Source organism: Microcebus murinus, chromosome 13 (assembly GCF_040939455.1).
Source record: "Microcebus murinus isolate Inina chromosome 13, M.murinus_Inina_mat1.0, whole genome shotgun sequence".
NCBI classification, from domain to species: domain Eukaryota; kingdom Metazoa; phylum Chordata; class Mammalia; order Primates; family Cheirogaleidae; genus Microcebus; species Microcebus murinus.
Genome location: NC_134116.1, coordinates 73,469,587 through 73,613,765, shown reverse-complemented (window position 1 = coordinate 73,613,765; position 144,179 = coordinate 73,469,587). Strand labels below are relative to the sequence as shown.

General features: G+C 43.2%; 1 protein-coding gene across 2 annotated transcripts; it reads left to right on the top strand.

Annotated features, from left to right (window-relative positions):
- The first annotated feature begins 30,448 nt into the window (after positions 1–30,448).
- On the top strand, positions 30,449–125,678 carry B3GLCT (beta 3-glucosyltransferase). Of its 2 annotated transcripts, none has more exons than XM_020290449.2 (15): positions 30,449–30,832; positions 44,524–44,573; positions 50,098–50,140; positions 55,920–56,029; positions 71,783–71,859; positions 72,701–72,812; positions 80,034–80,170; positions 87,433–87,496; positions 92,183–92,302; positions 94,085–94,154; positions 101,733–101,846; positions 103,736–103,835; positions 113,951–114,070; positions 121,334–121,478; positions 125,185–125,678. In XM_020290449.2, exons 1-15 carry the CDS (start codon positions 30,760–30,762, stop codon positions 125,350–125,352), a joined length of 1,503 nt encoding a protein of 500 aa, XP_020146038.2. In that variant the 5' UTR covers positions 30,449–30,759; the 3' UTR covers positions 125,353–125,678. The 2 variants fall into 2 exon arrangements, with proteins under 2 accessions (XP_020146038.2, XP_020146039.1); XM_020290450.2 differs by lacking the exon at positions 30,449–30,832 and adding an exon at positions 40,352–40,492.
- Positions 125,679–144,179: the final 18,501 nt, after the last annotated feature.

Genomic DNA, 144,179 nt, shown 5'->3' with positions numbered 1-144,179 from the left:
TGTACCTCATCGTGGTGCTGTGGGGACTAGCTAATAAAATAATATAACTAAGCAAGATGTCTGCCACAGAAAGAGAGCACAGTGAGAGCCATGGTTGTTATTGCCTTGATTACTAATGTTTGTCACCTAAGTCACCTCCAAGTAGCTTCTTTTTTTTTTTTTGAGACAGAGTCTCACTTTGTTGCCCAGGCTAGAGTGAGGGCCATGGAGTCAGCCTAGCTCACAGCAACCTCAATCTCCTGGGCTCAAGCGATCCTCCTGCCTCAGCCTCCTGAGTAGCTGGGACTACAGGCATGCGCCACCATGCCCGGCTAATTTTTTTTCTATATATTTTTAGTTGGCCAATTAATTTCTTTCTATTTTTGGTAGAGACGTGGCCTTGCTCTTGCTCAGGCTGGTTTCGAACTCCTGAGGTTGAGCAATCCGCCCGCCTCGGCCTCCCAGAGTGCTAGGATTACAGGCGTGAGCCACCGCGCCTGCCCGGCCCAGGTAGCTTCTTTCCCCTCACAGTCGTCTCCCAGGATATAAGAGACAACAATGAAATTGTTTACTTATCTTCATCTTTCATAGTGTGCTGCTCCTATTGCATGACTACTTATATAATTGACAGTCCACAAATCTAAAAAAATTAGATGTGAGTTAATATCCTCATACAATCCTCTAAATCAGAGAATCAGATTTTAAAGGGGAGGTTAAAAGGCCTCTTTTCTGTTGTGAAAGACTCATAAGAATATTCTGCATACCACAGATTTCTGAGTGGTTTGTCACTGTCCTGGAAAGGTTAACTTTCTTTTCTTTACCTTTATTTCTACTACATTGTTCTCATGGCCCTCTTCCCAAGATTATTTATAACCTATTGTTTTGATCGGTGGATTGGTAGAGTGATATTAGTATATTTTCCAAAGGGAGACTATCATATCATGCACTAAATGGACTGGTCGCCCACCTTTGTTCAGCACTAGAAGTTTCCCAAGCCTATTCATCCATCCATGCATGCAACAAATATCTGTGGAATTTCTCCCATGAAAAGCCATTATGTAAAAATGTTACAGTAGGCCGGGCGCGGTGGCTCACACCCGCCGGTAATCCTAGCACTCTGGGAGGCCGAGGTGGGCGGATTGCTCGAGGTCGGTCAAGAGTTCAAAACCAGCCTGAGCAAGAGCGAGACCCCGTCTCCACTATAAATAGAAAGAAATTAATTGGCCAACTAAAAATATATAGAAAAAATCAGCCGGGCATGTTGGCGCATGCCTGTGGTCCCAGCTACTTGGGAGGCTGAGGCAGGAGGATTGCTTGAACCCAGGAGTTTGAGGTTGCTGTGAGCTAGGCTGATGCCATGGCACTACTCTAGCCTGGGCAACAAAGCTAGACTCTGTCTCAAAAAAAAAAAAAAAAAAGTGTTACAGTTAATTCAGAGATTGTTATCAACAAAGGAAAAATATTTGCTTGCCTATGGGGGGGGGGCCCTCAGGGACATGTGTGCTATAAGAAGGTGTGGGTGAAGCCACAGGCTTAGGGACCAGAGAGGGCTGAGTTCAAATCCCAACTCTCTCACTTTAACTGTGTATGTGTGTGATTCTGGGAAGTAGCTTAAGCTTTCCTGAGCTTAAGCTCATGATTTTCATCTTCAAACTGTGGATCCTCCATCATTCATTTGACAAATAAGTTCACTTTGTGCCAGGCACATCTCCCCCTCGTTTACTTATGCTCTCTCGTTAAATTCTCACCACAGTGCTGTAAGAAATCTAGACAGTAGCTCCTCGACAAATGCTATTTGATCTCCCCCTGTACTCCTAATTGGTATATTCATTTAACAAACTTTGAGTGCCTGCTACGGGCAAGCCCTGTGCTAGGAGGCACGTGGCTTAAAGAAAAAAGCGTTAAAGACCATGCCTCAAGCTTCTCCATCTAGTTGGGGACGCAATCCAGAGACATATAATTAGTTATCCAATAGAATCACTATAATGGCAACTCTGTGCATAGAACATTATTGGAGACAGAAGTGAGAGACATCTATCCCAGCCTGGGCCAGGGGTGTGGGATGGGGACAGAAGGCAGGTGACACTGTGGCGAGGTGAGTAGGATGGAGGAACGGTTCTCCATTTCTCTGCCAGAGCAGCAACTGCAGAGGAAGTGAAGGGCACCTGAAAGCAGAAGCAGGTTAGTGTTTCTGAAGTACAAGGTCGAAATATGCAATGAGCAACAACAACAACAAAAATTATGTAAAAACAGAAGTACAATGCAGAGTGGCACATGTTAATGATCTGTTTCCAGGTTGTCTCTGATTGCTAAAACATCAGTAAGGGTTCTAATGACGTTTTTGTAGTAGCAATGGCTCCCCAAGAAATTAATCATGATAAAATGAAACAAATATGGCCAAACCTTTGTGTTTTAAAATATATCTTTAAAATTACATCGTGAAAATGCCTATCAGCTTGTAACTTTTTTTCTAATTAGCCGGTTCTTCCTCTGGCAGAGTAATCTGGATAAGCCCAATTCCCAAGGCCAGGACTTGTAAAAGCGTGTTGGAATCGGGGCTGATTCCTGTCGTTGGCTGGTGCAACCTTCTACTAATACGCAGATGGTGCTTTTTGTCCCGGACTGCTTCTGGAGGAGAGTGACCCACTGTCCCCAACTCAAGCCACTCACTGTACCACTGACCCCAAACCAATGGCCACCCCAAGCAGGACCAGGGATGGGATTTGACTGGCCGCAGGCCCAGAAACACCACAAATGGAAAAGCAGATTAACCATGGAAAAGAAATCCCTGTTAAAGCATTTATGGGGCTACGAGTAAACCCAGGTACACCTGCGACTAGAGCAGTCGCTGCATGAATAAATTGCAGAAAGCAGCTTGCTTATACAGAGAGTGGAAATCCTAGACATGTGAATTTATTCTCTTTGCCACCCAGGGGAGCCAGAGACTCATGAAAATCTTATACAAAGCTGTTAAAGTTACAGGCCAGGGCAGGGAAAAGCAGTATTTTAGTTTGGACTTTTGTGGTTACAGGCAACGACAAAAAAAAAAAAAAAAAATCAACCAGCCAACAAAACAAAACAACAGAAACAAAAGGGAATTTATTGATTCACATAACTTGAAAGGTTTGGTTGTGCGTCTGGTTTGGACTCAGCCAGGGGCTGCAGTGACATCATCAGGACTCGTTCTTTCTCCATCCACCTCTCAGCTGAGCTCTGCCCTGTCTCCTTTTCCTAATCAGATGGGCCTTCCTGGTGGGGAAAGGTGGACCCTGCAGCTCTGGGGTGGCAGTTCTTACAGCTTGGAAGAGAAGAGCCAGTGGGTGTGAGCTGGTAGCTCTGGCAGAGTCATTGTGTAGGGTCACCTGCCCACTCTGGGGAGAGTCAAACCACGAGGACCCCAGGGTTGCTGCAGAATGGGCAGGGGGTGCCACCCGGACATGCCAGGCAGGCAGAGCATAAAGCTCCCGACAGCTGGGGAGAAGGGCCTTCCATTCACCCAGCACTCTGTACAGTGCCGGGCATCGTGGGTCATGTGTGTCTTCGGAGATAACCTCCTGTCCTTCTGAGACAGGCAGCTTCAATTATTACCCCCGTTTTACAAAGGCCAGTGAGGCTCAGCTGGATTAAGTAATTGCCCTAAGGACAAGCAGTGAGCTGCAGAGCCAGGTGTTAAAATGCTTGAAATGAAGGGGAGGAACATGAAGGGATTCTTGGGGACATTGGGTTCGGGGGCTGGAAGCCTTGGATGTGGCGGGTGGGTGGCTGGGTGGGGAGGCAGGCAGCGTGAGAAAACAGAACAGAGTGTTTCTAAGTCATTCCTTCCCTTTCTTCAGGCAGAACCTAACCCAAAAAATCTCCAGCAGGTAAACCCCAGAAAATGGGCCACAGATTTTTTTCCGTTAGAGGCACAAGTTAATATCCGGTGCTGGGCAGCTTGTGGGAATGGGAGGGGCTGAGGCTTCAGGAGCCTGGGCGGAGCAGTCCTCAGTCTGGTCCCACACAGAGCAGGTCACTCGCCCCTGGGGGGAAAGGGCCTGGGAGGGCGTGGAGGCTGCTGTGGGTGCAGTCCCGTTCCCCAGAGGCTCTCTTGTCCTCCAGGGCCTCAACCTGCAGTTACTCAATCTCCCTGGTAATTGAGACCAAGCTGCCAACTATTGCCATCGGGCCACGGGGAGACAGCAGGGGTGGGGGCAGCCCGAGGGGGACTGACTGGAAGAAATGGGGGATTAACTGCACTTAGAGCTCTTCACTTTAAAACACGAACTAGAGGTCTCTGCAAGGCAAGGGTTTGTAATGAGAAAAGCTGGCATTTCGGTTTCTCCTTGAGTATACCTGGCAATGGGAGATGAGATGACACCCAGAGCCGATGTGACCTGCAGACAGATGAAAGCTGAAGACGGGGGAACCCAGGCCTCGCTCTTGGGAATCTGTTCCATCTTCGACTTGACTCTAGTTATTGTGGGATCATAACCAAAGCTCTAATTGGTTTTATGCTATTTGCATTTCTTAGTTTTCTTTTTATTTTACCTAAGAATGTTTAAACATTATATTCTGTTTTAGCTGTGCTAAAAAGAGAGGGGAAAAAAAGAAAACAAAAATTTTTGTGAGCCCGTGTTGGCGTTGATGGTATTAGGATGGCCTGGGCACCCCCAGGTCCTGTCCTGCCACAGCCACCTCCTGAAGTTTCTATAGAGGACAAAGCCAGGCAAAGGAAGCCTATTTCTATGGGGCCTTTGCTTCAAACCCCGATGTAGGAATCTGGAGTGGTGGTAGAGAGGATCTTTTTGCTTGGGTCGATGGCAGGTCCACACACGTTCACTACTCTGATATTCATTCAACAAACATTCACTGGGTGTCCATCAAGTATCTACCAAGTGCCGGGCACTGTTCTAGGCGTTGGGTATTTAGCAGTAAATAACAGAGACAAAACCTTTGCCCTCCTGAAGCTTATGTTCTGATAGAGGGAGATGGACAAAAAAAAAAAAAAGAACAACTTGCTGTAAGTGCCAAGAAGAAAACTAGTGCAGAATAAGGGGACGGGTGAGACAGAGGATTTTGTGTGTATTTGTGTGTGTGTGTGTGCATGCACTCCTACTTTAAATAGGGTGGTAACAAGTGAGCAGAAACCCAAAGGAAGTGAGGGAGTGACCTACAGATAACTGAGGGAAGGGATTCTGAGCAGAGGGGAAAACACACGCAAAGGCCCTGGGGTAGAACCCTGGTTGGCAGGTTTCTCAAGTAGCAAGGAGGCTCGTGTGCCTCGAATGAAAAACCAAAGGCAAGAGCGATAGGAGAGTGGGTCAGAGAGGTAGTTGGGGGCTTGGAAGATCATCTAAGGCCTTGTAAGACGCCATAAGATCTTTTATTTGCCAGTGTTAACAAAAATGACCGTGAAATCTATAGAGGAAGGAAAAAGAAAAGAAGAAAACTTTATTTTCAGAGTAAAAGTCTGCAGATTGGGGAACACAGCCTCCAGGGGAACTTAAGCACACCACAGAAGCATTCAAGCCTTCCAGGCTTATAAGTGTATTCATCAGGTTTGGGAAATGTCTATGAATATTTATAGAAAAGTCTAGCATAGCTGTCTCCAACCTTTTTGGTACCAGGGACCAGTTTCACGGAAGACAATTTTTCCACGGACGGGGATAAGGAGGTGGTGGTTGGAGGATAAGGAGGTGGGGGAATGGAGGGGGGGGTGGCAGGGAGGGAGGTGGAGCTCAGGCGGTGATGCGAGCCATGGGGAGTGGCTATAAATACAGATGAAACTTTGCTGGCCACTTCGCCGGCCACTCACCTGCTGCTATGTGACCAGGTTCCTAAGTTTCATGGAAGACTTTTCCACGGATGGGGGTGGGGTGGGGGCACAGGGGAGAGGCAGAGCTTACGTGGGGATACGCAGCCTGGCTCCTAATGGGCCACAGACCAGTACCAGGCTGTGGCCCGGGGAGTGGGGACTGCATGTCTAGCACATATGCAGTGCATTAACATATATGTAATGTACATCCCATGTTCACTTTGGGGTGTGGTTTTAACATGAAAGTGATGTAGAATTCGGCTCTTTATGTCAAAAGGCGAACTACAGGGCAGGAAGAGATTTTGTGCACAGTCTTTGTAAAGTGGCTGGAACTGCTGTAGGGACTGTAGCTGCTCATCAGAAAGGAATGTTTACAAGGCTGGTCTCCTGCCAAATTGGTGCTGCTGGCAGGACCCTTAAAGCAGAGGTGTCCTGGTCAGCTGGCGTCAGGCAGTCCATCAAGGTCAGCTGGGCAGTGTGACTCTGGAACAGGTTTTTGCCTAATTGCAAGAGGAAAACTTCATGGCAGTAAACAAACCTTATAGTAGTTAACAATATAGGTGTATATGACCAACCCTTTTCCCTGCTATGGCTGCTTAATTTTCTCTTATCTTAGCCACAGAGAGTCCATCCCATCTACCAGCTGGAAGTACAACGTTGACACTCTGAGTGAAATGCAAAGCTGCCAGAGAGTTTTGAGCAGAGGAGCGGACGTGATCCACATGATTCTCCAAGGCTCACTCGTGCGCTGCCTGGAGTCTAGAGCCACGCCACCCAACAGAAATACACCGTGAGCCACGAATGTGAGTCGTCTATACACCATTTAAAACATCTTTGGGTAGCCCTATTAAAAAGCAAAGAGACACAGGTGACATTAACTTTAATGCATTTGCTTTAACCTAATATATCTAAATTATTAACAGTTCAACACGTATTCAATATAAAAAGTATTATTGAGGTAGTTTATAATTTTTTTTTAATATATGATATCTTTGAAATCTGGGGCACATTTTACTCTCATGGCACGTCTTAATTCAGAATAGCCACGTTTCAAGTGTTTAACTGCCCTGCGTGGCCTGTTACAGATGGTGTCGGGCACAGGTCCTCACTGTAGAGCACAAGGTGACGCAAGGTCACCAGGAAGGATGTTCTTGCAGCGGTCCAGGTGACAGGTGATGGCGAGGCTAAGGGCAGCAGCCCTGCAAGGCCCAGCACTCCGTTAAGAGAGTGGCTTCTCCTAAGGCCGAGGGGAGAGCCTGCTGACCCTCACTCCGCCACTCCGGAGCGCACAGCACCTCTTTATCTCCAGATTGTTGTGCAGGACTTCACCTTCCTTATCAGCACCCCCCACACGGCGTGCTCTGGCTGGGGAGCGGGGCAGCCCTGTCCTCCTCTGGAGGTCACAGTTTCCTCATTTCGGTTCTTGGCTTTGTTAAACAGAACTAAATTTGGCCTGAGGATGCCTTATGTAACCAACTGCAACCTAACTTAGCAAGCAATCTAACTGAAAGCCTAATTCAGGAATACATTCTTGTACCACATAGCTGCGTCTGAGCCAATCGCACGGGCCAACGGACTCAAATAAGCTAAAAGGCCGAGTCATAACCAATTAAACCAGGCATCCTCAAAGTACGGCCCCCGGGCCACCTAGCACATTTATCCCGCCCTCTGGGTGTTTTTGCCACCGCTGCCTGTCCTGGTTAGCAGCCGACTCGTCCTGGCCCACAGTGCGCACTCTCCAATGGTCTGAGGGACAGTGAACTGGCCCCGTTTAAAAAGTTTGAGGACCCCTGAATTAAACCGTCTCTGTGTCTCACTGCCGTTTGCTGTCCGTAAATGCCACCTGACCACATTGCAGGCCAGAGTTCTTAGAACCTGGCCCGTTCTGAGGGCTGCCCAAATAGCGAATCATTCTTTGCTCAATTAAACTCTGTTAAATTTAACTTTGTCTAAGGTTTTTCCTCTTAACAGCATGTTCACCCCAATGCATTTGATGATTGGGCTAACTCCAACCACCTTTCTGTCACTCTCCCAAGGAAAGGCTGGGGGAGAATTCTGGGTGCCCCTTATAGGGCCATGCTATGATTTTCATGAACCCCTTCTTCCACCAAAAAGTACATAAATATATATGTATGTTTACTATTGGGTTGGTAAATAGATGAATATCTTGATATTATATGTTTAAATTTTTTTCTTCAATGTGAAAGTTCTTTTCCTTTTCTTCTGATTTTAAAGGAATATAAAACATTATTGTGAACCCCTAAAAATACTGTGAGCCCTAGACACTGTGCCTGCTGTGCCTAATAGAGCAGTCGGACCTGACCCCTTCCCAGAATTACCCTCCCTGTCTTTTCTGTGCTGCCCCACACCCTGAATCAGGAAGGTGGACATTTAAGCCCCTCAAGGCCTTTATGAATGTCTCTTAGATGTGGCTCCAGAGGTCTCTAAGGTGGATCAGGACGAGACATCAATTGTTATACTCAGGGTCACACTCTACAATAGGCCGAGAGGTCACCAATAAGCTATTTCAATGCCCAACTAAGTTTGCCGGGCAGGTTTATATAGAGAGCATGAGTTATGAACCCAGGTCAAATAATACGGTGCTGGTATATAAAATAACCCAAACTTTGCATCAACACACAACATTTTAACTATATGGACCCTTTCATTTTTTTCCCATAGAAAAGTTAAAGTTGAAGAGACACACAAATAAATGATGTACTTTTCTCATTTTCCCTTCTTCTACGTAGTCTGGACAGAGCCTCAGGTGCCTGGTGGATGCTGGACTGTTCATTCAATTGCCCAGTATGAGCTACCTGCCACTTGAGTTGACGTAACTCCATCACCACCTTCTGTGCAGTCACTGGGCTGTTCAATTGTGACTTGGTTCTCCTCCTTCCAGGCACGTTGTGGGACTAGGCTTTCCCTTTAAACCTGTGGCTGAGCATGTGACCTACTTTGGGCAACAGAATGTGAATAGAGGTACCGTGTGCTGCCTCTTGGTGAGACTCCTAAGACAGTGTGCAGTTTGCCATGTTCTCTCTCCTTGCCGTGGGTCTCCCGGTCGCTGATGGTGGAAGTGGTGGCCTGGGTCTCTGAGAAGCTGAGCCTCCTGCCAGCCTGAGATGGACGTGCATTGTGAGCAAAAACAAGCCTTTTCTTTTTGAAAGGGTTATTCGGCAATGAAGCATAACCTAACCCAAAACACTTCCATAGTTGCATTTCCAGGTCTCGTCTGTGCCTCCCTTTTCTAAAGTTCTTGGGGGGGGGGGGAGGTCAATATAAAAGAATGTAACAGCTTGGGTTAAATTATAATACTTTTTATCCATATTGAGTGCCCTAATTGTGGTGACCTCTTCTATGAAAGGACGTCACACCCTCTCCCTGTTCAACCCATGTTTGGCCATCCAACTTACTCTGGCCAATGAAATGTGAGCAAAATGATGCATGGTTTGCTGTGATTTCTGCCCTCTGCCACAGCAACTGCTAATTGCCAGGAAGAGCCAGCCTTGTCATCCTGGGTCCTAAGGTCAAGACGATATGAGCAGAGCTGCACTTGGCTCTTGATAGTCGTGCAGTATAAGAGAGAAACAAATCCTTGGTGTGTAAGCCTCTGAGAGTACTGGGGTCATCTGTCACTGCAGCGTAGCATAGCCTAACCTGACAGAGACACAATGCTACCTCAAACCCACGAAATGTAGAAAGCTCCAGCAAATCGCAGAACTGAATATTGCCATTACTGCTGAAGAGGACTCTTCAGACCTTCTGCTCATTTTAGGCCTCTTCCCCCATAGTGGATAAGCCCATATTTATCCTTCCACTCATTCCATTTTTATTTCTCCTTAAAAGATGTGTTAGTCCACTCATTCCATTTTATTTGTGCTTTTATAGGAGGGCCTGATGGTCTGAGTGATCACACTTGAGACCTTTCCTAACCTGTGCTTTGCTGCTTGTCTTAAAGGTCAGGACTGACAGCAGGCATGTCCTTTTCGACTTCCTGCTTCCACAGAGCCTTGCTGCTGAGGGCGCACGTCATTCCTGTCTCCTCGATTGCCTGGGCAGGTGGACTTGCTCTGCTTGGCAGACCCGGCCAAATTAGCCTTGGAAGGAAGGAGGAGGAAGCAACAGACTTCACTCAACCCTTCTGGAGTTCAGTGGCGGGGTTATTGGGGCCCGCCCAGTTGTTCAAGCAATACTTTGGCTACTGTTCCTTGGGTGTATGATGCTTAGGAATAAATCCCCAGGGGGAAGAATGAATGAGTGGTCTGATTACCCCAAACCGCAACTCAAACCCCAACTCCTTTAATAGCATACACAGTCCATGTGTACCAATTTCCTTCTCTGTAGGTCTCCCAAGCAAAAGCAGCATTCCAAATAGCCAACGTATGTATTCATTCATATTGTTGTCACCAAATAGCCCTTAGCAGAAATTTTATGTCATCTTGAGGCAGAAGTAAACAGATAACAAAATAAAAAATAAGTGCCCAGCTAAGACCCTTTATAGGCCTATTTCAAATTGCTCCTTTTTTTTCAAATTAAAAAAAGGCTACATTTGGGGGATTAATTGGAGGAATGCAGGGAAATGAAGCTGCAGAGTACCACACAGAGACCACATAGAGTCGACTCACATTCTCCAGCCACCTCCCCACCAGGCAGATGCATGGTGAGCAAGGGGACGTGGCTGTCCTCACTGAACTCCGTGCCCGACGATTAGCACACGTAGCTCTGCCATCGGCAGTATAATTTCAACGACTAGAGAGAGCACTGTGGAGGACCACAACACAAAGTATTTTTTAAAGATCCTATTTTCTGCAAGTATTTCACAGTCAGATAATTCTCATAAGAAAAAGCACTGAGCCTTGAATGCCCCAACTGAATAGAATTTTCAGAAATGGGAATTGTGACTATTTAAAGTATATTCCTATTGTTTCTCAATCTCTCTCTCTCTCTATTTCTCTGATTCAAGACCTGCTAGAATAATTGGGCTTTTGGCTTATTTGGGGAAAAACTTTCACATTTGCAAATTAATGACCCAATCCTAGCTGAGATGGTAATGTCCAAAGACTTCATTTAATAAACAAACCCAGAACTGGATTTTCAAATAGCCCTAGACCCTGAATTGGACTGTCATTCATTTATGCCCTAAGGCATCAGTCCGTGACTGACAGAAGAGAAAACCTAACTAAGCACAAGTGTCAGGGCAGTGCAAACAAAGGAAAGTAAATTCACTTGACTTTTAAACTGCAGTTATTCAGATAAGTCAGTCAAAACACCAACTTCTATGCCGGGCGAGGTGGCTCACGCCTGTAATCCTGGCACTTTGGGAGGCTGAGGCGGGCGGATTGCTCAAGGTCAGGAGTTCGAAACCAGCCTGAGCAAGACCCCGTCTCTACCAAAAACAGAAAGAAATTAATTGACCAACTAAAAATATATATATACAAAAAAATTAGCCAGGCATGGTGGCACATGCCTGTAGTCCCAGCTACTCGGGAGGCTGAGGCAGCAGGATAGCTGAGCCCAGGAGATTGAGATTGCTGTGAGCCAGGCTGACGCCACGGCACTCACTCTAGCCTGGGGAACAAAGTGAGACTCTGCCTCAAAAAAAACACCAAACAATAACAACAACAACAACAACAAAAACACCAACTTCTGCAATGTGTCAATGAGGAAACTATGGGAACTTGAAACTACCTGTTTAAAAAAACCCTTTTTTGATGTTATTAATTTATAAGTCAGTTCAACAGGTATTTATAAACACCTGCTTTGTGTCTGGCTCTGTGTGGATACAGTGGCAAATTAGACAGGGTATAGTGACAGAATTATAATAGAATGTGATAGGTGCTACGAACATGATAGAAATACGTACAAAGAGTGTGCATCCTGGGCTGGGGGTGGGTGGGGAGACAAGGCAATCTATTGAGATATGAGAAGAAAAATCATTAGAAATTGTCTTTCTTTCTCATCTCATACTTTAATTTTTTATCTTTGTGTGTTTTTAGACATAAATAATTGGTATTATGTGCAGTAGCGGCACCTGTGTGGTTTATAACTAGATATAGGTAGATATCGTGCATAGCCAAGCGCTTAGGGACTGCTGCACTGTTTAGCCCTGCCCAAGGAGAACAGGACAGGGATACTGTGTTCGATCTGAGATGTGGAAGACTCAGGGTGACTTCCCTGAATACACAGTATTTGATCTGAATCTTACAGGAAGCCTGTGATTTTGCAAGGCAGAAAAATAAGGGGACCATTTTAGTCCAAAAAAAAAAACAAACATTGGAGTGTTTTCTCAAGTGAGTGAAAGAATATAACACTTATATAAAATGTAGTGTGGCCCAAGAGAGTCCTGCATCCATGTGCGGGGAGGAGACATGTGAGGGAAGAGAGAGGCAGAGCTCATGGTAGAAAGGTTGAGACTAGAGGATAAAGAATTCATGACGCCATGTTCAGGAATCTATTTTTATCCCACATGGTGAAGGACAAGAGGGGAGGAGAGAGAAGGATGCAGTGGTCTCCTGGATTATTAGGCTTTTCCATCATCCCACTGGACAGATCTGTGGGATTTCTTCTTAGTTATGATGTTATGCTGCTGAGAGTGGGTCTCCTTCTGTTGGAGGAAGAAGGAAGAATCCAAACAAACAAACCAACAAAACCTAAAACAAAAACCTGGCCACCTGGCCTCACTTAGCATATAGAATGTAGCCCTGAGCAAGAGAAGCCCCTCATATTTTAAACAATTGGATCACGATGAGTCTTCTTGCAGTCCATAACCACACCCATATTGTTGGGTAGCACAATATCAATCTCAGACACATGGTTAGATAAGCGTTATCTTTGGACTCACTCTCTTTTCTACTCCTAGTAATATTTTATTCTTGTTACTAAAATCACAAATAATGAAATCATGAAAGCAAATGCCCTCTTGAACAATCTGCAGTACTTGACATTCTGGACAACCTCTTTGTACTAGTTATGGGTCTCAGTTGCAAGCAACAGAAACAACTCTGGCTGGCTGATTTAAGGAGGAAGGGAAGAGAAGGAAACTGGGCAGCTCAAATAATCTAGGGGTGACGGTGGACATGGTGGATGGACAGGGAACCGAGCCTGGAGGCTAGGAAGCCAAGACTGAGTCCCCAAATCATGCTGGAGATGGAGCCAGGGGAACTGCTGCCACCCCTGGATGCCTACAATGTGGGTGCCACCAACACTGGGTGCACCTGCTGCTGCTGCCACCATTCACCGAGTGCACCCTGCAGCATCCCTAGCTTCTTGCTCAGAGCCTGGGCATGAGTGCTGACAGGCAGAGTCAAGGTTGTGCCCCTGCTTCCTAGCTGCAAGGGAGGCCGTGGAGGTCATCAGGCTTTGCCTAATAAGACGAAGAATGCCCCAAACATAGCAAAGGGGCTCAGGTGCTGGAGAGTAAAAAAGAAAGCTAAATGTCCACTTCCTGTCTCCTTCTGAAAGTGTTTCCATGATGCTGCCTAGTCTGGTTCCCTCCTGCCTGTTTTTTTTTTTTTTTTTTTTTTTGTTTGTTTGTTTTTTTGAGACAGAATCTCACTTTGTTGCCCAGGCTAGAGTGAGTGCCATGGCGTTAGCCTCGCTCACAGCAACCTCAATCTCCTGGGCTCAAGCGATCCTCCTGCCTCAGCCTCCGGAGTAGCTGGGACTACAGGCATGCGCCACCATGCCCGGCCAATTTTTTGTATATATATTTTTAGTTGGTCAATTAATTTCTTTCTATTTTTGGTAGAGATGGGGTCTCGCTCAGGCTGGTTTCGAACTCCTGACCTTGAGCTATCCGCCCGCCTCAGCCTCCCAAAGTGCTAGGATTACAGGCGTGAGCTACCGTGCCCGGCCATGACTATTTTGCTACTAGTTCTCTTCCTCATGAGGATAGCCCTTGTGGTACCATAGAAAGGCGTTTGATCCTTGTCCCTGGCTCCTGGCACAGAGCTCCTAGAACCCTTGTACTTTCCTGAGTGACATGGGTGGTAAGAGCCTCTTCTGTTCTAATCTGTTCTAATCCCAGCTCTTGGTGGGATTCCAGACAGCTTCAGGATGGGGCTGGTTGCCAGAAAGACCAAGCTTTGATTAGTAGCTTGGAACTTTCAGCTCCACACCCACAACATTTGAGGGGAGGAGAGGGCCTGAAGGTTGAGTTAACCACCAATGGCCAGTTATTTAATCAATCATGTCTCTCATGTGAAACCTCCAAAAAACAAACAAACAAACAAACAAAAAAACCCTAAGCTATGGGTATGATGAGCTTCCAAATTGGCAAACACAGGGTGGGACACCCCAGCTCCACAAGGACAGAGGCTCCTATGCGTGGGATCCTTCTGGACCTTGCCCGAGGTACCACTTCATCTGGCCGTGCGTATGTTTTAGAGCATCCTTTATAATAAAGCAGTGAACATTAAGTAATGTGCCTTCCTGAGTTCTGTGAGCCATTCTTGCAAATTACCAAACCTGAGAAGGAGGCCGTGGGAACCCAGAATTTATAGCCCGTTAGTCAGAAGTGCAGGTGCCCCTGGACTTGAGACTGGTGTCCCAAGTGAGGGCAGCCTTGTGGGACTGAGCCCTTTAATTTGTGGGATCCGATACTGACTCCAGGGAAGAATTGTCAGAATTGAATTGAATTTTTGGACATCCAACCATGGCTGGTGTTAAAGAGTTGGAAAAGACACCAAGTTTGATGTCAGGAGGAAAAAGCCTAACGGCTCTTAAGATGGTGTCCTCAACTTGGTGTTCCGCCAACTGCCAACTTGACGAGTGTCAGTCTCTCAACACAACGGCCCCTACATACTACAGAGACAGTCCAGCTTTGTACGATTGCCATTCAAGGCCTCAACAGTCCTGCCTCAACTTCCTTACTTGTTCAAGCATTAGATAGTCTAAGATTTACCTCAAACATTTAAACAAACCAGGGGTCGTTATCTCATGGGGATAACAGAAAGAACAATAGGTTGACTCCAGTCATTCAAAGGTCCTTTACATTCTGCACCTGTAATGTTGCTCCTTGTGATCTCTTCTCCACTGACACCCCCGCCCTACTGTAGCTTCTCCCTGTTCTCAGTTGGCCCCCTAAGGTCCTGCATGAAGCATGGCACCTTCCCTGAGCAGACACAACGCATCTCAAGATTTGGGGTTTCCTTCTTTCTCCTCTTTTATCTTACGCCCCTCCCAAAGTAGATATCAATGTACAAGGCAGAGAACTGTAAACAAGACTTGCCTACTCTCGAGAACCAATGAATATGACACTTTAATTTAAGCAAGATAATTCCAACATCCGCTTGACTTAATGCTAGTAATATGCTATTTCTACAAATTATATTTTCATTTGTGTAAGACAGTTATGCTACAGCTATTTTATTGTTATTGCAGTTGGGAAATTATGATGAAAATACATTTTTAGAAAAAAAGACATAAAGCATGTTTTGGCTCTAGCTTCTTCAATTAAAATAAATGATGTCTGTATCTCTCTCTTTTTTTTTGAGACTTCTCCCTGAAACTACACTGCACCACCCAAGCCAGCGTTTTCTTTCTTCCAGGAACACTAAAAAACACTCAGTTCATCTGGATTTCTTCTCCAACTGCCTTGTTCAGTAATTATTTGTGTGTGGTTACTTAGTACATAGGAAAGAACTGTACAAGAGTAAGATGACATGATTTGTAGTTTTATCTTTTCAAATATAGTATTTTATGAGTTCCTGAGGGGCAGAGGTTGAATTCTCAACCTTGTTTCGCGTCCTGGCATCTAGCATAGCATCTTTTCTGTGCGGAAGATGAGGCGTTTTAGGTTGGGAGCATAGGGGAAGCACAAGAGGATCGGCAGTGCAGTGCTCACCTGTACCCAGCTGTCCTCTGTCCTCCCCTCCCCTTCCCTCAATGAGCCACGAGCAGAAGTCACTTGTGACACTTTTACCAGATGCAGCTGATTGCTGGTGCCCGGCCTCCAGCTTGCCCCTCCCCTGCCACCATGATGGTGGAGGATGTGAGCCGAGACAGAGCCAGCCTAGGTCACCAACAATGGGGAACAGCTGGCCTGGAGGGTCACTCTGGCCGGCAACAGAGTTGGCATGACTAAGAAAGCCTTTGTTATGGTAAGCCACTGAAATTTTTGGGTTGTTTGTTACCATGACATAAATTTGCCCATTGAACTGATACTTATTATTTTAAATCTCTAATGATTGGGGGTTTAATTAGGTGATTTTGAGCCAAAGTGGGCAACTTGGAAATCTGGCACCTTGAATACCATAGATCTAAAACAAAACAGGGAGTGATCCAGCACAGTGGGTAAGGGGAAGTGTCTAGAGCCAGATTGACTGGGGTTTTGGTACCGGCTCCCATAATTTACAAATTATGTGTCCTGAGCTGGCAGTTCTCAAACTTTTTGGTTTCAGGACCCTTTTACACTGAAAAATTATTGAAGACTCCTAAGAGCTTTTGTTTATGTGGATTCTATCTATAAACAATTACTATATTAGAAATAAAACTGAGAAATGTAAACGTATTTATTAGTTCATTTTAAATTAACCATAATAAACCCATCTCATGCTAATATGCTATATTTTTATGAAAAATATATTTTCTAAGTGAAAGGAATTAGTAAGAAGAGTATCATTGTTTTACATATTAAAAAACCCATTTAATGTCTGGTTTGGTAGAAGACAGGTGAGGCTCATACCTGCTTTTCTATGTTAACTATTGGGATATGTTGTTTTGGATGAAGTAAATGAAGAAAATCCAGCCTCAACTATATAGTTGAAAAAGGGAGTTAAGAATATTTTAACAAACTTTTCATATAATTGTGTACATTCTTTGATACTACACTAAAACTTGAAACAATTGGGAGTTTCTTAAAGGTTAGTTGCAACTGAAATCTGAAACCACACTACACTTCATACTGTTAATTAAAATCCATTGGTCTATCATCTTGTTATATTAAAATCCTTCAGTCTATCTTGTTATATTAAAATCCATTTATCTATCTTGTTAAATTAAAATCCATTGAGTGGAAATTTCACCCATGCATGATTTTTTTATCATCATACCTAGGTCATTTGGAAAATGTTGTTTCATGAAAGTATGCAAATTTTCCAAATGTTGATGCCTTTCATTACATAATATTTGAAAAGACACATTTGTTAATACCACCATTGATCTCATTTAAGGATTGGGAAGCTATTAAGCTCATGACAGCAGGTACAAGTTTTCCAACATTCTAATTTCACATGAAAGCTTGAATTTTATCATTGGCAACAAACTGTATCAGTTTTCCTTGAAATAACAAGCTCACATTATTTTTGAGAGAATGTTTGCCCAGTCCCTAAGCCTGAAAAACTGTAGATTGTCAGTTTTTCTATAAATTAAATAGGGTGTTTCCTCACAAAAGGAGCTAGCTCAGTTTGCAACTCAATCCACAAGTGCTTTTTTCAAGAGACAACATCATGCTTTGATATGCATAAGTATTTTATGCATGCCCCTCAATTTGTGACACAAAATATCAGAGATGTGTAGTGGGGGTGTGTGTGATTGAATACACTTAGTAGTTTTTATTGCTTCCTCATGACCCCCTTCAGTGAAATTGGCTTATGCTATTTGTTTTCCCACCGTATGTATGGTTTGGTGCCACTACATTCACTAGTGCTATGGTGATAGCACTTTTTATCCATGATTATTTTTGCACCATTGGTGGAAATTTCACACACAGAAAGAAAAAAAAGTAAGTAATGTTTTGGCATTGCTATAAAAATGGTTTGACCTTGCAAATCTGGACAGCCTGAAAAGAGTCTCTCCAGGACCCCTAAGGAAACTGCTGTCCTTAGGCAAGCTACTTACTCTCTCCAAAGTCGGGATGACAGTAATACAGCTGTTTGGAGAATTAAATGAAATATTATTCCCCATGAAATAATGCATGTAACACACTTAGTATAGTGCCTGGTATACAAGGAGTGTTCGATAAATGTTAGCTATCACTATTAATCTATGGATATTGTGAGGACATTGCTCTCATTTATACTAGTAGTAATGATGATAATCTTTCATTTTTCTCCACAAACTCATTCCCCTGGCAGATCACAGCATTAGTGAGTGGCCTCATCTGTCCCCTCTGCAGCCTCTCTGTTCGCTGCAGCCAGTATCGAGTCACTCACGAGTGCAGTTGATCTGGCTCCATCATGTCTTCCCAGTGACATCCTCCCCTTCTGTTCCCGTTGGCATCACCCCCAGTAAGAAACGTGATTCCATTAAAAGGCAGTTCTGGCTGTTGGTATTTGATCTGCTTGAGATTCACTTTACTAATCTGTAAACTTGGAATAATCATAATCCTTTCATTTTTACTTTTTTTTGTTGAGGGCTAACTGAAATACTATATTTGAAAGTAACTAACGAGTGCCTAGCTTATAGGCTGTGTTCAGCACATGTTGGTTTCCCTTCCCTTCCTCTTTTCTCATAATTTTCTAAACCAACCTTTTCACTTCCCCTTCCCCTTTCTAATCCATCCAGACTAATACCATTGAAACTTCTCACAGCATTCCTCATCCATTAAATCAGTGCCCAACACACATGAACTGGGTGTTCGCCATGTGAATTCATCACATACGGAAATAGCCCCCATTTCTCTGATGGGGTAGCTGAGTCAGGACACAAGGTCGGCCTTGAGAGCTACAGTCTTATGTCAGGATTTTGGTCATCGCTTGCTGAGAGCCTTCCGTCTCTCCACTGCCTTTACTGCCCCACGCAGTGGAAGGTCAGCCTCCTGACGGCACCAAAGACCCTCCTCGATGTGGCCCTGACCAGCTTCCCCTCCCCTCGGTGTTTCCTCTGCTGAACAACCTGAACTCCTCTGTCTCTGAACTCCCCCGGCTCCTGGCTTCCACGGCCGGCCGTGTTCACCCGACCCTCTGCTTGGAATGCCCTTCTCCTCTTCTCTCTGCCCACAGCCTGCCTGCCACTGCGCCATCTCCGGGGGGCCCCTCTGCAGCCCTGCTGATGGAAGTGCCCTCCTTCTCCCTGCCCGTCTAACATTTCTTGGGGGACTTAACGTGTGTTCTAGGCAGGCTCGTGGCTATTTCTGTGTCTTGGTCCTCTTAACTAGACTGATCTCCCTGGGGGAAAATGCACTTTCCTCCCAACCTCAGTAGATCATATGAGGGCCTCATGTGTGCAATTGCTCTGTGACATGTTTGTCCATGGATAAATAGTTTTTTTTGTTTTTTTTTTTTTTGAGACAGAGTCTCACTCTGTTGCTCAGGCTAGACTGCAGTGGTGTCATCATAGCTTACTGCAACCTCAAACTCCTGGGCTCAAGTGATCCTCCTGCCTCAGCCTCCCCAGGTAGCTGGGACAACAGGTGTGTGCTGCCATGCCCGGCTAATTTTTTCTACTTTTTTGTAGAGACAAGGTCTTGCTGTGTTGCTCAGGCTGGTCTTGAACTCCTAGCCTTAAGCTATCCTCCTGCCTCAGCCTCCCAAAGTGCTAGGTAACAGGTGTGAGCCTCCACACTCAGCCTGAAAAAAGTTTTCATTCATTATGTTGAGCTTATTAACCAGGACCTTGGTTCAACAGAATGGATTTTGAGAACAATTTTTGGATAACTTTGGAAGCAAAGTGAGACAAGCGGCTCTCCTGTTACCCTTGAGTGGGCGCTGATTCTGGGGGTGTGGGGATGGATAGCAGATGGTTAAAGCATTATATTGTAGGTCCGATATCGTAATGACCTTATGTTCTGGAGACCCAGTTTTACACATTCTACTCCATGGTCACCGAGGCCTGATTCTAGATATGGTTCATCCCTAAGAATGCTCGTAATGGAGAGAGCTGCTTCTCTGTGTGGGAAGAGGAAGGTCCTCCTGAAATGTGTCCACTGCTCATCTGCTTTAGGCCTGAAATGGAGTGACAGCCGAGAGGCTGGGCAGAGTTGGAATCTGTCCCTTGGTCTTTGCTGGTACAGAAACAGGGCACCCAGAGCCTCTTCCAAGGCAGCAGGCCGGGAGGAGCTGAGTGAGAAGCCTGGGCCACCTCGTTTCCCCTCCCACAACCCGCCACACTGCTTTGGGCTGATTTGCTGTGTGTGTGTGTGTACGTGTGCGTGTGTGTGTGCGTGTGTTGTGCCTCTCCTCCTTTCCTCAACCCAGGAACCTGCTATTTCTCCTTTAAGAGAAACCCTAACCCTAACCCTAACCTAGTCACTTCTTTCCTAATTCCAATGGCCTCATTAGACTTTGCTTCCCCCCACGTGTTCCCGTGTTCCCACTTACCTGTGCCACAGCAATTATCACATGATGGTAAAATTATGAACACTTTTGTCTTCCTACCCTGACTGTGAGTCCTTGGCCATGTTTTACGCTTTTTAAAATACCTTTTCCAGAGCCAAGAAAAAGGGCACATCAGCTAGAAAGAGTTCCCCATCAGCAGAATTAATGAATGGGGGTTCAGCCTTTTGGGCCTATAGTTGTTATAAGATCAGAGACCATCTGTTTGGAACTTGTTCATTAGATTATTTGCCCGTCTGTAGTTTTGTGAGTAGGTCTTTAAGTTCTTTTAGTATTTAGAAACTTCTTTCAAAAATTACTGGCCTGTTTTAATCAGGTTGCAACAAGGTCCTCCCAAAAAGAGGTGGCTTCTAGCTTTTCCCCCTGCCCCTCAACAAGGAAAGTTCCAGGTGCCAGCACTGGGGCTACAGCTGGGATTGAGTGAACCCCAAGAAGGTAGAGCTACGGCCTGATCTTTTTCTTATCACAATCATAGAGCTTATGAGATTTGTGTTTTTCTACTGAAAGCTGTCCCCTTACACTTGGTGTTACTAAAGGCAAGCATTGCCTTTTCAGCATCTTTTAGTGTCCTTAGTGGGAGTGCATTTGCTCTAGGAAACAGTCTGAACTTCCGATTGGGAGAGTGAACTCCCAGCAAGTCCATTTATCATACGGCTAGAGGAAGTGAAAAGCAATCCTTTTTAAAACGTGAGTTATGGAGCTTTGCAATGTGCCGTTTATCTATGTCTACTGTGGAAAGAATAATGCCAGGGCAAGTTTATTACTAAAACTGTGTGCTCTCCATTGTGTTTAGGGCTCAAATTTCCACACCTCATTCTGGAACACAGTAAACTTCTAACATGATGAACTTTTTTTTTTTTTTTTTGAGACAGAGTCTCACTTTGTTGCCCAGGCTAGAGTGAGTGCCGTGGCGTCAGCCTAGCTCACAGCAACCTCAATCTCCTGGGCTCAAGCAATCCTCCTGCCTCAGCCTCCGAGTACCGAGTAGCTGGGACTACAGGCATGCGCCACCATGCCCGGCTAATTTTATATATATATATATATATATATATATATATATATATATATTATATATATATATAATTAATTGGCCAATTAATTATATATATATATGTTAGTTGGCCAATTAATTTCTTTCTATTTATAGTAGAGACAGGGGCTCGCTCTTGCTCAGGCTGGTTTCGAACTCCTGACCTCGAGCAATCCGCCCACCTCGGCCTCCCAGAGTGATAGGAGGCCACAGGCATGAGCCACCTCGCCTGGCAACATTATGAATTTTGATGAAAACATTGATTAAACACCAATTGTTGCTTAATTATTAGTTTTCTTAAACACATCTTGGTGAAATGTTTAATATCTAACATATGAAAGGAATAGTTTTTTAGAAGAAAGCTAAACAACTCTGGAAATTAGAAACAATCTAGAATTCTCAACTAGGCAGGTAAGTTTTAGAATTTTACCAAGAAGGATAAAAGTCATCAATGCAGTCGATTATAAATTTGAAAAGCTTGACTAAAAATAAAATGAAATGGAAGGATTTCTACATTTCTTTTTCCTCCCATCAAAATGGTATTGACATGAGATAATAAACCTTAGGTGAATAGAACAAAATGACACCATTTGCATTTACACTAAATGGGTAACACATGCAATATTTAGTTCTCAGTTTTAAGAAGTCAACATAGGATTTTTGACTGTAGAGTCACATGCTGATATGGAGGGCAGTTGGCTGATGCAGCCTCGAGTTCCGGGTCCCCTGAGGACTGCTGTAGTGGCAAGTTTGCCTGGACCATGGTGGACTTAGGGGCTTAGGTGAAGTTTCACATTGTAAAGATCACCTTCCTTGGGGATTGGATCAAGATGGCGAACGAGAAACACCCCCAGACACAGTGTCTCTGCAGAAAAGACAGATTCTAGCAGAAATTAGAAAAAAGAAGCAAGAAGACGAGCATACAGCGGACGAGGGCCGGAAGGAGGGGTACCTGAGACCACAGGAGACTCCACGGGAGGAGGCTGTGGAGGAGAACTGGAAGCTGAGACCGCAGGAGCAGCCCGGAGACCAGTGGGAAGGAGAGACAATATAGCCACCAGCCGGAGGCACCTCCAGGGAACAGGACCTTCCCTTTTGGGACCCTACAGCTGACTAAGGGGAATTCAGACTGTGAGCTCCCTACCTGCCAGCCCCCCCCAGGTGCTGCTGGCACGGTGTTCCCAGGAGAACGGTGCAGACCCTGAGGCTGAGAGACATAGACCCAGCTTGGGCTCCCTGTGGGTGAATTGGGACTGGCACTCCTCTCCCTGGTGGGGATATAGTTTGAACTCTGAGACCCAGAGGTCAGACCTGCAGACCAGATCCTGTGCACTGAGGTCTCGCATTGCCCAGGGCACAGAAGGGATATACGTGAACAGCCTACTGAGGTGTGTGTGCCTTCAGGGGCAGATCAGCGTCCTAGAGGGCAACCCTCCTCCCAAAAGCAGGCCATATGCCCAGCCCAGGTGGCATTCCTGCGCAGGGAACCTTCCCGCCGGCATCACAGTCCGGGGAGGCCTGGTGGCATGTGGTCTGGCCTGCTGGCAGAGGCCCAGGAGTAGCTGTGGAGTTGGGGAGGGTGGAAAGAAGCCAGGCCTGCTCCAGACTGCAGGTCTCAGACAGCCCCACCCCACACACAGACTCTCTGGCTGAGCGGGGCCATTCCAGCCACTCCGTGGCAGCTTTTCCTGGAAGCAGAGAACAGAACTTTGACCCCTGCTAACGGCATTGGTGGTGCCTGAGGGCAGGCTTACCCAACCCAGCTCCACCCAGACTCTCTCCTAGACCAGCCCTCACTGAGGGAAAGAAAAGGACACACCTGGGAGTCCCAGGGCTCCACTGACCACCTGAGGCACTAGAGTGCCTCCCTACAGGAACAAGAGCTGATAACAGGACACAAAAACAACATTGTAGCCTGTTCCTCCAAGCAAGCGCCACCTACTGTCAGGGATGGCATCCTGCACAGCCTTTTCACGGCACCCACTGACTCATTATACAGGGAGTGGTCGAATCTCACCCACAGACACCACCTACTGGCTCAGAAACTAAACAAGGCGTGTGAATACCCAAACAAAAACCTAAAGAAAAGAAACAACTGATCGACATGGGAAGAAATCAGCGAAGGAACTCCAGAAATATGAAGAACCAAATGGAAAACACACCCCCAAAGAGGAGCACCAGCCCTCTAGAAACGGCACCAACCAAAATCAGGCAACCAAAATGACAGAGGAATTTCGTATGTGGATCATAAGAATGCTCACCGACCTGCAACAACAACTCAATAACCAACACAAAGAAACCACAAAAAGCCTCCAGGACCTAGAACAAAAGTTCACTAAAGAAATAGACACAATGAAGAAAAGTTTAACCGAACTCCTGGAAATGAAGAATCAATTCAAGGAACTACAAAATACAGTGGAAAGTCTCAAGAACAGGGTAGATCAAACAGAAGAAAGAATCTCAGAGATTGAAGATAACACTCTCCAACTAAATAAAACAGTCACAGAGAGGGAGCAGAGAAACAAGAGAAAAGAGTAAAGCCTACAAGAGATGTAGGACTCTGTGAAGAAACCTAATGTGAGGGTCATAGGGTCACCAGAAGGGGAAGAAGACAACACTCAAGAGTTGGACAAGCTATTTGAAGATATAATAGAGGAAAATTTCCCAGGCCTTGCTCAAAATCTCGATATACAAGTTCAAGAAGCTCAGAGGACCCCTAGGAGATTCAATGCAAACAGGAAGACGTCACGACATGCAGTCATCAGACTGACCAAAATATCAACTAAAGAGACCATTCTAAAAGCTTTAAGATGAAAGAATCAAGTAACATACAAGGGAAAGCCAATTCGAATAACATCAGACTTCTCTAATGAGACTTTACAAGCAAGGAGAGACTGGGGCCCCATTCTCACTCTTTTGAAACAAAACAATGCCCAGCCTAGAATATTATTCCCTGCAAAACTAAGCTTCATATATGAAGGAGAAATAAAAACATTCTCAGACAAGAAAAGGCTCAGAGAATTCATCAAGACAAGACCAGCCCTACAAGAAGTACTCAAAAGAGTGTTATGCACGGAACACCATAATAAAAACTCACGAATATAAAAACAACCAAAACCCAAAGATTAAAGGCCAGATATTACAATGGCTCAAGAGAGAAACCAAAGCAACAACATCCAACCCAACAGAATGAACAATAATCTACCTTATATATCAGTTCTCTCAATAAAAGTGAATGGCTTAAACTCTCCACTCAAGAGACATAGGCTGGCTGAATGGATAAGAAAATACAGGCCAAGTATATGCTGTCATCAGGAAACACATCTAACCTGCAAGGATGCATATAGACTAAAAGTAAAAGGGTGCAGATCAGTATTCCAGGCAAGTGGAAGCCAAAAGAAGGCTGGCGTGGCAGTTCTAATTTTAGACGATTTAGTTTTTAAGCCAACAAAAGTAGTGAAAGACAAAGAGGGTCATTATATAATGGTGAAGGGTACAGTTCAACAAGAAGAGGTAACAATTATAAATATATATGCACCCAACTTAGGTGCACCCAGATTCATAAAGCAAACCTTCCTGGATCTAAGCAAATGGATTAATAGCAACTCCATAATCACCAGAGATTTCAACACCCCACTGACGACACAAGACAGATCCTCCAAATAGAAAATTAATAAAGAAATAATGGACTTAAATAAAACTCTAGAACAATTGGGTCTGACTGATTTACAGCACATTCTTCCCAAAGTCCACTGAATATATGTTCTTCTCATCAGCTCATGGGACATTCTCTAAGATTGACCATATCCTAGGACACAAAGTAAATCTCAAGAAATTTAAAAAAATAGTAATCATATCATGTACCTTCTCAGATCATAGTGGAATAAAAATAGAAATCAACCCTAACAGACACTCACATTTCTACACAAAAATGTGGAAATTAAACAACCTCCTAGTAAATGATTACTTCATAAATAAAGAAATCAAGATGGAAATAAAAAAATTCTATGAACAAAATGACAATGGAGGGATAAGTTATCAACTCCTCTGGGACACAGCTAAAGCAGTTCTGAGAGGAAAGTTTATCTCCATAAATGCCTATAAGCAAAAGACAAAAAGATCATAAATAGACAATCTAATGAAACAACTCGAAGAGCTGGAAAAAGAAGAACAGACCAACCCAAAACCCAGCAGAAGAAGTAAAATCAACAAGATCAAATCAGAACTAAATGAAATTGAAAACAGGGAAGCTATTCAGGAGATTAATAAAACAAAAAGTTGGTTCTTTGAAAAAATAAACAAAATTGACATGCCATTGGCTAAGCTAACAAAAAGCAGAAAAGAGAAATCTCTAATAAGCTCCATCAGGAATAAAAAAGGAGATATCACAACTGATCCCAAAGAGATACAAGATATAATTTACGAATACTACAAAAATCTTTATGCACACAAACTAGAAAATGTGGAGGAAATGGACAAATTTCTAGAAACACATAGCCTCTCCAGGCTCGACCAGGAAGAAATAGATTCCCTGAACAGACCAATCTCAACAGCTGAAATAGAAACAGCAATAAAAAATCTCCCTAAAAAGAAAAGTCCCGGTCCAGATGGCTTCACATCCGAATTTTACCACATTTACAAAGAAGATCTAGTACCTATCTTGCAGAAATTGTTCCACAACATCGAGAAGAACGGAAACCTCCCCGACACCTTTTATGAAGCGAATATTACTCTGATACCATAACCAGGAAAGGATGCAACAAAAAAAGAAAACTACAGACCAATATCCCTAATGAATATAGATGCAACAATTTTCAACAAAATCTTAGCTAACCGAATCCAAACACTTATCAAAAAAATAATCCATCACGACCAAGTGGGCTTCATCCTAGGTTAGCAGGGATGGTCCAATATATGTAAATCTATAAATGCAATTCATCACATAAATAGAAGCAAAAACAAAGACCACATGATTCTTTCAATAGATGCAGAAAAAGCTTTGGACAAAATTCAACACCCTTTCATGATACAAACACTTAAGAAAATAGGCATAGAAGGGACATACCTAAAAATGATACAAGCCATATATGACAGACCCATAGCCAACATCATACTGAATGGGGAAAAATTGAAATCATTCCCACTTAGAACTGGAACCAGACAAGGCTGTCCACTATCTTCACTTCTGTTCAACATAGTGCTGGAAGTCTTGGCTACAGCAATCAGACAGGAAAATGGAATCAAAGGTATCCAAATAGGGGCAGAAGAGATCAAACTTTCACTCTTTGCTGATGATATGATATTATATCTAGAAAACTCCAAAGATTCAACCAAGAAACACCTGGAACTGATCAATGAATTTAGTAAAGTCTCAGGATACAAAATCAATACATAGAAATCAGAGGCATTCATATACGCCAGTAACAATCTAATTGAGAACCAAATCAAAGACTCAATTCCCTTCACAATAGCAACAAAGAAATTAAAATACCTAGGAATATACTTAACCAAGGATGTAAAAGACCTCTACAGGGAGAACTATGAAACACTGAGGAATGAAATAGAAGAGGATGTAAACTGATGGAAAACCATACCATGCTCGTGGATCGGGAGACTCAATACCATCAAAATGTCTATACTACCCAAACTGATCTACAGATTCAATGCAATACCTATTAAAATCCCATCAGCATTCTTCACAGATATAGAAAAAATAATTTTACGCTTCGTATGGAACCAAAGAAGACCCCGAATATCAAGAGCAATTCTAGGCAACAAAAACAAAATGGGAGGCATTAATATGCCAGATATCAAACTATACTACAAAGCTGTAGTAATTAAATCAATATGGTATTGGCACAAAAATAGGAATATTGACCAGTGGAACAGAAGTGAGAATCTTGATATAAAACCATCCTCATATAGCCATCTAATCTTTGACAAAACAGACAAAAACATACGCTGGGGAAAAGAATCCCTTTTCAATAAATGGTGCTGGGAAAACTGGATAGCCACCTGTAGAAGGCTAAAACAGGACCCACACCTTTCACCTCTCACAAAAACCAACTCACGCTGGATAAGACTTAAACCTAAGGTATGAAACTATTAGAACTCTAGAGGAAAAAGTTGGAAACACTCTCCTAGACATCGGCCTGGGCAAAGAGTTTATGAAGAAGTCCCCAAAGGCAATCACAGCAGCAACAAAAATAAATAAATGGGACATGATCAAACTACAAAGCTTCTGCACAGCCAAAGAAACAGTCATGAAAGTAAACAGAAAACCTACAGAATGGGAGAACATTTTTGCATCCTATGCATCTCATAAGGGACTGATAACTAGAATATACTTAGAACTCATGAAAATCAGGAAGAAAAATCAAATAACCCCATTAAAAAGTGGGCAAAGGACTTGAACAGAAACTTTTCTAAAGAAGACAGAAGAATGGCCAACAACCATATGAAAAAATGCTCAACATCTCTAATCATCAGGGAAATGCAAATCAAAACCACAATGAGATATCACTTAACTCCAGTGAGAATGGCCTTTATCAAAAAATCTCCAAACAATAAATGCTGGCGTGGTTGCAGAGAGAGGGGAACACTCCTACACTGCTGGTGGGACTGCAAACTAGTTCACCCTCTGTGTAAAGCAATATGGAGATACCTTAAAGCGATACAAGTGAATCTACCATTTGATCCAGCAATCCCATTGCTGGGCATCTACCCAAATGATCCAATGACACTCTACAAAAAAGACACCTGCACTTGAATGTTTATAGCAGCACAATTCATAATTGCAAGGCTGTGGAAACAGCCCAAGTGCCCATCAATCCAAGAATGGATTAATAAAATGTGGTATATGTATACCATGGAATACTATTCAGCTCTAAGAAACAATGGTGATATAGCACATCTTATATTTTCCTGGTTAGAGCTAGAACCCATACTACTAAGTCAAGTATCCCAAGAATGGAAAAACAAGCACCAGATATATCCTCCAGCAAACTGGTATTAACTGAGTAGCACCTAAGTGGACACATAGGTACTACAGTAATAGTGTATTGGGCAGGTGGGAGGGGGGGTGGGTATATACATACATAATGAGTGAGATGTGCACCATCTGGGGGATGGTCATGATGGAGACTCAGACTTGTGGGGGATGGGGGAAATGGGCATTTATTGAAACCTTAAAATCTGTACCCCCATAATATGCCGAAATAAAAAAAAATTAAAAAAAAAAAAGTCTCCGAAAAATAAATGCCGGCATGGATGTGGAGAGAGAGGAACACTCCTACACTGCTGGTGGGACTGCAAACTAGTTCACCCTCTGTGGAAAGCAATATGGAGACACCTTAAAGCGATACTAGTGAATCTACCATTTGATCCAGCAATCCCATTGCTGGGCATCTACCCAAATGATCCAATGACACTCTACAAAAGACACCTGCACTCGAATGTTTATAGCAGCACAATTCACAATTGCAAGGCTGTGGAAACAGCCCAAGTGCCCATCAATCCAAGAATGGATGAATAAAATGTGGTATATGTATACCATGGAGTACTATTCAGCTTTAAGAAACAATGGTGATATAACACATCTTATATTTTCCTGGTTAGAGCTGGAACCCATACTACTAAGTGAAGTTTCCCAAGAATGGAAAAACAAGCACCACATATACTCACCAGCAAACTGGTATTAACTGAGCAGCACCTAAGTGGAAACATAGTTACTAGAGTAATAGGGTACTGGGCACCGGGAAGGGAGGAGGGGGGAGGGGGGAGGGGGGCGGGGGGCGGGTATATACATACACAATGAGTGAGATGTGCACCATCTGGGGGATGGTCATGCTGGAAACTCAGACTTGTGGGGGAGGGGGGAATGGGCATTTATTGAAACCTTAAAATCTGTACCCCCATAATATGCCGAAATAAAAAAAAGATAAAAAAAAAAAAGAAGTCAACATAAACCACAGAGAGAGGGAACAGCCATTGTCTCCAGACTTTAGCATAAAAAATATTGCAGCACTTACTGCATGAACAAACGGCAACACTGTCCTAATGCACGAGCAGCAAATTCCCCTCAAAGGTATTCAAGTTTACTGGGCTGAAGCCAACATTTATTCAGGACCCACTTCTCTATCTCCCCACTTCCTACTTGCACTCCGGCCTGTGGCATGGTAATGGTCCCTATTAAATGTTTAACAAGTAGGTGAATGTTGTACATTCGTGTGGAAGATACTGGCATTCCTAGGGTACTAAGCAGAATTGTAACACATAGTAGGCATCAAAAAAATATGGCTAAATATAGGCTGCGCGGTGGCTCAGGCTTGTAATCCTAGTACTCTGGGAGGCCGAGGCGGGCGGATTGCTCAAGGTCAGGAGTTCAAAACCAGCCTGAGCGAAACCCTGTCTCTACTATTAAAAATAGAAAGAAATTAATTGGCCAATTAATATATATATATAAATTAGCCGGGCATGGTGGCAGGTGCCTGTAGTCCCAGCTACTCTAGCCTGGGCAACAAAGTGAGACTCTGTAAATATGAATGAAAACATGGACGGACACTGGCTTCAGGTCACAGTCTAAACTCAGGCCAGGAAGAAGCACTTGGTCCTGTCTACTTCGTTGGAGACAGAAATCAGTCAAGGCTTGGGGGAGGCACAAGGGAGTATGGAAAGGGCAGGGGGTTTCTAGTTCTTCATTTGTAATTGCTTCCCTCTTCAGTCCACTAAGGTATGACAGGGCCGGTCCCCTAATGGGGCCACTACTCTGCCTGGCTGGGAAGGCAGCCCTTGGACAGTCCTGTGGGGACAGGAGGGACCCTCCCAATGAAACTTCCCGATGTCTCTGTATTTCAATTAATTAATTAATTGAATGTTAATAGAATAATGAAAAATAAACTAATTTTAATTAATTTTTATCACGTTTTGAATAAAATTGCACCCTCCCTCTTCCATTATGGTAAACCCTTAAAATTACATTTATAGAAAATTACATCTACACAAGCTTCTATTAAACGCCAAATTCCAGGCCTAGGCTGTTGGCCAAATTTCATTTAAAGGGGATACTAAGTAAATTAGCTGAGCTGATTAAAAACACCTTCATCAAAGTAGAACATTGGTGCCAACAATATTAAGAGTTGAATTATTGATTTTTTTTTCATATACAGCAGGTGGTACATTAGCAGGGAGGCAAAGTGACCACTCTCCCTTTAGTTTGTGGGTAGTAAGAGGGAACTACCGACCTGCGGCTGGAGATCCAGGGAAGGGGGCACGGAGCAACGTGAGAGGCATAGGTAGAGGACCGGGCCTTGGTCAGGAGGGATGCTGGGGAGTGAGGGGAGGGAGGGGCGGAGACTGGTGGCCGGAGGGAGCAGAGGTCAGACGCCTGGAAGGGGGTCGCTGTCCGGGCGGAGCAGCGGCCACCTGCGCTGGCACCCGTCGGGCCGGACCCCAGCCCGGGCCGCGAGCCGGGCAGGCGCTGGAAGCGCGCACAGGGGCGCTCCCGCTCGCGGCCGCCAGAGGGCGCGGCCGGAGTTGGCGCGGCGGCGCCCGCGGGGGAGGGGGAGCCGCGGGGGAGGGGGAGCCGCGGAGAAGGGTCAGCCGCGGCGGCAGCGCAGCTCCGCTCCCCGCGCGTCTCCGGTCCCAGCGCCCACGTGGGGCGCGCATCCTCCGCCGCCGGGATGCGGCCGCCCGCCCGCCGCGGAAGCCGCCTGGCGCTGCCGGCGCTGCTCGCGCTCCTCACCTGCGCCCTGGGTAAGTAGCGGGCGGCCGGGCGCGCACGGGCGCGGCGTGGGCTTCGCGGGCGCAGCCGCCGGCGTCCGCGTCGGATTGGGAAGGAGGCGCCGGGCGGCCCAGCCCTCCGCCGGCGCCCGCGTCCCGCCGTCCGGTCCCCGCCGCGCCGCGCCGCGCCGGCAGCAGCGCCCTCTCGCGGCGCCCAGGTGGGACCCGGCGCCGGGACTCGGGGCGCGCCCGCCGGCCCCTCTCGGGCTCCGGGTCCCCGCCGCCCCCGGCCGCAGACTCGGTCTCCGCTCCTTCCGCCGGGGCCGGGCCGCGCGGCGGGGCGCGAGGGCGCGGCGCCCACCCCCACAGGAAGCGCGGAGCGGCTGTGCAACTGCGAGAAACTTTGAGCGAGGACGCGGTCCCGCCCCCCTGCCTTCCGCCGCGTCCCGCCGGCCTGCGCGCCCGCCCGGCCCCGCTCCCGCCAGCCCGCTCCGCGCGGCCCGAGGGCGAGAGGCGGCGGCCCGCGGTCCGCGCGCCCTGTGCCCGGCCTTCGGTTCTCGCCTGCCCCCGAGGGCGAGCGGCCAGCTTGGCACCAGCCCTCCCCGGATTCCGACCCGGGCGGCCGCGGGGCCTCGGCGTGGTGAGCGGGCGTGGCGCGGGCGACGCCGGGGGACGCCTCCTCAAGCCCGGGGTCTGCGCTGGGACGGCGGGACACGCCTGGGCACTGTGCGTGCGGGCGCCTGCCGCCCTAGTGCCCATGCCTGTTTGCCCTCCGTTCTCCTCACGGGGCATTGCCCCCTTTCTCATAAAGCGATGTCAATCAAAAAAGTGAAAAAAACAACCCAAATCCTTGTGATTGACTTTCGTGATGAGATTTGTTCAAGTTTGAATGCTTGGGCGAAAAATTATGCCCCTTCCAGACGATTATGTTGTTCTCAAACCCAGACTGACTTGTGTTCCCAGCCTGTGAAAAGGCAGTAATTTCAGATTTTTTAGAAATGGCAGAATGGTGCGTTTTAGCAAAAGACGTGGCGTTACTGCGCACAGCTTTTGTTAGCCCGCCGGAACCTTGACAGCCGGTTTTTATTTGGATTCAAGCTCGTCAAACAAGGACATTGTTTGCTGCTTCTGTGTACCCGTGGCGTCTCCAACTATAGGCCCTCAGTAAGCGTGGGAAAATCGAGTGAGGTTAGTTGGTAATTAATTGTTCACATGCGTGATTAATTAGGGGACAAATGTCATTAAAAGTATTGGGGCACACGTTGGGCAAAGAAGGCTATGCCTCATGGTCGGGAGCAGCTGAAATTTGGCCGGTCATCTGCTTAGTGGAAGAAACAGGCGTTGCTGGGTGTCAGGGCTGGGAAAGCCGGAGGCTGGAGGTTTGGGAAATTGTCTAGGTGACTCCTGGCTGCATCAGTTGGCTGGTTGCCTGGAAGGTTTGCAACTAACCAAGCGGGCGGGTGGTAACTGAAGTTGGCATTCTGTTTATAGCACTGCACTTTATACTCCTGTACTGGGGGTGTAATATTTGTATATAATATATTCGATATATGGGCTGAAATGCACATTTGTATTTGTATCGCTGTATGCATCTATTTTTTACAACCCTCAAGGGAATATTTGCACTGTCCAAATTTGATAATACACGGAAGGACATTCAGAATGAACTAAAATGTCAACACATTTTTAGAAATGTCTATTAGCCTTGTGAAGTTGTCAGATAAGCACAATAAATAAGACATAAAATGCATTAAAAGGTCCCTGCGAGACATTTGGGCATTGTGAACTGGCTTTCGTGGTTTGGTACAGACAGGAGGCTATGTTCCTCTAGGTCTGGAGTAAATCACGAGTAGCTTTTATTGAGCTCTGCTTTGATGTTAGGGGAGGGGCACAGGCATGTATAGAGATGTGGTCCCCACTCCTGATGTCCTCGGAATCTTGCTGAAGCCGAATATGGCAGCAGTCCTGAAGCACGTGAACAAATCCTGATGTTTATAAATACCTTAAATATTCCTGCGTGAGATTGGTCTGCCTCTATATTTAGTTTCCCTATGAACTGGATCATATTTATTTATATTTTTAGAGAAAAGTCTTTATAGAAAATTTATTTGAAACTCATATGCATATATAGACAAAATTCACTGCAACTTCAGTTCTAACACCTGGCACCAGTTCCAGAATAAGAAGATTTATTCAAACCTCTAGGTCACCACTTATTAGCTATGTAGCTTTTAGTGGCTTGGAGCTTCAGTTTTCTTGTATGAATGGGAGGCATGGACTAGTTAGATAAAATACTAGGACTTTGCTGTCTCTTACAGTTTTAACATACTGATTCCATTGTAGTAGAGACTGCTAACTACCTACCTTTTGTCCCTTCTTTTCTTAACAAAACTTATATAACTAGGGATGAGGGGAAGGGTGGATGAGTGGTGGCTAGTGGTAGCAATGTGAAACATTTCTCAGTAGCATTTGCAAATAATGGAAGCCAGTCTGTAGGAATTATTGGGTGGGGCTCCTGGCAAAGCTCATTCAAGGTGGACGGCCTTTTTGCCTTGTTTCATCCTCCTTCCTGTTGCCTCTTACTTGGATCTGATGGTTGGAGCCATGGTGGCCATCTTGTGACATGAGGTGACCTTAAAGATGGAAGCCAGTAGTAAGGATGGTGGAGCAGAATGACAGAAGAAGCCTGGATGCCAGGTGGCTATGGAGGGCCAGGCCAGCCCTGGATCACCTGTTACCAAACTTAAATTGCACGAGACTGTATGAAGCCCAGCCTAATCCAAATTGGTAGAAGCAGCTTATTTGAACCAATGGTATTGGTAAAATAGTAGGTATTAGCTTTCATTTTTTTACATCCCTATCTCTTCTATATATAAGCCAAGATTGTATTTCTTACCACCTGCCAAAATTAGGGATGATTTTTCATAGTGAGCCAGATCTTTCTCAGATTCCTTTCATTGCAGTGAGTCAGAAATTTTAGGAAGGTTGACACCAAGCGTCAGACTTAATTCCAGGTTGTTTTTGTTTTTTGATTTTTTATTTTTTAAAACCTCTTTTTTATTTTGTAAGCAGCATCCAGACATTACTGTCACAGATTTTAGTCTTCTGGTTGGATCGTTTGTTGCCCGAGACCACCCACGTTGGCACGGCCTCCTTGGTTGAGGACTTGACCCAGGACTTGACCCTTGCCTGCAGGCCACAGGCAAGCCTGACATGAGGTGGAGGGAGAGCGAACCTCTGCTCCACAGGATGTGGGGTGGGGAGGAGATGTTCTGACCCTTCGGTTAACTTCCTCAGAGGCAAACACTGTGGGCCCAGTACTTGAGCAAGTCTTAATAATTGGCCTTATTTGGAGTCAGGTATTTTGCTTTCTATTACACACATTGTAAAGCAAGCAAGCATGATGTCTAGGCATAGAGGTACTACTTCTGGGGAATTTGCAAATGTTATATGTTTTTCCTCTTGTAGCACTACATGTAGTCCATCTTTGGCATTATATAGATTCTTGCTTGAGAACAATATCCTGGAGTCCCCGTAGGTTAATCTCATCTTTTCCATGGGTCATCAGACTCATTGACCGAGGTCTCTCTTATTACCATGATTTCAAAGTTTTAGTCACTGAGCAATTTCCCATATAAACCTGATTCAGTGTAGGTACTGATTTGAACTACTAGAAAATGTTAATTTTACAGTAATATTAAAAGGAAAAACTACCCAAAGTCTGTTACTTATTGAAAGAGTAATGTGTCAAGCATTGGGATACTGCAGGAACAAGACAGATCTAGTCTGTCTCTGCCCTTGTGGAGCTTGCAGTCTAGAAGGGAATATGACTTTAAACAATAATGACACCAGAACTAGTTGCAGTTCTGCTAAATGCCGTGGAAGAACTGCTCAGGGTGCTGCGAGATGGCTTTCGCCTGGTCTGGGGCACTGGTCCTCAGCAGGGAACGATATTGCACCTTGGGGAATGTTTGTCACTGTCTGGAGATTTTTTTTTTTTTTTTTTTTTGTTTATACAGGGGCTGGTTTGGCAGAGGGTGCTGCTGGCATCTACAGCCAGGGGTGCTGCTGAACATCCTACAGTGCACAGGACAGACCCTTTTCTGCCATCGAGCAATTAATCATTGGGTCCAAAATGCCAGTAGTGCCAAGGTTGAGAAACCATGGAGTAAGGGCTCATGGCGGGCTTCCTAGAGGATGTGACTTCAGAGCTCAGACCTGCAGGGGAGGCAAGAATCAGTTCAGTGGCAGAGGAAGAGAGCTTGCCCAGCGAGGGATGGAGGCTGGTAGTGAAGGAGTCAAGCAGAGAAAGGACAGAGGACCGGAGGGTCCGAAAGAGGGGCAGGACCTTGCAGACTAGGTGACAGGTTTTGAGCTGTGTCCTCCCAGCAGTGGGAGGCGTTCAGGGGGCTGTAAGGGGGCAGGGCCTGATTTGACTAATGTTTTATGAAGCTCACTCTGGTTGTCCTGTGGAACAGGAGTGGGGGGGGGGTGCGGAGTGGGGGGGAGGGCTGTGCTGGCTACAGCCAGGTATGAAATGATTAAGAATCTCTAGGTCTTGGTGATCGATTGGGAACAGTGGGCTGAGAGAAAGGGCGGGGACAGGGATGAGTCACCAATTTCTGTCACTATCTCTGGAAAGTCGTGCTGTTTACTGACTTAGGCACTAATGGGGGAGGACAGGATAAAAAGAAGTTTGTTCATTGTGGTTCAATGTGCATGACAAAATATGTAAGATGTAATAAATTTTAAGTGTTCAGTTCTGTAGCATTAAGTATCCTGACGTTTTCTGAAATATACTTTGACTTTTATGTGGAAGTGAGGCTGAGCAGTTGTTTTGGACAAGTTGACTTTGGGGTGCCTGTGTGACTTTCAGGTTCCACATTAGGTGAGTAGTTACATGTTTGGGTCTGAAGCCCAGAGGAGAGGTCAGCTAGGGAGGTATTTGGGGGTCCTTATGCTAGGTTTCAATTTAAGTAGATTTTTTTTTGTTTTGAGAGAGTCCCACTCTGTTGCCCGGGCTAGAGTGCCGTGGCGTCAGCCTAGCTCATAGCAACCTCAAACTCCTGGGCTCAAGTGATCCTCCTGCCTCAGCCTCCCGAGTAGCTGGGACTACAGGCATGCACTACCACGCCTGGATAATTTTTTCCTTTCTTTCTTTCTTTTTTTTTTTTTTTGAGACAGAGTCTCACTTTGTTGCCCAGGCTAGAGTGAGTGCCGTGGCGTCAAGCCTAGCTCACAGCAACCTCAAACTCCTGGGCTCAAGCAATCCTGCTGCCTCAGCCTCCCAAGTAGCTGGGACTACAGGCATGTGCCACCATGCGCGGCTAATTTTTTCTCTATATATTAGTTGGCCAATTAATTTCTTTCTATTTATAGTAGAGACGGGGTCTTGTTCTTGCTCAGGCTGGTTTCGAACTCCTGACCTCGAGCAATCCACCCGCCTCGGCCTCCCAGAGTGCTAGGATTACAGGCGTGAGCCACCGTGCCCAGCTCTGGCTAATATTTTCTATATATTTTTAGTTGGCCAATTTCTTTCTATTTTTTAGTAGAGACAGGGTCTCGCTCTTGCTCAGGCTGGTTTGGAACTCCTGACCTTAAGCGATCCTCCTGCCTTGGCCTTCCAGAGTGCTAGGATTACAGGCATGAGCCACTGTGCCTGGCCCGATTTTTGTGGGTTTTTTTTTTTTTTTTTCCTTTTTTAGAGATGGGGTCTGGCTATATTGTCTAAGCTAGACTTGAACTCTTGGGCTCAAGTGATCCTTCTGCCACAGCCTCCGGAGTAGATGGGACTATTAGTGTGAGCCACTGAACCCCACATTCCCTTTCTCCCTTCCTTCCTTCCCGCCCTTTCTTTCTTTTCTTTTTTAGAAGAGCCTTGATTGACAGAATAAATTTATTTAAGCTTTCACTCAAAGTGTATGTGTACCAAAGATTTGGTAGAAGTGGGGAAGAAAACAGTCTTTATCTGCATGTTGTAAAGCTGCAGGTTTAGGGGAAAATGAGGGTAAGTATCATCAAATAAGGTTTGAATGTATCTTAAGTATAGCAATGCCATTTTCTCCTAGAGATATAACTTATTTTCACTCCTAAAGGAATATTTTGTGAAAGTGAAAAGATGATATAGTTTACATCATTGCTTCCCGTAAGAAGCTCAAGGCTCTTTATACATCACATTGAATTTATCTTCTCCAAATCCTTGAGGGGAATTATGGGGAGCTTGTTCTTTGTTTACGAGATGAATGAAGTAAAGGAAGTTAAATGGCCAAGGCCTGTTGTGAAAATAGCTGTGTGTTCAGTTCCCTTGAGTTCCTGGCTAGCTGACCGCTCCAGTGCCTGTCAGACTGCGGCACACGTGAGAATCAGCTCAGCGTCTTAAAGAAGCCCCTGTTTGTTAAAATGCAGATTCCTGGGTTCCAGCTCCAGATTTTCTCATTCAGAAGATCTGAGGTGAGGCCTGTGGGTTTGTATTTTTGACAAGGCCCCCAGGTGAGTTGTCTGTGCAGCTGGGTGTGAGAACCCCGCCTGGGCCACTCCAAGCCTGGGTAAAACCTGGGGCTGTTATTGGGTGATTTTTGTGAACATCTGTAGAATGTAAAGATGATCAATGGTTGCTTTGTCTTTAAAATGAAATAGGGGGTTGTTCTGGAGAGAGGAAAATATGGCATCGAGGCCTACCGCTCATCAATCCGGTGCTTTGTGTACTTGGGAAAGGAGCGAGAAATCCCAGAACTCAAATTAAGGAGCGTCTTTCTCTGGTTCCAGCATCATTTGGCAGGTTTTCAAATGCTACTGGAGGGACCATAGTCTGTGGAGCATGAGTTTCAAAAATTAGAGCAGTGAGTTGTTCGAGCAAAGGTTTTCGGACAATATACAAGTAAGTTCCTGAAGGCTCAGGGTGTCTCAGACTGTGTATCCCCAACCCCCCGGCCATGGCCTGGTGATGGCTGTGGCCCCTTAGGAAACGGGCCTTGCATCACCGCCTGAGCTCGGCAACACCCCCAACCATCCCCAGCACGTGGGAAATTTGTCTTCTGTGAAACTGGTCCCTGGTGCCAGAAAGGTTGGGGACTGCTGACGTACACCATGGATTGAGTGGTACTGACAGGGGAAAATACACTTTTTGTAAAAGATACTCAAAAGTTAATGGTAAATTGTATTTTTATAAATGAAGCCTAATAGTTAATTGTTCACTAGTACTCTTGCAATTTTAAGAAATTGTACAAAGTGCTATTTTGTGTGTGTTTGAATACTTGCTCTGTGTTCCTCTTCGGTGTGTTGTGGGGTAGATAGTGTGACCAGGGACTTTCAGACCCTTCCTGTGACTTAGGCTATGGAACACGCATATGTGTATATGGGGCGGGGGGAGGGCTTAATCTCAACCCAAATTCTGTTTGAGTTGGAATTTTCTGGTTTTCATATCCTGAGTGATTGTTTTTTTTTTTTTTTTTTTTTTGAGACAGAGTCTCACTTCTGTTGCCCAGGCTAGAGTGCCATGGTGTCAGCCTAGCTCACAGCAACCTCAAACTCCTGGGCTCAAGCGATCCTCCTGCCTCAGCCTCCTGAGTTGTTGGGACTACAGGCATGTGCCACCATGCCCGGCTAATTTTTATATATATATATATATATATATTTTTTTTTTTTTTGGTTAGCCAATTAATTTCTTTCTATTTATAGTAGAGACAGGGTCTCACTCTTGCTCAGGCTGGTCTCGAACTCCTGACCTTGAACAGTCTACCTGCCTCGGCCTCCCAGAGTGCTAGGATTACAGGCATGAGCCACTGCGCCCGGCCCTGAGTGATTGTTTAAATGAGATATGAATCAAAAAAGGAAATTATCTTTTCCTCCTAAACATATACAGTTATTTCCTATCCGTTTTTTCCCATTTACTGCCCTTTCAATGTACTGGTCCTGTCAAAGTTGGTGGCCAAGTGAGGAGAAACCTGTATCCCAAGCTCCGTTTTCCCTTTGACATCTATGATACAACAGCAGATGAGTTGCGGATAGAGCAAGGTCAAGTTTGAGCGGGTTGTTGTGGCTCAGAGCAGTAGCATGTCTTCACCGAGCTCCTGCCGTGCCGTGGTGGGAGGCCCAGCCCCTTCCTCACTGCTTTGTGAGGGCTGCATCACTTTGTCAATGCCATGGAACCCATGGGACTACTGAGATAGGGGTTCCCTGACCCCAAATACTGTCCAATTCTCAGCTTGCCGAGGCAGCAGAATTGTGCTGGCATCTTCCCCCGTAAGCAGATCTCTTTTTGTAAAGAGCGTACTGGTTGGTAAAATCTCTGTAGCGTTTACCGTAGGCCGGGTGCTGCTCTGAACCTGAACTACACTGGCTGGTTTAGTTCTTGCTTCGTTTCCCCTGCCAGGGAGAGGTTGCTGAACCACTAAGAGGCAGAGCCTGGGTTTGAACCCAGGTGGATCGAATGTTGGCACTGTATTCTGACCTTGTGCCATAGGACTTCTCATAGTGCAGCCTGGCCTGGGGCCCGAGTGTCCCCTGCTGCTGTGTCTTTTTGTTGTCCCATGCAGCTGTAAGGAGAGAGTGCCTTGGAAAAACTCCTTTAAAGAATTCCCTAAAAATTCCTTAATCAATTGCCTTCTCTCCTGCTTCTCCCTGCCTGGTCATTCCTTTAGTCTCCTTTGCAGTTTGTCCCTGCAGTGGGGTTCCCCTGCCCCGTCCTTGGCCCCACACGCTGCCCTGGGTGACACGTCCAGGCTGTGGCCTCAGCTCCTGTGTGCAGTGGTGACGGCCGTGCTGGGCGCTGTCATCTCACCCCTCCATGTTGGCCACCGCCATGGGATGTGTCCCCGTGAGTGTCCTCAGGATGCCGGAGCAGAATTGAGCTTCCTCAAACAGCTGCCACCTCCCTTATCCTCTGCCGTGTGACTGTCACTCCAGCCTCCCAGTCACTGGGGTTGGAGCCCCGAGGCCCTGCTTTCCTGGGTGATCTGCCCCAGGCTGCAGCTTCTGCTGTCCTCACACTGGCCCCCGCCTGCCCCAGCGCCGGGCTCCTGCCACCCTGCCCAGCCCTGGAGCACCCCTGCCCACTCCCATAGTCCTTTCTGGTCCCCCTGCAGCCACTCCGTGCACTACCTCGAGAAAGCTGTCCTGGCCACTCACCTCAGTGTGGCGTCACCCCCTTGAACGCCTCACACGGCTGTTCCTGGCCCTCAGAAAAGACCAGACGCCACAGCACCAGCCCCTGTCCTGATCTGGCCCCTGCCGACCTCGGCCTCTTCCCCAGCCTGTGAGTCCCCACCCAGGGGTCCCTGCCCTGTCACTGCCCCCATCAGGTCCCCACCCCAGTCACTCCCCCAGGCGTCTCTGTCCCTGTGTGGGTTGGTTCTGTTTCGTGCTCCCGTGTGGGTGACAGACCCCCGTTCTCTGGTGTGGGGGGTGCCGCACCGTGGGTGACGTCCCCAGCGTGTCTGCTCCTGCAGGGACAGTGGGTGTGTCGAGGAGGGTGAGGCAGAGGCAGGCCTTACCCCTGTCGCTGCGCCGCGAGTGCGTTTGTTTCTGTCCCCTCTGCTGCCACGGATCATCTTTGAAGCAGTCACTCCAGGCAGTCACCTGGCTGTGGGCCGTGAGTCCTGGAGCTTCAGGCCCCCAGGACCTGGGACTCATCCGGAAAGCTCCAGGGAGAGGGAGCCTCTGGCGGCTGGAGCTGCTGCGCTGGGGACACGTTTTGTAAGTAGGTCACAGGATAGAAAGCGAGTCCCCAAAGGCTCCCTCCCGGTGTGGTGGGAGGAGGGAGAGAGCCTGAGCCACATGGCTTCTAGGAGGTGTCCCCATGAAAAGCAGGGCCACAGGCACCAGCTTTTGTCCCCTCCCTCCTGGCTTGTGTGCAGGGCACAGGCACCTAGACCCTGCCCAGACTGACAGTGTCACCATAGCTATCAGCGCCCGCAGCTGTCGCTGGGCTTTCTACTTGCTGCATGCCCCACTTACGCACCCGGCTGTGCCCTCCAAGGGGGTGATTTGCACCTGAGCTGTTCCTTGTCCTTTGTGTTTCACCTGGTTTCTATGATAGATGCTCCTGGGAGAGTTTGGGAAGACGGATCAGGAGAGCAGGAATAAGATCAAGTTAGGAGCACAGTCCTCTTTCCTGGCTGGGAGTGGGGCCCTCACCCCTCCCAGGAACAGGGGAAGATAGTTAATTAGCGCTGCTCAAATGCAGTGCAATTAATTATGGGCCAGTTTTCTTGCACCCGGGGGCTTAAGCTGGCCTAGAAATCTTAGTCCCAGGTTAGTTGTAAAATCTTGATTTATCTCCCTGTATAGGTGTGCGAACACATTCATTGGCTTGAATTATTTAAAGTTATCATGAAAAGGGTCCAATTTCTATTGCCTGCCCTGATTTGCACTTTAAATATAGTTCCCTGTTGCCATCACCAGAATTCGTGTTGAAAATAGAAAAGGGAAAATTACTTTTAAACAACAATTTGACATAGAAAAGCACGATTTACCTTGGAATGTTTCTCAAACTGCACATTAATGCACTCAGCCCAAGTTTTCAAGGGTATTTTTCCCTGCTGAATCTGGAAATTAGTATGAAAGCAAACAGCAGACATTGAGCCCCAGGGGGCCACGCCTGTGTGCCCCTTGGTGGGGGCAGGAGGGGATCTGTCCCTCCCTCCTTCCTCCTCTCACTCCCCAGCCCAGGCCCACTGTGGCGGGCGCTCTTGTTAGACTTATTGAACGTGACAGGCAGATGAAACCGGGATTTTGTTGGGAGGACTTCTCTAAATGACTCATTATTTTAAGATTGATTTATTAGTGGCATAGCATATTCTGTGCCTTTAAAATACATTTGGTTCCTTGATGATTTCTTTTGTTTTATTTTGGTTATGGAAATGTACCAATAAAACCAATTGGCACTTTATTTTTAGTATTCGTCTAATGAGGATTATCTTGCCTTATGATTTGCTCTTGTGACTGAAAGTATCTCTGATGCATTTCTTATTTCATTGCTTTAAATAGTATATAATTTATATCTATCACGGGAAAAAGGAGTTTTTAATTTCGCAACAGAGCGATGGGTAGAAATGACAGGCTTTTTTGTTTGTTTGTTTTAAAGGCTATTTTAATTCTAGGTCCGTGTTTGGGGGTAGAACTGGAATATGGTTTAACTTCAGCTCACTTAAGCCTTGTTTGAGTAAAGGCAAGGCGTCTTGATTCTGACAAGAAGGGTTTGTGGAATTCACTTGATTTATTAGCAATATCCTCCTCCTATGTAATTCCTGCTTTAAACAGTTAATATTAGCTGGTTACTCATGAGAGGTGATGCATTAGTAATTCCCGGGACCAGTACCAGTTTCCTGCACTATATAGACTATACTATGGGCCGGTGGCTTCTGTGTTCACATACACTCCCTTGTCATATAGCTGTCTGGCCTTGTCAAAAAGTGAGGTAAAAGTAAATGCTGGTTATTAGATGATGTCACTGAACCTGCTAAATTGAGAAAGTTATTTTACTTGATCAAAGAAAAATACTAACTCGGAAATCTTTGTCTGTGTTTGGAATTAGGAATTGATTGGGGTTGGGCGGATGGGTTTTTGAATCAAAGTCATGAATTAGTTTGACTACAGTTTTTAAATATCCTGTAAGTTCTCAGAATGTCTGTTTTCTGGAACTGGGGTGCTAAGCTATGTTAATATGTTGCAACCTCCAACTATGATATTCATTAAATAATTCTATTTTTGATACCTTCTTGAGGTTTTTCAATGTGCATATTAGCTTGGAGGTAAATACAATAAAACAAAACAAAAAAATGTAAGTGCCCAGGAGCAGAATTTAATGGCATTTGGAGTTCAGTCTCTCTGTTCTTCTTAGAATGTGATGCATGATTTGGGCTTTGCTTTTCCTGTGTGTGTGTGTGTGTGTGTGTGTGTGTGTGTGTGTGTGTGTAAATAAGTGTAAAAAGTGAGAAAATGGTTCAGATCCTGGTAAAAATAAATTGAGGCACACTAAACTCCTCCATTTTTCTGGGTTGACACTGCCTAGGATAAGGATTAGGCAGCCCTTAAGTGGCACAACCCTAGGACCCTAGTGAACACTTGCCTTCATTCATTCATTCAGTGAATATGTATTGAGCTCTCTCTAGGTGCCAGCTGTGCTCTTGGGGTGGGGGTAAATAAAACAGTAAATAAAACTATATTCCTGCCCTCATGGAGCTTGACACAAACTGAAAGGTAAGTAATAAATATATTTAAACATACCTGATGTCAGTGGCTGATCAGTGCTCTGGAGCAGCAGTCCCCAACCTTTTTGGCATCAGGTACCGTTTTCACAGAAGACAATTTTTCCACGGGGAGGGGGAGATGGTTTCGGGTTGATTCAAGTGCATGACGTTTATTGTGCACTTATTATTATCACATTGTAATATACAATGAAATAATTGTGAAACTCACCATAGGTTGGGGCCCCCTCTCTGGAGGGTAGTGAAGTTGAGTGAGGCGGAGAAGGACGGGGTGGTGTTGAGGATTCAGTTTCATCTGGGGTGTCTCAGGGAGGCGTCACTCATATCTGCTGTTATCTAAATTCCTCATGTAGAGGTTCACTTGGCTTACGTTTCAATTTCACCCTGCCTTTCGAAATGTCATTCTGGAAATGGAAACGTTTAAACTATGTTAGTCATTTGGTTCTTAGTGTGAATATGTTTTAGATTATTTCCTTTGAGCAAATGTTAATGGAGAATTTGAGGCAGTGGATGTCAGGAGGTGGGACTGGGGAAGGAATTAGAAGGAATCCGAATGGGTGAAGCTGTCTCCCGGTCTGAGTAGGGTCTCCTCTGCCACCCAGCTAGCCCTGCTGCCGACACTCATTGTTCCGTGGTATTGCCTCTCTGACCCTGTCAGTACATCACTGCTCTGTGGCATTGCCCATTTGCTTCTAGAAATGCTAATTGGAGAAAGCAAACTCCATGCAATGCTTTCCTCTTAGCTCTTCAGGTGAAATGCACTTAAGGTTAAGGTATTATTTTTTGTGCTGTTAAGCTACCTGTTGGCTTATGATTTTGCTTTACATTTTCAAAGTGTTACTGTCATTTTGCTATTATTTTTAATGCAGACCTTACATGTATCTCTAGGGATATCTTTGTCTATTATGGACTGAAAACCTTAAATCATTTCTAAGTGGGGAGTGATTTTAGTTCCCTGCTGCTCTCCTGGCCCCAAGGCCTTGGTAGGTTCTGTTAGGACTTTGTGGGGTTCTGTGCTGGCTGGCAGCAGTATCTGTACCATGCTTCTAACCCCACAGCCACTAAGAAAAAACTCACTCCAAATTTAGCTCTGCTGCCTGCCAGGCTTTGGCAGTGATTTGAGGGTGGGAATTTGTACTTCTTCCCTCTGGATTCTCAGGAATTCTCCTTTGCTCAGAAAGGCACAAGAATTAAGGTTTCTAAGTAGTAGTATTTTATATACATCTGTTGTGTAGTTTATATCTATAGACACAAGTGGTACGTAGATTTTAATTTGTTTGAGGTATTGTTTCTTTTGCTTGGTAGCCTAAGCATGTTGGCTTCGTGTCGATGAATAATTTTAGGTCTGAGATGAAGAAAGCCAGTAATACTAGTTTGCAGCAGTGCAGCTGCTTAAAAATGAGCAAAACGTGTCTTGTTAAAGTATCTTTTTCCCCCTTATTATAAGCAAAACTGTTGAATGTGAGAATGAACCTGAATTGCTCATTTTAATGTGATAATTTTTCTTTTTTTCCCCAGCTTTTGCTTTGGTTTCTGAAGATGCAAAGAAAGAGGTCATGCGGTCTCAGGTACTAATTCTAATGATGGAATCTACTCTTCCCCTCTGAGATTTGTTCATATTTTCTTGAATGGGAACTGTAGTGGTTTCATTCTTCAATTGTTATCGTGTTTCTTTTTGTTTTTTTGGGTTGTATGAATTAATATAATTTTGGTCAACATAGTCTTTGAAGCCCTAACAGCAGCCTAAAGATAGACTTGCTTAACCACTAGGTTTTAAAGTCCTTTTAAGAGAAAAGGTGTTTTGACATAGCGTTAGACATTTTAACAATCTTGCTGGGATGCCATAGTTTTCCCCAGGCATATCATGGCTTAACCTTGGGCTTAATTTTCCCAGTTTGTGAAAGAATTTTGCGATCTCACAGGGGTCACACATGAGCCTAATGACTGTTGCCTTGAAGGTGGTGCCATGTGAGGGGGCATGCTGGGGACCCCAGAGGTGACTGTGCTGCCAGACCCCTTGTGCAGTCGGAACCAGAAACCTGGGCCTGGGGGCTGATGGAGACAGGGCAGCTCTTGTCCAGATCTCAGAGCTGCTGCTTCATCGCTGGTTGCCTTCAGGAACCTCTGTACAGGTTTACTCTTTGGGCTTTGCACTAGATCAGCTTAGCATGTGAGAAACAGAAACAGTATTTTAAAATATCAGTTGTTTTTATCATATTAATTAAAACAACAATAGACTCTGCTTTTTTTTTTTGAGACAGAGTCTCACTTTGTTGCCCAGGCTAGAGTGAGTACCATGGCGTCAGCCTAGCTCACAGCAACCTCAAACTCCTGGGCTCAAGCAATCCTCCTGCCTCAGCCTCCCAAGTAGCTGGGACTACAGGCAGGCACCACCATGCCCGGCTAATTTTTTTTTTTTTATATATATGTTAGTTGGCCAATTAATTTCTTTCTATTTATAGTAGAGATGGGGTCTCGCTCTTGCTCAGACTGGTTTCAAACTCCTGACCTTGAGCAATCCGCTCGCCTCGGCCTCCCAGAGAGCTAGGATTACAGGTGTGAGCCACCATGCCCGGCCTAGACTCTGCTTTTTACCCCACAATTGGTATAAAAGCATTTCTAATAGAGTGTTTCTTTTATCAATAGAGTGTTATCTGTTCTAACTATGCTATGGGAGTCCTACACAGGGGAAGTGATAATAATAATTTCTTAGGATTTTAAGACCCTTTATGGTTAGTAAAGCACTTTCATGGATTTGCTTTAATTTGATCTTCTCAATGATCCTGTTATTGCTAAGCAAAGCACATACTCCCATTTACAAAAGAGAAAACTTAACCTCAGAGAAGTTAAGTGATTTGAGCAAGGTCACATGATTATTAAAAGGTAAAGTTAGAATCCAAATTTTCTGAATCTTTGAATTTTTCACATGGTCACTGTTTCATATTACACAGCCCTGTGCATTATATTTTGTGTGTTTGGCAATAATAAGCGTCATTTGTGTTGAATTTAAAGTGCTCTCTAAGGGTTATTACAAGGGAATTAAAATTTTGTTTAATGAATTTAAAATTGTAGTGCATGTTTTCAAGTATGAGAACTATATCCTTTGCTTTAAATACATACATACATATAAACAGATAAGGCGAGTCTTATATCTTAGTGTCATTTTTCATGCAGAGGGGTTAAAACACTTGAAAATTAACTGCATCTACTTGTAGGCTACACAGCCACGAGGAGAGGCAGTGATGAAATGTGTGCTGTGCACCGTGCCCGAGACCAGGAGATGGACGAGAATTAATTTGTCCAAAGTTGTCCAAAGTCTGTACATGAACCCGGAGATAGGATTTAAGGCTCTGAACAATAACGTGGATTTTCAGTTATTATATTAGTTCATTACTCACGGTAGAGTTGACCAGGATCTGCCCTGACATTGCCGCCCTGAAACGACTGCCTTCTGCCCATCTCTGCTCCCTGCCTGTCTTAGTCAGGGGCCCCCCGCCGGCTGTCTGTCAAATGCAGGCTAGCCCTCCTTGGGGCTGGGTTTCTCCCCAGACAACCTGCAGGCTCACTGGTTGGGCTTGAGTTTAGCTTGTCATGAGGGTCCTGTGTGCTGGTGCCCTGGGGTGCCGCTGTCTGGGGCCTGACCTCTGGGCCCGGCTTCCTTCCCCAGTTCCTGGTGCCTGGCAGTGTCCTGGATTCTGACCTGCGACAGCTGTCAAGGGGCCTGCCCCTGCAGGATTGTCCTACAGGCCACAGGTGCTGCCTCTGCCATGGCCACGTACCTGTCTTCAGCCTGCCTGGTCTTACATCCCACAGTGGCTTGTGCCACTGCACCCGTGTGACATAAGGCTGAAGCTGGTCACTGGAGCCAGAATGCGGCAGTTCATCTCTTCACCACTGACCAGTGTGGGACTTAGTGAGCCTCGCTGTGCCTCAGCTTCCCCATCTCTAAGGTGGGGTAATAGGACCTATTTCAAAGGGCTGTTTTGAAGATTGTGTGTGTATGTGTGCGCGCGTGCGTGTGCGCGTGCGCGTGTGTGTGTGTGTGTGTGTGTGAGAGAGAGACAACTTAGAACTGTACCAGGTCCTATTTAAATTATGCAGACTTTCATAAATATCTGTTCTACCTAAACAAAAGGAAACAAAACGAGGCACTGTAGACCTGCTTTTTAACTGCTTTTATCAGTTAAATTTCTTTCACGTTGGTCGTTGCTTCATGTGAAGTAGTAGTTGACGATGATGGTGACAGAGGAGTAGTAGCCAATGACTGCTGAGCATTTGCTTTGTGCAGACACTGTGCACAGCATTTTATCATCTCATTCAACTCACAGTGTAGCCCTGTGAGGTGGGTCTTGTAATTATTATTCCTATTCCTGGGGACACTGAGGCCTGAGCTGATAAATGGCGTGGAAGCAGCGTTAGGGCCCAGGCCTCGTGCTGAGTGCACTGATGAACACTTCCTGTGTATTTTATTCAGACACTAGAAGGTGGTGGTGGATAATCATGACCGAGTGGAAGATTCTGTTTACTTCCCCTTTCCTCTTGAAAGAGTTCATATCAAATTCTTTTAAGGATGTTATGTCTTCTTTTAATGAAGAACTTAAAAACAAAGCATTACATATATGGAGTGCAAGTGTTTAAATCCATCGTGGCTTAAAAAAAATGACATCTGTGTGAAAGAGTGACTTGGATATGTCCTTTCCTGGCCGGGATGGGAGCTGTCTGTGGGTTAAGATCAGGTGTCCTCAAACTACAGCCCACGGGCCACATGCCGGTGCTTTTGCCCATTTGTTTTTTCACTTCAAAATAAGATATGTGCAGTGTGCACAGGAATTTGTTCATAGTTTTTTTTAAAACTATAGTCCGGCCCTCCAATGGTCTGAGGGACAGTGAACTGGCCCCCTGTTTAAAAAGCTTGAGGACCCCTGGTTAAGATGCTTTAAGAACAAATCTCTTTTATATCTGAGTAGCAGTTCAGTTGACTTACAAAACCTTGACAGTGAGCACATTTTGATTGATACTGCAAGTCAGTGTAAGAAACATGTGGCAGCAGAAATAATGAAATCAACCACGTGTTTTCTTCTCCTTGGGAAGAACTAAGCCTTTTCACGAGGGAAGCTGGAGACAGAATTTTAAGTATTCTGTTAATTCATTCATTTCGCCTAATTTTCTTTCTCAAAGGGGAAATTAGTCAAGACCATTTTGGTTCCATCTCAATTCACCTAATTCAACTGTTCCTTGGATATTTAATTTTTACAGTTTACAAATTGAGCCCTTTGAAACAGCTAATCATTTCCTAGCTATTGTGTCAGCCAGCCTGAGCTGCAGTGCTTAATAACAAATAAAGATTCATAATTTCGGTTGCTTTTCTTTGATTTCACAAAGAATCTGGTAGAAAGTCCAGTTATTGTTGCAGCTTGTTTGAGTTGCTCAATCTGGAACTACAGCGTTCCAGATATTTCTCATTTTTCAACTTGTTGATAAAGGTGACTTTTGTTGTTGCTGTTACTTTTAGCTTATTCTCACAATATGCTCGCATCTAATGATGTGTACTTCCTAGAGAACATCTCGGGAGGAAGGCTGGGCACATACCGTGGTGGTGTGAAGAAGGAGCATTGGGAAGGAGTCAGGAGACCTGGGATTTAATCCCATTCCTGTGACTGGAGTGACCGCTGGGCCTTGGGAAAATCCTTTATCTTTTGTGAGCCTCTGTTGTCTCATTTGTGAAAGGAGAGTGTTGGATTGGATCATAGCCAATGCTGTTTTTAGATCTAATGATTCTCTTTTTCCATGAGCCTCATCTGGCAGCCAAAGTGGTGGCCTGGGGCAGGCAGCAGGTTGACGGTGAGAGCCGAGTGGTGCCTCGGGAGCTGAAGCCAGCTCCTTCCCCGAGAGCAGGTTGTCCTGGTCGTCCTCCTGGTCAGGAGTGGTGTTTAGAGGATGGGCCACACGAGGAGTCTGCACAGGCTGACTTGCAGTGGGCGATAACCTGGCTTCGGCTCAGCGCATTCAGAGAATAGGGTTGAGATTTCAGTCTTTTTAGTGGGCTCTTCCAGAAGTTACATGTTTTATCAGGATGAAGTCACTTGATCCTGAGAGCTAACAAATCAGCATGCGACTATGGGTTCTCCTCTACCGAGTGGCATCTCTATTCTCGAGACAAAGGTAATTTCAGAATGTGCCGCTGAAGGCAGCCACTCCGCTATGTGTGGCCTTCTCTCCTCCCTGTCCATTGCCACAGTCCCTTTGGCTTCCTTAGAGGGCGCGTCTCTTCATGGATGCGTCTCTCAGCTTGTAGGCTGCTCCCAGTTTTGTTGGTAAAGGCTCACGACCACATTTCATGTTGCAGTCTGCGAGGAAAATTGAAGGATATTTGCCACCGTCCAATTGTCATAATTATAGCATATGGCTGCTGAAAGCAGAGAAGGGCGATTAGGGAGAAAATTCCTCCTTAGACTGCAGAGAAGATGGTGAAGATGGCAGATTTATCTGCTGACGCTTTGCACTTTTCCAAAGAAATCTTTTGAGAGTTCCTCCTTTGAATTAGACAGAGTCAGGGTCAGAAATGTCTGTGCCCACATCCGGATTTCTATGTCTGGCCACCATAGACCGACTTCCTCCGAGGCCCTTTGCAGGCTCCTAGGGCTGCTGCTTAGGTAGGAGAGGCCGGCATGGTAATGTTCTAGATGACAGGATGTCTGAGCCCAAAAGATGATAAAGTACAGTAGTTAGTGGAGCTCAGCTTCATGAGGAACACCTGCCAGAATTGAGGCTCTCTGATGTTTGCACATGCTTGATGGTGTGCACGGTTTTTAAAGTGAACCCTTCCAAGAACATCATCAAGCAGTTAAGCGTTCGCTTTACGCTGGAGGAAAGAGTTCAGCTCATTAAGCGTCTTGCCCATGACCACGTGAGAAAGGTGCAGCCCCATCCAGAGGTCTGTGGGATGCAGAAGTCCCGCCCTGCTGCTTTGTTCCCGCAGGTGTTGGTCTCATGCTTCAGGAAGGCAGCAGTACATGGCATGTATTTATTCAGTGTATTGCCAGCTTTGTTATGTGACGAGACTTGTCTTTTTCTCTTTCATTTAAAATACAGGATTTGGAGAATCCAAGTGGTGTATCAAGGAGAAATGACATAGGTAAGTTATGATTTTTTTTTTAACCTAAGAGTATGTACTCTGTATTTTAAATAAATTATATTTCAGAAAAATGATTTTATTCTTTCTGATTTTATTGATGGGGCAAATATTGTTGTTCAAATATTCTGTCTTTGGCCCAGATTTGCTCTCATGAAGACTCATGGAGAACACTTTTCAGGTTGACATATTGGCCTATGATATATATTGGAAATAACAGCTAATATGTTGGATTTATTATAATTCCCTTAACCATCATCCACTGAGCTTCCAATAAGGGTAAAGCACCATGCCAGGTGGCACAGCACTGTGGGGAGTGCAGAGATGGAGAAATATGGTCCCTGTCATTCGGGGCCCACACTGGGGGGAGCCAAGGACAAGTGGTGGGCCTTGCTTGTGCTGTCCTCTGCCTGGAGCCAGCCTCTCCACTCGCTCACCTGCAGACACCTGCTTGCCTTTTGGGAGTCAGCTCACCAGTCACAGCTGCCAAACTTGTCCAAGCACCATGGCCTGGAAACTGCTACAACCCCCTCCTCTGTAAGGCATCATACTTCCATCTTAGCCCATCCACACCCTTATTTGTACTCTTTCTTAACCCCTCCTGCTCCCTGCCCCAATGTATATCATAAGCATCTTTAGGGGTGTGACCATGAATTAGTCTTTTTAAAAAAACTTCATGGGAAGCATGCCCATGTGCCGATGGGGAGGGTAAGGTCGCACCTCTGTGGGTCAGGGTGGATCCCTCCCGGAAGGGTGTGAGCTTTGTCAATGTCCCCATCCCAGGGTAGGCCATGGAGACCTGGAAGGTGAGCTCTGGACAAGAGGGAAGAGGAAAACGTTCCTTTCTAGGCTTTCCTGTCCTGGGCCTGGATTCTACAGAAGTGCAAGGGACACTTTCTCCCCCAGCCCGGGTGGAAGGGAGGATGACCTGTGCTGGGGAGGGGAGTCTGGGGCCCACAGGGTGTGGGTGTGGGTTCCAGGCTCTGAGAGAGCTGTGTTTAAGGGGCCACGCCAGAACATTGCTGCTGCTTCTCTAGAACACTTGTATGGTTCTTGTATGGTCCAGCCACTCCTGTCCATGTGGAGATTTTCTCTCCGCTGCCAACCCTGGTGGCTTTGGGAATTTGTTTGTATGTTTATTTTGTGGGAGATGATGAGTCTCTGGTTATTTAATGAATTAATGACCCGAATCTGGAACATGGGCTTGAAACTACCTCACACAAGTAAATTTACGTTCTTGCAACTGCAAATGGCAAGTCAACTGGTACCTGACTTGGTGCCATTTCATCTGAAAAAGACCCAGGGAGCTTCTTTGTCATGATCTTCATTTGAGAATACAGGACCAGTGGCTGCTAACAAGCTTATGCAGTCGCAGTGGCACCAGTATAGAGTCAGAGCATCCAGACCATGGGCTCGCAGCACTCGGGGCTGGGCGACAGCCTCCAAGCACAGGCTGGGGTTTTTCTCTTTTTTGACTCACTGCCTGATCTATAGATTCACTAGTACACAGTGATTCTCACCACGTAAAACACTGTAGGTGTGGCTCTTTGTGTGTGTTTGTGTATGCATATTTCTCCTTCAGCTTTAACTCACACGGCTGCTTGTTACTGACCTTCTATCAGAAGAATACCGTATTGATTTCTCATGAGAAATACACCAGCATGATCGAATCCATTCTTCTAGGTCATTTCTGACCGGGAAGATTAGCACCCGATAGGGTGCTTGCCCATGATAGGTGTTCAGCAACTGAAGAAATAGAGAGCCTTTGGTTTCCTTTGCTTTCAAAGAAGAATTATTTCTCTTCCAGGCATCCTTTTCTAACCATCTCCTTGGTTCTGCTGCTTTTCCCGAGAGCTCACTGCTGTTGGCTTCAGTACTGCCTCGGTCCTTTCTGTATCCTTGACTAATTTCTTTATCTTCCCCTGTCACTCTGATCATTATTGTCAGGCACTTAGCGTGCGATCCATTTATTGCACATTCCTGGAGGAGAAACAATGACAATCCATCTTGAGTTGTGACGGTGTTTGCTGAAGGCAAATTGCAGTGAGTTTAAAGAAGTGCAGCCAGGATGATAAGGAAACAGTGGAATCGTCTTACTTAGCTCTGTCAACTGGGCAGTGGGAGCCTGTGAGTCAGGTGGTGGATGGCACGAACAGAAGACAGCTACCGAGATAAGCTCTGGGATCTGGGCTCAGCCAGAATGTGATTCGACTAAGAGGGGGCTTAGGCTGTATGTCAGAAAGTATTTCTTGGCGCTGGTATGAAGAATAGCTGGAATTTAAAACCTGTACGCTGTTTTTAGCACTGAACTGCTAAATGTGCTAACCTGAACAGAGCATGTAAGTGGTCTTCCATGGTTCATTAATGTCGGGTGTGGGAGCTGGGCACCCCCTTCTCTTTAGTCTTGTCTTTGATAACCCCCCACTAAATGCATCCTGTTCCTCAGCCATACCTAACTGTTAATTCTGTCCAGGCCCTAAGCTCGACTCTCTGTCCCAAACCTTCACTCCCTTTGTGGGGAAGCTCTTTCTACCCCCTTTTTTGGCCTGTTCTTATTATGTAGTAGTATCCACAACCCCACCTCTAGGAAGGCCCCATGGCCTGGGTCTCCACTTGGCTCCTGAGACCCTTCCCCTGTTTGAAAGCCAGTAACCTGCCGTGCAAGCCTCTTAGCAAGCACACGAGTCCTCCACGTGTAGCCGGCCCCACCTCCCTCTTTAACTTCATCACCCACTGTGCCCCCCATCATTTTCTCAGAACCACCCGGCAGACTTTCTGCGCATCCACCCAAGGATGCTGCAGAGATAAGGCAGGCTGTGGGCTCTTGATAACCTCATCTCACTCTCTCATCGGCTACCCTCATCGTGTGCATCTGCAGAAAAGTGCTGCTTTTTAAAGGAAGCTCAGGAAATGACCTCCTCCCAGAGACTCTCTGTGCACGCCCCACCCCTCCTCTGTGCTGGGGTGCCCTGTGCTCACTCTGGCTTTCTGCCTACTGCTTTGTGTTCTGATGGGCTGTCCTTGAATCAGTCTCAGACCCTTGCTGCAACTGTGATCACTCAGTTTTGTACCCCGAGCCCTGCACTTCGCAGGTACTCAGAAGGTGTTTGCTGAATGAACATGTGGAGGGTGCGTGATTGAAGTGCATGAGAGAGGGAGGGGCTGGCATAGTTCCTTGGTAGCTGTGTTAAGGAGAGGACAGACACAACTCACAGGGCATGACCCAGGAGTATGAAAACAGAAAGGATTTGCTTTTCCTCTTCTTGTGAAGCCTCTTGCCTGCATGGAAGAGCTGTTGTCTTCGTGAGAACAGTGGGCGCTTCGCTGAGTGGTAGAAGTGGCAGGAGTTGGTTACTGTGGTGAGCGCAGGGTTAACCTTTTGACAGATGGATCTGCTCTTTCAAAAAAATGTATTATGAGATAATTTGAACATATAAAAAGTTACAGTCTAAAATAGTGAACATCTCTGTATCTACTGCCTAGATTAAGAAATAAAACATTACTAATTCAGCTGAAACCTTTTAACTGGTATCCTGATTTGGTGTTTATCATTCTTGTCTAATCTTCTATGCTTTCCCATGATATGTATATGTATAGTACATACCCATTTTATATATGTTTTTGTGTTTATATTTTTGCAAACTATTGATTTATATAGTTATTCTTTTGAAACTTTTTTCAGCATTGTATGTGTGGGGTTCATCTACAGTATCCATTTGGATTGATACATATAGTGCTGGTTAATTTTGATTGTTGTATAGTATTCCAGTTTATGTATTTTATTAGTGGATATTTGGGTTGCTTCCATTTTTTTCCTTTTACCCAGTGCCACTGTGAACACTCTTATACATCCTGGTGCACACATGTGAGGGTTTCTTAAAGATGATTAATGGCAGTGGAATTTCTGGTTCACTGGGAGCATTTATTTCAACTTTATAAATTTTGCAAAAGTGTATTCTCTGAAGCTTATTTACGCCATTCTTAATATAAATGAATCTTTATAATTCCTTTTGATATGTTAGTTTATGTAATATTCCAGATGTTGTAGATCCAAGGTAACATTTCATTTTAAACATATGGCACTCACTTAAGCCTTATCCATGTGTCCAGTGTGTAAAGCCCAGAAGCCAATTTGAAATGGAGTCGGGTATGTGGAAGATTCATATTTATATAAACTCCTAAGGAAAAGGAATTAGGTCACATTCAGTAGGTTTGCTCAGCATTTCTTTTCACATTTTTTTATTGAGTTTTAGCCAAAGAGCATTTGGGGTTATTTTTAGCATCTAAATAGCTCACCGTGGAGCTATCCGTTTGGATAAATATTTGAGTGAATGAGTAAATGAATGGAATCCTAGAACTGAACATAAGAACAATAAAAAATAATGGAATAAAATTAAAACCACATTAGTGTCCCTGAGCTGAGGTGTTGGGGAAAAAAAAGATTTGTGGTGGGGGAAAGGTCCCCACTTAGATTTGTTGTAAACCTAGCTGGAGGCTACAATTTAGGTGCTGTCTCCTGCCACCTCCCTGTCTGGTGGCTGAGTGCTGACTCAGTGGCTGTTTCTGTTTCTTTATTACAAGCTCGGAACCTAGGAGGCCTAATGAGCTTCTCCAGTGTGTGGCCCGAGCAGCCACCTCTGTTGGCAAGCGCTCTGGTGGCCTTCCCCAGCCAGGTGGGTAGGACATACTCAGATCTCCTCCTGCCCACTGTTGTAAAAAGCTGGCTGCCTTGAAGCGAGTCTCCAGTGGGCTGGCAGATACTGCCCGTGTGTCGTTGCAGGTGGGCTTCTACGCAGCACTTCTTGCCAAAGCCCTGCTGCTGTGGAATTGTGGCCGGTTTCCTGGAGATAACACTTAATCCTGCCTGCGCGCCTTGTGAGATAGGGTAGGGATTATAGTTACTTATTTGCAGACCTTTGTGGAGTTGCCAGACATATGCAGTCACTGTTGAGTGTCACGTTAAAGGGCCACCCAGAACATTCTCGAGGTAGTGTAGTAGTGGGCTAGGGCTGCATAACAAAGTACCACGTACTGTGGCTGAAGCAACAGAAACTTACCGTCTCACGATTCTAGAGTTTAGAAGTCCAAGGTCAAGGTGTGGGCTGCCGGGGTCGGTTCCTCCTGAGGGCTGCGAGGGAAGGAACTGTTCCAGGAGACACATCTTCTCCACGTGTCTCTGCATCATCTTCCCTCTGGGCATGTCTGCTTCTGTGTCCACTTTCCGCTCTTTGTAAGGACGCCAGTCACGTTGGATAGGGCTTGCCCTAATGACCTTGGTAAAAAGGCCTGATTCCAAATCAGGTCACATTCTGAGGTGGTGAGGGTCAGGACTTCAACATACGAATTTGGGGGGGGACACAATTCGGCTCCTAACAGGTAGCAGCACAGCGTAGGATCGTGTGGGGTTGTTAAGAAGCTACTTGTAAACATTAGATTTCCAGCTACTAGGAAGGTTAGTTTTGTGGGCATTTTCATGTTTTCACACATTTGTAGTCATTCTTTTTGACAGATGCAGGAGCAGATTCACAGTTTGTTACCATGGACTTGGTCTAGTACAGTCAGCTTATTTACTTGCTAACTTTTGGAAGGAAGTTTGGAAATCACTTTAAAAAGAGAATATTTTATCTCTAGAATTACATATAAATTGATTTTTTTCCCCAAGAGTTTATTGCTTGAAGGCTTGCTTTGTAGCTGTTGTTTTTTTCACTTGTTTTAAAGTTTATTTCAGTCGTTAAAAAAGAAATGCCTGAAAACTTTTTTTTTTTTTTTTTTTTGGTTCTAGACTTAAAAGGAATTGTATTTGTCATCCAGAGTCAAAGTAATCCTTTTCATGCAAAGAGAGCAGAGCAATTAAAAAAAAACATCTTAAAGCAGGCAGCAAATCTTAAACAGGTACGTAGAGATGGTTTGGGATATCTGCTAATTATGTATTTCTTGATACATTTATGTTTTCAAAGCACTTAATCTGTAGAGAATCAGTTTTATTTAGATGAGAATAATTCTTCTGACTCATTTTGCTTATTTAATATTGACTGTTGTTGAAAATGCTTTGGTTAATTCCCAATGCTCAAAGCACCATATTCTAAATTATTGTATATATATTTTTTAATTTAAGAGAATTATATAATTGTGTGGGATTATCGTGGCTTTGTCATGAAGTATTATAAAAAGGAGTGGAAGAAGTAACTTTTAAAGGCAAGGTTTAAAATAGCAAAGATAATTAACATTCAAAATTTTGGTAACAAGTTCTAAGGCAATTTTCATGTTGAAATAACATTTTCATTAATCTTAGCGCGGTGCTTTCTGTAGGAGTCTCTTAATCTGTTTTTTTTAATTGGATGTCATTAATTGAACTTTTGATTTGATTTATAATGTAATATCCCAGAAGGATTATGGAGAGAGAAATCTACACATACAGGTACATTTTAATAATGTTTAAAATAGGCATGAGCTGAATCTAAAGCTGCTTTGAATAATGCTGAAGGTTTGGGGTAAAGGAAGATCTACCCTCTCACGCTGCCCTGTGGGGGCTTCTTTCTTCAGCCAAGTGGAATGAAAACTGCTTTAACAATGCCACACCACGTAGCTGTGGCCTTCAAGACAAAAGTGCTTCCCTGTAGATAAATTGCCCTCTCTCTGTTCTCTCTGGAAAGAACTCTTTGACAAGACACATGTGTGTTTGACAGATTGCTTTCTTTCTGTTGGTGGGTGCTGGAAAATAAAGGGTTGGAAATATTAAAGGAAACACCAGCAGGCTTAATGGTTTTCAAGGCAAAGGAGTTCTGAGAATAAGGTTTATTGTGCTTCGTCTCCAAATGATTCACATACAGACCTCATCAAACCCCCTGCGTCTCTGCGAGGACAGGTGGCCCTACTTGGAGCATCACACTTTCTCAGGGGAGAGGAAAGAATTTCGTGCTATAGTTTTTTGGTAATCAGAGCTACAAGCAGCTTTTAAAGAGTTTAAAAATCCCTTCTGGAAACCTAACTTTTAGTGATTGTCTTCTATCAAACCTTTCTGGATTTCACCTGAAGGCACCCTTGACTGGTAGCCTCTTCCGTCTGCTCTGCTGGAGGCACTAGTGGGGTGGCCAGGTGCAGGCTGCTCCAGGGAACTGAACAGTCAGTCCCTCAGTTCGGTCCAGGCAAGTGCTAAGTGGCTCAATCGGGCCTTGGGGATGACCCCAAATTACATAATCAGTGATGACATCAGAACACATGTGGGCATGAATCTGCCTTTACTTATTCATGTATGAATGAAGAGCATACCTTTCTGTACATTCCTGCATGTGTCCCTGCTCCTAGAAATATCTTCTGTCTTGCAAAGGCAGATTTATGTTTTCTAGATTATGTACCTTCCCTATTTAATCCATATTAATAGCCCTTGCCATTAACGTGGATAGTGACATCGTTTGCTGACCAAGTACAGTTAATGGAATATAGCTCCATACTTCCTCTACTATTTGTCCAGTCTTTTCTTATTGGCCAATTTTTGTGTGTGTGTGTGTGTGTGTGTGTGCAAATGGGTATTCTTCATTGTCTCTCTTCCCGACTTACACCCTTTGGTCTTCTGGGAAGAGTAGTTTTCAGTGCATCTTGGAGCAGGACAGTGTTCCGGAGTTTGGTTTACGGTGGGGAGAAGGCATTGGGTACTTCTTGGTGGGAAACAATAGACATTATAAAATGTTCCTTCTTGTTTTGTTCCCTTCAAGAAAAATGAGAGTTGGGAGGGTGCTGCCATGGGCTGGGTGTGTCTGCTTCTTTGGGAAGCCCTGGGGCTCTCCAGACAGGCTCAGCTGGAAGACCCCTGTATGCTTGAAACTGACTCTAGGTTCTGGGGGAGCATGCTGAGAGGTTCCCAATTAAGCTGAAGTGGCAGTTGTATTTAGGAATGGAGGCTGTGTGTTGGAATTGCTCCTTGCCCGTCTCAGGAGTTGGGGTGCGACGGCAGGCAGCTGAGAGGGTGAGGAGCCGGCAGAGCAGTAGGACCTCCAACACTTGTTCCCTTTTGCCAGGGCAGCTGCACCAGTTTATTATTAAGGGAAGTTCATGTTACTGGATTGCAGCTTCATCTCCTGCCACTCACCCCTTGCGCTTTATTTGCCAGTAACTTCAGATGCCTTGTGGTTGCGGGGTCCCCTTGCTGGGCCTCTGCGGCTTTGCATGTGCTGATCCCGCCTTCCTGCTGAGCTCCTGCGTCCCCAGGAGCCTTTCTGCGCACCCTCGTGAGCCGCAGTGCCAAGCCACTTCTCCTTTGGTTCCCCTTTTATATCTTGTGCAGACGTCTACTGTATACTTCTCACTTTGTATTATTATTTGTTACCTGTCTCTGTCTCTTCTACGAACTTTAAGAGCAGGGACTAAGATGGTGTCTTTTTCGTTTTTGATTCCTCAGAACCAAGCACAGGGTTGTATGTACTTAGCCTGAGTCCTCAGTGAAGGTCCATTAAACTAATCCCTGAAATTCATGATTTCTTCTTTCCCAGAGTCACTCTCTTTTTTATTGTAATAGAAGTTTATTTTTATTTCTCTGGCATACAGCACGGGCACCTTTGGCCACACACACACTCATGAACGCATGCACTCTGTTCATGAAGGTCACAGGTTCTTGGAAGGCAGACTATTCTTTTAGTCCCTCCACAGCACCTTAAACATAGTAGGTATTCAATTGACGGCATTGGATTTGATTCCAAGAAATGCAACAAATTAAAATGAAAATTTAAGTAAATTATTTTATTTTTGTTAATTCTTAAATTGATAATGGCCAGACCCTCTCCTATTAAATACAACAGCTGTTTACTTCTCTTAGTGAAACCACAGAGTTTAGGGAGAAGAGTAGAAACAAAATTGGGTATGAATTGGTGTTGGAAAAATATGATCTCATAATTAGGTGAGAGATAATATGGAAAGGAACCAGAAAATTCACTTGGGTGCTTTAACATATTAACTGCCATGTGAGTTTTATTTAACTCATGCTGGCTTTGAGCCTGGGGCCTCCTGAAGCATGTGTAACTCACACGTGTTTTCACCTTGGGAGGCGTGAGAACTTATTTTTCAAGTTGCATATGATACACACACACACACAGAAAACAACCAAAAATAACACATTTTTTATTAAATTAGAAAGGAGTGTTTTGTTTTTGAAGTTTTTATTCTATTTTCGTAATAAAACACCATGGCCCCAAGGGAATTTTTTTTCTAGTGTGGCAGTCCATGTGTTAACACAGACAACATGACAATGACTTAAGGAAGATGGAAGAGTTACTCCTCCCCAAGTAGTCCTGAGGGTGGGCCTGGGCCACCAGCTCTGCCCCAGATTCCTCTGTCCTGTCACCTGTCCTCATCTGTGTGGTTGGAGCTGACCTGCATTCTGCATTCCAGTGTGTGGAGGCCAAGCAGCTTCCTCTTAAGGAGGTGCTTTGAAGTTGTATGTGTCATGTCCCTTTGTGTTCCTGCGTCCAGAGCTTAATCCCATGGGCACACCCAGGCCGGGAGATACAGTGTCTGGTCGGGTGGCCTCAGGTCCAGCCACAACTAAGGGGTTCTCATCACTAGAAGGAAGAAGGGAGGATGGATACTGGGGGGCCAATTGATCTCTGCCAAAGTCAGGATTTTGTTTACATACCAAGGACTCGCCTCGTCTATAGGAGAATTTATCTATGAACCTCTCATTCATTCATTCGCTATTTAGAGACTTACCATGGACAAAATGCTAGGGTTAAAAAGATCAACCTGTGAAGTTCAACCCACTGTCCTGGAGAGCAGACAGGCCCATAGCAGGTGATTTTTAAAGCAAGGCGCAAGTTCAGTGGTAGCAGGGTGCCCTTGGGAGCACAAAGCGTGGGGGGACCACGGCTGGGTGGGGCAGGGGGAGCCAAGGAGGGATTTCTGAAAGAGCTGAGCCCAGAGCTGATCCTGCTTATTAGGCACCAGCTAAGGTTGAGGATGGGGGAGGGGAAGGATGTCGTAGGTAAGGAGAGCAGGTGAGGCAGCCAGGTGAGGAGCAGCAGCGTGAGGTGTGCGGGCATTGCTGCGGGTCCTTCCCCAGGGCGGTTTGAGCACCACAGGGCTGGGGGGAGGGCTGCGGACCTGGCCAGGGGGTGTTGGGGCGCTGTGGGGCCGGAGTGGCGGGAGGTTGGCATGGGCCGAAGGAAAAGGCAGGGAGGCTCCCAGCTAGGACTCAGATGAGGCCAGGCTGCCACATGAGGCTGAGGGTTTGCGGGTTTAGAGGGTAAAGATGACTCCAGGTGTCATAGATCCACCTCTGAGGTAGAGGTGCGTGTGGCCAGGGGCTGGATATTTGTTTTAAGCTCAGGAGAAAGTTTGCCCAGAGGATGGTGGATGTGAGAGTCAGCAGCGGCTGGAAGCTTGAGGATGCTGCTTCCAGGGGGAGCCCCGGGGAAAGACCAGTGTTCGGGGCCGGGCAAAGCCAGAGCTGACCAAAGGACGGTACGAAGGGGTGCGGGGAGAAGGGGTGGCGTGGGATGCAGGGATCCTGAGGATGGTCCTGTCAAACAGCCGTCAGTCGTGCAGTATTCCCCAGAGAGCTCTCAGAGGGTCTCAGTCTGCCCAGCTGGTTGGCACCGTGGCCTATGGGTTCACCTCAGGTGCTTCCCAGGCAGGCTGCTTTGTTGTTGCTGGCGCTGCTGCTGCTGCTGTTATTATTAATACTTTTAATTATCAATTGTGGTAAAAACCCATAAAATTTACATGTCGAGTGTACAATTCGTCAGTATTAAGCAGATTCATGTTGAGCAGTTCATCTCTGTAACTTTTTCATCTTCCCAAACTAAAACTTTGCACCCATTAAACACCCAGCCCCTGGCAACCACCCAGCCCCTGGCAACCACCCTTCTACTTTCTGCCTCTGAGAATTTGGCTTTTCGAGGTGTGTCATAGAAGCGGAATCACACGGTGTTTGTCCTTTTGTGACTGGTTTATTTCATTTAATAAGGTTCATCTGTGTTGTAGCACGTGTCAGAATATCCTTTGTTAAAAGGCTGAAGGTAATTTTTTTTCTTTCGGTGGCATCCCTGTGCGGTTGCAGGTGAGCTCGGTGCACTGTGCTAGACGTTCTCACCTGCAGACACCTGTTTTCTGGGATGCTTATCTGGCATTTTGCATGAAGCTCCCTGTGGCGCATTTGCTCTTTGGTGTATCTGTCCTGCCCTCAGACCCCAGCGGGATGCGGAGCCTGTTCCCCACCCCTCTTTGCACCCCACCTGGTGGCATCTAAGGGGAATGCCAGATGCACACAAGTATTAGAAACTGTTTCCGTTGACGAATTTTTCTCAGCTCTGAAAACTTAGGAAATAGCTTCATTTCTCTATTTAACTTTTCTGATACTTTATTTATGCTTCTGTTTAGCTTTACTATGCTTAATCTTAATTTTCGTTGTCCTTTATTTACATTCGCAGTTTAGACAACCTGTTGAGTAGGGGATTCAGATTGCCACTAGGTGGCAATATTGGTTTTACATTTTAAGACATAATTAAGTAATACCATTAAGCAACCCCCCCCCAGCATTTAGTTTCTGTGATAGTAAATAGAGTCTACACTAAAGTGATAAGGAGATCTCCCTTTACCTATAAAATAGTCTGATGTTGTTATTCTGAAATTCTTTCCTCGGATGGAACCCGGCTAGGAGTGCTGAAGTAGTGACGGCAGAACTTGAACACTTGGATCTCATTTGCTCACGAGACCCAGAGTGTGCTTACAGCTTAGGTAATTTCATGTTTGGATTAACAAGTCTTTTTGATAGTTGAAATGGCCAGAAAGATTTTAGAGTTTGTAATTATACTTGATATTAGATCATTTTTTTCTCTTTATAGAGTTTTTTTTTTTTTTATGCCACATGTGTGATTGAAAGTCACCTTAATTCAATGAATAGCACTTTAGGGATTCAAAAATTATTGGCAGCTAAAATAGGGCCTGTAGACAATACTCGGGGGCAATGATGAGATGCCCTGACCTGGGACGACATGAAAATAGGGAAATAAGATCACCTTCTGAGAAGTAAATGCTGAAATTCACAAACATGGGGAGGCAAAGCCTCTTTAAAGAGGCAGGATGGCTCCCCGGTTACAACTCCCTAGTTAATTGGAATCTGGTTCACGAAATTGACATACCTTTGAGAAAGAATCTGTGGCTTCATCAGTCGTGGCAGCTGAGAAAGGGCAGCTCTAAGGGGCATCCCCAGCGCTGTGGGCAGGGCCCAGTGCCATGGTGTGGTGAATGTGTGCTGTCCCTCTGATGGACGGGACGTCTGGGGCCCCCGTGTCTCCCGGCACCTGAACTGTGGGATCATCAAGATGTGATTTTGGCTTCTGCATAGATCTGCCCAGTGTGAGCATTCATAAAGGTTGCTTTGTGAGGGAGAAATCGGCAGTAAGGTTTTTTCATCTGAATATTTATCTGATAGCCCAAAATATCTATTCCTCCCACAATACCAGATGTCTAGAACTGCTGTCTATTCATTACTCCTGTCAGGTTGCACTTGGCACTAAAGTCTGCCAAAAAATTAAGGTGCAAAAATTTAATGGTTTCTGTGATTATGCATCTGCTTCTAGCTATTCTCTTTGCTTTGCAAGTCAATGCCTATGCCGGTTTTGCCTCAAGGTGCTAAAATGCAGTCTTATTAAAAACACAAACATTTTTCATCATTAAAATGTGAATATAGAAACAAGAAAAAGCCCAAACTAACTTTCTATCGGAAATTTACTAGTATAATTAGAGTTGTTACTGGGGTGGTGAAACCGTTTCCCTTGTTTTCTGGAATAGTTTGGGTCATTCATTGTAAGTTGTCATTCCCATCTCTAGTTTTGAAGCTTACAATGCAGTTTATAATGGCCTTGCCGTTTATAAACGTTTATTACACGTTTCTTCTAATCTCTAAGTTAGCAGACTGTCAGTGCTGTTCTGTGTGCATAGTTCCGTTCTAGATTGCTGTGGGGCAAGGGGTTAGAAAGAAATGTAAAAAGGGTATTGTAGTTCTTTGTGTTACTTCTAAGGTAGGTGGCAACTATTTCATAATATAAATGATTATGTCACTAAAGCACAGAAAAAGTGTATTTAAGTATTGACTCAATAGTTCAGGTATCATGGGACATTCCTGTAGTGTCAGCTACTTGGAAGGCTGAGGTAGAAGGATCGCTTGAGCCTCGGAATTCAAGTCCAGCCTGGGCAGCATAATGAGACCCCATCTTGTAAAAAGAAAAAAAAAAAATATATATATATATATATATTTATTCAACAAATACTAATCAAGCACCTATAGTTTTGATTAGTCATCTATTAGTAACTTTTGAACATAAAAGGACATCCATGGACAATACATGCAGTCCTTGGAAATGACAGCACACATTTGAAGCTGTGTAAGAAGTACAGCAATGTGTAAAAATTATGAGTTGCATAGTGCTATTTGTGCATGTGAAGCTTGAGAGGAGGACAAGGGAAGACTTGTGACATCAGGTAGGAAAGATGGGGAAGATTAGTTGGAGGACACACAACATACATAGTTCTGGAACTTGACATGAATTTCAAGGAATGCCAAGTGGGAACTGTAATGTGTAGAGCAGGGGTCCTCAAACTTTTTAAACAGGGGGACAAGTTCACTGTCCATCAGACCATTGGAGGGCTGGCTATAGTTTCAAAAAAACTATGAACAAATTCCTATGCACACTGCACATACCTTATTTTGAAGTAAAACAAACGGGCAAAAAAATACCTGCCTGTGGCCCGTGGGCCATAGTTTGAAGACGCCTGGAGAGGCAGTTCGTGGGATGAGGGATGTATGTGTTGGGAGTGGAATGATGATCTTTTTAGGTTGGAATGGATGGGAAGGAAGGTTGGTGAGATGGGGGATGTGGTTGATGAATATGGAGTTCCTAAATGCAAACCTGTAGGTGAAAGAATACAGACTCTGAAGAAAAGCTATTTTTTTCCTGAGTTTGCTTCCTGCTTGCATTGCAGATAGAAGGGTAACATGAAGTTATAAAGATGGAGTGTTTAAGGAGGTGCACAAACAAAAAGCAAGTGGCAGTGAGACTAACAGAAACCCACAGGGAGAGTTTGTGCCTTGATTTGCTAATAAGTCAGGCACTTGAGTTTATTTCATTTTAAATGCCTGTGATGTACACAGCATCTGTGTCAGTTATGATTTGACTTTATTTTTTTAACTTAAAATTCCTTCTTGAGTAGATGCTTAGGTGAAAATTCTTATATTTTGTTACATCAAACAGGAGCACAAATAGCTCAGTCTCTCGGGATGACTCTATTGGAGTCTTGAATTTATGTTGTGATGGAAAGGCTGGCATCTGGGAGTCTTTTTTTCCCCTTTCCTACTGGAACCTGGGGTCCTAGGCTAAGATAATCTTTACTGTAGCTTCAGATGTGTATTATTAACACCTGCCTGAAATTATAGAAACCCTTGTTGTCCTCCAAGAGAATTTCACAGTAAGGTTAAATTGGAAGCAATAAAGGAGAGAAGATAAAACATAATTGTATTGTTTTTAGCAGGGTCTAGTAAAACAAGGATTCAGGCACCATTTGAAGATGCTGAAGTGTGGACTTCAACCTTAGTACAAGGCAAGGGAATCACTATGTGTGCCTAACGGGGAAGTGAGCCACTGTGGGAGTATTTGGGGAGAGGGGAGGATAGAACTTGGATTGAAGGCAGGGGCTGAGAAATGGGCAGAACCATGGATAAATTATGGTTCCAGTTTGTAAGGCAACCTGCAAATATAGAAAAAAAAAATCCAGAAGTGAGAGATGCTTAAAAGGGTCTTATTTTTGAGGGAGGTGCAGGGGTCAGACTACATTTTCTACTTTAGGTCAAATGGATCTGACCTGGCTGCCTAGAAACTTTTCCACTCTCTCACTCCTAACTGTATAGCTTTTGAAGAGGGCAGACAATTCTAATTTAGTTGCCTTCTTTTATGGTAAGACTATAAACTTTATTGGAAACCTGTCAGAATCTCAGCCTTATAAATTATTTGCTTTTCTTGTTCACAGAAAGTTTTGGAAATACTATTTTCTTGAGAAGAGGCCTCTTGGCTTATTAGTTTAAAAAAGAAAAACAAAAACAGATCATTTCCATTTGATAAGCTAGGAAAGCTAGTAAAGCCTGGCATTTTCTCCTTTTAGAAATTTTTTTATTGGCAGGGAGATGGTATGAAGTGCTTCATTAAAAGGTTACCTTTGAGAGTGTTATTTGTTGCCTTGGCTTTTTGGTGCCAACTTTTGAGGTGAGTGTACATAGTTACATGCTTAATTACTTACTAAAAGGTCATTTTTTTGGTAGAAATAAATAGGCATTAAGTAATCAAATTATTTATTAAACTGGAGACTTTATTACATTGTCGAATAAGAATTTATTCATTCATGCATTTAATAAGTATCTATTGAATATTACTTTGTGCAAGGGGCTGGGCAAGATGCCCCAGGAAAAAAAACAGAATTTTTTTTTTACACATTCTTTCACTGAAATAACACTGTCCTTTTTCACACATACAGCTGGCATTCTTAGAAACATCTTTTATACATGTATCTTTATATAGTATATTCCATGCACCACAGGAAATAGAACACTGAGGCTCAGGGCCTGGGTTGCTCAGTAGTAATGAAATCTTCACACTCTCTGGAAGGCCCAGCCGTGAGCATTTGTCTCTTTTGGGCTGGCCAGCATTTGGACCCCTTCCCCCTTCCCTGGCCTGGAGAAGATGACCCCATGTGTCTGGAGGGAGCTGGGGCTCTGTCCACTGAGGCAGACAGGGTGTGTGATATGCAGCAGGGGTGGCCTCAGCAGGGCGTGGGTCACTGTTGACTGTGCTGTGCATGGTGCCTGGTGCTGGGATGGTGTCTGCCCTCCAGGAGGTTCATTCCATTTGGGAGCAGGGTGGCCCCATGGTGGGATTGCTGCATGAATCTGCACTAACGTGGTCTTAGGAGAACAGAGGCAGGGAAAGCCCTGACTCTGCTTGGAAATGCCAGCAAAGGCTTTGTTCGGCATCTGAACTAAGCCTTGAAGAAACAGTATTAATAGGAGATTGCTAGACTCCTGTCTGGGCAGCTGTGAGGACCACCCCTGAGGGAGGCCGTAGGTTGAGGGTCTCACTGGGTTTCGGTGACTGGATGAAGAGGAGGAGGATGAGCTACTCTGTGAGCCAAGACGACGAGTTCATGTTTGGAGAGGGGGAGTTTGAGATGCTGGTTTTCAGTGCCGGTGTTGGGAGCAGAGACAGAGTTGGCAAGTGCAGTAGTAATCATAGCTGGCTTTTGTCCAGTGCCCGTCCCCGGCATCATTTCACTTAGTGCTCATTTTGATACGTTGTGCTGCGCAGTTTGCAAGCACCAGCTCATTCAACTCTCTGAATTAATTACTGTTATTCCTCCTGTTTTGCAGAGAGGAAACTGAGGCTTAGGGAGGCTTACATACTCACATCACCAATAAATAGTGGGACCAGGCCCATATCTCATTTCTGACGGGCTCCGAAGCCTGTTCTGTCTGCCTTGCTGCTTCCTGACACACAGGTGGGGCCGGGATCACCCATGACTTTATAAAAACTCCGAGGACCAGGTAAAATCGGCTACTAGAGTTTCCTGCCAGAGGGGACAGAAATGTGTGCTCACCTTCCACCAGGCCATTCTCAGGCTCACCTTACCATCAGCCCTCGAGCCCATCTCTGGGCAATTTAAACAGTGTGGGTTAGGAGACCGCGTCCTGTTCGCCATACCATGTTACCTGGCTTTATGTCTCTGTAGCATTTATCCCTGACATTACATTGTAGAATTATTCACTTATTGCCTGTCTCCCTCATTAGAACATGTGATCCAAGAGGCAGGGACACTGCCTGTCTTTTCACAGCTCTTTGCCGTGTTCCCAGATCAGTGCCTAGCACATAGTAGTTGCTCAAGTAATATCATACAATCGGTAATAATGTTAATAGTCATCACATGCTTACCATGTGCCAAGTGCTTGGCATGGGGTGTCTTACTTGATCCCCTTGGCTATCGTCATCTCCACAAGAGAGAACAAAGTAACAAGGCCATAGCCAGGATAAGGAGCTTGCTCCAGGCCACGTGGCTCAGAAGAAATAGAGCCAGGATTTGGATGCAAGTATGTTCGTTCCAGAAATCAGGTCCTTAGATACTAAGGCTTACTGCCTTTTGTGAGTGAATGAATGATTAAAATAGATTTATAAGAGCCATAAAAATGTACTTAGTAATGCATTTCAAAGTAAATAGTTTATAAAAATAAAAATGTATAGATAACAAGGTAATATTTTTTTCCTGTTAGGAAAGGACAGTTAGTGATTAATACACATATCTGGAAAAATCTTTTTTTTCCTTTTTTTTTAATATGGACTCAGATTCCTGGAAGGTATGTCATTATAACATCACCTATAATCTACTGGGGTCCATAAATGAATACTAGATTTCTAAAGGCTACTAAATCTGTCTGATATATGTTCCAAACAGCACATTACACATCTCTGTTATCCTCATAAGACATACCTACCTCTTATGGAAGAAATTATAATAATAAACAGATGTTAATTTTCATCACAATTTATTTGTTGGTTCAAAAGCTCAGTTCAGTGCATATCCCAAGAAGGATATGGTAATTGGAATTTGGAAATACAGTTGAACTGAAGTCAGTCTTAAAACAGAATTCAGTCTTTTAGAACCTTTACCTAATACTGAACAAATGTATTGGCTTTTGCTTTCTAATTTAGCACTTGGTCTGAATAATAAGACTAAAATTAGACCATAAACCTGTGTACACCTAGGCTTATAGGTTAAATTAAGGTGAGTACAAATTACAAATGCTGGAAAACATCTGTTTACCAGCAGGTTGGACTCAAATTGTTGAATTCTTCCCAGGCAGGGGCAGAAAGACTAAAGTGGTTCAAAACCAAATCTGGGGAACAATGAAATTATTTATGATATTTTAAATATACATCTCCTTTAATCCGTATTCAGATGTTAGCTTTTTCATTCATACTGTTCATATCTCTAAATACAATTCTTTAATGGCTTTTCCTCCATGTCAAGAACGATGGGCTTTCTCCAGTCCCACAGTGCTTTGGGACTGCTCAGCTGTGACACGGGCATCAAAGCCCTGTCCTAAATGAGGGTGATGAGCATGCGTAAAAACCAACTAATGAGTTAGAATGTTGGCTTTAAATTTCTTGACTCTCAATAATTTTTAGCTACTTTAAATATGAATATATGCCTTGATGACAAATCCGTTCAAAAGAAACACGGAGTGAAAGTCCGTTAGACTTTCTGACTTCCAGGTGATTGTGGTACTGACAGACACTGATGACAGAAGTAAAGGTAGACTTTGATTCAAAGAGACAAGTAGGTTGACAGAGAATTTTAAATCGCTGCAATCAACCTTTTCATTTTCTTTCCCTTTTCTGTCATTTACTCACATTTGATCATTTGTATTTTTAGCTCCTTTATGCTTGCCTCTGTTATGGCATTGTCTCATTATGGAGAGAATTGTGAATTACCTTTTAGGTTTAGAATAGCAGCATGATCAGGCTTCACTAGACTGACGGCAGACATGCATGGCCGCGTGCACACGTGCCTTTACTATGCCTTTGTCCCAGACAGCTCCTGGTAACCTTGATGTGACGTTTTCTTACTTTCCCCTTGGGTTTTCATTTGAAAGCTCTTAATTATCCATATAATTACTTAACTAAAAAAAAAAAAAAAACTTGCTTTGCATCTAAAACTGCTATAGGTTGGTGACACGGCATGTTTAAGGAAGTCTAAATCTTGTGGTGCTAGATGGAACATAAGTTATTATAATTCCAAATAGTACAAACTGAGATAAGATCATTTGATAGAAAATTTTATTGTGACCTTTTTGATTATTCATCTTTGAGGTACCAATACATTTGAGTTTGTGTGCGTGCGTGCGTGCGTGCGTGCGTGCGTGTGTGTGTGTGTGTGTGTGTGTATGACAAGAATGAAAGCTCTTGGGCCTTTTTGGGGATTTGTAGATTAAAATTTATTTATAATTAAGATGACCATGGCTTAATCAAGAGTGAATCAAGACCAGGTTTCTGAGTATCAAGGTATACAAAATACTTTGTATTTTTAAGCACTCCATACCTTTGGAGAGTGTTATTAACAGGCATGCTAGTTTTTTAAATGTTTCTGTTTGGCGATATAGGGATACAGAAAATTTGATTGGTATCAGTGTGTTCACAAACTGAGGCAAATAGGAAATCCAGTATATGGTTTAATACACAAAAAGTAATGGAGCTAGGAATGACTTTAATCCATTGATATTCCATAGAGTTTATTTCAATCTGGGATTTGATTTCCTCTTTCTACCAACTAAACCTTTGCCTGCTGCGTTTTTATTGTTGTGGCAGAAGTTATTCATAAGCCTGTCTTCTAATCTGTACCAGGAAGGCACCCTTGCAGCGTTTCTGCTGGGGTTACCGTCCAGGCATGAAAGGAAGCCTTTTCTTGGTTAATACCCGCTGATATTATATATTATATATATTATATATTTTATATATATATATCCCATAACTAGGAAGTACAATACTTGTTTGGAAGTAAATTTTTGAATTGCATTTATTTTCCCTCAATTTTTAAAAACTTAACTGTGTTTATATCACATTAAAGGACTTTGAAAGCATATGTTAATACCTCATTATTCTATCATCTTGACACAGATGTTTTCATTTTCTGGTTCTCTTAGTCTCTGTTCATATATGATTTTGTTTTACTATTGGCATCATTTCTGTTTTTTTTTCTCATTAAACTTAAAGATGTCTCCATTGTTATAAAGTTTTGATTATAATTTTAATTGCTACGTAGTAACTCATCAGCTAGTTATTTTTATGTAAAGCTTTTTAAAGTATTTGCTATATTTCTTTTCTTGTCTAGTTCACATTAGCATTCTGCCATAATTATTCCAAAGTTTTATGCAAATAGTACGTCATCAGTTTCCTTATACATGATTTTTTGCTCTTATGTAATCCTTCATGAATATATATGTTGCAATTTTTAAAAGACAATGGAAATTACTGCATAATTCAGAAGCAACAGTAGGAAGGCCCTGAATTATTTATATTGGGTAACTGCTAATTCACTCTTAAGATTTTCTTTCTTTCTAACATGCTACATTGTTTGTCTGATTTAACCTTTGATTACTGTTTTTACATTTCATGTTTCTACATGGAAGTTGAAATAAATACTACATAAAAGAAATGAATGAGGTTTATTTGGTATTCAATTCCAAAGATTTATATTAAAAACCAGTTTTTTCTTTGTAAGTAATAAATATATATGAACTTTAAGACTGCTGTGGAATCCACATCAGTATAGTAATATTTTAGATATTTAGACACTTATTCTTAAATTCTTTTGTCTGTGATGGGTACTATGAATATAGTTTTATAGCTAGTATAAAACAGAGGTTATAATAAAGTTTGTTGGGAGAGGAGGTTCAAGCATATCAGATATGAAATTTCTGACTTTTGACTTTTGTAATAACTTAAAATATAGCGAATAGTACTTCAAAGCTAACACTCGTATCCTTAAAAATACTAACTTCTCTTTCACTGTGTGTATGTGTACATGTTTATGTAAGGCACAGTTGTGCCTTATTTCTGAATCTTAGTTCTTCCATGTTTATAAATTTGTAGATTTCATCATTATGACGTTTCCATTATAGACCAAAACTTTTTTTTTTTTTTTTTTGAGACAGAGTCTCACTTTGTTGCGCAGGCTAGAGTGAGTGCCATGGTGTCAGCCTAGCTCACAGCAACCTCAAACTCCTGGGCTCAAGCAATCCTCCTGCCTCAGCCTCCCGAGTGGCTGGGACTACAGGCATGTGCCACCATGCCCGGCTAATTTTTGTGTGTGTGTGTGTATATATATATATATATATATATATATATATATTAGTTGGCCAATTAATTTCTTTCTATTTATAGTAGAGATGGGGTCTTGCTCTTGCTCAGGCTGGTTTTGAACTCCTGACCTCGAGCAGTCCACCCACCTTGGCCTCCCAGAGTGCTAGGATTACAGGCGTGAGCCTAGACCGGCCTAGACCAAAACATTTTATTGCCATGTTGTTTTAATGTCTTTAGAGCACTTTAAATTTTTTTTTCATGTGTGGTAGATGGAATATCCTATCCTCTTGTTTAGCCAAAGCGTTTTGTGTATAAAATAAAACTATTTTTGCACCTCTCAGTTATCCCTGACCACTTCCCCAGGCACTTCCCTTCCAGTCACCTTCCCAAGTCTGCAGACTCGGGTTAGCTCCGAGTGTCGGGGAGACCCTCCCTGTGGGCCTGGAGCCCTGCAGGGTGCCTGGGTGGTGGAGAGGTCGTGCGGATCCAGCTGAAATGCTTCCCTGCCAGTAGGTCCTGGAGAGAATGAGAGCAAAGAGAGTGGCGTGAAGATTCTGCGTAAGGCCTCTAGAAGTAGCTGCATTTTATTCAGTTAATATCTATTCATTAATAGTTACTAATGAATGCATATTAATTGTATAATTAATATATTTAATCACTATATACTAATAATAATATAGCTGCATTTTAAATCAAGCTATTTATTTATTTTTTTGAGTGGTCAGTTCTTACTTAGATTCTTTGATGGTTGTTTTTTCAGGAGCTCCCCAGCGTCCTCCTCCTCCATCAGCTGGCCGAGCAGGAAGGTGCCTGGACTGTGCTTCCGCTGCTGCCGCAGTACGTTCAGCTCAGATGTGTAACTCACGGGCGCGTCTGCCCAACACCCTCACTCTCCCTAGTTTTCTTAGAAAGAGGGTGTGTTTTTCCTCAGTCAGTAAGTGAAGTAAACGTGAATTTTACTTTTTATGATTACTACATGAGCCAAATTTCTTGACGATTGCTTCTTTTTTTTTTTTTGAGACAGAGTCTCAGTCTGTTGCCCGGGCTAGAGTGCCATGGCGTCAGCCTAGCTCACAGCAACCTCGAACTCCTGGGCTCAAGCGATCCTCCTGCCTCAGCCTCCCGAGTAGCTGGGACTATAGGCACATGCCACCATGCCCGGCTAATTTTTTCTATTTTTAGTTGTTTGGCTTATTTCTTTCTATTTTATAGTAGAGACAGGGTCTCGCTCTTGCTCAGGCTCATCTTGAACTCCTGATCTTAAGCAATACTCCCGCCACGGCCTCCCAGAGTGCTAAGATTACAGGTGTGAGCCACCACGCCTGGCCCTTGATGATTGATTCTTAATCATGGATAGCTATCATTTTTAAATATGCTTTTTTCTTAAAAGATAAAATATTTCAAGTTGATATTTGAAAATTGATATTTGAAATTTCTTCTGAATTGTTGGTGTTATGGAGAGAACCTAAACTTAAGAACCCTAAATGTTTTATAAACCATTACTATTGGACTCTCCTATAAGCTGAAACTAACTATACATGGAGGAAAAATATAGAGGGAAAAAACTAGGTATCTTGCCATTCTGTATGCCCTCCTCTGTTTCCTACTTACCAGTTTTAAACCTTACTGTAAACTCATTTTACAGAAGTGGTGACTATAACCTCTTTCTTCTTATCAGCTTTTCTGTAACATACAGCAGAAATTCATCATGGATTTTCTTCTTTGAAGAAGAGACAAGAATACGGATTCCAAAACTCTTAGAAACATTCAGCAGATACGACCCCTCAAAGGTGAATATAACCTCAGTGCCAGTACTTATCTTTTGGGACAATGCTTCAAAGAAGGTTTAATTTTGATTAAAAGGTTTTCAAATCTAATAAAAAGCACTTAATTTAAAATTAAAAAGGACGAAGGATTATTGAATATCTGGAAGCTGTGTTAAGTGATTCTCTTTGAGGTTTGTAGCTTACAGAGGGATGTAATTTATAATGAGCCATTTTAAGGGAAAAGAATGTTTATGCGGGTTAGTAATTTCAGAGAGTTAAAAATGATAAGCTAGAATTCAGAAGCAGCTTACCTTAGAAATAAAGTTAAATTGGTTATTTCTCTTCATCAGACAGTGACCACATTTTATTTTAGGTAGGAATATATTTTGAATACCAATCGCACATTGAGGACTGTGGATGGCAGAGGCTAGAGCAAAACAGACAAGGACCCTGACCACGTGGGCGGGACAGAATAGCAGGCGGGGACAGACCGTCTGAGAAAAACACTGACAGTTAAAAGCGAGACATCTACAGGAAGGGAGAACAGGGTACTGTCAGACACATGCAGCAGGGCATTGAACCTAATCTGGGAGGGTCAGGGCAGGAAGTGACATCTAATCTGAGTGCTGTCAGGTGAGTGGGCCTTAATTGGAGAGAAGGAGGGTCTCCCAGGCAGAGGGAACACTATTTGAGAAGGAATGGAGGTGAGAAGGGACGAATCTTGCATTAGAGTAACTCAATGAAGTTCACTACTGCTTTTGTATTTTCAAATCTTATTTGAAAATAAATCATATTAATATAATGGGTGCAGATTTGATATAGCAGTTGCATCTTGTTTACCTCAAAATCCCTAGCCCTGAGCAGAGTGCTTAGCACTTAGTCGGTGGTCAGTGAGTATTGCTGGGCTATATTCAAAGGCTCGGTAGGTTGAGAGAGCTAGCTGCCTTGGAGACGTGTTAAGAGTAAATCAGGCTAGGCCGGGCATGGTGGCTCACGCTTGTAATCCTAGCACTCTGGGAGGCTGAGGCGGGCGGATTGCTCAAGGTCAGGAGTTCAAAACCAGCCTGAGCGAGACTCCGTCTCTACTATAAAAAATAGAAAGAAATTAATTGGCCAACTAATATATATATATATATATATATATAAATTAGCCGGGCATGGTGGCACGTGCCTGTAGTCCCAGCTACTCGGGAGGCTGAGGCACCAGGATTGCTTAAGCCCAGGAGTTTGAGGTTGCTGTGAGCTAGGCTGACGCCACGGCACTCACTCTAGCCTGGGCAACAAAGTGAGACTCTGTCTCAAAAAAAAAAAAAAAAAAAGAGTAAATCAGGCTCATTCATTTCTCTGAAAGGCTAGGTTACAATCTCATCACTTTATGGAGTTCTTTAAACTTGGGATAAGCAGAGTTGGACCCTTCTGGTACCCATTGGAAACTTGACCCACCATATCCTGATGCCCAATCCCAAAACAAAGCAGGTTTAATGAGCACACGGGAGATGAAAGGCAACCTTCTGGGCACCTGCGTGGTTACTGATGTAGATGGAGAAAGTTGGGCAACAATGATCATTAGATTGATTTCTCAAACACAGGAAAGTCTCTGACTATACCATTATCAAACCACTGCTTTTGATGACCTTTACATACTGGAAGAATCTATTATGGTTTCTCTTCATGCTTTTGATTCTGGGAAGCTACAGATATAATTGAAGGAGAAGGTCATTAGATTAAAAAAAATAGCTCCTTCAAAGAAGAGAAGAATTATGAACCTGTCTCATCTAGTCTGGTCAGATGATGCTGACCAGCGTCTCTGCTTTTTGCCATGTTTTATGTAAACCATTTGTTAAGTTTTTATGTTTCCTTTTGACTTGAGAAAAACTCCCAAATCTTTTTTAGGATGTAGGAGTTTTAACCTCCTCCTAGTGTTCATTTCACCTGGAGATTATTTTTCTGTTATCCATAGCTCTAATTCTGTACAGAAGATGGTGACTCACAGTGCTTTTTAATGAAATTGGGATGATAAATTTAAAAGTTCAAAGCAAGTTCATGAAAAGCAAGTACAAAACAGAGGTAAAAGGAGACATTTCCCCCTCTTTTCTGAGCTCTGCCATGTGGAAAAAAAATATAGGATGCTTTATTTCTTTTGAAACTAGCATTAAAGAATAATAACGATTACATAATGTTGAAGTTAGCTCAAACCAGTATGATTTTCCCCCTACTATTTGAAATCTTAGGAAAAAAGTATAAAGCAAAACTGACTTTGATATTTATACAAATAAGCTAAGCAAAATAATAATTATGTAATATGTTAAGAGTATCAAGTATTTTGTTTGATTCTGATTATTTTCTTCCAATATCTTTTAGTCATTCTTACTAATGTAAATTTATAGTTATATAGTATTTTAAATGTAAATATTTAAAATATTTATTAAATAATCTTTATTAAAATAATTAATCTTTGCTAAATTGCTGTCATAGGTGATTTCTATAGATTTTTGTATCTTGTTTGAAGTCTTTTCTCTTTTCCTACAATATGCTTTTTTTGGTTCTGTTTTTAGACAGGGTCTCACTCTGTTGCCTGGGCTAGAGTGTAGTGGTTGTGATCATAGCTCACTGCAGCCTCGAACTTCTGGGCTCAAGTGATCCTCCTAGCTCAGCCTCCCTAGTAGTTGGGACTACAGGCATGCACCGCCACGCCTGGCTAATTTTTCTAGTTTTTGTAGAGACAGGGTCTTAATATTGCCCAGGCTGGTCTTGAAATGCCTGGGCTCAAGTGATTCTCTTGCCTTGGCCTCCCAGAGTGCTAGGATTGTAGGGGTGAGCCACGTACCTGGCAGTATGTTTTTAATATGCGTGTATTTGATGAGGTGTGTTGACTTTTTGATTTACTATTAATAGAGGTTAAATGCACGTACTGGGAAAGAGTAATTCTAAGATACTAGTAGAAAGTTGTCTGAGTTATTCTTTTAAATTTATCTTGATTATAATTGTCCTTTTCATGAAGTCATTAAGAAAGTCACTAAGAAAGACTGGAGGAGTGACTTTTAATTAATATAAATTCTATATTAATTTCTCCCTTATAACCTCCACTAAAATATTGAAAAACAATCATATATACTGCATAATAGCTGAATGTTGCAATTAGGAGATAAAACATAGCAGTATGTTTTATATAAAATTATGTTTAGAATAGGTGGTTTTAATAGTGAAAGATGGGTAAGAAGTTTCCAAAATATACTGAGGTGTTCATTTCCTTTATACAAGCTATGTTGGCACAGCATATTAAATGTGATTTTCATATTGGTTAAGGTTTAGTAGTTTGATAAACAGCTATATTATTAACTTTTTTAAATGTCGAGTTTTCTCTTTCAAGCTGAGGTCATTTACTTTGGTTGTTACTGAAAATTCTTCTCATCGAATAATGATGTAATATATCCATAGACAAAGTATCAAGAAGAAAGTCATCATATGGATCTGTGAATCTAAATGTACAGTTTTAATGTCAGATTTAAACATTAATAGCTGTCACACATGTTCAGTTATGACCTGTTGCTGAATTGACCAAAACTAGAACTCTGGGAGGTATTTGGGATACAACCACAAGCAGAATAAAACTCTTAAGAAATACTTAAGAGTACTCAAATACTGTACCCGTCTTGCTTGCATATTCTGAGACATAATAGATAGTGAGGTGGCACCGGTTGGATAAGAGAGAAAATATACTAAACTTTTAGAACTTAGGGTACCTGATTTAAATTATGTGCTTTAGTTTCTTCAACGGGGAGGAGTTACCCTTAAGTCTCTCCTGGGCTTGCTCCATTCACTTAACAAAAAGTTATTGAGCACTGGTTACATGTTAAGGCATGCTGCGAATACAGTAGTTAACAAAATGGACAGCATTCTTGCCCACAAATAGGTGATATTCTTGTTTCAGGGGAGATGATCAATAAGCAAAAATGCAAATGAATATATAATGTGTCAAATGGTAATAAGTGCTATAGAGAGAAATAGGCGAATTAAGTGGGTGAGGGGTGGATCAGGGTGGGCTTACTAGTCTATATAGGGTGTTCAGGGAGCACCTCCCTGCATTAGATCACATGTGAGCAGAGTGTGGAGGAACTGAGGGAGTGAGCCATGTGCTCCCTACTCCTGTAGTGAACTTCCTGCTTAACATTAATATCCCTGCTTATGCAATAGAAACCTTAAACTCGACATACTCAAACTGACCTCCAGTGTTTTCTAAACCTCTTCCATCTTCAATCCTCCTTGTCTCAGAAAGGGCATCACTGACTATCCAGTTGCTCATTTGAAAACCTACGACTCAGGATTGGCTCCTTTTTTCCCCTTCAGTTCCATGTTGGCATGTCCAGCTGGGGGTGCTTCCAAAATATATTTCTCATTCATCTTCTCTCCATATTTATTACTACCACTTGGTGCAGGGTACCATCGTGTCTTGCCTTGACCATTATTAGAGCCTCCTAACAGTTTTCCTGTTCCAGTGGTTTCCCATTTCACCTAAAATACTTTCCCTGGATATAGCATTCTAGGTTGACAGTAATTTTCTTCCATCTCTGTAAAGATGTTGTACCATTGTCTTTCAACTTTCATTATTTCTGTTGAAAAATCAACTGTATATGTTGCTTTTGTTCTTTGGAAAAAAGGTGTATGCTCTCTAACCACTCTTTAACCCTCGCCCCCTATCCCCAGCTGATTTTAAGACTTTTCTCTCTTTGGTTTTCAACAGTTTTACCATCATGTTCCTCTGTTTGGTTGTCTTTGTATTTTTCCTGATTGGAACTTATAGAGGTCCTTGAATCTATGGCTTGATGACTATTTTTAGTTTTAGAAAATTCTAAACCTGTATGTCTTCAAATATTGCTTCATTTCCATTCCTTCTCTCCTAGTTTCCAATTTTGTGCATTTTAGACCTTTTCGCTGTGTCTCGCTGTGTCTCATACTGTGTTTCCCTGAAAGTAAGACAAGGTCTTATATTTATTTTTACTCAAGAAGACACCCTAGGGCTTATTTTCAGGGGATGTGGGTTTTTTTTTTTTTTTGTAAGTATGGTACAACAATCTACATTTATTCAAATAGAGTTAAGTCTTCTTCTTCTGGAACATCATGATAATTCTCCAAACCCCGAATTCCATCCTGAATTTCTTGCGACTCTGTTTCCTTTAGAACCATTGGCCCCAATCTCTCATGTTGAGCAATAGAGCTCTCATGGGGCAGATGAGAAGGGCTGCTCATCTTCTTTACCGCTCCGCGACGAAATGCATGGGTTGTACAGATACGCTGCATAGCCACGCCCATCACTAGGTCTTATTTTCAGGTTAGGGCTTATATTGCGCAAATGCTTAGAAATCCTGCTAGGGCTTATTTTATTTGTAGGTCTTATTTTTGGGGAAACACAGTATTGCCTTAAACTCCATTCTTTACTGTCTTGCTTTTGGTTTCCGTTTTGTCCCTCAGTTTGGATATTTTTTTTACTGACTTACCTTCCACGTCGCTAATCATCTCTTCTGTTGTGTTTAAGATCCTTTCAGATTCTGAACTTTAGTGCTTGTGTTATTCAGTTTTAGGATTTTCACTTGACTATTGTTTAAAAATTCTAGTTCTTTGGTATAATTTTCCATATTTTCTCTGTTTCATTAAACATATTAATCATAGTTATTTAAAAGTCTTGTTGAATAACTATAAAATCTGATTTATCTGTGCATGTCTTTCTAGTTCTCATTTTTTCTCCTTCTTTTTGGTTTGGTTTTGTTCTTGCCCTGCCTGGTAATTTTTGGCTGTCACATATTTTGTGTGAAAAATCAAGGAGGCTGTGGATGATAGCAGCTTCCTACAGGAGGATTTAATATTCTTTGGGTTGTAGACCTTGTTTGGGTAGGTCCAGATCCCTTTTCCTAGTAGATCGTGAACTCTGGCCTTGATCTTCCCAGCACTACAAGACTGTGAAGGGCGTTGCTCAGCTTTGTAGCCTCCCCACAGCTGCTTTCTGCTTGGTTCTTGCTTTTTCTCTTGGCTTTTGTGCAGCCTAGGTCATTAAGGGAAAGTTGTGTGCAGACTCCTGGGCTCATTTCTCTGGGATCCCTTAAATCTCTACCTCCCTGGCAGTCTCCAGCCCCAGCCTCTAGTCCAGCAAGACTGCAGGAGTCCTGGCTGCTGCTTTGAGCTGCATGCTGTTCAAGCTCCAGGAATCTGCACATTCCTTGAGGGAAAGAGGAGGCCACTGTGGAGTTCCCAGGGGTGGGCTTTCCAATTCTGGGATCTGAGCCCTTTTTATCCTATCTGCCTTTGTTGTTTTCTGATGGCTGCAATCATCTGCTTTATGTAATTCTCCGGCACTTATTTTTGTTCTCAGGGTAGAGTAGGTCTGATCCAGACTATCCTATCATGGCCAGAAGTGGAAGTCTTTGCACTTAGAATAAAGTTTATGCTCCTGTCCTCTGGCACATAGATGGTCTGCCTCCTGCCTGTCTCTTTCATACCTTATTCCCCACGCCTAGTAGGTCCAACCATTCTTGATTTCGCTTTTAATCTCATGTATCAAGCTTTTTCCCACCTCAGGGACTTCGCATTAACTGCTGTGACTGCTCTTCCCTAGATTCTTCCCCTTCGGGCTCCTGGATATTATCTCACCTCAGTTCACTTGTTACATCGTGAGAGATTGCCCGCCTTCCAGGGCAGCCCTTGGTCACTCCGTTCTAGTTGCATCACAGCACATTTCAGTCCATACCTGAAGTTATTCACTTGCCTGATTTCCATCTTTCCACACCATTGTAAGCTGTGTCTCTGCCTGGTGTGTGCTAGAGTCTCAATAAATATCTTTTGCATGAATAAATAAATGAATAAAATAGGCACTGATTCTGGAAGGAAGTTTTCAAATTCTTCTTTGAAAATCACAGTGGGGTATAAGGGGACACTATTTTTTTTTGACTTAATAGTCTTTTATGTGGAATATTCTGTAAAATGCCATTTTTATACATTTATTGTATAATGATTAACATTTTATTCATCTTGATAAGATCTTGAACTATTTTCTTTATGTACAAAAATTATGGTGTATTTATTATCGCAATAATGTTAATTATATTTTTGCTTAAATTCTGTAGAAATATGTATTCTGTGCTAATAACTATCACTCAAAATGTTTAGCTAAAATTAATCATATGAGTTTGGTTTCGGTCTTGTGTAAAATGTGTTTTATTTTTTTAAACGATATTTTATATTTTTATTTAACAGGAATGGTTTTTAGGAAAAGCATTGCATGATGAAGAATCTACAATAATTCACCATTACGCCTTTTCTGAAAATCCTGCAGTTTTTAAATATCCAGATTTTGCTGCTGGTTGGGCCCTTAGTTTCCCACTTGTAAACAAGTAAGAATTTATTACTCTTCTTTTTTGGGGCAGTGGGAGTGTAGATCAACTTTTATTTCACCAAATATTATAACTGATGGCTCTCAGGATCTCAAATAGTTTTTCAGTCAGAGGCAGTGTGGGGGAGGGGTGGAAAGACCTGGCCATGGAGCCAGACGTCTGAGGGTTCTTGCTTCAGCTCTGTCACTTACTGAACCCCTGCGACAGATCATTCAACCTCTGTCCTTCTTACTCACCTGCAAAGTAAGGCACATAACAAGTTGTGAGACTGAGGGAGAGCACATAAAGTGCCCTGAGAACAGATGCAGGAAGCGTCATTACCATTGTTGAGAGACCTAGTTTGCCATAGATATAACTTTGATCGCCAGTGAGAAAACAAATCAGTAACATGCTGGGGTAGGGGTTGATGGCTGGTCGTGTGCATGGGTGTGTGTCCTTAGACATGGGCGGGCGTTAGGGACTGCTCGAGAAAGGCACGGGAGGCAATCATACCCAGCTGTTCGTGTGTGTGATCACAGTGATGCTTTGTAAGACGTGGAAAGTGAAGATGATTAAGTTGTAATTCAGGAGAAATACGGTCGTTGACAGGCCCTTTCTTAGTCTGAATATTTCAGACAAATTGTTACGTGTTTTGTTCTCGAAGGGATAGAAAGTTGAAAGAGCACTTGTGGCTTTTATAGCTGCAGAGATGAAGAGCTTCTATTATTAAGTGTTCTGTTTCTAGGGTTTGGGGACTTGAAAAACTTTTTAGGCCATTGGAGATATATACAGCGTATGAGATACCTTATCACTGATGTCTGGCCAAAACTTCTTGACCACTCCCTTCAGATTTGAAAGTTCCCTACAGTGTAATACCCACCTTTCCAGTGTGGGATCCAGACAACACGACAACAAAACCCCCTATGTTTTCTAGCTTCCTTGCTGCTAGGGAGCACCTGTATGCTGCTGGTTCTATCTGGTAGATGCACTCTGTAATTCTTTTTGGGAACTGAGTTGTGCGGGGAGGTAAGCAAAGCACAGGGGACCATTTGGCTCCAGCGGTCACGGCAGAGGGAGGGTCGTTTGGGGGTCGGCCCCTGAAACTGGCCTCCTGATGCAGCAGCTTCCTGATGGTGCCAGAGCCTGAAGCTCCCAGACTGCTGCTTTCTGTGCTGGGCATCTGGGGGCTGTTCTTGGAATCTCAGCTTAGAGTCTCTCTGCTCAGACTTTCCAGTAATTCTGTGAGCCGTCTAGATGCCTTAATAAATGCACTTTGTGCTTTAACTATCCAGAGTGGATTCTTTTGTCTCCAACTAAGAGCCTTGGTGCGTGTACCCAGTCTTAGGCCTGCCGGGCAAGGATGCCCTCCTCCCAGCTCGTGCCAACCGTGCCTAAGAGGCTCTGCACAACTTCCCCCTCCATTCTTGGAAGGCTCAGGGAGAAAGGGGAGGGGAAGATAAGAAGAGGTAGTTGTCATTCTCATCTCACCCTCTACTGATCTCTGTAAAGGAGAGCAGCAGCCTAAGGTCGTATTTATTCTCAAGTTAAATGAACTTGGTTTGCTGCAGCTTTAAGACCAGGAGCTTCCAGTATACTCTTTTCCTGCCATGTCCAGCAGCCTTGTGTTTGGGGCCAGTTCAGCTCCCTTTGCTCGGTCTGGTCTCAAAGAACAGAAGCTCTGAGCTGCAGCCTCTGGGCCGAGGCACTGCCCTTGTCCCTTCAGGATTCTTCCCACCCTCGGCCACTGAGCCTTCCTCTAGCCCTTCCTCCCTCTCTCTCTACTTTGCTTCATGGCATGGAATCATTTGGTGTGACTTCTCCACGGGAAGAGTCCCATGTGGCTGTCATCTCTCTGACTCTCGGTATGAGCTCTTCCTGAGGCTGCTTCTCTCCTGTCCCCGTAGTCCAGCTAAGTCCCTTGAGAGAGGAGCAAGCACAGCTGAAACTGTCCTGTGAAATGCTGTGAGTGCTATGGCTTCTTCCCTGGGCCAACAAGGAAATCAGTGGACATAGGAAGACCCTGTACAGCAGGCCCTGGGGGGTGTAACCACTTCTCTGAAGCCCATATACCTCCTTTCTCCATCCCTTTTCTCTGCTCCAGGAGGCCTCTCATGCTGCAGGCAAATGCTGCTGGTCTACAGAGTTTCATCTTCCTTCTTCCCATCACAATTGCCCCATCTTCCTCTAGCAGAGGCCTTCTTGGAGCCCTCAATTCAGTTTTTATTGGTGTAGGTATTACAAGTAACTATTTTTGCTTCCCTTTTGACTTATATTTTTAACCAGTTGGATGGAAGTGATCTCCTTTGACTCCTAATATCCTTGTATAGGACGTTTGAGCCCAAACTCGTATTGCTTGATGCGCTGGCGCTCTAGTCTCACCTGTTCTGCACAACCTCTTGAGTCTATGGACTCTGCGCTCTGGCCTCACTGCTCATAGGTACAGAGCCATGTTCTGTTGGCCCTGGGTGGTGCTCACCCCGTAACCATCTCCTGCTCACCGTGTGACAAACTGCCAGGGGCCTTGTGAACCAGGCTTGCAGGTTATGCCTAACTAACATGTTGGCCTTGTTAAGAGGAAAACTTTGTGTTATGGGTTATATGACACTCTTCAAGGTGGTCCCACAGGAGACCATGGGCCCATGATTGCCTTCCCTGTTGTGTTTTTGCGAGGTCATTGAACGTGTATCCATTGGCAAAGGAAGGTAGCCTGGTGCCCAGCTTCCTCAGGGGTCTCAGATCCCCCAACTTAACAGTGCTCTCTGCTGGGAAAGGAGAGAGAACGGAGGGCTTGTCACTAGCAGGGTGAGTAGGTATGTCAGTCTGTTTGGGCCACTACAGCAAAATACCATAATATTACATGGGGACTTATATGGGACTTATAAACAACAAAAGTTTGTTTCTCACGTTTCTGGAGGCTGGAAGTTTAAGATCAAGGTGCTGGCAGATTCAGTGTCTGGTGAGAGCCCGCTTTCTTGTTCATAGCACCTTCTCGCTGTGTCCTCACATGACGGAAGGGCGGAGGGGTCTCTCTGTGGCCTCTGTCATAGGGGCACTAGTCCCGTTCATGAGGGATCTGCCCGCACGACCTAATCACCTCCCAAAGGCCCTGCCTCCTGATATCATCACATTGGGGGGTTGGGGTTTCAACAGGAATTCTGGGGGGGCACAGACATTCAGACCAGAGCACGTAGGGAACTATGGCTAAGGGAATTGGGGCCAAGAGACTCATCTTTTCCACAAAGTTCAGAAAATTCCCAGCACTTCCCCCATGGATTCAACACGGGAGAGGAATGAGGCACCAGATAACCTTCCGTATTCTGTGTCGTCTGCTCTTCTAGCAAACTGTAGAATGTGTGTATAGTTAATTAATACCCACAGTCTTCTCCCCGCCTCTCCTCCTTTTCCCCTGCCAGCAAAAACAAAACAAAATAAAAATGTAGACTCTAACATAGCATGAAATAAAAATTTCTAGTTATTTGAGACCATATTTCCTTTTTCTACTGATGTAGAAAAGTAATCAAGCAAATAAAATAATATAACCCATCTGGCATGACAGCTACCTGGTGGCCAAGATGTATTTTAAAATGGTTTTTTTTTTTTTTTTTTTTTTTTGAGACAGAGTCTCGCTTTCTTGCCTAGGCTAGAGTGAGTGCCATGGCGTCAGCCTAGCTCACAGCAACCTCAAACTCCTGGGCTCAAGCGATCCTCCTGCCTCAGCCTCCCGAGTAGCTGGGACTACAGGCACGAGCCACCATGCCCGGCTGATTTTTATATTATATATATTAGTTGGCCAATTAATTTCTTTCTATTTTTATGGTAGAGACGGGGTCTCGCTCAGGCTGGTTTTGAACTCCTGACCTTGAGCAATCCGCCCGCCTCGGCCTCCCAGAGTGCTAGGATTACAGGTGTGAGCCACCGCGCCCGGCCTTAAAATGGTTTTTTAATAGGAGGTTCTTACCTACTCTTCAAGAAATTGGTATTGCACTTAGGACTAGAGGAAGCATTAGCCCCATCAGCTGAAAAATTGGATCTTCCTAATTGGAAGTTGGTTTTTCCTAATTCCAAAGCTAATATGCTGACTTTATTTCCTTCTTTTATTAGGAACTATATTAGTTAGCATGCTTTTGGATGCAAGTAACAGGAAACAATTCAAACTGGATAAAGGAAATATTGTTATATTGGACACAAGGTCTATAGTTGGTGGCTGCAGGAGTTCAACAGTGTTATTGAGGACCCGGTGCTCACTGTCTCTCCTGCCTGATAGTGCACAGTATCAGTTTGCCTGAATCTGGTTCCTCTTGTGGTTTCAGCACTTTGCTTGGTGCAGACTCCAGACTCACCAGGTTGTGACTCTGGAGCCCATTTAATTGTCGGGCTCAATAGTTAATCAAAATCACAATGTATTTAGGAAGAAGGAAAGGGGGACTCTGTATTGTCTAGGTAACCGACAGTGCCCACTATTCGGGTTGTTGATTACCTCTGTCTCCTTTACCTGACTTTATGTCCCACTCTGTAGATAGGGCAACAATTTACAGTTACATAAGTATTTCTTCTGCCCAAGTTACCAGGACGACGGGTTACTTAAAGACATTTCGTGACCCATACTTTTTAAGACTGTTTCCCATGGAAAATATTATTTCGCCTAGCAATCCCACATCAGTGAGGTTTGAATTCACACTGTCCAATATTTCCTGGTTATCCTCCCACGTGATCAATAAAAAAAAGACTTGCATCTTTGGAGAAACTTTCATTAATTTCCAATAACATGTTTTCCTCAAATATGTGTTGTTATAGAATGCTATAGCTGGTTTTCTCTTATTTTTCCACCGGCAAACCTAGTGTGAATTTCCTTTAATACCTTGCTCTGTTGGCTGGTTCACAAGTGGGACTAGAAAAGTCAGCTGGGAAGTTTACTTGTTATTGAGTCAAAGGGTCCCTCAGTCTTTCCGCACATCCGCAGCCTAGCTGGTTGTGTCATTAGAACTGTGCTATTGGGGGTATGACTTAATACCTTCTAAATATTAGGAAAGCTGAGTACCAAAAATGTCTTATTTGCCAGGAATGGAATATTTAATAAGGTAACATTTTATTCTAAGTAACTGGGATTTCTGGCATTGTTAGTTACTGAAATTAGTATTGGAAAAACCCTGTGCTATCTTGCTTGGTATATAGAAAAATGAAACCTACCTACCACTATTAACAATTGCCTTTTAAGTTGCTTAATCACCCTGCATACTCTTAGAACTTGAACACATTTGCACGGTGCCTGACTTAGGCATGAGGTGGCTCCGAGGCTAACGCCTCAGCGAGACGTTTGTGATGTGTAGGTGACGTGACTTGGCTATGGTACACTCCCTGGGCTGCGAGAGCAAGAGCCACTTCAGAATATCACTGTACATATTTATTTGTCCTCTAATCAGTCTTTGTCTGTCTCAGAGAAATTCTAGCAGTGGTTTCCATGTTTTCTCCCTCTGAGCTCTCCCTCAAAGGAAAAATTTCAAGAATTGGTTGAGAAAGAAACTTTGAAATGTTGAAAAATGGAGAGCATGTTTCAGGTCGCAATTCTAAGGTGTTTACTGTCTGTTAAGAAGGGGCGTATGAGACGTGGCCATCCAGCAGTGGACGTCACATGCCACTTAGATTCCGATCACAACTTGAGACCCTTGCTGTGGCAATAAGCCTGGGTATGACTTGTCTTCTCATTCGGTCTTTGGAGTCTGAATGAGATATGAATTTTAACTCTCTGTGGTCTGATCAGATTTTGAAGGCCTGAGGCATGAGTCCAAATTCCAGAGTTACCTTGATACAGTTATGAAAACTGGCTCCAACTGAGAAGAATTCAAATTCGACAAGATCCCACTTGCCAGGGCATTCATTGTTTCTCTTAATGCATGTCTCGAGAGTGTATCTGAGGATGCCGTCTCTCTCTGAGTGCTGCCCATGGGTACTCAGGGAGCTGTGAGCAGACACCGAACAGGAATGGGACAGGTATCACAAGGGACTGCTTTGGGTCCCAGGCTATGTTAGCTTCAACCACGAGACAAATGCTTTATAACAAAGTATAAATTTAACCTGTCTACCTTCTTTATCTTTCCTCTAATCAGAAATGAATTTTTAGAGAGCTATTTCATGGCCCAGTCAGACTAAGATGTAATTAAAAACTGAATAAAAAAATTTTGAAACTTATTACTATGCTTCCTTTTTAAAATCACTGTTATTTCTTTGTAGTTGAACTAGGTGTTAGGAGGTTTGTAATTGCAACTGATGGTCTAGTCTCCAGCTCTGTAAACAAATACAGAACCACGTGGTATTGAAGTGAGCTAGTCATGTAGTTCTACCCCAGTCAGCGTGGAAGGAGAGAGTCTATTGCCCTCGTTCGTTCAGGGCTCCCTGAGTGCTCGCGTTGCCCAGGTAGGGTGGGTGGTGCTGGCGACACACAGAAAGTAGGCACAGAGAGGGATGTGCGCACAGCAGGTTTTAATGCATGTGACAAAGCTCCCAGGGCTGTGCTTTGTGCTCTCAGAGCAAAGGAAGCTTCCGCTTATTCTGGTGGGCAGGTCTGGAAACGTTTCACAGAGAAAGTGTCCTTGAGTTTGGTCTTGAAAAAGAAAAGTTTGCTAAGTAGAGGTTGGGCATGGGCACACCAGGCAGGTGTGCAGGGCAGGAGCAGTGGCGAGGCGTGTGCCTGGGTATGGCAAGTGGGCGTAAGGCTCTGGGGAGGGCGGGGGCGGGGTTGGGGCCCTCCAGGCTGGCTCGGGAATTTGAGCCTTTATTCTCCATGGGAAAAGAGCCGTTGAAGATTTTTTAAACAAGAAAATGACTTGAAATAAAACTGTTATTCTTTCCTGGAGCCACACATTTTTTCCCCATAAAAACCCCTTGATCTGTCATTCAGGTAGGAGACAAAAAGTAACAGTGTTCGTTTCTCTCTCAAGTACACTTTTACCCCGTTTCTTTTTCTTTCTCTGTCATTACTTACTGTTAAGGAGTCAACAAACGTCATGGCTTTTCTTTTTCAAGGTATCTTATTTATTGTATTGCATCTTACATTATCGGGCAGATGTTGAAATAATGCTACATTTGCAAGAAAGTCTCGCATTCATTTATTGGTCAAAACCATTGCATTTTCACAGTTCTTTCCCTCAGGGAAATTGAGCTCTTAATTTTATTTTAAAATTTGTATGTTTATCTGTTTTCAAACATCAGAAAGTCTCAACAATGTGTTATTCTTGTTTGACACTTCTTTTGTTTTTTTAAAAAATCAAATTGTCTCTATTTTCTAGGCTTACCAAGAAATTAAAGAGTGAATCCCTGAAATCCGACTTTACAATAGATTTAAAACATGAGGTATGTCACGTTTTGCTTGGTTAAAAGTCCTAATAATCCAGAATTCCTGTCGTTTGGTAAGAGAAGTGTTTTGTGTTGCCTAACAGTGAGCTTTCCCCGCCCACACGCATCTGCTCCCTGGGGAGGTGACATTACAGCACGCCAGTGAGTCAGGTCCTTCTATTTTAAGCTCATTTAGGTGAAGAAAGAGCAGTGAAAAAAAGGTTGCCTCTTGTGACTCATGCGTCTTTGTTTTTAAGTTAGATGGATGGATCCAGAGGTGGATTTCTAAACACATGCAAAAATGTGGTTAAAGTTCCTCTGATCTTATGTGGTGCCATAGATGGTGTGTGGCTCCCACTGCACCCGTTCATGTGTTGAATGAAACCTAATCCCCAACGAAATGGTCTTTGGAGGTGGACCTGTGGGAGGTGGACCTGTGGGAGGTGGACCTGTGGGAGGACCTGTAGGAGGTGATTAGGTCATAAGGGTGACAACCTCACGAATGGAATACTGCCCTTATGAAAGAGGCCCCAGAGAGCTCCCCTGCCCTTTCTATCATGTGGGGACACAGCAGGAAGGCGCCATCCTTTCTGGTGAACCAGAAGGCTGGCCCTCACCAGATACCGAATCAGCCAGCACCTTAATTTCGGAGTTCCAGCCTCCAGAACTGTGAGAAATAAATTTCTGTTGTTTATATGCCACCCAGTCCGTGGTATTTTGTTATAGCATCCTGAACCGACTAAGATACATGCCTTTGTCATGTGTCTGTGCCTGGTTCCCTAGAGCAAAATTGAACCAGTTGGTCCCAAGCAGGCAGCCACAATGTGCCTGCCAGGGGGGCCCCCAGCACCCCTGCTTCTTTGGCATTTAGTGGACCCCTGTGACCGGTTATCCTGGAGGCAGGTGGCAGCTGTCCCATCATTAATCATTCCCGAATCATCATTAAGGAGGCCTCTTTTTGCATTTCATTTACGGGCATGTCCAGCTGCCTGAAATAGACTTCCTCTCTCTCTTATCTGTGTCTTATGACATTGAGGTAAATCTTGACATGGAATTCAGCCCAGCAGTGTCGACAGCCTTCTAGGAGCGAGAAGGGCACACTTAAGACTTTCTAACTTGGGTGTCTTTAAACGATGAAACAGCTTATTTGAGAAGAAGTATACTTTTCAAAAAAAAATCATTCTTCTCTTCCACAAAGAGGAAGGAATGACTTGTTGAATACTAGGGTCTGCTGAGATAGACTAAGGGGAAGTCAGAGCTGGTATAGACACCCTGGTTTGGGAATGTGTGAAACATTGACTATGTACAAGAGAGGATCTCTGACATGTATGAGAGGTATAAAGGTCCATTAACCAAATACCTACGCAGCCCACCTGGTTCAAGAGGGAGAACATAACTGGTCGCCTTGAGGCTGCCTGTTCGTTCGCTTCTCTCCAGTGGAAGTCCCCGTCCTCCTCCCCAGAATAAGCACGCTCTTGAGTCGTCTTTCTCTCCTTTACTCTTCTTCTCCTATTTTATGACAAATGAGTGAATTTCTGAGTAACACATTATATAATTTTGTATCCTTCTGGTTCTGCATAAACAGAACTGTACCACAAATATTGCTCTAATTTGGGACTCATCCACATTGGTACATGCAGTTCTAGTCAACTTCCACTTTCTGCAGTGGTCTCCCGTGTGCCCACGGGAACTTACTTACTCATCGTCCTGTTAGCAGGCTTCCAGACTGCCGCTGCCTTTTGCCACTCTGAGCATTGCTTCTGTGAATGTTTTCGATGTGTGTCGTGATGGTCATGTGCAAGAGTTTCTCTAAGGCAGAGACTGTGAAGCTTTTTTTTTTTTTTACTGTGACCCACTTTTAAGAAATACGTTTTTCCTTGGGACCCAATGTATTTATGTGTATTGTTATTGTATTTTTTGTTATTGATTTCTAATTTAGCATTATTGCAGTCTAACAGTTATTTGAAATACTTTTAGGCTTGCTTTATGACCTAGTTCATGTTCAGTTTTTATAAAGGGAGAAAAGGATGTATAGTCTCTAGTTTAGGGGTTATAATATTCTTTTTATATTTATTAGTATTGGATAAAAGAAGGTGTTAATTGTGCTTTTTAGATATTTTATTTCCTTCCTTCCTTTCTCCCTTCCTCTATTCTGCTTTTGTTTTCTGCTATCACTTACTAAGGGAGCAATGTGGAAATCTTCTTTAATAATGGTGGATTTGACAGTTTCTTCTGTGGAACTAACAATTCTTGTTTTTTATACTCTAAGGCTATGTTAATTAGGTCCATGAATGTTTTGGATTATTTCATCTTAGTGAATCTATCTTTATCTCTAGTAATACTCTGTCTTACTGTTTATTTCATTGACAGGAATGCTGCTGTCCTGGCTTTCTTTTGATGTTTGCCTCATAATCATTTTTTCATCTTTTTCTGTCAACCTTTTGTGTCCTTATCCTTTAGATGTGTCTCTTTTAAAGAGAACATGCCTTTTTTGTCTCCCAGTTTGACACTTTTTATCTTTAAACCAGATGACAAATTTACTTTACATTGATTGTAATTACTAATATATTTGAGTTGATTTCTATTACTTTACCTTCCCCCCATTTTCTATTGTTCTTTTTAAAACTTTCATGCCACTTTTTAAATTTTTTTGTTGTTTTTTAGTTCATATTTTCCTCCTTTACTGTTTTGCAAGTTCTATCTCTACATCTGTACTTTGTTGGTTATTTTAAATGTTTTCACATGCATTCATGACCTAACAAGGGCTAATTGATCAGTGTGCAGAAAATTCAAGGGTCTTAGAATAATTTAACTCTCGTTATCCCACCCCTAATTTGTATGCTATTGTTGCCCAGTATTTTTGATCTGGTTTTTTCACCCTGAAACTTAGGTATCATCATGACTTTATGCAGTTAACATTTGTATTAGCTACATCATAGATTTGCCAGTGTTTTTCTTACCATTCTACCTTGCTTCTTGGACCTTCCAATTGGGATCATTTTTATTCTTCCTGAAATATATCCTTTAGAATTTCGTTTAGTGAGGTGGTAAGTTCTCTCAGCTTTTTATCCTTCAAAATATTCATTTCAGCTTTGTTCTTGAAGCATAGTGCCATCATGCATACCATCCTAGATTGTCAGTCATTTTCTCTAATCCCAATGGTGTGATTTCACTATATTCTGGCTTCTGTTATTGTAGTGCTGAGAAATCAGTCCTTAGTCGAATGTGGTTCCTTTGCAGGTAATTTATCATTTTTCTGCCAACTTTTAAGATTCTTTTGTCTTTGATATTTCACAGTTTCACTAAGCTATATCTAGATGTAGACTGTTTTTTCTAATCCTGCTTAGGATTCATTGGGTTCTTCTATAATAGGATTATTAAGCAATATTTGAAAATTCTCAGCCATTATCTTTTCAACTATGTTCTCATCTCTATTTTCTCTGTTGCCTCCTCCTGGAACTTTAGATGTATGCTAGAGGTACGAACTTCTTTTACATTTTCCATCTATATTTTTTGCTGTGCTACCTTTTAGAGAATGTTAAGGGGCTTCATTCTTTAGTTCCCTAAATTTTTATACAGCTGTGTCTAGTATGCTATATATCCTACATTATTTTTTACATTAATTATTAATACTTTTTATTTCTAGACATTTTGTTCAGTTATGTTTCAAATTTGCTTTGTGTAATAGTTTTAAAAATAATTTTGCTCATGTTTTAAAGTTTTCTTTATAAAAATATATTAAGCAGAGTAATTTTTATAATTTGTGTTTGAGAATTCCAATATCTGAAGTCTTTGGGTCTGATTAAATTATGTCTGCTGACTCTTGCTCGTCATCTCCTTCCTTTGTATTTTTTGTGATTTTTCTCTTGAGTACTCTTGTTCCTTTGGAAAAATCCTCTCAGGCCTATGTGGGTGGGTTGTGGGTGGCTGAGATTCTGCCTGCTGCTGTGGGTAAACTGACTTGGGACCACTAGCAATTACTTGGTTTGAGGTGTTTTTGGACCTCACAGTTGGCACAAATTAGGGAGGCCCAGCTTTGGTTATAAAATCTCAGAGGAGGTTTGGAGATTATTTCTTCCCTCCATTTAGCTCCAAGGTCCCAGGTGTATGTGGGGTTTGCTGTTGGCCACACCCAACTGTGGGGTGGTCATAGGCTTCACTCTCCTGGTCAGCTGATGCCTACTGGCCAAACCACACTGGGTGCCCTTCCCCCAGGTTCTCACTTTCACGTTTTTGTCCTCACAGCTTCCATACTTTTGTGCCAATTTTGCAGTATATTTAAAATGAATTTAAAGGCATTTGATCCAGCCTTTTCAGATGTTTTCAGCAAGTTGGCTATTGAGGGTGTGTAGTCACCACACGGCAGGAAAGCAGGGCCTTGGTGGCATTCCTCACATCTCTCTATGCTGCCGTCTATAGAAGGTGCTCTTCCCCAGAACCGCTCATCGATGACCATGGGAGTCTTGGGAGGTCAGAATATTGATTCCTAGTTAATTGCTTACTGTTAACAAAAGATTAGATCCATCAACGTGGAATTGCCACTTTTTGAGTAGAAAAAAATCCTGTCGAATATTGACAAATCGACATGGTCCATTTTAGTGCTCTCCGTAGAAGGCGTGCTCTGCCTTGCTGTAGGAATTTTTGTCCTGTCTTACCCTTGCGGTGTGGCTGAGTGCTTCATTGCCTGTCTCCTGTCTTTCACAGATTGCCCTCTACATCTGGGACAAAGGCGGGGGGCCTGCCCTCACCCCCGTGCCTGAGTTCTGCACAGCTGCCGTGGACTCCAACTGTGCTACCACGTTCCGTTCTTTCCTCCCACTTTGTGTAAGTAACGCAAGGAAAACTTCCTCGCTCATCGAAGGGACGTTTACGTGCTGTGTGTAATAAAATCAACCTTTGCTCTGTGCCCAAAGAACTGTCTATCTGTCGTGTCCCTAGTGATAACAGCACTGCGAGTTAAGTGCTGCTGTTAGCGCGTCTCACGTGTGTCCTAGGAGAGAGAGGCACAGAGGAGGTAGTACCCACTTGCTCAAGGCTGCGTGGCTGGAAGGGGCGAGTGAGGGTTCTGACTGGTTCCTCGCTCCAGCGCCCCTGTGAGGTCCTGTTCGCCCCAGCGCTTCAGAGCCAATGTGCCCAGTCATTTGTTTGGTTGATGACATAGGATGTGTTGATTGGAATTTCTGTTCCATTTCCTGGAAAGGCAATTTCAAACATTTTCTGTGACACCCTAGCCTTCTCCACAAGCCTTTACTCTCTCAGCAGGGGACCCTGCCTTTAATCTCACCTGCGACCATCTAGGACAGGCTTCCTCAAACTATGGCCCGCAGGCCACATGCGGCCTGCTGAGGACATTTATCCGGTTCCCCGGGTGTTTTTGCCGCGGCTGCCTGTCCCGCTTAGCGGCCCACTTGTCCCAGGCCCACAGTGGGCATGTGTGGAATGTGCGCCGCACTCTCCAACGACCCTCTGACGGTCTGAGGGACAGTGAACTGGCCCCCTGTTTAAAAAGTTTGAGGACCCCTGCTCTAAGACTTTCAGAATAAACTTACTGGTCGTGGTGGACCCTTGGTCCAGTCCAGGGTAAGCCTGAAGACCCTGAAACTAACTAGGTTGTTAAGTTTTCATAAAGGAAAATATGTTCACCACCCTCAAATGTTTGTTATTCTCGAGTCGGTCACACAGCAGTTTGTGTGTGCTGTTTTAAAAGAAAACACAGTGTAATGTGGGGGAGAATCTGTCACGTGTGTGCGTCTCCCGCAGGGAAATCAGTCTTTGTAGATGCAATGGTTGCCCCTTACTGTCTCTCCTGGTGCCTTGAGTGACATGACAGAGCTGTGGCTAGATGTCACTGTAAACCAGCCCCAAATGATGTGGGAATTATGACTGATATTATTACAGGCCTGTGATAGGTAATAAAGGTAACAGGACACCCCCCGCCCCGCTCCTGCAGAGGCCTTGTTGTCAACAAACCCGTCTTGTGCCCGTTTCATCTGTGTGATCAGCCTGGCTCCAGGAACTCCCCACCCCATCGCCCAGGTGCTTGAAGTCACCCTACCTTTGGTGGAGGACAGACCATCCTTAGCCTAGACTTGGGTAACCAGTAAAGGGGCCATAGGGATACTTTCAACATTAAAGTAAGGCTGGGCCCAGAAAAGGGAGTCATCTCTTATTTTGTACTGCAAGATCCCCCTACTTCTTTCTGTTTGTCAAGATCTTCACAGCTGGAGAAAGGAAAGGAAGTTAACTAACATTTATTGGTCACTTCCTGTGTGCTCAGTAAATGTATATTAATAATAGCAGCCTTTTGGTGGTTACTGCTCCCTTTTCCTAAGTGAGCAGACTGAACTTCTGAGAGCTTAAGAAACTTGTTAAGGTGATGCTGTCTGCAGGGCAGAGCCGGAAGGCAGGTCCAGAGCTGGCTGACTTCAAAGGTTATGTTGTCAGCTGAACTACAGTTCCTTTTCTTCCCTAAAACTTTGTCCTGGAAATAGGTTTGATATCCCTGACCATGGGTTAATTTGAACTGTAGAGCATGTGAGATCTAATGTAGGTGTGAAGTTAAGATAAGGCTGACTCATGTGTGCATATATTTTTCTTGTTTTTTAGGGAGAACCAGTGAAGAAGGAGAATATTTTCGTTGCAGTAAAAACATGCAAGAAATTTCATGGTGACAGAAGTATGTTTGGGGTTATTCATTTTTATTGAACTTTTAAAATCCAAACTGCATTAAAAAAAATAAAAACGAGGTATAAACTCAAGAAAGGTATAATGACAAATGAGATGTTTAAATGGAAGCAGTTCGTTATTCCTCCTTGCACCACTGCCGTCACCAAGACCGATTAGGAAGGACAGTTTGATATCGAAACATGAGAGCTCATAGGCGGTGCTGTTTACAGCAGTATTTTAGGTTGGAAATGGAAAAGCTCAGTTGTGGCAGTCTTGGAGACGCTGTGAATTAACAATCCGTTTTGTCAAACAGTTTTCTATTATATCCATGCACGGTCTCTGCACTGTATAAAGAATATTAGAGCAGATTTCCAGGTAACAGTGCCAACAAAGACTCTTTTCTTGAAGATTGTTCCTTCTTTTTATATCTATTTCAAACGCACACATTGGAACTGTTTAATAAAGATATGTATTTGCTCACGAGTAGATATATTGGAGGGGAAAAAAAAGCTGCCTTAGAAACAGTGAGCTCTTCTTAAGGAAATCCTGGCATGCAGACGAATGTTGTTTTTATTCAAGTTTTTGGTGTCATTACAGATGCTGCCAAGTTATGGTGATAATGTAAAAAAAACAAAGACCATCCTACATATAAATAGACATAATTTCTCTCTTTTTGTACCTTATTTTAAGCAGCACTTGTCTGAAATTGAAAATTAGGCAGTGTTTTGCATTTTCTAATTTTAGTACATATTTTAATTTTTTTCCATGAAAAGACTGTCGATTTCACCAAGGATATGATATTTATGTAGGAGAGATTTCTAAACCAGCTGTCATTTTCATGGTATTGGAGCTATGGGGGGAAGTTCATTTATGTATTTTATGTGATAATATATATACAAATTATATTTTAAAGGGGAAGATATTTTAAAAATAAAATAATATTATAATATAGGATTAAAGTATTGTCCAAGGCATCAACATCAATAAAAATCTAGTTATAATCTATACTATCTTAAAAGTACATTAACTATAAACCTTTGTATTTATCTAAAATAATCACATTAAATTCCAAATTCTATTAAATCATCCTAAATAAATATATGCATTTGTTATACAAGGAGTCCTAAAACACTATGAAGAATCAATATATCAATAGATAAATTTTTCATTTATCATAAATTTAGCCTGAATTTAATATCCTTTTGCTTTTTTTGTGATCTGGAAGGGCTTTGTGAATTGACTTTGACAAATATCCTTTTAAAAAGGTGTCAGGGAAATTAACTGGACTGCATTTTATTTTATTTTATCTTCTTTTACAGCAAGCAGAAGAAGTGTTTGAATTGATATAATTGATCTTGAAGCTGCCCTTGGAGTAGTGATTGCTTTCATAATATTAATGTTCAGAATGGTGGTGGTGGTGGTGGTATTTTTTTCTTCTGAAACACATTTTGCAAGTGATAGTGAAGCCATAAAATTAGGGATACTTCTGTTGTATTTTTCATATCCTACAAAAAATGAAGAAAAAAAGTTTTTTTTAATTTGAATTTAGTAATTTTGAGTAATCTTACTACTTTCCTACTTTGCATAAGGTTGAGATAGTCTTTTTAGATATCTGTGAAATGCTTTTATGTTCAAATTTTGAGTCAAAGATCTTTAAAAATCACAAAATCTTAAAAAGCCCATTAGGAGCGTTATTAAAAACAAACTTCTTGAAGCCAGATGCATTGATTTGCTGCTGTTAATTTGATTCTTGGGGTCATGGAAACATGAAACCTAAAAGGTATCATGTAGCTTTCACAGTTGGGTTTTTGTGTCAAGCCATCTTTCCAACTTGGATGTGTTTGTTTGAAAAAATAGTCTAAGGCTGCAGGATTTTCGGGACCTGATATCCATTTTGCATGATGGAAATGAAGCCTGATAGGGCATTGGGTTCTGCCTCTCCTTTTAGAGGTCTGGACTAGCCACCAATTGGCCCAAAGAATTGTCCAGTAATCACATCAGTTACAATGACAATGCCACAATAACTGCTTCTAACTGCTAATCTTTTTTACATTTTCTGGTGTGTTTTTCACATGCATTCTGTCATCTGATTTCATGTTAACAGTTCCTTGTGATGTGATAATTATTGTTATTCACTTGATATTATAGAGATGATGTAGGGAAGTATGGAATGATACACAACTGGCCCAATTTCTCATTGCCTATTGAGTAGGAGAGCCAAGGACTCTGGTTTTCTGGCTCCTAACTCTCAGACTCTTTCCACCATGGCACCGCTGTACTGTAATCTCCTTGGATGTGTTACAAACCCAACACTTGATAAATGGTCTTAGATATTCATGGTGATGCCCTGCTATGCTCAAGGTCAGTTTTGACTGTGAAAGTGGCTTTTCATTTTCAGTAGCAATGGGCATGGCAAGGAACTGAAACCCGCACAGGATCTAAAATACAGGTAGAGCTGGGAATCTAGACTGCCACTCCTGTCTTAGCGTGTCACCGCTACACTCTCGTAGAATACACGGACTGGGTGTTTTTCTTTTTCTCTCTTTTTTTTTTTTTTTGACTTTTCTTTCCCTGTGCACTCTGTGGTAGAAATACTGGAAGTAACAAAGGCTAAATGACAGTGAAGAAAAAAAAACATGAGTAAGAAACTGTATTTATCTTAGGAAAATTGAGAATGGGCTACACTGATACTTGTGGGCACACTATCCCCAAGCACTGAGCAGAAGAGGACACTAGTGATGGCCCCCTCTGCCGGTTCATTATAGTGCTGGTCACCTCCTGGGATGAGGATGAGGGAGGGAACACACTCCAGTTAAGGCTCTAGTCATTAAAGTCATGGCAAGGGATAATGTACATTGAATTTATTTTTTTTTATATTCTCATGGAAGAATTGATAATAAAACCAAGTTATAAAATGAAGAAATACTTTAAATATTATATTTATTTATTTGCCTAACAATGAAACATTTATGTAACTGCTTTTGTCTGGATTCTGATTTAAATGAAGCAGAGCATTCTTAGGACACAGTTAGCAGCAATAAATTCTGTTAGAAAAAATATATTCTATCTTTTGGTTCAAGAAAGTAATACATATTGACATCATTGAGACAGCATCACTGAGAGGCAAGCATGTAGTAGGATATTAAAGAAACTGTATTATATAAGGTGATGAGTTAGGAATAGCATGTTGAATTATATTTAAGCACAGAGATCTCTGGAGTTTTAATGTTCAGCTTGATTATCTCCTCTTGGGTTATATGTTTTCCGTGGTGTGTGTAAAGTTTTCTGGCGGTAAAAGAAACGGGGGGGGGGGGGGGAGAGAGAGAGGGAGAGAGAGGGAGGGAGAGAGGAGAGAGAGTGGGGCCAAACAATGTGACTTTATTGTGTGCTCCCTGGTGAGGTCTGCGGGGCCTAAGAGAGGGGAGCCTGAGAAGTCACGTCCATTTGGAGGGGGTGCGGGCCTTTATACTGTTTGGATTGGGCTAGGGACTTTTGGCAGGAAGAGCTGGGGAGACCTTTGGTGGGCATTGAGAAAGGGCTGGCGGTATTTGTGGAATCCAGGAGCCAAAAACTTTATCTGGGTGGACATCCAGGTGTTGTTTGTTTTCAGTGGGGCCTGGCAGTTCTCCTTGGCAGGTCTGGCCTCGTGAACCTTTTCCTTTTGATCTAGGGAGGGGAGGGGGGCCTGCCACCAGCCTTACAGTGTGATGTTGAGCTGTTGGAAAACCTTACGAATTTTCTTTGCATCCTTTTGCCGTGCAGTTCGTGTGCACGTCTCATGGACCTCGTGACAGCCCTGTCTTTGTTTATCACATGGTGCGTTGTGAGACACTCTCCTCCTGCAGTCTCCCTCTACTTAAAGAGGTTAAATTGCCATTTGCTATGCCTTTAGTTCCTTTTCACAGCTCCCTGAGCTCTTAAAAATTAGCACCTTATTTCTTTCCGTTTTTTTTTTTTTTTTTAAACCTATTTGTTATCTTTACTGCTGTGATCTTGTCTAGAAGAGGCAAATCTGAACAAATTGATTAAAAGGAGTGTTTGGTGGCTGGTGTTCTCTGATTAAAGAGGCTTACAGGTACTGCAGCACAATCTGCTTATTTAAAAGCTGAGGCTTGAATTAAAATGCAGCCAGATGGAAAGCCACACTCTAATCAGATGAGGTGATTAGATTAATTATTGAAGAGAGGAGGAGGGGGTCAGGTGTTGCCTGTTTCGGTTGTTTCCCTGGCCATTGAATCACAGATGTTCCAGATTGCCCTAGAATGTTATTTTAGATCATCCAGAAGGGAAGCTTTTCTGTCTTAGAATTGGAGCACACCGGTGTTGTGTGTGTCCTGAGCCCTCTCCTGAGAAGAGAAGTGCAATCAGGATTTTATTTTGTGGACACTGACACACAAGGTCCATCTGCCAGGCAAAAGGAGCAGATTCCTTAAAATCAAAGCAGCCATTCACATATGATTGTGTTTGAGATTTTATGAAGTGTTCGAGCGTCAAGTTCACTGTAATATGTAATCTGAGACAGTTTTGCAAGTCAGTTTCCTGGGGGTAAAAATGTGTGTTCTATCCTCATGGTGAGACACAGCTCCTGTTTAGAGTCTAGAAAACTCTAAGGAAGATTTATGCCATCTGTGCAGCTGGGGGTTTTTTAATAGTAAAATTTTAACTTTGTTCCAATTTTAAGTTCTCCTGTGGCAAACTTTCTGGAAAGAAGCATTCACTATTATTTTATTATGTGATAAAAAGTATGCTTCTCTTTATTGAAAATGAGATACTATATCATGTAGCTGTATTGAAGTATTTTCTCAAAGTTTATATCTTTAGGAATACAATGCCTCAGTACAACATAAAATATTTTGTAAATAATAGAATGAATTCATTTTAGAATTTAAATAATGCTAATAAAGTAGACCAATATTTTAAAAGTTTAACCTGTTCAGAATCAACCCTCGTTGAAGATAAACCCTTAACCTGCTATTATAGAAGACTTAACCTTGGCTTTAAATTCTTTACAGCTAGTAGATGGGACAAAACCACAGGTATATTAATGAGGGGAGAGATGATACAAAGTGCTAATAACTACTTTATGTATTATAGAATCATACTATTTTAAACTGCTTGGCCTATTTTTAAATGATTGATAATGGTTGTACCTGTCTTGTACCGAAGGATGAATTGCCATTATGAATAAAACCTTCCTTTAAACTAGTTTCCAAAAATAGCCCTAGGCTTTTTATTGAAACTCCTATAAAGTTTCAGTCCTCATTCAAGTATTTATTGAACACCTAGTATGGCCTAGGCCCTGTGCCAGGTGTTGGGGAATGAGTCACGCACATAGTAATTGTTACCTTTAGTATAATATCTGTTTCACCTCTTTCAAATTAAACCTGAAAGGGTGTAGTTAGGTATAGCAATTGGAGAGCTAACTCATACTTTATTTTAACTTCATTTAAGTCATTAAGCTAATTGAGAAGAAACACCTGTGCTGTTTAATAAACCTATTAGAGCAAAAAGGACTGAAGGCCTAATGGCTGAGGAATTGAAAGCAGCGTTTGCACAGCCTGCAGGGCCCATGCTAGGGACTGAGGAAAGTTCTTAACCTTTCCTCGCAGCTGCTTCCAGCATTATGCAGTGCAGGACATTTAACCCAAGTGTGTGAACTTTCAGTGGCTGCAAACTGCAGGGAGCCCTTTCTGGGGTAAGCTCTCTTATTATATGCAAAGCAAATAATAAGACTGCCACTGCACTGCCTGGGTTGAGATTTTTGTTCTACTGAAATTTGGAAGTAAAACAGAGTGAGGTTTTTTTTTTTTGTCTTTTTTTTTTTCAGAGTGAGGTTTTTAAAGATTTCTTTTTCTTTTCTTGTCCTCCAGCAACCTTATCTATTATTTAGTGCGACTTTGACCATTTTGACACAGGGAAATACTTAGAACTATATCCCTTTCTGTGGTTGCAGAAAAATTATATTTTATTGTATGAAAATAATATTGAATGGGTAATTTGGTGATAATTTTAGCAAATGTCCAGAATTGATCATTGTTTTTTTCTTTTTAAAGCCAGTGAATAATGGATTAGAAAATGATGCACTTTTTTATTTTATATATACGGGCTTTCTGAGCTAGACTCAGAATTTGCTGATGTATGCAGCTAAACACTGAAATTTCACATTGCAGTGTCAGCTTTTGCATATAATTTGTTTTGATTTGGGCCTGGAAAAAGGGAAAGTTACGTGATCTGATAAAGTCTGAAAAAGTTAAGTGAAAATTTGGTTCATCAGAGTTTAGATGCTTAACAGGGTGTAAAATCTAAATGTGGCATTTTCTGTTTAAAAAACAACAGAAACCGGGCCGGGCGCGGTGGCTCACGACTGTAATCCTAGCTCTCTGGAAGGCCAAGGTGGGCGGATTGCTCGAGGTCAGGAGTTCGAAACCAGCCTGAGCAAGAGCAAGACCCTGTCTCTACTATAAATAGAAAGAAAATAATTGGCCAACTAATGTATGTAGAAAAAATGAGCCGGGCATGGTGGCACATGCCTGTAGTCCCAGCTACTTGGGAGGCTGAGGCAGCAGGATTGCTTGAGCCCAGGAGTTTGAGGTTGCTGTGAGCTAGGCTGACGCCACGGCACTCACTCTAGCCTAGGCAACAAAGTGAGATTCTGTCTCAAAACAAACAAACAAACAAACAAAAACAGAAACCTTTTAAAATTCAGAGATGCATAGAGAGTAATTCTTTTTACAAAGTATAGAAGAAAATAATTACTTGGAGAATTGGTCAGGTGAATTAAGTAGTGATCAGTCTGAATGCTAGGTATGCATTGGAAGACCTACAGACCTACAGACCTACCTTTGAGCATCTAAACCTAAAATGCAGAATACCAGGAAAGTTTTCTGTTGTTTATGTTTATTATGTTAAAACAATTTATCTGTTAATGATAGAGTTTTAAAGTCTGCAGTGGTTCTCAATCTTATTTCTTGCACTCTTTTCAAAAGCACATCATAATACCACCCATTGTGTGCAGTAGTTCTTGATGCCAAGATCGTGTCCTTTGTACGGGTGGATGGTCCTGTTAGAATCTTTGGGTGGGGACATGCATAGTTTGCAAAGGCCTTCCCACACTCCTTTGTAAGAGGGATGAATTTATATATCAGCCAGAACCACAATGAAGATTAACATCCTTAGAGGTATTTATATTCCCCACCTGCCCCAGAACACATTTTAAATATCCACTTGTGGGTATGTTAAATGAATTAACCTGTTGGGAAAAGAGAAAAATTAGCTAAAATTAATTTAAACACAACAGTATAATCAAACTAGAAAACTTATGACTGTATGGAAGTAAGTATATTTATCACCAGGAATGAGAAATAATTGACTGTGGAGGATATTGCAAATGCTCCTAAAAGAGGGTTCTAGTCATGCTGTCCTCAGCAGTGTTGGCATTTCCCAGGGTTGAAAGCAAGCTCTGAGTCTTGGAGTACCTGAAGAGCAAGTAATGTTTCTCTTCCTTTGTAGGCGATTGTACTCCCCTTTTGAGTTTTCAAGGTTGCCTATGTAATTGTGCCGGTGATTGTCACCTCTGTAATTTTTTCAGTACCCATCGTCAAGCAGACTTGGGAGGGCCAGGCAAGTCTCATCGAGTACTACAGTGACCATGCTGAAAGCTCCATTCCTACTGTGGATTTGGGCATTCCTAATACAGACAGAGGTGGGTCCTTAAGTCTTACTGCTCTCCTTATTAAAAATCCCCATTCTGTAAATATAGTAAATTAAGTTAGGATAAAAATGAAATATTTTACAAGTACTATAATCTTTTGTTTCATATAAGTTTTTTTCCTTCTTCCCCCACCCAACATATTTACTCACAGATATAGACTGGTTCCTTCAAATTAAGGGTTTTATAGTACAAACGGTTGCACATTTTTAGTAGGTTATGTTGCTATAATTGAGCCCATGACAGTTACAATAGAGTTTAATGGTAGATTTTTCATACCTTCCTTGCAGCCATAATGAGGCATCCAAAGTTAATTTACCCCACACAAAGCTTTTATCCTCAAAAGCCTTATAGTCTAGTTCACATTTTGTATGTATCTCTGAGTAGCACCTAACCACATTCTATATTGGCTATATGTAGAGTAAGCTCTGTTATGTATGTTATATCTAATTAGTAAATTGTTGGAAGTATACCTGCTTATCTCTTCAGATTGTAGGTCTTCTATTTAAAAACCTTTTTATTTGAAAAAATGGAAGTGTAAATTTGGCCATTTCATCTTCAGGTGTTATTTATCTTAATTTTTATCTGTTTTATTATGGAGGACCAAAAACTAAAGAAATAGTGTGAACATGATTCTTTAGTTTTTGGTTCATCCATGATATTTTATGAATAAAAAAATAAAAGTAGCAAGCTGATTAGTTTGTTCTATAATTTATCTTGATTATTTTATGTTAGTGTCACTCATAATTCCTTGATTATTATAGTACAGTGTATAATTAGATATGCCATTCCAGTAGTTTTCAGGTCTTCCCACAAGGTTAAGGAAATTACTGAGTCAGTTGCTATTTATTTTGGAAAAACTATTTTAGATGGAATTTTCTTTTTTTTTCTTTTCTTGTTAACCTCACAAAGGTTAACCTTGTTAACCTTTAAGTCTCTTTTTGAGACTTTTTAGATTGGCTTTAATAATCATTTATTTATTCATGCATTCCTTATTTAATTTCTTCAGTTCTAGTCTGACTTTATTATTACCTATATTTATATTTAATTTTATTCCAAAAAGGAATTTGAGATGGCTTTCAAAAATATATATTGTAACAGTTAAAAATAAAGAGATCAAGAATAAGGAAAATAAAGGTCAAATAGAATAATTTAATGTTAATTAATATAAGTTAATATTAGTTTGTTCTCCACTCAGTCACCAAATGATTAGTCAAATGAGGGGCATGTTCCTATCTATCAACTTGAGTTCTCTTCCCAATCGTTTTAATCTTACCTCAGTCCAGGCATTTATCATTAAAGCATTGTAATTTATCTGTTGGCATTTGAAGGGTGCCTGCTATTAAACAACATATCTTTAGTGCATATCTTAGCACCTGCCACACCGCCTGGCATGTTAGAAACTTGGTAGTAAATATTTACAAAATAAATGAAGGTATAATCTTCTACTTTTGCACCGTTGCTTGCCTGTGGTTGCAGAGTTCTGACAGTTCCTTCAGAATAAGCATATCTAAGAAAAGCTGCCAGGCTTCTACAATTGCTGTGGGGCTTACAACTTTCTTGTTTGTCTGGACTGAAGATACTGATTCTGTCTCTGCCTCAGCTTATCTGTGTGACCATGTGTCATCCCCCCAGTCTCTCCAGGTCTCCATTTCCTCTTGTGAGAAATGAATGGCTTAGACATCATGATCTGTAAAGTTCCTGCTGGTTCATTATATCTATGAAAATTAGAGAAGGCTAATTTTTTTTTAAATTTCAAATTAAGGTGCATGTTGTCTTCCAAGCTTTTACTTATAACATTTTTAAAACTAAAAAAAAAAAAATGAATTCTGTATATTGTAGAGAAAATAATGCATTTCAAGTTTTGTTCTTGCCTTTCCCAGGTCATTGTGGAAAGACATTTGCCATTTTGGAAAGATTTCTGAATCGTAGCCATGACAAAATAGCATGGTTAGTCATTGTGGATGATGATACGTTAATAAGGTAAGGAGTCATTCTCATCCTAAATGGTTTTAAATTCTACATATTCAAAAAAACTATGACGGGTACTTCTTCCAGCCAAAGTAGAGTACCAGGAATGGGATTTACCCTTCCATCTGAAACAATCTCTCAAAAGAACAAAATGTATGAAATACAGGTTGTGAAGACACTAGACATCAGGCAGCGAAGGGCAGCGGTCGCTGAGAGACGCGGTGCAGGTGAGGTGAGCCGGTGGCTGCCCCAGCTGGCTGCCCTGGAGTTGGAGTCCCCGTCACTGCTGAGGGAAGGGGCTCCAGGCAGGACCAGCAGACTCTGAGTGGAGGGGTGGAGCCGAGAGTTTCAGGAGACGTAGACTGTTGGAGTTTGCAGTCTTAAGTCTGAAACCATACGTGTAGGGATGAAAACTACATAGTCTGAGGTGAAAAACCTGCTCCATGGAATTAACAGCAAACTAGACATTGCAGGAGAAAATATCATGAACTTGTATATGTTATAGCTATTCAAAGTAAAACACAAAGATAAAAAATAATTTCGGAAAATGATCAGAGCATCACTGAACTTGTGGGACAATTTCAGGTGGCCTTATATATATGTATTTGGAGTCCCCAAAGAGAAGGGACATGTAACAAATATTTAAAGAAATATTTTCCCAAATTTGAATGAAATCTATAAGCCTACAGCACCAAGTAGCTCAGTGAACCCCAAGCACAACTGTGAGCTCAAAAGCAGAACACAGCCACCTCCAAGAATGCAATGATGATGTCATCTTGAGCAACATCTTGTCTAACATTTATTGCATCTGTACCTGCATCACTTGTGCTGTCAATCTTTACCACAGCTATTCCACCTGACACTTTTGCCAGATATTCACCTTTTCTTTTTTATTCATAGTTACTAGCAATAATATCTAACTGCACAATGATGTCTTAAATGTGGTTTTCAGTTTGAGCCTTGTTACCTTTTCCTTTCGAGACTCTTACATCACCCTTGATCACGATGAACTCTCTAGCTTGTCCCAAGTCATGAGGCTGAATAATTGCAAGATTTAGGGTCAACCCCTCTTCTTCATGATTAACAATAGCCACATCTTCAAGTTGGTCTTTCTATTATAACAGAAACCTGGAGCTTTGACTTCCAGAAGACCAACAAACATTTGGGGACATGAAAAATATCTTGAATGTAAAATTCAAAAACTAGGAAAAAATAACGGACAACAAAAGGGAAGAAATGAAACCAGAATTTAATGGACTCAAAAAAGAAACAGAAGAAAATGACAAATTCATATGTGAGATTATGACTAACTTATAAAATATTAAAATGTAAACAAATTCAAATGAAAATTTAATAAGGGACATGGAGGAAAATTAGGAAAGCAATCAATAAAATGAAAATAGGATAAAGAAGTTAAAGGGTTAGAAAAAGAGTGGTTGAGATGAATGTGGCAAAGAAGTCCATTACATATGTAATTGGAGTCCCTGATTGAAGAACAAAAAGACAGAAATAATATTTAAATTACCAGAAATAAAAGGAGACCTTATTCTATACATTGAAAGGGCCCAGTGGGTACCATGGGAAATAGACCTGGAATTATCACCTTTTCACATATCTTAGTAAAATGATTAGATTTTAAAGATAAAGTCGTCTGAGTCTCCAGGCACAATGATGAAATAACTAAAAAGCAAGAAAATTAGACTGGCATCAGACTTCTCAAAATATAATATAAAAAGCCTGGTAAGCAGTGGGGGAACATTTTTAACAAACTCAAATTGTGAATCACAGATATTTTTTTTGGTAGAGCCAAGCTATTTTTGCTAATGTTTCCTCATTCAGTTTTATCTTCTTTTGAAGGTCATAGTTCTTTTCTTTTACAATTTCAGTGTCCTTGAAGTATTTCTTTTCTTTTTCCTGGTTCTGATTTTTTATTGTGTCTGTTCCAGTCTCAGCATGGCAATTTCACCCTGCAGTATACAGTTTGTACTCAACAGTTCTTTTTTCTTTTTCACATCTGTGAGAAACCTCAGAATATATTTTCTTTTGAGCCATTTCTATCTTCCTTTGTCTGCAAAGGTGACTGGTCAGAATCCCATCTTATAACGTTCTGGCGTTCTGTTCTCGATAGAAAGTTGCCTCTGGGTGTCATTTTGCTCTTGCACTGTGTTTACCAGTTTATTATAAAAACGTCACACCAGGCACGGATGAAGAGAAGCGCAGGGCGAAGCGTGGGGCGAAGCATAGGGCGAGGGGCACAGAGCTTCCGCGCCCTCCCTGGGTGCCACCCTCCAGGAACCTCCACACGTCCAGCCATGGGGATGCCCCTTATGTTTAAATATATAAAATATTAGCACGCTTCCTGCAGCAGTCAGAGCTCTTCAGAGAGACACGACGGATGGGACGTACGCCGAACGGAGTTTAGCCGGGAGGGCAGGCCCATGTAGGGTAGAGGATGAGCAGAGCCTGGCATGGGGCTCAGTCCGAGTCCAAAACCTCAAAGCCAGGAAAGCCAACAGTCCACTCTGCCCTTGCTAGTCTGGTCAGTCACCCCGGCCAACACCGTAAATCCCTTCTTAGCCTGCTGACTCAGAGGCATGAGGGGCCCAAAGTGGCCAGGTGGCAGTCTTGATTTTTCAGTTCAGTGGAATCGCTGTTGTGCCTACTGGTGGAAGTACTCCTCCTGCTGGAATTAAGACCTCCATAGCCAGCAGAACATAGTATCATCGGACTAGGAAGCAAACGTTTTGCTAGTGGGTCACCAGTGGTGATGGTGATGGTGCCACTCCCATTCCACCTCTTGATTCCTGGACCCCTGCATCCCAGCCATGGGAGAAGCAGTTCCATATACTGGATGCTGATTTAGAGCATACACAGCCTTCTGGAGAACTGTGCTCTAGCCTTGTAGAGCGCTGTCACCTGACTGGTGCTGTAACTGTGACTTCAAAAGACCACTGCACCATTCTGTGAAGCCAGCTGCTTCAGGATGGCGGAACATGGCCAGACCAGTGAGTGTCACAGGTGTGAGCCACTGCTGCACGTCTTTGGCTGTGAAGCGAGTTTGTTGGTTGGAAGCAGTGCTGTATGGAATACCATGGGAGTGGATAAGGCATCCTGTGAGTCCACAGATGGCAGTTTTGTCAGAAGCATTACATGCAGGAAAGGAAAATCCACATCCAGAGCAAGTGTCTGTTCTAGTAAGGACAAAACACTGCCCCTTCCGTGATGGAAGTGGCCCAGTGTAATCAACCTGCCACCAGGTTGCTGCCTGATTGCCCTGAGGAATGGTGCCATATTGCGGGCTCAGTGTTGGTCTCTGCTGTTGGCAGCCTGGGCACTCAGCGCTAGCCACGGCCAGTTCTTCCTTGGTGAGTGCACGTCTGTGTTGCTGACCCTATGCGTCACCTCCGCCCCTGCCACTGTGGCCACTTTGTGGGTTTTTTTGTTTTTGTTTTTGTTTGTTTTGAGACAGAGTCTCACTTTGTTGCCCAGGCTGGAGTGAGTGCAGTGGCATCAGCCTAGCTCACAGCAACCTCAACCTTCTGGCCTCAAGCGATCTTACTGCCTCAGCCTCCCGAGTAGCTGGGACTACAAGCATGTGCCACCATGCCTGGCTAATTTTTTGTATATATATTTTTAGTTGGTCAATTAATTTCTTTCTATTTTTAGTAGAGATGGTTTAGTAGGCTGGTTTCGAACTCCTGACCTCGAGCAATCCACCTGCCTCGGCCTCCCAGAGTGCTAGGATTACAGGTGTGAGCCACCATGCCTGGCCCACCATGGCCACTTTGTTCTTGAGCCCACTGGGCTATGATGGGGTGGCTGGGGAAAGAGGCTGAGTGATGTCTACAGAACAGGTCCTTCCATCCACTTGATTATTAAAGTCCTCCCCTACTGCGATCACCCTTTGGTGAGCATTTACATGAGGCATAAAGACCTGCTTGGGAGGAAGGCACCATCTTGGAAGCAGAGGGCACTGCTTGCCAGACACCGAACCTGCTGGAGCCTTGATCCTAGACTTCCAGCCTCCAGAACCATGAGAAATATAGTTCTATTGTTTACAAGTCACTCATTCTGTGATATTTTGTGATAGCAGCACAAATGGTCTGAGATATGCCACCAACAGGCTAAAAAGACAACCCACAGAATGGGAGAAAATATTTGAAAATCATATATCTGATAAGGGATTAATATCCAGAATATATAGAGAACCCCTAAACCTCAACAAAAAAGCAAACAACACAATTCAGAAATGGGCACAGAACTTAGACATTTCTCCAAGCAAGGCCAACAAATGGCCAATAAGCACATGAGAAGATGCTCAGCATCACTAATCGTTAGGGAAATGCAAATCACAACTACAGTCTCCCACCCATTAGGATGGCTACTGTCAAAAAAAAAAACAACAAAAAACCCAAAAGACAAAAAAATGACAACTGTTGGAGAAATTGGAACCCTTGTGCACTGTTGGTAGGAATGTTAAATGGAGTAGCCTCTGTGGAAAACAGTGTGGCAGTTCCTTTAAAAGTTAAAAATAGAATTACCATGTGATCTAGTGATTCCATCTCTGGTTATACACCCAAAAGAATTGAAAGCAGGGTATCAAAGAGGTATTTATACACTCATGTTATATACCCAGCATTATTCACAAAAACTAAAATGTGGAAGCAGCTGAGTGACCATCAACAGATGAATGAATAAGCAGAATATAGTACATCCATATTTTATCCATAGAATGTTATTTAGCCTTAAATAAGGAAGGATATTCTGCAATATGCTACAGCATGGATAAACTTTGAGGACATTATGCTAAGTAAAATAAGTCACAAAAAGATAATTATTCTATGATTCCATTTATATGAGGTATTTAGTCAAAATCAGAGACAGAAAACAGAATGTTGATTGCCAGGGACTGGGGGATTGAGGGATGTCTGGTGACGCATTGTTTCTGGGTGTGTCTGTGAGGATGTTTCCAGAAGATTGATTTCACTGCAGAATTGGAAACTGCATTCAAAATGTCTATACCTGGATACAAAGATTCGAGTTCTTCAACGGGAATTATTATCTATGAAAAATCAAACAAAAGAAATGTGAAAAACTAGTGAATAAAAAATTAGAACAAGAAATGGTAAACCTTGCCACTCATAGAAATGAACATTGTAGAACGTGGTCAAGTAGAACAGTATAAATGGGAGACCGAAGAAAGAGCAAGGCAAGATATAATAGATTAAAAAAATAAAAATGTATTTTTACAGATACAGTCATCTCAAGAAAACTTAGAGCAGTTAAGAGAGAATAATATTGTTTCAATAAGAAGTCAGATAGCGTGGAATAATAGACATTGGAGACTCCAAAAAGTGAGCGGGGACGAGGTATGAAAAATACCTGTGGGTGCCAGGGACACTATGTGGGTGGCGGGTGCACTAAAAGCCCAGACCCCAGCACTACGCAATATATGCACGCAACAAAACCGCATGTGTGCCCCCTAAGTCTACAGAAATAAAGTAATAAGAAGCCAGATGGAACTCAGAATTAAAGATCTGGAATCTGAATTCTCTAAAATGAAAACTTCTCGAGAAGACTTTAATAAAACTGAACTGGAAAAATACAAGCAATTCTATTTAGAAGAATTAAAAGTTAGAAAACCATTGACAAATAAACTCAACAAACTAATGAGGGGCTTCAGAGGTTAGTACGAAATTTCTTGTGGAGAAACAGCAGACCGGATCTTCATTCAACACTCGTACTACGAGCCCAGTCCTTGTGCCGGAATCTTAATAATGGTTTAGTTCTCAACAGAAAACATATGCCAGGAGGGGCACTAGTGATCTCTCCCCCAAGTCCACAGACTTCAGATGACAGCGTGGAGAACTCCGTGCCCAAGAGGAAGCAGGAGTTGGAAAAACATAACTAGAAAACTAGAAGCTGCTGCTGCCGAATTGGAATCTGGATCCTATCTGGCTTCTCCTCTAGGATCTACTAAAGAGTCAGATCTAAATCAAGATCTAGTTCTGAAAACATCATGAGACTGTGTCCAGATTTTAAGGAAAAATCCTGTGCTCTGAAAGATAATGGAATTATATTACTGGGCTGTTTACATGAAAAAATAAAAATAAATCAGCAAGAACAGAAAAAACATTAAGGATGGGGAGAAAACTGAAACAAGTGAACCCAACTGAATTTCAGGTGAAAATATCATCACACTGAAGGAAAAACATAACTAATGTAGATAACTTCTGAAGACGGCGTTCAAATATATACCTTCATTCAGGAGTAGGAAGAGGATAAGAATTTCAGACAAATCCTGATTTTTTAGTAGGGTTTGACTTTTGAAGTGGTGTGGGTGACGCAGTTCTGAAGTTATTTTAGATCTGTTGTAGGATTGAAAAAGTGGTATTATCTGGGGCTCCAGGGCTCTTGCTGTGGAAGAGGGGAAGTTTGGACATAGTGTAGGGCAGGGCCAGGAATGGAGTGGAATTGGAGGAGTCTATAAGAACTCACAATTCCTAAAATGTGTGTGTGTGTGCCCACACATGTGCTTCCTAGGTCTTTCTGCTGCAAGAGGCTGGAAGCAGAGACATCCCAGTAGTGCTGAGAGACTGTTGCCTGGGCCATTAGTGCTGCTTTCCCCACTAAAAGGAACCAGGGCCTCTCAGAGAAACAGCTGATTCTTGGGCTGAGGCAAGGAAGGTACAAGATGCATTTGGAACATATTTTATACCAGAGAGTAAGGAAGTGCTAAAAAAAAAAAAAAAAAAAAAGAAAGAAAAAAGGAAGAAGATAGAAAAGTGCATGTCCAGAGGACACAGAAGTGGTTCCCACTGGCTAAATGTGGGATAAGTTAAGTGTCAGGGTAATTAGAGACAATAATGAATTAAGAACTATTAAAAATTAGGAAACAATGGGTTCATTTACAATAAATAGGTAAGTAAATCAAAAATTGGGGAAGAAGGGCGTTGTTATCCTCTTGCTTACAGGATAATGATGAGTTCTGACAGATAAATGTGCCAAGTCATCACTTTGTAACAATCCTAGCAAAGATTGGTTCAGGCAAGAATCATTAATATATGCGGAGTCAAGGGTTAGTTTTGATGAGGACCAGGGTATTTGCATGTGTCAAAGTATCTTCCCAGACACTCTTAGAAGTAGCAGGGGAAATGTAGTTACTGCTAAGTGAAGAAACCAGACAACAACTTGACTGGGTGATCAAAGTGAAAGTCGCCAACAAAGGACAGACGGACATTGTGCACTACAGGCAACGTGGCTTATGTAGCTCTGTGACTGGGATTGCACAACTTGGACATTATCACGAAGAAACATCAGACAAACCCAACATAAGGACCACTCTGTTGAAAAAAGCAGGGGCCTTGTCGTATTCAAAAATACTATTGTCTTGAAAGACAGAGAGAAGCCGAGGAACTGTTTCAGATTAAAGGAGATTAAAGTGATATGATAAGTGCAATCGGGGATCCTGGGCTTAGTTCTGCACTGGAGGGGAAGAAATGCTATAAAGGACATTATTGGGTCAGTTCACAAAATTGGAATGAGTGGTTAGCTTAGATATAAGCATTGTGTCAGTGTGTCCAGCTCTGGGTTATTATAATTAAGGCTACTCTGCACCTTAGTACACAAGTCTTTGTGTAGACATTTGCTTCCATTTCTTTCAGTTAAATACCTAGGAGTGGAATGGCTATAACATTTAGCAGGTATCTATTTAACTCTTTTAAGAAACTTACTGTATCAATGTTAAATTTCCTGAAGTTGCTAACTTTTCCTGTCTTAGGAAGTCAACATTGATGTATTTAGGAGAGGGGCATAATCTGTGCACATTACACTCTCAAATATTTCTAAAACGAGAAATATACATATATACACACATATACATAGATATTACATATGTACACATATGTGTGTATAGAGAGAAGAAGGAAGACAGAATGATAAAACAAATGGGGTGAATGTTAATAATTGACAAATCTGGGCAAAAGATATATGACATATTTGTCTTATTCGTGTAATTTTTCTACTTGAAATTAATTCCAAATAAATAAATGCCATAATAGGCTAGGGTGGAGCATCTTCTGGATTTTGAAGATCAGTGTTGTGCTGTCAAAATCCGCATTCAGTGTAAGATGCATTTAGGTGCCGGTTTTGGTAGCACGTGCTCTGGAGCGTTGCCGTGCTGTCTGCATTTCTGTGCCCCGGAACTGCCTGGAATGGTAACAGATTGTCAGGTGAAGTTCTTTTCCTGGGTCGAAGCCAGATCCCCCGAGATGGATCTCCAGATCTACCTGCTTTGTCCGTATTGCCCCAGTTTAGCAAACACCAAGTGTGATGGTGGGTCTCAACTCGGTCTGTGATCCTTCTGCTTTAAAAACGATATTGGGAATATGGACACGGTTGGTGTCATAAGGAAAAGAAACACAGAGATGTCAAATTCCGTTATTTTAACTTCAGAGATGTTCAAGGTTGGGAGTTGAATTGACAGTTTTCCAATATGCAGGAGGAAGAGAAATGTTATGAATGTCTCATTTCTTCCCAGGTCTAGAATTATATGTAAATTTGCCCCAGAGGGCTTCTGAGTTTTTGCAGAGCCTTTTACCAACCAGCGGCTGCAGTTTCCTTTAGACATCTTTCAAGACTATGTTCCCCACCACTGAGTGATGTCCACGTATTTACTTGTCTTCCTCTGCAGAGTTATTCACTGTATGATTTCCTGAAGACTGATTCCAAATTAGGAGCTTAGAAAGTTTAACTTAAAGTGTCCAAAACAGGATAGTGTTCGGAGATAACGTTTTCTGGTCACCCAGTCAAGTTACCAGGGAGGCCTTGACCTTCAGACAGATATAAACCTCATCGGCAGACTCGTAGACAAACCCTTGTCCCATTTTTTTCATACATTAAATTAGTTTTCTTGGCTTTCAGCTTTAGCTGTGTTAGCTGGGGTGTCGTAAGACACAGGCATGGATGGGACGGGTGACCTTTCCTTGCACTTTGTTTTCTTATCACCCATCCCTAACCCCCAAATGAAGCTCCAGAACACTGGTATTAATATTGGCCTGTGAGAAAAGATTTCCTGGTTAATATTTGGAGAAATGCCTGACATCAGATCCACTTCTGGGAGACTCACTAAGAAGCATGTTCAAGTTTATTTGACCCTTTAGAACTTTTAACCCAAGGCCATTGGCCCTGGAAGAACTTACGTTAAGGAACGCTGGTGAGTGTCGCGAGGAAAGGTGGGACTTGGTGGAAAGCTCTAGATTAGGAGGACCAGGAGGAGGACTTTATAAGGCATTTCTAAGTGGTGCAAGTCCTTAAAATATAAAAACGTAGCCTTTCTCAGCATCACCTTTGTGCCTATTTTAGAAAGTTATTCCCAGATTTTATTTTCCTGTGAAGTCTTTTGTTGCACGACTGTAGGTTGCAGCGTGTTTCTGGCCAGCTCACGGGTGTTCTCACTGCCCTTTGGAAGCTGTTTCAGGTGGCACGTGACAAAGGCGGAGGAGGGGGCCAAAAGGTATGCGGAGGTATAAACAAGTAGACACAGTGAGGGCACAGACTGGGTGGCCCTGTTGAGGGGACATTAGCACAGTTGCACCTCGTCCTCTGAGGATTTCTAGCAAAGCCTCACCGCCCAAATTCTCCTCCCCACCTTCCAGCAAAGGGCCTGACACGGACCCTCCCCCAACTCAGTTGCACCTCAAAAGCTCCCTTTTAGACCATCAGTAATTTCTAAAAAATATACCAGGTCCGTCTGAAAAGCTGTGAGGATTAGTGCCCTCGTGCGGAAACAGGATGACATCTGGGGCTCTGTAGCCGCCCCCTTCCAGTGACCTGCCACCTGCCCAGCCAGACCAGGCAGCTGTGTTCTGCAGGGACGAGTCAAGCTGGGGAGCGGGCCCCCGTTTCTCAGTTTCTCTTCTGTTTCCAGTGACGACACTGTTCGTGCATTGTTTTTTTTTTTTTTTGGTCTTTAAAAAAAAATCCATTTCTTCTCTAAGTGACTCTAAACCACTTCAGTGTAGTATCACACAGTGCAAACCGTGGGATGCCAGAGCCGCACGCGCTGCTTACTCTGAAGCTGCAGTTGAGTTAAGTGATCGTGACTCGTGTTCCCTTTGGCACCCCAGTGTCTCCCGGCTGCGGCGCCTGCTCAGCTGCTACGACGCCCGTGAGCCCGTGTTCCTGGGAGAGCGCTACGGCTACGGCCTGGGCACCGGCGGCTACAGCTACGTCACCGGCGGAGGAGGGTAACTATGGGCTCAGCCCGCTGCTGCGAGCACTTTGCGGGGAAACTTCCCTTCCCACCGCGAATGTGAGGGGTTGTGGGCCCGGGGTCCGCACTTCTGCGCCAGCGGCTGCTACCTTCACAGGAAAGCGAACGTTGCGTTAGTATTTGCTAAATATGAAGAGAACCCACAGTAAAGAGTATTTTACCCTTCGAAGAAACGATACAAAAATATATGTCTGTGAACTTGGTAGAAATGTCCCTGTAATAGCGGTTGCTTCTAGGCAGCCAACTAGTTTTGATTGTCTGTTTAAATGAAAAAAAAAAAAAAACAAATTGGTTATAGATTTTAATTTCAGAAAATAAGCCATTCGACTTTTAAATTACCCAGTGCTTAATAAATCACATTCGGGAAAAGGGTAGTGTAAAAGCTTAGACTTAGGCAATGAAGTGGTATTTCTGTAGGATTTATAGGTTTTAAATTACAGTTAAAAATCAATATTTTTAAATGAAGCATCTGCCTAATCTCTTACCAGGAAAGATTTTAATTTGATTTATATGGGTAAATCAATCAAGCAGTTAGTCTTTTGTATTACTTCTATAGTCCTAACTATTTGGGGATGTATAGGCAGAATCTTCTTATCAACTCTAGCCATTTAAATTCATTCACCAGATGTTAAATGTCTACTGTGTGCTGGGCATCTGCTAGTGTGAAATCAGTGATTATAAACTTCACAAGGGCTTAGGACCTTACATCCCTACTTTGCAGTCCGCTAGACCGGAACGGGTCTTACGGGACCTGCAGCATCTGGAGTCGTTACAGATGCTCTGGTTTGGCCTGTTCCGTGGTGAACATGACACGGTTGTGGAGGTGGCTCTCTTGTGCGAGAACCAAGCTAGAGCCGAGTGCCCTTTGTTAAGCAGTGGCTCTCGTCTACCTGAGGTCATTGGCGGCAGGAGATGGGAGTCCAGGGAGGCCTTTGAAAAGACACGGAAGAGTCAGGCCAAAGAATGTTGAAAAAAAAAAGTTCAAGCTGTTTGCAGCCTTACCTTACGGTAGCCGCATTTAGCTGTCTTGGTGCAGAGTTAGGGCTGAGTGATGATCAGGGCATGGCACCTTGTGAGCTAGGACGCTCCAGTTCTGAAAGGGGCCCTGTTATTTGTATGTGGGCTTATGTGTTTTATAACACGCTGGTGTTCATGTAGTACTTTTAATGCAGAAGTGACTTTTTGTGTGATTTCTGAAAGCAAGCTACTACTGTGTTGTCTTCCTGGTGTATTGGATTTAGCTGTTACTTCTGGGACTGGCACTCGAGGCCTTCTGCAGCCTTGCCTGGCCTTTGCTAAGCAGCATCGCCTTTTGTCGCCTCAGTTGGGTCCATTCATTCAACCAGCCTGGGGTGTGCCAGGTGCTGGGCATCCACACGCCCCCCCCCCCCACGGGAGCTCACAGGCTGCTGCCGTATTTGCACAAACATTGCATAGCTGTCACTGCTCCCTTCTCCTGCCGGTGCAAGGCCCTGCTAGACAACCATGGTGGCACCTTGAACTCCTGTGTTCAGCCTGTCCTTGCTCCTGGGTGTTTCCCACCACCTCTAACTTTCCCATCTTAAATCTCCCACCACCGCGCTGCCTCCTTCCTCCCCAGTAGAACGTCTCAAGAGCTCACCACTGTCTCCATTTCCTTAGCTCCTCACTCAGCCTGCTGCCTGAACTCTCTCCAGTGTCTCCAGTAACCTTGCCGTAGCCAAATCAGATGGGCTGTTCACGTGTTCATCTCATTCCCCTCTTAGCAGCCGGTGACACAGTTGGCAGTTCACTGACACACCCCTTTCCCTCGCTTTCCAGAGCTCCTTCCTCTCCTGGTGCATTCCCTTTCCCGTCTTTCCCATCAAACCAGCTCAGTTCCATCTCTCTCTCCCTCCAGTGTCTGTGTCCTCAGGCGTCTTCTCCGGCCTCCCTCCCCCGCTCGCTCAGCCTTCTCCCCCGGCCATCTCATCCGCGCCCCCCCCACCTCCCACCCCTGGCTCCATGCTGAGAGCACCCAGGTCTCCGTGCCGGCTTAGACTCTGTCCTGACCTCCTGGTTCCCAGATCCTCCTGCCAAGGGCCCCTCCACGCGGTGACTCACAGGCACATCGCACTTCGTCGTCTCTGACTTCAGTCCCAGTGTCCCCTCCCAGGGAAGACGGCGGCGTATGCGGGTTGCTGCCTCAGGAGTCCGTGAGTCAGCTCTCATGTGTGTCCTTCTTTTCCCACCTCCTGGAATTGACTGAGTCACTGAGTCATGTCAGTTTTGTCTCCTGGAGGTGCCTCCCATCAGTACTTCTCTCCATCTACAGCACTGTCATCTAGTCACCGTCACCTCTCGTGTGGGTTCCTGCCACAGGCTCCTCTTCTCACCGCTTCCTGTCTGACTCCACTGCACGCTGCTGTCCCCACTGTGGTCAGGCCACCTCTCCAAAAGCAGATCCGATCTTCTCTCTCCCATGCTCAAAGGCCCCCAGTGGCTTCCCATGGCCTTAATTTTCCCCAAGAGTGTGAACCCTTGCCTACTTTTTGGCATCTAAGATGAAGAGGTGATCATTCGATTTCCTCAAAGGTCAAAGTGATCTGGGATTAGGCCTCAGATTTAATCACCTCTTATTTACTTAATCATGCCCCTACCTTGGGGCTAGACTTATCTTCTGCCCCAGGCTCAGTTTGCCCTGAAAGCGGCCACAGTCTGCTGCTCCCCTAGGAAGGAGTCTTCCTCTAGAAATGCATTCAGCTAGGCTTCCTGGCATCCACCTCTTTTCAACAATTCCATAGATAAGCATGATTTTTATTTTGCTTGGATTTTTCTTTGGTATGGAAGTCTTTTCATCCTCTGATATCCTGACTGTAAGTAGGACTGCTCCCATTGCCTACAGGATGAAGTCCACACTCTGCATCAAGTTGTACAGGCTTCCCACGACCTTGGAAAAGGTTATTTTACCTTTCTGGCCCCATCCATCTATACCGTCATCTTAAAGAATTCTTGCTGAACTTATTTCAGTTTCTCAGAAGCACCACTTTTTTTTCTTACCCCAAGATATGGCAACCGCTGGTCGCTACATGGCATTATTTCGCCACCCCAACTTTGTCTGGATAATGCCTCCCCGTTCTTTTGGACTCAACATAGCTATCCTTTATTTACTCCGGGAAGCCTTCAGCCTCCTTGGAAGAGGCCCCGGTGTTCCCCGAGACAGCCACGAGCTGTTCCTCGCCGCAGATCCGGAGAGGGTGGGTGCGTCCCCCTACGGCACCTTCTGCACATGTTCCTCGTCTGCAGGCGTGTTCTGGAGCAAGCTGCAGCCTCCCGTTTCCATTTTCTTATTTTAAAAATTTGTGCACAGTATATTAAAGGAAATCAAATTATTAATCTTATAGCCTTTCAACATCTTTTTAATATTTAAAAGTTGGTGGACAGAGCAGACTCAGAGTTCTTTTTTGCCATGATGTAACTGGTAATTTTCCATTTGGGAGCAACTTCATTTGGAAAGAGCCCAACAGCATACTAATACACAGGTGTTATTAGAGTCTCATGCATAACTTCATTTATGTGAATAATTAATGTAGGACTGTTCCATGACAGTAGGCAAAGTATAAAATAATTACTAATTAAAATTTCACGCTTTTAGCTTCCTATAAAGTTAATTTTTATAGAGAGAGCTGTTCAGAATAAAAGGCCTCCTTTTCTTCCTATTCTAATAGACGCTGGCAGAAAGAAAGCTTTTTTACTGTTTTCCTGTCAGCGCACACTCCCGACGTGGGCCCTTTTCGTGGGGTCATAGGTCGAACCCTTGTGGCTGGCTGGGTACAGGAAAAGAAGGTGTGGGGCCTGGGAGGCTTCCCTGGGGGACAGCACACTTTCTAAGAGAAAGGCAAGTTGTGGAGGCTTGGCAAACTTGCAGGTTTCCTTTTTGTATAGACGACAGGAATTTCTTTCCTTCTTTGTGAAGGAAGTCCTATTTCTTTGTATCATCTTAAGGAAAGAGCTGCTTTTTCCTCCTGTCTAGTCATGGGCAGAGAGAGTGAGCCTTTTGCGCTGCTGTGTTCTTGGTGATCGTCATCAGCCTTGGGTAGATTGCACTGAGCCGGCTACGTGTGGGGCCGGTGTTTCTGAATCAGCGATTGTGTTGAAGCTCTCTGTCCTTTTCCCTTCCTGCTAGACTGATTCATGGAATGCTTCCTCCCTTGGGAAGAAGATCTTTGCAAAGGCAGCTTCATTCTCACTTGTTTGATACGTCAAACTTTTATTGAGTGCTTACTGTGTACAAGGCCCTATATTTGGCAATGGGAACATAGAATTTTAAATAGTTTTGCATTAGAGAAAATTATTTGATTGAGACTGAACTTGTGAACCATTTTAGTCCCTTCAGCCTTTTCAGCTTTTGGGCTATTCATGATATGAAAAGATTCATGTCTACCATAGGACCAGAATGGAAACCAGAAACCAATCTATATTTTAATTTTTAAAAATTTTTAACTTTACTTTTATTTCAGCATATTACAGGGGTACAAATGTTTAGGTTACATATATTGCCTGTGGCCCACCTGAGTCAGAGCTTCAGGTATGTCCATCCCCCAGACAGTGCATACCGCACCCATTAGGTGTCAATATACTGATCCCATCGTCCCCCTCCCATCTGCCTGACACCCGATGCATGTTACTGCTATATGTGCACATATTCCACATTTTATTTTTATTTTTTATTATTTTTTTTTTTTTTGAGACAGAGTCTCGCTTTGTTGTCCAGGCTAGAGTGAGTGCCGTGGCGTCAGCCTAGCTCACAGCAACCTCAAACTCCTGGGCTCCAGTGATCCTTCTGCCTCAGCCTCCCGAGTAGCTGGGACTTCAGGCATGTGCCACTATGCCCGGCTAATTTTATATATATATATCAGTTGGCCAATTAATTTCTTTCTATTTATAGTAGAGACGGGGTCTCGCTCTTGCTCAGGCTGGTTTCGAACTCCTGACCTTGAGCAATCCACCCGCCTCGGCCTCCCAAGAGCTAGGATTACAGGCGTGAGCCACAGCGCCCGGCCTTATTCCACATTTTATTAATCCACTCATGTATTGATGGGTGCACTTGGGTTGTTTCTACATCTTTGCAGTTGTGAATTGTGCTGCTGTAAACATTCTAGTGCAGATGGCTTTTTTACAGAATGTCTTTTTTCTTTTGGGTAGATGCCCAGTAATGGAATTGCTACATCAAATGGTAGTTCTACTTGTAGCTCTTTGAGATATCTCCATCTTACTTTCCATAGAGGTTGTACTAATTTTCATTCTCACCAGCAGTGGATGAGTGTTCCTATCTCTCTGCATCCATGCCAACATTTATTGTTTTGGGACTTTTTGATAAAGGCCATTGTTCTCATTGGAGTTAAGTGATATCTCACTGTGCTTTTCATTTGCATTTCCCTGATAATTAGAGACATTGAGCATTTTTAATGTTTGTTGGCCATTAGTCTATCTTCTTTTGAAAAGTTTCTGTTCATGTCCTTTGCCCACTTTTTGATAGGGTTGTCTGATTTTTTTCTTACTGATTTTCCTGAGTTATAAATAAATTCTAGTTATCAGCCCTTTATTGGATGTGTGTAACATGTGAATATTTTTTTCCATTCTGTAGGTTGTCTGTTTGCTCTCATGATAGTTTTCTTGGCTGTGCAGAAGCTTTTTTTTTTTTTTTGGAGACAGAGTCTTGCTTTGTTGCCCAGGCTAGAGTGAGTGCCATGGCATCAGCCTAGCTCACAGCAACCTCAAACTCCTGGGCTCAAGCAATCCTGCTGCCTTAGCTTCCCGAGTAGCTGGGACTACAGGCATGCACCACCATGCCTGGCTAGTTTTTTCTATATATATTAGTTGGCCAATTAATTTCTTTCTATTTATAGTAGAGACAGGGTCTCGCTCTTGCTCAGGCTGGTTTCGAACTCCTGACCTCGAGCAATCCGCCCGCCTCGGCCTCCCAGAGTGCTAGGATTACAGGCGTGAGCCACCGCGCCCGGCCTGTGCAGAAGCTTTTAAATGTGATCAGGTCCCATTCATTTATTTTTGTTGTTGCTATGATTGCTTTTGAGGCCTTCTTCATAAATTCTTTCCCTAAGCCGCTGTCTATAAGAATTATTCCAACCTATATTTTAAAAAGAAGAGAATGTATCATGGGAACTTGGTACCAAAGTATTGGAAAGGGCTGGAAGACTAAAGAGCAGGGTGGTTTCGCCCAGAGACCACCGGGACAGAAACAGACAGCCTCCCCCCATGCTGGGCCGCTTGTCAGATGAGACCAGGTCTCAGCTGGCTGCGGAGGCTAGAAAAGTTTGTTGTGAAGTTTCTAGCCTCCCGCAGTGCCGAGGGGCACACAGAGAGGCTGGAACAGGCCAGAGTTCCAACAGCAGGTGCCTGGCAGGCCGAATGGTGCCGTGACACTGCTGGAGACAAAAGTCCCGCGCTCACACGCTCGCCTGCTCCTGCTCTCGCTCTCCTTCTGTCGCGGTTGCCCCGAGGAGGCGCCTGCGAACTGGAATCGCCTGCACAATGGAATGGCTTTCATTTAGGTTTGATCTCCCGGTCAGTCTGACATGCACGAGTAGGATGCCCGGGATTGCAGGGCCCGTCTCCCTGATGGGGATGTTGGCAGACTTTGTTATTGGTCTCATTGAGGGTTTTGAAACGAAAGAACTATTCTCGGGTTTCCAGATTTCGTATTAGAAAAAGAACATTGCATAGTATTGGTTTGTAAGAAATGTATGTAAAAAATAGGTGGGTAAACATCTCTTAAAACTGAGATTTGTCGAAGGATACAAAATTACAACTAGATAGGAGGAATGAGTTCTACTCTTATACCACTGCAGGGTAACTATAGTTAACAATAATAAATAGTTGCAATTCGCCACAAGGAGGCTATTGGATGTTCCCAACACAAATGATAAACGTTGGAGATGATAGATATGCTGATCACCCTGATCTGATCACTTGTGCATTCTATATATTGAAACATCACCATGTACCCCGTGAATATGGACAATTGTCAACTAAAAAATTAATTTTAAAAATTCCATACATTAAACAAAGGGATTTTACCTCCCTAGAAAGCACAAAAATATTTTCTCCAGAGTAACTATCGAATATAAAAGACGACTGCCGCCAGCATCTTTCAGCTTTGCCAGATGCGCGGCCTCTGAACGTAGTTCTTTGCTCATGTCTGCGGGCCGGCGGGCTGCCCTGGCTAACCCCTCTCTCTGCCCGCTCCGGCCCCCGCCAGGATGGTCTTCAGCAGAGACGCCGTCAGGAGGCTGCTCGCCAGCTGCTGCCGATGCTACAGCAATGACGCTCCCGACGACATGGTCCTGGGCATGTGCTTCAGCGGGCTGGGGGTGCCCGTGACTCACAGCCCTCTCTTCCACCAGGTGAGGGCGGTCTGACGCCTGCCTCCCAGGGTTGGGGCATGCTCTTCTCCTTCTCGCTTAAGGACTCTCCTCCTTTCTCTTCACACCTTCTGGAACAGTCCTGACAACTGTGTTGGCAGCTCCTGGGCGGCGGCACCCTTGGCAGGCCTCTCCCCTCCCTGACCTGCACGGGCACCACGCACGTCGCAAAGAGGGCGGGCAAAACGCCTGCAAACCAAACGGCGTCTGGCCAGTAGTAGCCTTGCACGTAGGGCCGGTGAAAAGCTGCTCTGTTTTTTTTTTTTTTTTAATTATTATTTTCAGTTAAAAAAAATTGACATTTAAAAATTATTGCATGCTGTCTAGGAATAGAAAGGACTGACCTAGTATTGTCCTACTGATCACCGAGTGTGTGTAATTCTGCACCATCCTCGGTTTTTAATACTGTACATCTGGCAGTCTTTCTACTGGGCTTTCCCCCCTCTGGTTGCTATTAAACCGAGAGGCTAAAAATCTATTAAATTTCAACATAGTATCTCAATCAGCATATGTCCTGGGGGTTATGGGAGAGGAGAGATAAGATGATATTTACTAGGAATGGCTACTATTTATAGCCTCACCATACTGCAGTTTGGGGATTAGAGAAGGAAATCCTTCTGCATTATTTTTAGTATTTTTTAAGAACCAGGTCAGTGAATTTTCTTCTAAGAATCATAGCAGATATACACAAACTAAAAATAACCATAGACCAATTCCCCTCCAATGTCTTCCTTCAAGAAATGTAAAGCTTTTCAAATTTGAAATGTATAAATGCATGTGTAACTTAAAGGCCCTCTGTTATATGGAAAACAGTCTTCATGCTTTATTTAGTGACCGGTGGCAAACGCTACCTCATAGCAATAGAGAGGCTTTAGCCTGACAGAAACGGCGCTATAGAAAGCAACTTGAACAAGGCAGAGGACAAGAGAACAACTTGAACTTGCCGCGTCAGGAAAGGCAGAACCCGTTTCTATGTCCTGGAGACCGTAGGGGAGGATAAAAATAGACCTTTAATACAAAGAAATGTATGAGAAACCTCCTTCCTGGTACCAGTTGGAAGGCACTTAATCTGTCCTTTAAAACTGCGGTGCCCAGGCCCCAGGGTGTGGTCTGGTGCCAGCTCGGGGCCTGTTGTCGTCTGTTGTCATCGGGACCGGCCTGCACAGCAGGAGGTGAGCGGCAGGCGAGCGCGGGAAGCTTCATCAGTATTTACGGCCACTCCCCATCTGTCACAGCGCTGCCTGAGCCCCGCCTCCTGTCAGATCAGCAGCAGCATTGGATTCTCATAGGGGCATGAACCCTACTGTAAACTGCACATGTGAGGGATCTGGGTTGCGGCTCCTCATAGAGAATCTACTGCCTGGTGATCTGGGGTGCAGCTGAGGCGGTGATGCCAGCGCTGGGGAGCGGCTGCAAATGCAGATTATCATCAGCAGAGAGGTCTGACTGCACAGGTACCGTAGTAAGTCAGTTGCTTGCAGATGCATATCAAAACCCTACCAGTGAGTGGCAAGTGACAGTGTAATAATAATAATAATGATAATAGAAATAAAGTGCACAATAAATGTAATACACTTGAATCATCCTGAAGCCATTCACACCCCCTGCTTTGGTCTGTGGAAAAATTGTCTTCCATGGAACCGGTCCCTGGTGCCAAAAAGGTTGGGGACCGCTGCTTTAAAACTTTGAGAGCTCTTACCCATTTTAAGCCCATGTGTTGTGTTAGGATGACTGAGAAAAGCAGGTTCTTCTCTGCCATTCCCTCTCTTGTTCTGTCTCATGGTGTTTCACTCATTAAAAAAAAATAATTAAAACTGTGGGTATATAAGGGAAATAATTTATCAAGGTGAGTGTGACAGGTTTTAGCTTTTTATAGCAGCCTTTTTCACTAAGGGAAGAATACATTAGTAAATAAAATGATAAGGAGAAAAGAAAGAAGGAAAGTCATCTAATCCTTAAGTAAAAGTCCTTTGAAGGTAATCAAAAATTAAAAAGTTTGCTGTTTCCCATACTTTAGAACTCTTGATTTCTCTACTTCACATAAATTTAAAACCCTTCCAATATCATAAAATGTTTAAAACCTATCCTCCCCAACAGATAGTGCTTTATCTTCTATTTTTAAGCCTCTTTGAGAGAGTTTGCTATGATTTGGACAGTATTTTCCATTTGTAACATTTAAACGCTGATCCAAACGGTGTATTCGGTCATATTGACAAAGAAATATGAGACAAAGGGATAAACTTTAAGGTTCCTGATGATTGGAGATAGTAGAGTGGGCATTTGGAAACAGTCTCAGATACAAAGCTGCCTGAGCCACATTCTGCCTATTTTTAGTCAGAGAAGGTCATTGTCAGTTCATAGATTTAGAAGTGGACTCCAGGGGCTGCCTAGCACTTCCCTTTGTTAGAAGCAGAGTATCTAGAGCACCTGATTTTCTGTTCTTCCAGAATTAAGCACCACTAATGGATACGGCAGCGTATAGTGGCTGGTACGTGCCCAACTCTGGAACTTTGCCAAGAAGTTTTAGCCCACCGTGATGCTGGGTGAACCGTGTAGGGTGCAAGTCATTTCCCAATACAGCTGGCAAATGATTTGTCTAAGGGAATACAACTTGAATCTCCATTTGTTGCTCTGTCCAGTGTGCTCTAATTTTTACAGATAAGAGGTTTCAATTTTGCCCGACGTGTGTCTGTCTGGCGCAGTATGGGCCACCTCCCTCTTCCTGCACACAGCTGCCCGACACGCTCAGCGTCTGCCCCTGCAGTCCTTCCCCACCCCTGATCCCGCCTGCTCGGGATTTCCTTTTGGCATTTTGGACACAGATGCGTGATTATGAGAATCCGTATGGACTTCTTGGTGTTAACAGAGATCTCGTTGAATGTATTTCACTTTTCTGGTTCTGTTAACACGTTTCCATGGCTTTATTTATAAAAAAATGACTGGCACATTCTAATGCTTATTAATAAGCCAGCTCTTTACATGCGTACGTGGGCTCCCTGAAATGTGGTTAATCACTTCTGGAATCTGCATCAACAGAGGGATAGATGTTAAGGATTTATTTATTTTTCCTGTTAGATGCATTTGTATCTCCAATAGTTCATTTTCAAATGTGAAAAACACAGATTTGTTTCCATTGCTTTTATGGTCATCTCCCCTTATCCATGGGAGATAAAGTCTAAGACCCCCAGTGGATTCCTGAAACCCTGAGTAGTACCAAACCTTCCACATGTAATGTTTTTTCCTATACATACATACCTACGATTGAGTTTGATTTAGAAAGTAGGCACAGTAAGAGATTAACAACAATAACTAATAATATAGAACAACTATAGCAATATGCCAACATATAACAATTTTTCTGTTTTTGTGTGGAAGTCATAATAGTAACTTAAATGACTTACCAAGTAAAGCTTTTTGCATTTGTTGTGGTTGAGGAATCTGCCAGAGGCAAGATCATGGGACATAGAAGCAAAAAGTAATGTATTTGGTATATTGAGGTAAGCAAAGAACCTTGAGTTAGAGGGAAGACAGTTGAAAATATTTTCCTTTTTGCTTTTAGATTCCCGTAACCAACATCAAATCGTGAAAAAAAAAACAAAACCCAGCCATTTTATGAATTCAAATGCTCCTCTGCAGCAAAACTATTGTCAATCAACAAGAAAGCATAACTGTGTTCTTCTTCCTGCAGGCCCGGCCAGTGGATTACCCTAAGGACTACCTTTCTCATCAAGTTCCCATATCGTTCCACAAACACTGGAACATCGACCCAGTGAAGGTGTATTTCACATGGTTGGCTCCCAGCAAGGAAGACAGAGCCGGGCAGGAGACGCAAAAGAGTTTTAGAGAAGAGTTATAAACCACGGTGGCCTCTGAGCACGGTTTGGGCAGGAAACAGAGCTGGAGACTGCGGCATCGTCCACTGTGCTGTGCTCATGCTGCTCGTGTGGCCATGTGGCATCGGACGCTTCCTGACTTGAGGTGGAAATTATGTTTATGGTATGTTTTGATGGAGGAAGAAAAGGAGTCAAGGGGAAATAGTTTTTTTTTTTTTTTTTTTCAGGGAAAAATCACTTGCTTTTGACTTATGCAGTTGTTGTCACACATAGTGATTACTGTGCATATTCCAAGCTGTGATACAGCAGCATTCTAACTCTCACAGGAAAATAAATGGTGCCAGAAGTCCTTCTCCTGTTTGCTTGCTTTTTTTTATTTTGGCATATTATAGGGGTACAGATTTTAAGGTTTCAATAAATGCCCATTTCCCCCCTCCCCCCACAAGTCTGAGTCTCCAGCACTACCATCCCCCAGATGGTGCACATCTCACTCATTATGTATGTATATACCCGCCCCCCTCCCCCCTCCCACCTGCCCAATACCCTATTACTGTAGTACCTATGTGTCCACTTAGGTGCTGCTCAGTTAATACCAATTTGCTGGTGAGTATATATGGTGCTTGTTTTTCCATTCTTGGGAAACTTCACTTAATAGTATGGGTTCCAGCTCTAACCAGGAAAATACAAGATGTGCTATATCACTGTTGTATCTTAGAGCTGAATAGTCCTCCATGGTATACATATACCACATTTTATTAATCCATTCTTGGATTGATAGACGCTTGGGCTGTTTCCACAGCCTTGCGATTATGAATTGTGCTGCTATAAACATTCGAGTGCAGGTGTCTTATTTGTAGAGTGTCATTGGATCTTTTGGGTAGATGCCCAGTAATGGGATTACTGGATCAAATGGTAGATTCACTTGTATCGCTTTAAGGTATCTCCATATTGCTTTCCACAGAGGGTGAACTAGTTTGCACTCCCACCAGCAGTGTAGGAGTGTTCCTCTCTCTCCGCATCCACGCCAGCATTTATTGTTTGGAGACTGTTTGATAAAGGCCATTCTCACTGGAGTTAAGTGATATCTCATTGTGGTTTTGATTTGCATTTCCCTGATGATTACAGATGTTGAGCATTTTTTCATATGTTTGTTGGCCATTCTTCTGTCTTCCTTAGAAAAGTTTCTGTTCAAGTCCTTTGCCCACTTTTTAATAGGGTTATTTGATTTTTTCTTGCTGATTTTGGTGAGTTCTAAGTATATTCTAGTTATCAGTCCCTTATTGGATGCGTAGGATGCAAAAATTTTCTCCCATTCTGTAGGTTGTCTGTTTACTTTCATGACTGTTTCTTTGGCTGTGCAGAAGCTTTGTAGTTTGATCATGTCCCATTTATTTATTTTTGTTGCTGCTGTGATTGCCTTTGGGGACTTCTTCATAAACTCTTTGCCTAGGCCAGTGTCTAGGAGAGTGTTTCCAACTTTTTCCTCTAGAATTCTAATAGTTTCATATTTTAGGTTTAAGTCTGTTATCCAGTGTGAGTTGGTTTTTGTGAGAGGTGAAAGGTGTGGGTCCTGTTTTAGCCTTCTACAGGTGGCTATCCAGTTTTCCCAGCACCATTTATTGAAAAGGGATTCTTTTCCCCAGCGTATGTTTTTGTCTGCTTTGTCAAAGATTAGATGGCTATATGAGGATGGTTTTATATCAGAATTCTCACACCTGTTCCACTGGTCAATATTTCTATTTTTGTGCCAATACCAGATTGATTTAATTACTACAGCTTTGTAGTATAGTTTGATATCTGGCATATTAATGCCTCCCATTTTGTTTTTGTTGCCTAGAATTGCTTTTGATATTCGGGGTCTTCTTTGGTTCCATACGAAGCGTAAAATTATTTTTCCTATATCTGTGAAGAATGCTGATGGGATTTTAATAGGTATTGCATTGAAACTGTAGATCAGTTTGGGTAGTATAGACATTTTAATGATGTTGAGTGTGCAGATCCACGAGCATGGTATGGATTTCCATCTGTTTACATCCTCTGCTATTTCCTTCCTCAGTGTTTCATAGTTCTCCCTGTAGAGGTCTTTTACCTCCTTGGTTAAGTATATTCCTAGGTACTTTAATTTCTTTGTTGCTATTGTGAAGGGAATTGAGTCTTTGATTTGGTTCTCAATTAAATTGTTATTGGTGTATATGAATGCCTCTGATTTCTGTGTATTGATTTTGTATCCTGAGACTTTACTAAATTCATTCATCAGTTCAGGAGTTTCTTGGTTGAATCTTTGGGGTTTTCTAGATATAATATCATATTATCAGCAAACAGTGAAAGTTTGATCTCTTCTGCCCCTATTTGGATACCTTTAATTCCACTTTCCTGTCTGATTGCTGTAGCCAGGACTTCCAGCACTATGTTGAACAGAAGTGGAGATAGTGGGCAGCCTTGTCTGGTTCCAGTTCTAAGTGGGAATGCTTTCAATTTTTCCCCATTGAGTATGATGTTGGCTATGGGTCTGTCATATATGGCTTGTATCATTTTTAGGTATGTCCCTTCTATGCCTATTTTCTTAAGTGTTCGTATCATGAAAGGGTGTTGAATTTTGTCCAAAGCTTTTTCTGCATCTATTGAAAGAATCATGTGGTCTTTGTTTTTGCTTCTGTTTATGTGGCGAATTGCATTTATAGATTTACGTATGTTGAACCATCCCTGCATCCCTGGGATGAAGCCCACTTGGTCGTGATGGATTAATTTTTTCATAAGCGTCTGGATTCGGTTAGCTAAGATGTAGTTGAAAATTTTTGACTCTGTATTCATTAGGGATATTGGTGTGTAGTTTTCTTTTTTTGTTGCATCCTTTCCTGGTTTTGGTATCAGAGTAATATTCGCTTCATAAAAGGTGTCGGGGAGGTTTCCGTTCTTCTCGATGTTGTGGAATAGTTTCTGCAAGATAGGTACTAGTTCTTCTTTGTAAGCATGGTAAAATTCGGGTGTGAAACCATCTGGACCGGGACTTTTCTTTTTAGGGAGATTTTTAATTGCTGTTTCTATTTCAGCTGTTGAGATTTGTCTGTTCAGGGAATCTATTTCTTCCTGGTTGAGCCTGGGGAGGCTGTGTGTTTCTAGAAATTTGTCTATTTCCTCCACATTTTCCAGTTTGTGTGTATAAAGATTTTTGTAGTATTCATAAATTATATCTTGTATCTCTTTGGGATCAGTTGTGATATCTCCTTATTTGTTCCTGATGGAGCTTATTAGAGATTTCTCTTTTCTGCTTTTCATTAGCTTAGCCAATGGCGTGTCAATTTTATTTATTTTTTCAAAGAACCAACTTTTTGTTTTATTAATCTCCTGAATAGCTTCCCTGTTTTCAATTTTGTTTACTTCTGATTTGATTTGGTTGATTTCACTTCTTCTGCTGGGTTTCGAATTGGTCTGTTCTTCTTTTTCCAGCTCTTTGAGTCGTTTCATTAGATTGTCTATTCGTAATCTTTTTGACTTTTGGTTATAAGCATTTATGGAGATAAACTTTCCTCTCAGAACTGCTTTAGCTGTGTCCCAGAGGATTTGATAACTTGTCTCTCCATTGTCATTTTGTTCATAGAATTTTTTTATTTCCATGTTGATGTCTTCATTTATGAAGTAATCATTTAGTAGCAGGTTGTTTAATTTCCACATTTTTGTGTAGAAATGTGAGTTTCTGTTAGGGTTGATTTCTACTTTTATTCCACTGTGATCCGAGAAGGTACATGGTATGATTTCTATTTTTTTAAATTTCTTGAGATTTACTTTGTGTCCCTAGGATATGGTCAGTCTTAGAGAATGTCCCGTGAGCTGATGAAAAGAACGTATATTCAGTGGATGTTCGGTAGAATGTCCTGTAAATGTCAGTCAGACCCAATTGTTCCAGAGTTTTGTTTAAAACCATTATTTCTTTATTAATTTTCTGTTTGGAGGATCTGTCTTGTGCCATCAGTGGGGTGTTGAAATCTCTGGTGATTATATAGAGTTGCTATTAATCCATTTGCTTAGATCCAGTAAGGTTTGCTTTATGAAACTGGGTGCACCTAAGTTGGGTGCATATATATTTAAAATTGTTATCTCTTCTTGTTGATGAGTGCCCTTCACCATTATATAATGACCCTCCTTGTCTTTCACTACTTTTGTTGGTTTAAAAACTAAATCGTCTGAAATTAGAACTGCCACGCCAGCCCTCTTTTGGCTTCCACTTGCCTGGAATACTGATCTGCACCCTTTTACTTTTAGTCTATATGCATCCTTGCAGGTTAGATGTGTTTCCTGAAGACAGCATATACTTGGCCTGTATTTTGTTATCCATTCAGCCAGCCTATGTCTCTTGAGTGGAGAGTTTAAGCCATTCATATTTATTGAGAGAACTGATAGGTAAGGTAGATTATTGTTCATTCTGTTGAGTTGGATGTTGTTGCTTTGATTTCTCTCTTGAGCCATTTTATTATCTGGCCTTTAACCTTTGGGTTTTGGTTGTTTTTATATTTGTGAATTTTTATTATCGTGTTCCGTGCGTAACACTGTTTTGAGTACTTCTTGTAAGGCTGGTCTTGTCTCGGTGAATTCTCTGCGACTTTGCTTGTCTGAGAATGTCTTTGTTTCTCCTTCATATATGAAGCTTAGTTTTGCAGGGAATAAGATTCTAGGCTGGGCATTGTTTTGTTTCAGAAGAGTGAGAATGGGGCACTAGTCTCTCCTTGCTTGTAAAGTCTCATTAGAGAAGTCTGGTGTTATTCGAATTGACATTCCCTTGTATGTTACTTGCTTCTTTCGCCTTACAGCTCTTAGAAAGGCCTCTTTAGTTGATATTTTGATCAGTCTAGTGATTGCATGTCGTGACGTCTTCCTGTTTGCATTGAATCTCCCAGGGGTCCTCTGAGCTTCTTGAACTTGTATATCGAGATTTTGAGCAAGGCCTGGGAAATTTTCCTCTAGTATATCTTCAAATAGCTTGTCCAACCCTTGAGTGTTGTCTTCTTCCCCTTCTGGTAACCCTATGACCCTCACATTAGGTTTCTTCACATAGTCCCACATCTCTTGTAGGCTTTGCTCTTTTCTCTTGTTTCTCTGCTCTATCTCTGTGACTGTTTTATTTAGTTGGAGGGTGTTATCTTCAGTCTCTGAGATTCTTTCTTCTGTTTGATCTACCCTGTTCTTGAGACTTTCCACTGTATTTTGTAGTTCCCTGAATTGATTCTTCATTTCCAGGAGTTCGGTTAAACTTTTCTTCATTGTGTCTATTTCTTTAGTGAACTTTTGTTCTAGGTCCTGGAGGCTTTTTGTGGTTTCTTTGTGTTGGTTATTGAGTTGTTCTTGCAGGTCGGTGAGCATTCTTATGATCCACATACGAAATTCCTCTTCTGTCATTTTGGTTGCCTGATTTGGGTTGGTGTTCGTTTCTAGAGGTCTGGTGCTCCTCTTTGGGGGTGTGTTTTCCATTTGGTTCTTCATATTTCCGGAGTTCCTTCGCTGATTTCTTCCCATGTTGATCAGTTGTTGTTTTTTTCTTTAGGTTTTTGTTTGGGTATTCACACGCCTTGTTTAGTTTCTGAGCCGGTAGGTGGTGTCTGTGGGTGAGATTCGACCACTCCCTGTATAATGAATGAGTCAGTGGGTGCCGTGAAAAGGCTGTGCAGGATGCTGTCCCTGTCAGTAGGTGGCGCTTGCTTGGAGGAACAGGCTACAATGTTGTTTTTGTGTCCTCTTATCAGCTCTTGTTTCTGTAGAGAGGCACTCTAGTGCCTTAGGTGGTCGGTCAGGCCCTGGGACTTCCAAGTGTGTCCTTCTCTCCCCCTCAGTGAGGGCTGGTTAGGAGAGAGTCTGGGGGGAGCTGGGTTGGGTAAGCCTGCCCTCAGGCACCACCAATGCCGTTAGCAGGGGTCAAAGTTCTGTGCTTCCAGGAAAAGCTGTCAGGGAGGGGCTGGAATGGCCCCGCTCAGCCAGAAAGTCTGCGTGTGGGGGTGGGGCTGTCTGAGACCTGCAGTCTGGAGCGGGCCTCACTTCTTTCCACCCTCCCCAACTCCGCAGCTACTCCTGGGCCTCTGCCAGCAGGCCAGGCCACACGCCACCAGGCCTCCCCGGACTGTGATGCCGGCGGTGTGGTTCCCTGCGCAGGAACGCCACCTGGGCTGGGCGTACGGCCTCCTTTTGGGAGGAGGGTTGCCCTCTAGGACACTGATCTGACCCTGGAGGCACACACACCTCAGTAGGCTGTTCATGTATATCCCTTCTGTGCCCTGGGCAATGCGAGAGCTCAGTGCACTGGATGTGGTCTGCAGGTCTGACCTCCGGGTCCCAGAGTTCAAACTGTATCCCCACCAGGGAGGAGAGGTCCCAATTCACCCACAGGGAGCCCAAGCTGGGTCTATGTCTCAGCCTCAGTGTCTGCACCGTTCTCCTAGGATCACCGTGTCAGCAGCACCTGGGAGGGCTGGCTGATAGGGAGCTCGCAGTCTGAGTTCCCCTTAGTCAGCTGTAGGATCCCAAAAGGGAAGGTCCTGTTCCCTGGAGGTGGCTCTGGCTGGTGGCTCTAATGTCTCTCTGGGCAGCCGCGGGTAGGGTTGGCGGAGGGGAGAAGGAGGCAATATGGCGCCTGCCGCGTGGCTCGGGTCTGTGTACATGGAGGTGCCCGCAGGATTTGGGAGCCTGGTGCTGTGTCTGCTACAGGCTCACCGCTAGCTGGCGGCGGCCGTCTCTGGGCTGGTATCCGCAGGTCTCTCCACCCGCTGGGGAGCCCACCGGCAGTCCAGGATGCAGGGGAGGGGAAAGGTGACTGATCCACCTACCCTTCCTGCTGGTCTCCGGGCTGCGCTGGTGGTCTCAGCTTCCAGTTCTCCTCCGCAACCTCCTCCCGTGGAGTCTCCCGGGGTCTCAGGTACCCCTCCTTCTGGCCCTCATCCGCTGTATGCTCATCTTCTTGATTCTTTTTTCTAATTTCTGCTAGAATCTGTCTTTTCTGCAGAGACACTTTGTCTAGCAGTGTTTCTCGTCCGCCATCTTGATCCTCCCCCTGTTTGCTTTCTTCAATGTAATGGAAGGTTCAGTTGGGCTTGAGCCTGGAGAGATGTGACTGTCTATTCTATACACATGTAAAGAAGAGTGAAAGTCTTTGACATGGGCATTGCCAATGGGATGAACTTTTAAACCATATTATTGATGATGAAAATTATTTCCTGGGAACTCAGTAGGAGTAATGCTATGTTAAGGATCATTCATAAAACATCATGAGAGGCTACATATGGAATCCCCTGTAGTCTATACTCATGATTGTGTTTTATCTATTCTTTTGCTCTTTGTGCCTCATAAAAGAGAACAGAGATCTGCTAGAGCTTCCTATTTCTTTCGAAGTTCATTTGTGTTCTGTTTCTCTTTGAAGCCTATCTTTATGGCCTACTTGTAACATAAAAGTATAGCAGATGTTGCCAGAAAATAGTGGCCTCAGTATTTTAAAACAACGTTGATGTGATTTATTCAACTCAGCAAGCTCTAGGTGAGTCTCAGGCAGTGAATTAAATCTGGACTTGATGTTTCGCTCTAGTCTTCTTTGAATATTACCTGATGACTCTCTCCTGACCCAAAATGGACTCCCTCAGTGCGCCGTCAAACCCGTGAGGAAGGACAACATGGTGATCTGGCAATTTCTCCTGGTTCTTAGAGAATGAAATTTGAACATAGTATTTTGAAACAGTTCTAATTTTCAAATTATATCTTTAATATATAGTAATTTAACACAGTATTAATGTATAAAAGGTATTCATATTTATTATGTTTTTAATTATGTGATTCAGTTTTGTAAAGGTACTTGCATATAATTTAAATGTTTTAAACTAATTTTGGTAGTTTTTCCTCTTTTTCTTTTCTTTTTATTAAAAGCACTATTCATTAACTTTGTTTATAATGCTTTCTGTAGCCAAGCACAGAGTTAAAAGCCATACCACCAAAAGTACCTCTGTGGTTTTTAATAACATATTTGTTTTGCAGCTTAGATGACTCATTTGAGATATGATGCAGGAGTATTTACCATTTTTCCAAATCAGCAACTACAGGGACCAATGTGTGTTGCCATGACAATGGAATCCATTGGATTAAGTAAGTGTTGGGATGGTGGATCTTGTGGCCCATCCTAGGAATGGGAGGAGCAGCTGTATGGGAGGCACCAGAAGGATCTCTGGATCCCACCAGGTTTCCTCGGAGAGCCCAGCTTTGCTGCCATTGCAGCTGGGGTGGTTGTCATTGCTCCCACGGTAGTCCCCTTCCTGTCATCTACAGTACTATTCCTGGAGGGCCCTGGCTGCCTGCACCTGTGGAAAAGGGTCTTCAGTTCTTCTGCTTCTGCCGGCTAATTGTCACCACTCAGAGGACCGCATGCTCACTTAGTGGGTTTGAGTCCGGCACCAGTATATGAAGATCCATGTCAGGTTTTCTTCTGTAGTATGATCAGTGCCTTCTACTGACGCAGGAGCACATCTCATGGTACTTATAGGTGTTTTGTTAATTATGTTTACTTTTTGGAACTCTGTAAGCCTGACCACGAATAAAAAGATCTTTGCCTAAGCTTGCAATTTCTCGAATGTTGTGTTCGCTAGTTCAGGCTAGAGCGGAGAGGGGAGGATGGGAAAGGAATGAACGAAATCAGAGGAAAAAGTTGACAACTCTAGTAAATACAGTTTTAAGAGAGAAAAATTAATTAAAAGCTACCCTTTTAAGAGAAAACCATCAAAAGTTGAAAACTTTGTTTATGCAAAGTTGATGGAGCCATCGTGTTTTATTAAATAAAAAATCAGGGATGTTATTTTAGAACGGATTCCCATATCTAAGGAACTCAATTCTGAGTCTGACCTTTCCAGGACAGATATTGTTCTATTCGTATTTCCTTTGCTCTTAAATAGGGATTTCCTTCCAAATGGCTATTTTTTAGCCTAGGGATGTGAACATCAAGGATGTATGTGTGGAATAACTGGAATGTCGTTTTTGTTTTTAAGCCGTTTCTGATGATATAGCCAAAGCAAGTTGTCTGTGTAGCATTTTTACATCTTGCAGCCAAATCAGAGATTCAGACACAAAAATAGCCTTTCTTTTGAATACTTGGGTACGTGAGACGTTAGCATGCTAGGCTACCAGTGATGCCACGCTTGGGTATGTAAATATCAGTGCTCTTTGAAAACCTTTAGTGTTCCCATATCCATAGCCATAATAATTATTTATGCATATCTCCTCAAAAATTAACATAGGTGACATTTGTAAGAATGTTTCTGTTGTTTTCCATTTATAATCGTAGATGTCATTTCTATGGAATAAATAAGTCTATCAGTAGGTTTCCAGCAACTGTTTATTAGACACTCACCATGTGCCAGACATTCAGGGATGCCCCTTTTCTTTCCCTGCTGTCTTTGCAGAACTGGCCCATACTAGGTGCTGTTGCTCCATGCTCCCAGGCCTTCCACAAACATGTCGCCTGCAGAAGTGTTTTCCTCTGATCTGTGGAATAAAGTCAAGGCTTTGTTTCTGGTGCTGATTTAGCTCATGTTTTAACTTTATTCACTTATTTCACAATATTTTGAGGCCAGAAGGGCAATGTTTCATAACTGTAAAAGGGACAATTTAACAGAAAGACATAACCATCCTAATTTTGAATGTGTCTAGTAACATAGCTTCAAAATACATTAAAAAAAAAAAAAAAAGAAGAAGAACTAAAGGGAGAAGTGGAAAAATTCAGTCATGGCCAGAAGTGTTAACACAGTGATTTCAGTGATTTATCGTGCTAGCAGACAAAAATCAGTAGAATTAATAGAACTACTACCAAACTTAGCCTAATTGACATCTATAGAATATGACACTCAACAAGGGCAGAATACAGGTTCTTTTTAAGAGTGTAGGAAATGTTAACCAACATAGACCACAATAAGCCATATGTTAAAGAATTTAAAACTTTATTATGTAATTAAAAATGTAAAACTTTCTTGCAAAGAAAACTCTAGGCCCAGATGGTTTCATCAGTGATTTTCCTGAGGCATTTAAAGATGAAATATTGTATAAGAGTTTATGTTACATAAACTCCTTCAGAACATAGCGAAAAAGGAAGCATTTCCCAACTGGATTTATGAGACCAGAATTTTCCTGACACCAAAATCTGACAAATTAAAATCACAGGCCAACATCTTTCATGAACATAAAAGACAATGACACTAAACAAAATGATACTGAGCAATATGTAGAAAATACATCTAAAAGGATAGTAAATCATGACCAAATGGCTTTATCCCAGGGATGCAAGGCTGTTGTAACATTCAAAAATCAAGTAATTCGCCACATTAACAGAATAAAGGAGCAAAGTTGGGTAACTATTTTAATAGCTACTGCAAAAAGAAAAAAGCATTTGATAGAATTCAATAGCCAGTCATAATAAAAACTCAGAAAACTAGGAAGAATAGGTAAATTCCTCAATATAATAGAGTATCTACAAAAAGCCCTACAGCTATCATAATACTTAATGTTTCCACATTGAATTATTTCTCTCCTAAATTTGAGGAAAAGACTGGGATGTTAACTATCATTGCTTCTGTTCGACATTCCCAGGAGGGCAAGAGGGCAAAGAAAAGAAATAAAACTATACAAAGAGTAAAATAAAGTAAAACTGTATTTACAGATGATTGTATACAAAGAAAATCCAAATTATAAATGAATATAGTAAGATCACTAGATACAAGGCTATACAAAATGAATTATATTTCTATGTGCTAGCAATGAACAATTAGAAAATAAAATTGGGAAAATGTTATTTAAAATGGCATCAAAGATATGAAATACTAAAGAAGTAGATAATATTCTCACCATCAAAAAAATCATATGAAGGGTTGGATATGTTACTTAGCCTGATTTTGATAATCATTTCACAATGTGTATATATATGCAATCATATTGCACATCATGAATATGTATAATTTTTATGTGTTATGTATACCTCAAAGCTGGAAAAATTATTAAATATCTAGAAATAATATAGTTGCAAGACCTCTGCACTGAAAACTATGAAAGATTGAGAGATATCAAAAAGAATGGCCCAGCCTGTAATCCTAGCACTCTGGGAGGCAAAGACGGGCAGATCATTTGATCTCAGGAGTTCGAGACCAACCTGAGCAAGAGCGAGACCCTGTCTCTACTAAAAATAGAAAGAAATGAGCCAAACAACTAAACATAGAAAAAAAAAAATAGCCGGGCATGGTGGTGCGTGCCTGTAGTCCCAGCTACCTGGGAGGCTGAGGCAGGAGGATTGCTTCAGCCCAGGAGTTTGAGGTTGCTGTGAGCTAGGTTGACGCCATGGCACTCTAGCCCAGGCAACAGAGTGAGACTCTGTCTCAAAACAAACAAACAAAAAGGAATTAAAAAAGGTTTATCATTCATGTACTAAAATACTCAATATTGCTAGAACTACAATGGTCTCATTGATTTATGGATTCAGTTCCAATCAAAACCTCAAATTTTTTTCCTGTGTATAAATATTGGAAAATGGATTATATATGGAAATGCAAAGGACCTGGAATAGCCAAGCCAATTTTGATGACAAAATTTGAAGATTTACATTAACAGATTTCAAGACTTAAACAAATCTATAAATGTTTTATTGGCATGAGGATAGAAATTAGATAAATTGAACAGAATACAGAGTCCATACATATCTGATCATTTGATTTAAGACAAAGTCATGCCTGCAATTCATGTAGGAAATGATCATTTCAAAAAATGTAGAGAAATTAGATATCCATATGGAACAATATGAAGCAGCAGTTAACTTTGATGGATTATAAACATCATATTGAATGATTCAGCTGTAAAGCATCTGGAACAGTTTTCAACTTGAGGCCTTTGGCCCCAGGAGACATTTGGCAAGGTTTTGGGTTGTCACAACTGGAGAGGAGGTGCTGCTGGCACCCGATGGCCAGAGATGCTGTTAAACACCCTGTGGTGCACAGGGGAGGCCCCCACGACAAAGAATTATCTAGCCCCAAATGTCAATACTGCCAAGGTTGAGAAACCCTGGTCTGTAAGGAAGCTAGACTAGAAGAGTATCTTCGTGATCTTAGGTGGGCAATGAATTATGTAAACAGGTCGTAAAAAGCACTCTCCATAAAATAAGAAATGGATGTCTGATTTTATTTTAAGTAAAAACCTTTTTTTTTTCCTGTCAAAGAAGAGGAAAAAGCAAGTTGTAGGCTGGAGAAGATGTGTGTGATGCACACGTCTGACCGGGACTCTGTGGCAGGCAACTCTAAACAGACCCCGTGTGGTCCCCAACTCCTGGTATTCATGCCCTTATGTCACCCTCTCCCCTTGAGTTTTAGTGGGACCCGTGACTTACTTCCAACCAACAGGATGTGGCAAAGGTGGCAAGCCGCATGTGACTCCGTGCGTGTGGTTATGTTCCCCTAGCCTGTGATGAGTGTCACGTGGGGACCCTTTGTTGGCTTTGAAGAAACAAGCCATGTGGGGAGAGCGCCCGTGGCGAGAAACTAACGGTAGCCTCCAGGTAACAGGCAGCAAGAAATTGAGGCTCACAAGCTGACAGCCCACAAGGAACTGAATGCTGCCAACAACCAGGTGAACTTGGAAGAAGACCCTTCCCCACTTGAGCCAAAGATGAGACCACAGCCCAGGCCAGCGTGCTGATTGCAGCACTGAGAGAGGTCCTAAAGCAGAGGGCCCAGCTTAGCCGCGCCGAGACTCTTGACCCGCAGAAACTGTCAGATAATAAATGTATGTCGTTTGGCACCACCAGGCCTATGGCAGTACAGCTGTGCAGCAATAGATAATACAGACTCAGAGCCAGGGTTTCTCCCACAGATCCGAGACAAACACAACCCAGTCGAAAGTGTCCGAAAGACTTCAACAAGCACTTCGCAAGAGAAGAAATGTGAATGGCTCATACACATATTTTAAGTGCTCAGCATCGTTAGTGTCATAGAATCACACATTAAACTCCCCCCAGTGAGACATACTACACACCTACAGCAATGGCTAAAGCTAAAAAGACTAGCACTTCTGAGTGTTGACAAGAATGTGGATTCTTGTAAAGTGTTGCTGAGAGTATAAATGAACAGCCACTTTGGAAAACCATTCAGCAGTTTCTACTAAAGCAAACCAACCATCTACACCAGGGTTCATTAAACTGCACAGCCCATGGGCAAAATCCAGCCCACCACCTGCTTTTGTAAATAAAATTTTATTACACAGGCATGCCCATGTGTTTACTTACTGTCTATGGCGGAGTTGGCTCATTAGGAAAGAGAATGTGTGGCTCGCACAGCCTAAGCATTCACTATCTGACTTTTTACAGAAAAAGTTGACTGTCCCCTGGTCTATACTGTGTCTTAGCAATGCCTAAGTTCCACAGAATGAAATGTTCAAGAGAGCACATGGTATCTATATTATAACAGCCCCAAACTGAAAAAAACCCTGACTTTCTGCCAAGAAAGGAATGGATAAATGGTGATCTAGCCATACAGCGGCATACTTCACAGCAGTCAAAAGGAGAAAACTATTGGTAGACATTACAACATGAGTGAGTCTCACAGGTATTTTGAGCAAAGGAAGGCAGACACAAAAGAGAACATATGTGATTCCATTTATGTGGAATTCGAGAATAGGTGAAATAATAAAAGTTGGAATAATGCAAACTTCTGATGGTGGGGTATCCACAGGGAAGCCTCCTAAGGGACCCTTCCTAAGGTGTTGGAATTGTTCAATGTCAGTGTGTATGCATAAATAAGAAATCATCAAGTGTACACTTCATGTACTTTATTATGATGTCCCTCCATTAGAAAATGCATGTTTATTGTAGAATATTTGGAAAGGATAGACAAGTTTAACAAAGCGTTTAGGAATTCATGCATAAGCCTAGTATTCAGAGGGCAACTACTCCTAACTACGTCTCAGTGGCTCCCATCAGCAGGTACACGATACTGACTGGTTCTACTGAAACATCAATCGTCATCATCTGGGCCAGTTAGTGTCTTCCAGGCTTCTCCATATAAAGCAGCCATTTTCCCCTTTGTATTTGATTGGCATTTTGTGAAGAGACGTTCTGAAATTACCCTGTTTTTCCTCATACCTCTACCCACCAGACGTGGCATCCATTGACGGCTCTTGTTTGCCTTGCTAAAATATTTTTGCACCCATTTTGCATATTTCAAATTCAGTATTGGCCTCAGCTTCTCCACCAGGCACTGGCAGCACTGTGTGGGGGTCTCCTTGGCTGCTCGGTATATACTTAGATGCTCAAATTTTTCTAGATTAGGTCAGTGGGGTCCCCTTCCAAGCTAGTTCCTATGCTTTTTGTCCCCCAAATTCTTTGAACATTGTCTCATTTTGTGGCAAAAAAAAAAAGAAAAAAACAACCCTTGTGCTTTTTCTAATCCAGGATTAGAATCAGCTATTTCTCTGAGCAGCTCTGGTTCTTTTTAGTGAATGATGATATTTAGAAACCAAGTTAGGGCACTCAGTGTGCTCATTGGTACTGGACTGTCATTGCCTCCAGGCCCCTTCAGCAGAGAGAGCTCTGAAAATATATGTATACACATGTAAGTGCACATATATTTATACATACACATGCAACATCTGCAACTGTTTATATATCTGTGTCTATATTGAAAACTCCCAAGTTGATACTGATGCATCTAGTTCCAGTTCAATGCTAGAGTAGTGCTATTGCTTTTTCCTTTGGAAAACCGTACTCAGAGTTGATTTGAAGCCTTTTCAACTGTGGCTTAACGAGAAGGGAAAAAAGCCCAAACTCCAAGGCAATATATATTGCATGGAAATAAATCACTATTGGCCTTCTGTAACTTGTTTATGTACAGGTCGCCTTTTCTAAGTATAAATATTTGCTGAGACCACAGTGGCTTAGAGTTGCATTGCTGCAGAGAGTAAAGCAAGTGTATTAGAACCTCAGCAGTGGGGCAGAGTTTGGCAGCATCATGGCAGGATATATAGGAGGTGATGAGAGGTGGAAGGTCTCCCAGAGAAAGGGATTCTTCACACCCCATCTCCAACTTAGCCTTCGTGTGCTCTAGACTGTGTGTACCCACTTATAGATGCCAAGAAGTGGCATCTAGTTTCTGGCACTTTCTGTACATCACCCAGCATCTGATAACTTGTTCCAGGGTCAGGTTTATCACAGGTGCTCCTGCGTGAGATTCCTCTCTGCCCTAGTCCTCACTTCCTTATGATGCTGGCTATTCAGGGAGTGCCAGAGACTGACCTCCTCTTGTCTCCCCAAGAAGCATAATGCTGATGAGGTTGGAGTTCCTGGAGTCACGTTCCAGACTACAAGCTGGAGGAAGCAAGTGGTTAGCCTGTTGATTAAATTTGGCTCACAGAAATTTTGTTTGAACCAATTAAAAAAAAAAAAATCAGTTCCCAAATAAAAATCCAGATTTCCGGCTGTTCTTGAAAAATGTGAGGATCTGGCAACAAGAAGCCACATTCCCAGGCCCTGATACCCAGCTAGCAGTTTAGGAGAGGTGAGCATTCTCCAAGCTCCCATCATTTCCTGCCTTCCCTACTCATCGGCGTTTCCTAAGTGACGACTTCCCCCAGAATGGTCAGCACAGGGGAGGCTTGTCAGAGGGCGTGGGACTTTCTTCTGCTCTGCATTTCCTTTGATCCCATAATTGCTTCTCTTATTTCAGGGCCAGCTTAGGGCCACCAGTCTCCGTGGAGGCAGAACTCCAGCGCCACAGGGAGAGGCCGACTCTGGGCCGGTGAGAGGAGATGAAGCGGGGGAGGGTGGCGGGCATTACCAAGACCAGACTTCAAGTTCATGTTTGAGACGAAAGTAGAAAAGAAACCAGGGCCTCCCGGCACCTGGGCTCTTCATCCTACCACATGGCTAGTGAGCAGAGGAAGAACAAAAGAGTCATGGCAGAGGGGCTCAGAGAGAGGAGGAGCTAATGGTGTATTGCTTCTCTTCATGGGCACGCACCTGAACCGGGTTTTTCAGATGACCCTCTGGTTAGAGTGGGGCCATTTGAACACGTTGCGGCTAGTCACATGTGGGTGGGAGTGACGTACAGCGCTTCTCAGCCTAGCACTTAACTCCTCCCTCCCATCGTCACCACAGTGCCTGCCCGCCTGCCTGAAGAGTCAGAGACTCAGCAGAGGGCTCTGAGGCCTGAGAAGATGGGCGGGCCACGCGCTGGCAGGAGCCAGGCTTCCTGCGTGGCCGTGTGCAGCAGAGCGCCCCTCCTCCACAAGCCTCACTGGACTCCAATAAGGACGGCAAGTAAAATCCTCTAGTTTTACGCTGCCGAGATTTAGGGGTTGTTAAAGCAACTGGTATATCCTCTCTAGGACACGGGTGTTGACTAGTACACAGATTAAGAGTTACTAAGGTACTTCCAGGCAGTTGTTTTCCTTTGAGCTCAAATTTCTCAGATAAATGCAGCACACCCAGCTACTTCCCTTGCGTCCGATCACTGCCTTTTCCCCAACAGTCTGGTTTCTGGGACTCAGTTTTACAAAGTGCACTCTCTAAACGTCATAAATGTCAAATCCAAGGTACTTCCCAGTCTTCATCTTACTTGTGCTCCTGTGCTATCGATGCTATTGTCTCTATTCTTTTTCTTCGATCTCCTCCACCCCTGAATTCCTCTACACACAACTCTGGAGTTAGACTGTTTCATGTCCCAACTCCACCACCACGTACTAGCTGTGTGACCTTGGGCAATTCCTTACCCTCTCTGGGCTCATGTGCGGGCACTTGTGGGGGTTCCATAAGATAATGTCAAGCTTCTGGAACACTGCCAGAGCTCGGTACACGTTAGCCACCGCTGCTGCTAGTGATGCAGCGTCCCGACTTTATTCTTCTCTGGCTTTTCCTCTGTAATTCTTTTGGGCTCTTTTTTTCTCTCTCTGCTCACTAATTGTTTCTTCCCAAAGATTATCTATTATCTTGGATCTTTTCACATTGCGTTTCTTGTCTGACAAACTTATGTCAGGTTCTGAATGTTCTACTAAGGTGCTTTATTTTCTAATCCACAGTTATCATCCCCCTGTGAGAACAGACTGACCAAGCCACTTTCCTCTTGGGCTTTGTGACAGACCATGGCAGGGACTGGGTCAAAAAAGGGAGAAACTCCTCAAGGCCATGAATTGTGTCATTCCACTCGCTAGAACTGAGTGACCGAGCCACGGTGCACCCCAACAATTTAGTAGCGACTCGTTGAAGGGGAAGCGACCTCTCTCTAACTTCTGAGGCCTCTGTACACCTGAAGATCAAGAACTGTCACTCATCGTCCTTGCAGTCTTCTCTCCTAGGTAGAGCCCAGTCTGGAATTGTTTCAGTTGGCTTATTTATTTATTTATTTAGTTTTAGAATGGGTTTCCCCCGGGGTGTGATCCATAGAACATTTCACCTTTAGGGCGCTCCTCAAAAGGGAGCTTTCAGAGGTAAGTGATGTCGAAGCACCCTACTGGGAATTATTCTCAGCGGGTACCAGTCCACCAAAGGCTCTGGGAAGCACTGCTGCCAGGAAACAAGGGACCTACCTAAGCCAGCCTGCCGCCTCCCAAGGTCGCATGGCCACGGAACCCCGTTGACATTGGTCTCCAGGTTGAGCCTTCCGTTGCCTCTGGGGACTCGGCAGAGGCAGCGGAGGAAGAGCCCCAGTGGCCTTAGAGCCACTTGAGGGGAGGTGGGTGGCACGCGGGGCCAGAGAGGGAGGCGCCAGCCCTGCTCGGGGCAGAGAGACGTGCCCAGTGTCCCGGAAGTCAGGGCGTCTGAGATTACACAAAGGCAGTGCGTGGTCAACCGAGTAAAATGCCACAAAATGTCGCAGGGTATTTGTTCATTCCTACATCGAGTTGTTCTAAACGAATTTTTTTTTTTTTTTGGATTACTGGCACCTACCTAGGGGTTTGCGTTGGATGCCGGGCTAAGGGTTAGTTTGGTGGCACTCAACGAGAGAGAGACCTAGTTCCAGCTCTCGGGGTCGAGGGGCCTGGAGGGACTGAGGGAAGCGACAGCAAGCCAAGGCCGCGGCAGGACAGCTGGGACCGATGGGCATTGCAGGTCTGAGCGGCCCTGAGAGCACAGGGTCAGGCCACCCTGGAGCAGGAGCCCGTGGGACTTTGGGTTCTTCCGAGTCTTTCACGACAGCTCCCCAAGCAGAAGAAGAACGCCCAAGAAACTGGTGAAGAGGGAGACACAGGCACGCTGGAACTAGTTAGAGAAATCTCAGAATAGTCTTGCCTTTTTGGCTGTTGGTTCAAAGGGATAACTCTGGGAGACAATTATGAAGTTTACCGTTTATTTCCTTTCCCTTGGATTGCCCCGGGAATAAATAAGGCTGGCATCTTTTATAAAGCGCTTTCAAAAGATCTGGAAAGAAACTCCAGGGAGGAGAAAAACTTCCTGCCCATTGTAGCTCATGGCAGGGAACACAGACTCGCACGGGGCCCGGGGCCCCCGTTTCTCCCACCAGAAGCTGAGGGGCGTCGTGTTTCTCACGGGGATATCCCCTGCAGGGCCGCGGTGCGACAGGCAGCCGCCAGCCGCCGCAAAGAGTGGCGCAGAGGAGGGAAGCCCAAGACCCAGGAGCCCCTAGCAAGTGCGTTCTGGTTAGCTTGCCCAGTGTTCTAAAAACTGAATTAGTTGACGACATTTAAAAATAGGGAGATTTGGCATAAAAACGTGGATTTCTAACTCCTCTGGAAAAACGTGGAGTGTCTGAACAAATTGGCCGAGTCTGAGGAGCTATTTTTCCCTTTTAACGGGGCAAATGCTGTATATTTCTACAGATTCACTGATTTGTGTCACTGTCTGGCCCTTGCA

Coding starts and splice junctions, on each gene's coding strand:
- B3GLCT (XM_020290449.2), top strand. CDS start 30,760: ATGCGGCCGCCCGCCCGCCGCGGAAGCCGCCTGGCGCTGCCGGCGCTG. Junction 71,860..72,700: donor GTGCTTCCGCTGCTGCCGCA/GTACGTTCAGCT, acceptor TCTTCTTATCAG/CTTTTCTGTAACATACAGCA. Junction 72,813..80,033: donor GCAGATACGACCCCTCAAAG/GTGAATATAACC, acceptor TTTATTTAACAG/GAATGGTTTTTAGGAAAAGC.